The 138,387-nt window shown below is 42.5% G+C and overlaps 15 protein-coding genes across 20 annotated transcripts; 6 read left to right on the forward strand and 9 right to left on the reverse strand.

The window, feature by feature from the left end:
• Positions 1–2,746: 2,746 nt before the first annotated feature.
• On the reverse strand, positions 2,747–8,554 carry tap2a (transporter associated with antigen processing, subunit type a). Its single transcript, XM_080516361.1, has 11 exons — positions 8,045–8,554; positions 7,483–7,597; positions 7,262–7,392; positions 6,881–7,086; positions 6,301–6,498; positions 6,102–6,230; positions 4,996–5,184; positions 4,648–4,827; positions 4,159–4,318; positions 3,831–3,967; positions 2,747–3,734 (listed from the first exon to the last, which is right to left on the reverse strand). Exons 1-11 carry the CDS (start codon positions 8,547–8,549, stop codon positions 3,528–3,530), a joined length of 2,157 nt encoding a protein of 718 aa, XP_080372487.1. The 5' UTR covers positions 8,550–8,554; the 3' UTR covers positions 2,747–3,527.
• A 1,170-nt stretch (positions 8,555–9,724) lies between these two features.
• Positions 9,725–13,191, reverse strand: psmb9a (proteasome 20S subunit beta 9a). The gene is made up of 6 exons (XM_080515682.1): positions 12,946–13,191; positions 12,729–12,796; positions 11,526–11,657; positions 10,463–10,592; positions 10,078–10,219; positions 9,725–9,937 (listed from the first exon to the last, which is right to left on the reverse strand). The coding sequence occupies exons 1-6, from the start codon at positions 12,994–12,996 to the stop codon at positions 9,810–9,812; spliced, it is 651 nt and encodes a 216-aa protein (XP_080371808.1). The 5' UTR covers positions 12,997–13,191; the 3' UTR covers positions 9,725–9,809.
• A 1,302-nt stretch (positions 13,192–14,493) lies between these two features.
• psmb12 (proteasome 20S subunit beta 12) lies at positions 14,494–17,652 on the reverse strand. The gene is made up of 6 exons (XM_080515681.1): positions 17,507–17,652; positions 17,016–17,086; positions 16,300–16,431; positions 15,999–16,128; positions 15,759–15,903; positions 14,494–14,787 (listed from the first exon to the last, which is right to left on the reverse strand). Exons 1-6 carry the CDS (start codon positions 17,552–17,554, stop codon positions 14,660–14,662), a joined length of 654 nt encoding a protein of 217 aa, XP_080371807.1. The 5' UTR covers positions 17,555–17,652; the 3' UTR covers positions 14,494–14,659.
• Positions 17,568–20,412, forward strand: psmb13a (proteasome 20S subunit beta 13a). Its single transcript, XM_080515680.1, has 8 exons — positions 17,568–17,722; positions 18,009–18,096; positions 18,855–18,952; positions 19,123–19,263; positions 19,388–19,503; positions 19,671–19,729; positions 19,823–19,974; positions 20,109–20,412. Exons 1-8 carry the CDS (start codon positions 17,661–17,663, stop codon positions 20,218–20,220), a joined length of 828 nt encoding a protein of 275 aa, XP_080371806.1. The 5' UTR covers positions 17,568–17,660; the 3' UTR covers positions 20,221–20,412.
• A 355-nt stretch (positions 20,413–20,767) lies between these two features.
• On the forward strand, positions 20,768–25,018 carry psmb8a (proteasome 20S subunit beta 8A). Its single transcript, XM_080515683.1, has 6 exons — positions 20,768–21,151; positions 21,433–21,574; positions 22,339–22,450; positions 22,870–22,999; positions 24,513–24,717; positions 24,797–25,018. The coding sequence occupies exons 1-6, from the start codon at positions 20,999–21,001 to the stop codon at positions 24,883–24,885; spliced, it is 831 nt and encodes a 276-aa protein (XP_080371809.1). The 5' UTR covers positions 20,768–20,998; the 3' UTR covers positions 24,886–25,018.
• Positions 25,019–25,849: 831 nt separating this feature from the next.
• Positions 25,850–33,505, reverse strand: LOC308144898 (class I histocompatibility antigen, F10 alpha chain-like). Of its 2 annotated transcripts, none has more exons than XM_080516173.1 (8): positions 33,394–33,505; positions 31,180–31,446; positions 28,443–28,721; positions 27,811–28,116; positions 27,433–27,531; positions 27,143–27,160; positions 26,980–27,026; positions 25,850–26,764 (listed from the first exon to the last, which is right to left on the reverse strand). In XM_080516173.1, exons 1-8 carry the CDS (start codon positions 33,443–33,445, stop codon positions 26,723–26,725), a joined length of 1,110 nt encoding a protein of 369 aa, XP_080372299.1. In that variant the 5' UTR covers positions 33,446–33,505; the 3' UTR covers positions 25,850–26,722. The 2 variants fall into 2 exon arrangements, with proteins under 2 accessions (XP_080372299.1, XP_080372298.1); XM_080516172.1 differs by having other exon boundaries at positions 27,433–27,540.
• Positions 33,506–34,712: 1,207 nt separating this feature from the next.
• On the forward strand, positions 34,713–39,730 carry tapbp.1 (TAP binding protein (tapasin), tandem duplicate 1). Its single transcript, XM_080516169.1, has 8 exons — positions 34,713–35,283; positions 36,037–36,228; positions 36,503–36,751; positions 36,940–37,299; positions 37,431–37,754; positions 38,860–38,961; positions 39,134–39,162; positions 39,269–39,730. The coding sequence occupies exons 1-8, from the start codon at positions 35,073–35,075 to the stop codon at positions 39,278–39,280; spliced, it is 1,479 nt and encodes a 492-aa protein (XP_080372295.1). The 5' UTR covers positions 34,713–35,072; the 3' UTR covers positions 39,281–39,730.
• Positions 39,731–40,440: 710 nt separating this feature from the next.
• On the reverse strand, positions 40,441–47,371 carry LOC308144897 (major histocompatibility complex class I-related gene protein-like). 2 transcript variants are annotated; one of them, XM_080516170.1, is made up of 8 exons: positions 47,309–47,371; positions 45,132–45,398; positions 43,699–43,977; positions 43,098–43,406; positions 42,556–42,660; positions 41,511–41,528; positions 41,348–41,394; positions 40,441–41,131 (listed from the first exon to the last, which is right to left on the reverse strand). In XM_080516170.1, exons 1-8 carry the CDS (start codon positions 47,361–47,363, stop codon positions 41,090–41,092), a joined length of 1,122 nt encoding a protein of 373 aa, XP_080372296.1. In that variant the 5' UTR covers positions 47,364–47,371; the 3' UTR covers positions 40,441–41,089. The 2 variants fall into 2 exon arrangements, with proteins under 2 accessions (XP_080372296.1, XP_080372297.1); XM_080516171.1 differs by lacking the exon at positions 47,309–47,371 and adding an exon at positions 45,742–45,843.
• Positions 47,372–52,580: 5,209 nt separating this feature from the next.
• On the forward strand, positions 52,581–60,358 carry LOC308144780 (class I histocompatibility antigen, F10 alpha chain-like). The gene is made up of 8 exons (XM_080515998.1): positions 52,581–52,785; positions 54,859–55,125; positions 57,266–57,544; positions 57,871–58,176; positions 58,453–58,551; positions 59,391–59,408; positions 59,700–59,746; positions 59,962–60,358. Exons 1-8 carry the CDS (start codon positions 52,701–52,703, stop codon positions 60,001–60,003), a joined length of 1,143 nt encoding a protein of 380 aa, XP_080372124.1. The 5' UTR covers positions 52,581–52,700; the 3' UTR covers positions 60,004–60,358.
• Positions 60,359–63,524: 3,166 nt separating this feature from the next.
• daxx (death-domain associated protein) lies at positions 63,525–71,124 on the forward strand. 2 transcript variants are annotated; one of them, XM_080515647.1, is made up of 11 exons: positions 63,525–63,639; positions 64,885–65,130; positions 65,336–65,785; positions 65,993–66,124; positions 66,231–66,347; positions 66,540–66,771; positions 67,823–67,986; positions 68,281–68,419; positions 68,775–69,312; positions 69,680–69,815; positions 70,144–71,124. In XM_080515647.1, the coding sequence occupies exons 2-11, from the start codon at positions 64,924–64,926 to the stop codon at positions 70,201–70,203; spliced, it is 2,175 nt and encodes a 724-aa protein (XP_080371773.1). In that variant the 5' UTR covers positions 63,525–63,639; positions 64,885–64,923; the 3' UTR covers positions 70,204–71,124. The 2 variants fall into 2 exon arrangements, with proteins under 2 accessions (XP_080371773.1, XP_080371774.1); XM_080515648.1 differs by having other exon boundaries at positions 63,573–63,649.
• Positions 71,125–74,542: 3,418 nt separating this feature from the next.
• Positions 74,543–78,402, reverse strand: zbtb22b (zinc finger and BTB domain containing 22b; the record flags this gene model as incomplete). Its single annotated transcript, XM_080516071.1, has 4 exons — positions 74,543–75,643; positions 75,847–76,125; positions 76,667–77,440; positions 78,172–78,402. 4 exons carry the CDS (start codon positions 78,400–78,402, stop codon positions 74,642–74,644), a joined length of 2,286 nt encoding a protein of 761 aa, XP_080372197.1. The 3' UTR covers positions 74,543–74,641.
• Positions 78,403–81,533: 3,131 nt separating this feature from the next.
• kifc1 (kinesin family member C1) lies at positions 81,534–86,861 on the reverse strand. The gene is made up of 16 exons (XM_080516580.1): positions 86,775–86,861; positions 86,442–86,544; positions 86,187–86,240; positions 85,925–86,008; positions 85,197–85,395; positions 84,939–85,104; positions 84,665–84,832; positions 84,456–84,569; positions 84,254–84,340; positions 83,934–84,131; positions 83,423–83,587; positions 83,168–83,306; positions 82,912–83,051; positions 82,748–82,821; positions 82,171–82,246; positions 81,534–81,970 (listed from the first exon to the last, which is right to left on the reverse strand). Exons 1-16 carry the CDS (start codon positions 86,856–86,858, stop codon positions 81,926–81,928), a joined length of 1,896 nt encoding a protein of 631 aa, XP_080372706.1. The 5' UTR covers positions 86,859–86,861; the 3' UTR covers positions 81,534–81,925.
• Positions 86,862–89,572: 2,711 nt separating this feature from the next.
• On the reverse strand, positions 89,573–98,930 carry znf384a (zinc finger protein 384 a). Of its 2 annotated transcripts, XM_080516399.1 has the most exons (11): positions 98,802–98,930; positions 96,997–97,064; positions 95,924–96,227; positions 95,417–95,539; positions 94,804–94,967; positions 94,616–94,692; positions 94,305–94,529; positions 92,820–92,987; positions 92,006–92,084; positions 91,529–91,687; positions 89,573–90,994 (listed from the first exon to the last, which is right to left on the reverse strand). In XM_080516399.1, exons 2-11 carry the CDS (start codon positions 97,057–97,059, stop codon positions 90,599–90,601), a joined length of 1,758 nt encoding a protein of 585 aa, XP_080372525.1. In that variant the 5' UTR covers positions 97,060–97,064; positions 98,802–98,930; the 3' UTR covers positions 89,573–90,598. The 2 variants fall into 2 exon arrangements, with proteins under 2 accessions (XP_080372525.1, XP_080372526.1); XM_080516400.1 differs by lacking the exon at positions 95,417–95,539.
• A 3,574-nt stretch (positions 98,931–102,504) lies between these two features.
• flot1a (flotillin 1a) lies at positions 102,505–105,872 on the reverse strand (the record flags this gene model as incomplete). The annotated part of the gene is made up of 12 exons (XM_080515856.1): positions 102,505–102,528; positions 102,941–103,105; positions 103,198–103,335; positions 103,423–103,468; positions 103,569–103,750; positions 103,839–103,991; positions 104,249–104,344; positions 104,433–104,552; positions 104,701–104,844; positions 105,187–105,277; positions 105,456–105,531; positions 105,830–105,872. 12 exons carry the CDS (start codon positions 105,870–105,872, stop codon positions 102,505–102,507), a joined length of 1,278 nt encoding a protein of 425 aa, XP_080371982.1.
• Positions 105,873–107,467: 1,595 nt separating this feature from the next.
• On the forward strand, positions 107,468–114,079 carry LOC308144826 (tubulin beta chain-like). 2 transcript variants are annotated; one of them, XM_080516058.1, is made up of 5 exons: positions 107,468–107,584; positions 109,776–109,884; positions 110,878–110,988; positions 111,080–111,324; positions 111,864–114,079. In XM_080516058.1, the coding sequence occupies exons 1-5, from the start codon at positions 107,528–107,530 to the stop codon at positions 112,674–112,676; spliced, it is 1,335 nt and encodes a 444-aa protein (XP_080372184.1). In that variant the 5' UTR covers positions 107,468–107,527; the 3' UTR covers positions 112,677–114,079. The 2 variants fall into 2 exon arrangements, with proteins under 2 accessions (XP_080372184.1, XP_080372185.1); XM_080516059.1 differs by having other exon boundaries at positions 111,080–111,159; positions 112,557–114,079.
• Positions 114,080–138,387: the final 24,308 nt, after the last annotated feature.

Below are 138,387 nucleotides of genomic sequence, written 5' to 3' on the forward strand. Positions count from 1 at the left end.
AGCTTCAGGAAATATCTGGTGGTCAGGAGGAGGCAGAGGAACAGTGTAAATATCTTCATTCACCCAGAGCTTTTACAAAGGTTTGTCTTTTAACTTCTACTACAGCAATATAAAATCCTAAATAGTGGAGAGAGTCAGTTAATTTTATAAATACAAACATTTATGCAAATTGTTTTATGAATTGCATGTTCCAGTATTGTTCTATCTGTTTCCTATTCTCCTCTCTTTTCTCAACAAACTCAAATTTCAAACACATGAAACAAAACTAGTCTAATACTGTTAGTGTGAAAATAATGCCGTAATGGTGTCATCCTTTATTGTACAGTGGATGTATCGAGGAGAGAGCAACGCAGATATCATGTTACAGTGAAACTCATTTGTCAAGCAATTGTTCTCTCCTGGAGATCAATCAGCAGGATCTGACAGTCCTCCTGCATGAAGGGTTTCACCGGGTGAAAATCCACTCCAATAACAACTAAAGAAGATAATACTTTGGTTTGGTTGTACGCCCGACTTAATTCTGCAGGTTGTCTGAGGAGAAGGCAGTGACATGAAGCTGTGGTTTGCAAAATGTGAGTCTAAAATCCAAGTAAAGTGATTTGAATGTTTTTCATGTCTCAGGATCCTTAAATCATCTGAATAAACTGGAATGAGTTTAATGGATTGTTCATAGTCTATCTTCCACTAATACAGCAATAACCCCAGGCCCTTTGCATATCTTCCTCCAGCTTGGGAACACTGATGGCTTATCGGTATTGCAGTAGTTTCTTGTTTTGAAATATTGAATAAAATACAGTGAAGAGAATCAGTCTTATGAATAGGGCGCGGCCGTGCTGTGGTTAAGTTTGGCAGCGAGTGCACAACACATTCAAGAAAGAAAGTGAAAGAAAGAAGAGCAGGGACTTTCCAGCGTGGTGGTACGGTGAAGTCGTATGGTGCAAAACTGGTTCATCGAGAACACAAAAAAAAAACACTGACATAATGAGAAGTCTGAGCACAATGACGGTTCGGGACACACATGAGTAACACAATGTGAATAATGTTGAATGTTATGACTTCTGCCCGCGGTCTGCCATTTTGTTAATTGTGTTGATAAAGTGTCAGCCTGAAATGGTGGACGGTGGGTGTGTCTCGCCCTCATCGCCGAGAGGAGTTTGGGAAAACAGCCAAGATTAAAGATTAAGCGTCGTGCCAGCCTCCACCAGCAACACCAACATTAATTTCTGCTGGACCACAACAAGGGTTATTTGTCGATAGCAGGTGTTTTCAAGGGACGGAGGGTGAGCCCTCAATCAGCACGTTAGGCAAACGTGCTCAGTGCCACGCATTTGTTTTTAATGGCTTCACTTCCAAATGAATTCCTCATTTAATGCAATAGTTCATAAATAATTAAATTCACCACTTCTTTCCTTTTATCAGGATATTTTATTGAATGAAAAGGACATGATCATAATGGGAAAGGGCACTACCTGACTCCCACCAGCGGGGGAGCCAGAGAGCTTTAAAAACTTGGAGAAGTCCAAGTTACAGCACAGCCTTTGTAGGCATGTTGTATGAATATGCTAATGAAAATTCATTTGTAAGATTATATACGAGGAAAACATGTCACTGTATGATTTCTGTATGCTGTCAATACAAACCATTTTCAGTTGTTGTCGCTACATGCACTTAAAAAAAAGCCACCAGCTTTATTGTTTGGCTTTGCAATATTATGAGAAAATATAAGGAGTGTTTGATAATATAAGAAAATGGCCTCATAATCCAGCCAATAAATGTTGAGGTCAAGAAATGGGCACTGGGATGCTGTGGATGTACATGTGGAGCAACACGACTCAATGCATATGACTGTCACCGAGTATATGAGAAGAATTTTAAACAAGAATTTTGCCCCAAAAGATAGTAAGTTGTAACAAATAACATGTGGGCTTGTTGGTGCATTTTTTGTTTTTGTTTTTACATTTCCCTCAAAAAGTGAAATGAACCTTTAAAGTTTTGCAGGTTTGAGCCAGTTTTAAAACAACTGCGCTCATTGAAGTGAGAAGAAAGAAATGCAGAACCTGCCAGGCCTCAGGCGCCATTTCGTGGATTCAGAGGCAACTCGACAAAATGGCGGTTGGTATATTGCCTGAACTCAGCCCGACCACTGTCAAGGGAGCGGTTTGGTGTTTTGATATCACACGGCGTAACTTTGGTATTTATGACACACATGACTGGGCCACTTTCCAAAAAGAAAGGAATAAAGTTGACAGGAGGGGACTTTCCAGTACCGTTTCAACAATAGCCTGCATAACCAGCATGTTGATGAGGGTGCCACGGAGTTGCTTTCATTTTTTATTCTCTCTGCTACCATCCAGGCGCACCGGATATAAAAACAGCAGAGGCTGACACTTAGATTGACCATGAAGTTTACATAGACTCTGAATCGTATGTGCACTTATGTCAGGAGAATATAATGATTTAGAGCATTATCAAGTTTTTTCATTCCTCACTCAATCAGGATGATTCATTTGACATTGTTTTATGAGTACATAAATGTTTTCCATATCTTTATTCCACAGGTCCATTTGTCTTCAACATTGCTTTTTCAAAGTGAGATCTGCTCGTTGTAGGATTTGTCTCTGGACAGGTCACCTGACCCTCACAAGACAAAAGCAAATAGAAAGACTTTTCAACTGTACAATCTGCAGAAAAAGGCCACACACACACACACACACATAGAGGCAAATGCAGTTTATTAGTCTTTTGTTTTATTTGTGAGATAATCTCCATTAAATGCCGTTTGGCCTCAATAGAAAAAAGAAAAAAAAGCTTTAAGACTTAATCCACGTTTGAAACGTGAATGTCTTTATCAAAACATCAGGGCAGAAAATATAAAATATCGTACATAGAAAATACATAGGTTTTTATATCCTATACGAAAATACGAATACGAATCCAGTGCAAACTTGGTTAACAAGCTGGGAGGAGGCTTTTTGTGTAGAATTTGCATGTTCTACCTGGGTATTCCTCCAGGTGCTCGTTGTTTTCTCCCACAGTCCAAAAACAGTCTAAAGTGCTCGTGTATTGGTCATATTAGAGCTTAACAAAGTTTTAACATTACGCTGGTCAATACTGTACTTTAACTGGCTGCGTTCATGTGCTCTGTGAAGATTACCATTTCCATCTTGTTAATGCTTTGCAGACTTTAGTGTATTCAGTGAGTCTGAATTTACACTGAAACCTCGTGCAGATAATGACAATAATCACCATGGAGACCTCTTGTTTTGGCAGGAGGACAAGCTGCACATTCCAACAAATCATTGTGTTGTTGTATCACGCTTCAGAACATTTTCACTTTGTGGCAGCAAAGGTTTAAACAGCAACTCTGGAGAAGAAAATCCAAATTATAGGCGTGTCGAAGTGTCTTTGTTTATGAACACGTACTGAACGGATAACAATCTCCAAGTTCCTTAGAAGAACAAACAAGTTTGTGGAAACATAACCCTGTTGTGAAGATAAGATATGTCATGAAAATAGTCTGTAGTTTGTTACTGTGGCGAGCTGTCCTGAGTAAAGAGCTCATCTCTGAGTTTGTAGTAGCTTCCCCTCAGGTCCATCAGCTCATGGTGAGTGCCTTTCTCCTCAACTTTGCCGCTTCGAATCACCACAATCTGATCAGCCTTCTCGATGGTCTTCAGCTGGTGCGCGATCACCAGAAGGGTCTGGTTGGGACAGTTGGCCAGCGTCTGCTGCACCTGTACAGAAATATTAAATAAATGAGTTAATCAACCCCATTTTTGTTCTGATGCGAATGAAAATGTTTCAAACAGAGTAAAACCCGTGGAGCATACCTTGATTTCGGTGTCAGTGTCCAGAGCGCTGGTTATTTCATCCAGGATGAGGACCTGCGGCTGTCTGACCAGAGCTCGAGCAATGGCGATCTGCTGACGCTCACTTTTGGATAATTGGCCCCCACCTTCACCCACCTCTGAGAAATGGACAGGAATAACAACAACAACAACAAAAAAGTTAAACTTAAAGGTTTAAGGCAATAAATGAATAAACTGGTGATACTAATAGCCTCACGAGTGATATTTTATGCCAAAGTGTGCAAACATACAAACTGTGTTTTTCTGTCAGAATTGATGTCAATAAAACAACATGGAGGGAAGTTCATACGTGTTTCATATCCTTTCTCCAGCTGCCTGATGAAGTCGTGGGCGTTGGCTTTGCGTGCGGCGTCCTGGACCTGATCCAGTGAGCAGCCAGTCAGCCCGTAGGCAATGTTTTCTCTGATCGAGCCGGAGAAAAGCACCGGCTCCTGGCTCACCACTGCAATCTGACAAACACATCCTCATGAGTATAAAAGAAACCTGGTACACATTTTCAAATACACATGGCATCATTCCTTTTAGGAAACACACATGGAAAATGTGAAAAATGACAAAATGTGAAATAAGTATAAGTGACGAAAGGTAAGAAAATAAATGACTACATTGAGATATGAGGAAATATAAAGAAGATTCTGTATGAGATGAATGCATGACATTTCCGACTTGTAGATTTCCTTTTCTGCAAATCTTTGGCTATGATGTAAATCAACAAACACTGGATTCACCTGCAGGCAGAGCAGATGATCTGTCAACACAAAAGCGTGTGAGTGGTCACCTTTTTATGGAAGTAATGGTGGTCATAGTCTTTCAGTGGTTTGCTGTCCAGTAGGATTTCTCCATTCCCATCCAGCGGCTCGTATAACCTCTCCAGCAAACTCACACAAGTGCTTTTTCCTTCTCCGGACGGTCCGACCAGCGCCGTCATCTGACCTGGCTTCAGCTCCAAGGAAAAATCCTGGAAAATATGAAAAAACGAGTGGAAACACAGTTTTCTTAAAACACAGCTTCAGTATAAGATGAATTTAAGACTTATCTGATAAATTCTGTAAGTCAGTCAATTATTTTCCCCATTTCTCTTTCTATGCTCATTCATTTTACATAAGTACCGAACGAACAGTCTCACCTGCAGCACTGTGTTTTGGGGATTTAAAGGATAGGCGAAGTTGAGGTCATGAAAGCTGACGTGTCCCTTCAGCTCGTCGGGTTTGAGTTTTCCCTCCGTGTTCACTTTAGGTTTTCGGTCAATGTACTCGAACACTTTCCCAGCAGCTCCCACTGAGTTCAGCATGTCTCCAAAGGTGTAAGCGAGTGCCTGGAAGAGCAACAGCACAGGGATGAGTTTACGAGGCGATCGCTTGCAAACAAATGCACTTTATCAGAGTAAAGAAAGAAAGAAAAAAATAAGCTAAAAGATCAAATGTTCAAACTCTATTTTTTTTCTCATTTTTAAAAAAGCCAAATTAAAACAGACTGTCCCTTAAATTATGAAATGTACAGTCTAAATGTACGTAACGTAGTCACTCACACAAATAGAAATAGCAATAGGGGCCTGATTATATGTTGATTTTCTGTGACTTCCCATGTTTATTATTGACAGAGGCAGTTTAAAAAGGAAAGTTTGGATAAATATTTAACTTTTTAAAACAAATATAATGAATACTGAATGGTGGCGTGTTCATATTGTACTTGTATTTCTTATCCTTATTCATCTTTTTTATCATAAATCTTTTTATACTAAGATATAAACACAATCTATCTTTCACTAGATATAGTTTAATCATTTAAACAGAACATAGTAATTTAATAATAATACAAGATCTGATCAACTATTACTGATCAACTGTTTCATATTTATGTTACAACTACACTATTTAAATGTATTCACACTATCCATTACTGTATTGATTTTCTATTAAAAGTATGTTTGTACTAAAAAGACGCAAAATTGAAGAAGCATTGTCTCACTCGTGGACTTTTACCACTTGTTTAGGAGAGACACTAGATCTCTCTGTTACTAAGTGATGAACCAAGACCATGAAGTTAAAAGACGCAGAAAGTCTCTTATTGTCTTCTGGCAAGTCCTTATCTGGTAAAAACATCAATTTAGCATAGCATAGCATTGTTGTGAAAGTCACATAGCAGAATATGTGTCAGAGACAGTGTGCAGAATGGTGTTTTGTTTACGGATTTTAAACAAATTGTTAGTGTGAACTTGACATTGTGAGATACCCTGATGTTGTCTCCAAGATCTGACTGGTAGAGGATGAAGGACACCAGGTTGCCAGTGGTCAACTGTCCCCTCTGGATGAAAAGCCTGCCATAGTAAAACATGAGGACCTGCATGCCCAAGCCTGTCAACTGGAGGCACATACAACAAAATAAATGGCTGAGATCATTAAAATCACCTTGTCGTCTCGAGGCTACTCACCCTTCGTACGAGCAGGTAAAGGGATCTGACAGTGTCCCTGCGGATCCTGAGGCTGCGTATGTCCAACAAGCGTCTGTGATAGCGTTGGGCTTCGTGTTTTTCCGCGTTAAAGCTCCGAACCACACGAATACCGAACACCACCTCGTTTGCAGTGTCACTTGCCAGAGCCATTGCATCCTGCATTGCTCGGGACAAGCTCTGAGGAGAGCACGACAAAGAGGGAAATGTACGTAAATATATGATACAACTTTGTCAAAAAAGTAACATTTTCTGACTTTTTTCCCCAATATCACATAAAACAATACTCCTATACTTTGACAATGACCAAAATAATGCTTATATCCAACATGAAATCATGGTCTTATCTTCTCAGAAGCTGTCTTATCCTCCCACTAGCAATGTATTTTAGATTCTGGATATAAACCAGAGTAGATATTTTCTTTTTCCATAACTATGGTTTTAAATAAGTATATCTCATATCTGTACAAAAATGTTTCAGTTATTGTTTTTACAGTATTGGGAAAGATTAATAAATTGATTTTGTTGTCATTATATAAAATTGAATGTGGAAAGCTTTTACCTGGTAGTGTGTGTCATAGATCTTCTGTATGAGACCAGTGATTGGCGTCTCCATCAGCACCAGAAACGTGAGCTTCCATGAGAGACTCATCATGAGGGAGATCATGCCCAGTGTTTTGATGAGAGTCCTCAGCAGCACGTTGACATTAAGACAAACTGTTCTTCCCATCAGATCTGTGTCTTTTGATAATCTGGATGTGATTTCACCTGCACAGAGAGCAAATGTGCACATTATTTGCACTTTCTTTCACACCACAATGACGAACAGGAAGATTATCATTGGGTTCATGTCAAATTAAAAGGCCTTTCTGTGTGGAGATTCATGTTTTCCATGTGTGTGTGGGGGCTCCCATAGCTGAATATTGTATTATAAAGGCTGTACCTGTTTTTGTGGTCTCGAAGAATCCGATTTCCTGCTTGGTCAAAGCCTGAAACAGCTTCACTTTGATTCTGCATGTGTAGGAGCTGATGGCACAAAGTAGCAGCCCCCCTCTGCAGCCTGCGCTCACAGAGCTGATTGGTCATGCAAAAAAAAAAAACATACTCTGTTAGAAATGACCCATGAGGCACAGACAAATGTGAGTGGTAAACATTGGCCTATACCTTCCCAGAGAGTACAGGCTCATGAAGAGGAGCGCAGACAGGAAGTCATTTGGCTCGTAGTCACTGCGAAGGATGTCAATCACTCTTCCAGTGTAGAACGGGATGAACATTTCACCTGAAATAAAACAGAACCAGTTAAACGAAAGAAAAAAATCACCACTATCATTAATTGCATCACAATTCACTGTGTATTTTCACTACTCTATTTAGATGTAGTTGAGTTGTTTTCAGTATATGACATGAAATCACAATGTCTTGTGTTTTCAGAAAACTCATCGGCATCTTTTATTTTATTGTATTTATCATATTACCATCTCCCCAAAGTCTGACAAAGCAGCATATGAGTGGATATTTACATTATTAATGATGATCTGCATCTCTGATCCTACTTTATCAGTATAAGCGCATCGACGGATCTTTACGCAAACATCGGATCCATTATTATTTGCGCAGGGCAATCAGTAAATCTCGCAAATCGATCAACAGCACTTTATACATAATTTATAACAGGATGCAGGTTTGGCTTCAGGATGATCACATCTTCATGTTTTTTTTTACTTACAGATGACAGCCAGCGACAGGAACAGCAGGCCCCCCAGCAGCAGGGGGTAATCGGGTTTATACAGGTGAAGGACTCTCATGAACAACACTTTGGCTTCTTGTTTATTCTCCTGCGGCTCCTTGGTGTCGGAGAAGGTGAGCTCCCAGAACAGCGCGGCAGCCAGAGACGCTCCGGCGCACATCAGCCAGCAGCGCACATCAGCCGCTGCGCCGCATTCACCCGCCTCGTGGTACAGTGCGGTCGCTCCGGTCTCGAACACCGCGGGCAGCAGACTGTACGCCGTTACAAAACGAAGCAGCATCGGGGTAATGCCGCCGAGTGTCAGCAGGGAGACAACGGTAAGAGCTGCCCATCGCAGAGCCGCAGATGTCCAGAAGCGCAAGAGATGTCCAAACGCGCTGTGCGTGACCACGAATCCTGATGCGTAAAAGAGGAAAAAGTCCACGCAGACGGCCGCAGTTAAAGCCGAGACTTTTTGAAATATTGTCCCAAGATTACCTGCCATCTTTCAGCAACACTGTCCTCGTATGACCCGCAGTGTGTCAAGACAAATGCCGAGTTTTCAATTGGTTTCAGTTTCGTTTTCTGTCAACACCAGGGGTTTCCCTGAAATTTACAGAACTAACTGCTGCATCGCTGCACTGAAGCCACACAACTGGGGTTTTTTATTAGTAAAAGAGTTGTTTTTTGTTGTTTTTTTAATAAAATCCTCATACCATCTGATCACAGCTCACATATAGGTTAGTAGAAACGACGACAGGCGTTTTAGAACATGTATTCCAATGTGTTATTGTGGAATTAATAATATATATATTTTTTTATTATCATTGTGAGATGCCAGTGAAACAGCAGTGAGATATGGTTACAGCCTCCTCTTTTATCAGCAATAAAAATACAATAACAGCAGCAAGATACATGGTTTGATTGAAAATATCCTTATTATTAGTATATATATTTGTTTCTATCATTAGCATGAACTCATGTGAATGATAAATAATTTATTCTGTGTACAATAGTTTGAATATTTGAATTTCTTAAGTTTTGTACTTTTCAGTAGAGTTTTTTGACAAATGGCCAGGATGCTTGTATGAAAGTAAATATTTCAACAAAAGGCTGTTTGCGTGAATGTGACTTGGCCATAGTGTGACTGCACTGTTTAATTGGTTTATTTTAAGTGAATGCATTTTTTACATATTTTATTCATTGTAATAATTGACTGAGTTGAATTAAATAAAGGACACAGTATTTTTTTGCAGAAGCACAATTCAATGTTTTCATGTTTTCTCACACAGAACACTGCATGAAGGTGTTACAGTCTGTTTAAGGAGAGGTTGAGGCCTAGTTACTAAAGTAAAACGTTTACTAAATTATAACAGTGTACAAAACGTAATAAAATTAACACCAGTATCAGTAAGTATAAATCGAATGTCTTGCAAGCTGCCTGGTGCTGCTAAATGTAGAAAGTAAGTTTCAGAGGAACATGGGTGCAAACACTGGAGTTACCATGGAAACACTGAGACATTTTCACTTGCAAGTTAATAATTTTACATCTTGAAGATGGATATAACTGATGAATCATTGTTTGTATACTAATTTCAAATCTGTCTAAAGTTGACATGCAAACTGACTGTAATATGATGAAGGAAACTGACACTTTGAAAATGTACTTGTAAAAAACACTGAAGTTTTGACTTTCTTTTATTAAGATGGTAACTGACAGCACACGTTTCATATGTTACTCGGGTGACTGGTTCAGTTGATCAGATCACTGATCAAAAAATGTGGGCAACTCATTTCCTAGAATGACTTTCTCTTCTGCGCTGTTTTCATCGATGGTGACAATGTACGCCACACCGCCACTGGAGCCGTCACGATTCATCGCCAACGACAAGGCTATACGAGAAACACGAGCGAAAAGCAGTAAGACAAGTGGGGAGGTTTATGTACATGATATGAAATTATGAAGAGACAATACTGGCTACAACGTGAAGTGACAGAATGACATTAGTTTTCTGAGACACATAAAAACTTACTATTGAGAACAAACTGTTGGCAGTCCTCCTTGCTCATCCCTTTGCGAAATTCAGCATCAACAAACCCATAAACGTACCAGCTTCCAGAGCCACCCACTGCAAAAGGCTGTCGCGTCAGAAGCCCATTCAGGGTAGCAAACACCTAAAGGTCAAAGGGCACACAGAGCAAATCTTTAAATATGCTTTTCTTTTGAAGACACCTATAACAACACATGCTGGAGCTTTTATTCCAAATAGTTATTTACCATATATATATATATATAAAAACAGATAAAGGTATTTATTTAGAAGTAGCATTAAAAATAATTTTGACATCATATGTCTCTGTGGCTCTTTGAAGCTGGATTTCGTGGATAACTGAGAAGAACGGCAGGCGCTCGCTAACCTGCCCTCCGTCTCGCCGGTCCCAGCCCGCCACGATGAGATGAGCTGACAGCTCCTCCTTGTACTTGTATGAGATGTTCTTCACCAGCGTGGCAGCTGAGCGGACCTGAGGGTCCTCACCTATTTCAATACTGACAAGAAATTATGTTACAGCCAAATAGAAAGTTTTTTTTGAGTCTGTTGCATTTAATTAATATAAATAACAACATTGTTATATGCACTTTTATGTATTTACTTTCCTGTCAGGTAGTTATACACTACCTTTGTTGTGTTTACATTTAAACTATTGCTTTCATCAAAATGTTTCAATGTTACCTTGTACGTTTGTGCCTTGCTTTAATTATACATTTTATGCTGCTTCAGCCTTCTCATCTGATTGACCAAATAACATCTTATACAACATCTTATAGTGTGAATCTCAGTACAAGATCTGGTCTTGTTTAGTGAATCCAGCAAAGTAGTTGTAAAACTATTTAACCACTGGCACAAGGTGCTTTTGTTTGTTTAAGTCGCTCAATGAATGAAAGAAAAGTGCATCAAGGAAATCACATTTAAGGTGCTGCCAGAGACGCCTTCAAGTCTGATCTATGTTTCTTTGATTTGTGCAGATGTTTTCGACACTTTATGATGGGTTTCCTTTGATAGAGAGGGATCAAACCTCAGCTGTAGTTTTATTGATGAACAATAAAGGTTCAAAGATCAAAGCCTGAAGTTGTCTTTAGTCAAACTTGCAGTTGAGCATTGACTTGCACTATTTCAATTCTCCACTACCTTTCCCGTGATTTGGCCATAATACCACATCTAATGTTCCACTTTTAAAATCGAAATGCATTACTTTTTAAACAACATCTTAACCACTGACTAAACCTATTCAACACATTTTGCAGAAAAAGAACATTTGCAGTGAAAAGAGCAAATGTTCAAATTACTATTACTATCATATTTAAAGTAAATATCTGAAAAATTTAACTGAAACATTTCAGCTTAGACCATGTGATCATTATACTTAAGAAGGTAAATATATTGCTTATCCTTGAGTCTGGTTGTCACTGTGCTTTTATTACCTGTGGACATCTAACTGGTAGTTCACCATTTCAGCGATGGTTTGAGCGTCCGCTGCAGATCCTGACAGAGCACAGTAGATCTTGTCATGGAGGGGCGACAGTTTGTTCATCACCCGATTCACCACCTTTTCCCTGGACGGACGCAAGAAGAGGAGTCGTGTGATTGACTGAGTTAGAAAAGTTGAAAATTAGAAGGAGACAGGCGACTGTGAAGAAAGCTGAGTAAAGAGCTCATTTGACAATATGTGAGGATCAGAGAAATTCCATTATACAAATAAGCAATTATGCAGACAAACCTCAACACATAATGAATTCAAACACACTCTGACGAGGCTGTAGAGGCATTTCAGTTCAGTTCAGTCATTCATGAAATTTTTTTTTTTGTTCCTTTCATGAAAGCAAAAAAAAAAAAAACATTAAATAAAAATACAACAGTACACCCTAAATTACCAGATAAACTCTATGATTGGAATGGAACAGCCAGAATAATAATAATAAAAAAAAAAACTTATATTTAGCTGACTCTTACTTGGGAATAATGGAAATGGAAAGATTTTGTATTTTTTAGAAGCCTCCATCTAAGCAACATTGATCTTTGTTTCATCAGATTTTCCACAAGAAACTGTTTTTGGTTGCATCTTTGAATGCATACAAATAAACAGATAAACAAGCAAACAAATAGATACACAGATAGACAAATAAATACTATTATATTTGACATTATTTATAAATACATAATATAAATAATGGTGAAGTGTATAAATATAGAACCTTCAGCAATTTGGGGCTTAGTGTCTTGCTCAAGGACACCCGGGCATGTGGGCAGGTGGGGATGGGAATCATACCTGCAACCTTCTGATTGGGAGACGACTGCTCTACCAACCGAGCCATGCCAAATAAAGACATAATGGCATTTAGTTTTATCTATCTTCCCAGACAGTGGCAGTCCACAGGTGCTGGTATGTGTAGTTAAGTTTATCTATTAAGCCAGACCTTTCTGCACTAAAACAATAGGGAATATTTAAGATTTTTGTTATTAAGAGTATTTTTGTTATTTGGTATTTTATGCTGCTCTCACCCACTCAAGATCAAACTTGGCTGCAGGTGACCCCTCAAGGAGCTCACGTGACTCTCCTCATGCACCCCGAATGTGCCCAAGGCCCCCCTAATGTCCAGGGCCGCCCCTGCACACAATAAACTTACCCTGCTGACACTCGGGAATCAGACCCCAGCACGACACCTCCGTCGAACTCAACGGCAATGATGGTTGTCTAAAAACAAACGCAAAAACAACATTTGGCGGATTCTGTGCGCGTTTTAGTGATTCGGGCTTTTCGGCCTGATCCAGCAGCTCGACGAGCAGAGCGCACATTACCGAGGCTTTCGAACGTGCTGAAAGTATTTAAAGTCTGATACTTACCCCTGTTTTCACCTCTTCTGACAACCATTCCGGGCCCGTTTCCCCCTGCATGACGAAGATGAAGATGACGATGATGCGCAGCCGGCGCAACCCAGAGCGGCTGTTTCAACAGGCGCAAACTGAAGCGTCCGGCTTCAACTTTTTCTCTGCTGCTTGAAAACCTTCCTGATAACAGGGGGTTTGATTTTGTTTCTGAAATTAATCAAACAATCGAAGTAACGACGGACACCAACGTCGCCCGCCTGAAAACGAAATTGAAAGTTAAGTTGCGGCTCTCCGGCTGGTGGCTGAATCACAACACTGCGGCTTTCTGACGAACGGAAGGGAACTGACTCAATCATCAATAATTATTAATACGAGGAACCATTGAACTCTAAACGAGCAATAGGACTTGTTTATACAACACAGTATGCATTGACCAATTAAACAGAAACAGATTTGCCTGTTTTGGACATAATTGAAGAAGGAAAGTTGATATTTTATAATGTCACCTGTGCACATTTCCTGTGTGTTTTCTCAAAGCATTATTTTAGTGCCGTTTCTGGATTTGATGGAGAGCAGTCTTTTTTAATTGTATTTATTCTATTTAATCGTAGAAACCTCTCTGAGATAAAACATCTCTTTTTCAAGAGTGTCCTGGCCAAGACAGGCAGCAATGGTTTAAAAAAAGTTTCAGACAAAAAAAGCAATTGTTCATGTAAAACACATAAGAAAATATCAATACGTTAAAAAAAAACCCACAGAAGACATTATTAGACTTGCAAATTTGCAACAAAGAAAATTAACAAAGAAAATTGCCCATAAATTAAAATAAGTGTTTTAACATTAGACCCACTCAGGTTGATTGGTAGATGATGCAGTAATCTCACTTAGCATCTCATTTGATTATATTGTCCTTTTGAAGGTAAAAGTAACAATTCAGGGAGCTTCATGATAAAATGAACAATTCCGAACATTAAAGACGCCGGCATAAGAAGACTGCATGAGGACTGGAGAAGAAATGTCAATGTGATGGATTTCCTGAATAGAAGTTTTGTGTTATTCTACAAAAGTTCTTCCCAAAACACAGCTGGCCTTTTCAATATCTCTTAAATAGAAGAAAACAAGAACAACCCAGGTTTCTCTTCGGTGCTGTAGCTAGGCTGACAAAAAACAAAAAATGTCTCCCCAAAGCTGTGACAGATCCATCAACAGCATCTTCAGATGTATCAGTAGAACCGGATTTCCAGTTATCCAGCTTTCAACATAGAGTTCTCTGAATTTTCCTCAATTGTGGTTTCAACTTAACTCACAATATGTATATTTGGGATGAACTTACCTTTAGCTTGTTATTAAACCTAAATTGGCCCCGAGGTGTGAGTGTGAATGTGTGTTGTTGTTTAAGTGTGTTTATTCTGTGATGGACTGACGGCCTGTGCAGGTGTATCCCGCCCTCAGCCTTAATAAGCTGGGATCGACTCCAGCACGCCGCGACCTGTACAGGATAAAGCCGTATAGAAAATGGATGGATACTCGAACAACACATTTTTTTTCAATGTATTTATTTTTTTACAAAATGTCACAAGTTCACCCATTAATTTTCCCACAGAAACTTCTGAACGCACATTTTGTAGCACTTCTGCCCACACATAACAAATTAGTGACACTATTGCAGAGATTCTGAATGAGTCCATCCTTTGAAGGGGATGTGTCTATGTTGGAGGTGGAAATGCAGTCACTCATCATGGAACTTGGGCAGTTTGTCACCGGGTATCACCACATGCTCCACCCCGGCTTCTGTGACCACCACAAGGTTAGCGACGCCCCCGCTGACATTGTCTCTGCCCATAGCCAGAGCCAGAGCTGTGAGAGGAGGTGGATTCAGGAATAGAGAGGGTAGAGGGGTCGGCAGAGAAACAAACAAACAAACAAAAAACAGGTTAACTTTGTTGGGCTTTTCTATTTTCTCTGTTAAAAGCCCCTATGACTGTGTTGTATTTGGTGCTGTATATGTAAAGTTGAATTGAATTGAATTAACTTGAAGGGGCAAAGAATTAACTCTAAATGACTGCTGAGTCAGCAAGTATCATGAAATCAGTTAAACATTCAACAACAAACATCAGGGGAAAGAAAAACATGGATAATGGCGTCTAGCTGTAGACAAATCTTTATCAAACAGCTGTAAATATGATTTGTTGTTGCCCTAAGTTAATTTTTTGGTCCATGAATTGAATTTCTATAAAATGGCTTGTGGCAATGTCATCAAGGGGCATGACCTAATTTTACCTCGTTCTCAAATATTCTCACAGGTACTATACATAATTCATAATGTAGTGTGTTTTGTAAATGTATCTTTCATATTTGGTCACTGATGACAAAAAAAACAAAACACTTTCCTTCTCAATCACGATTAAATTGAATTGTTTTACATAAGTCTTGAGGTACAAAAATAGAGAAAAGACAACATCTATTCGTAGATAATATTGTTAAAAATCTTGCCGGAAAGTCAAATATTACGTTTAAGTGCCTTAATAAGATCTTGTGTTTAATGCAAATTTGTAATTATTCTATTTCATCAAAGATTGACTGATCAGATGATTAATAATTGGCTCCATCATGACTGAATCTGAACAAACATTCAATTTCTAGTTTATTATTATTATTAATAACAATAATAATAATAATCATAAATATAATCTCAATTTTAGACTGTTGAGGGAAACCCTAGCACGGCACTATACTGCACAGTGTAGCATGCAGGCCGCTACCAACCCATGTTCTGTACATATGTAGATATATGCCTCAGTAATATATAATTACTAAAATATTTATACCATTCGTGGCGAACTGCAAGCATTCTTCTCTGCTCATGTTGGGTTTGTACTTTGCGTCGACATAGCCGTAAATGTACGTGCTTCCTGATCCAGCAATGGTGACTGGCTGGCTGATCAGCATCCCCCCGATAGGCACAACGTACACCTGCAAGGAGATGAGAAGCGTCAGTGCGAGGCAAAATAAAGGAAATACTCTCGTCGTGAGAGCTCATCAGATGTTTTTCCTGGTTTCAGCAGCACCTGTGGCCCTTTCTTTCTGTCCCATCCTGCTGTAATGAAGCCAGCCTGCAGCTCCTCTTTGTTCTTGAAGCACAGTTCTTTCAGTACCGACGCGGCTGCGATCACCAGCGGTGCGCTTTCCATCTGAACACTATTGAGAGTCACAGAGAACCGCAGGAGGTCAGGCTTCGCCTTTCAATCTGTTGCATCCGCATGTACTTCAGAAATCATGTCATTACAATGCACTGTAATCATTGAGAAATCTATTTATTTACAAAAGTGCCTCTATGTGGAAAAACATGCCGACGCTATGGGTGCAAACCTGTGAAAGGAAAGGTGGAACTTTGCAGCTTTGGTGACAGCCTGGGCATCTGCGAGAGAACCCGACATGCAGCAGAAGATTCGGTCGTGAACCTGAATCACTTTGTTGATAGTCTTAATGGACACATATTCCCTGAGAAGAAAGAAGGGGAAGTAAACAAAAACACACTTTTCATGACAGACTTTATGTTTGAAAAAAGGGTAAAAAGTTCTTTAACAATAGAAGGACTGTATTCCAAAAAACCTGTGGAAAGATTAACACAAAATATGTTTAAAATGCATCCGATGATGTCATTCAGAAATAATTCTGAGGTTTAATTTTGGTTCTGTGGCACAGTGACACATCGGTGAGCTTCGGTGCCTCACAGCAAGATTACTCTGGGTTTGAAACTGCTGACATACAAACTCTTTCCCTGCAGAGTTTGTATTTTCTCCCTACAGTCTCTACAGGCTTTATGGCTTCCTCACACAGCCCAGACATGCCTAATCATTTTATTGGGGACTCTACATTAACTCATTTTATCAGTGTATAGCGATGCTTTGTCTCGCAGCAAGAATCTCATAAATTTGACTCCAAAAATTAAAAGAAATATATAAATATTCCTATAAGGTTTGCACCAACAGTTACATATTTGCAGCAGATTGAAAAGGAAAGGTCTTTGCTCTGATGGGTGTGACACTGAGCATCGTCACTTCGCAGCGTCGCAGCATCCTCACCCTCCAATGGACGCCCTGGAATCTGAGCCGATCACCACTCCTCCATCAAAAGTGGCTGCCAGGATGGTGGTCTGAGGGCGGAGAGAAGATGAGACTGGAGGTCAGGTTGAAGTCCCCACATGCACAGTCAGCAGGACAGCGTCACTTCATCTCACGGTTTCCTGGTCATGAATAAAGACTGAACGTGGCAATGCATTCTGGGATGTGGAGTTCTTTGAAGAAACAAGTTCGTGTGAGAGAACGTAAACTAAAAACAAACAAACAAAGAGTTCCCGGTGTTTTCAGTTGTTAAAATATGAAAATCCGCGTTGTCCAGAGTTTATATCTAACATTCATGGATTAGTTTTACTCCGTGTAGTTATACTTTAGGTGACGTCGCCAGGTGAGTTCAAAGCATCGCGCGTTCAGACGCACAGACTGTTTTATCCATCATTTCGCATCTGATAACTTCGGTCCTGCTTCAGAGGGTGAACGGTTCCAGATGTACTCACCCCGGTGCTGACTCCTTTGACCTGCGAGTGCGTCCAGTGTTTCTCCATTTTCACACCCGAATCGAATCGAAAGAGAATCTGGAGCGCTGACGCTCCGAACAGCGACCTCAGGCGCACCGGGACGCGCAGGAAAGACGCAGTCACATCACCCAGAATGGCGCTATCAAATGTCTTCCAAACTCCTGCGGCTGGCTTTAATTTCGACAACTCGGCGAGGTATGAGCTTCTTCGTGCGTCTTCACGAACAGCTGGCTGTTTTTTTTTTTATTATTATTATTAATGATATCAATTAAAAACGAGCCTGTCGGTTACGCTGAGGATTTCATTCAGAAAGTGAAAGTAACTTTATTCTGCTTGTTTATCACTTTGATTCATGGAGAATTATAGTAATGCTGTGTTCATAATGCATATGATCAGTTGTCACTTATTCCTGAGTAAAACCTCCTCACGACCAGCCCCTTTCTTTCTCTCTCTCTCTTTCTGTCCATCTCCACCCCCACAGAAATGCAGCTCTCGAGAGTCTTTTTGATGGAGGAAACACACCAAAACCTCTGAAGACGGGCACCACCATAGCTGGAGTGGTCTTCAAGGCGAGTATAAATGTGGTTTATACAAATAAACAACAACAACAACAACAAAACTTCTGTATTTCACACCCCTGGTGTAGGTTTGAAGTTAGTGCACAGTTTCAACAAGCAAACAGGTTCACCCAGTCTCTGCTTTTCATTGTGATATCATATCGAATCACAACGGAAAATTACAAAAGACATGTTTATTTTTCATTAAATATCTGATTCAGTTAGCACATCAAATCCAGAATGCAAAAGTAGGCAAAATCTAGAAACTTGGAAGTATTTTGTCAAGAGGGATTTTACTTGTTTTACTATAAAGTTTCTTTATTTTGTTTATTGAGCTTTACATTTCTCCAGGCAAGTTTCATACTGATGCTAAGACTTTCTCAAAGGCAGAACATGCAAATACTCCCAGATGTATTCGTATTCGCTTGGTCAATCGATACCAGGCATAATCAGTGGGCGCAGCTGGTGGTAATCAAAGAAATAGAGTAAAACGAATTTTTGCCATGGGAAGCTGAAGCTTGGTCGATTCCTGATGTCAACCTGAACGTGTTGAAGTGGCTGACCTTATGAAGCACATGCCCACTGCTAAATTGGTGTATTATACGAGATATGTAAAAAGCTAAATTGGTGTGTTACACTAGATATGTTAAAAAAATAAAATAAAATTTACCAAATTAATTTTGTTTCTCATGAAGCACATAACAGCAAAACATACCACCTCTCCTGCATTTCCACATATTTTAATGGCTGCTATTTGTCTGCTGGTGCAGGATGGAGTGGTGCTGGGGGCAGACACACGGGCGACCTCCAGTGAAGTGGTGGCTGACAAGATGTGTGCCAAGATTCATTACATCTCTCCCAACATATAGTAAGTTTCATGAGTGTTAGAAGAAGAGCCTTTGCCCCCCCCCCCTTGAACGTGTCATTCCATCATTTGAACTGTTCTGGTTACTATCAGAGTAAAACTTAACATCATCATCACGTCTCTTGACATGGCACTGCCACACTGTTCCCTCCATACTTTCTGTTTGTGTCTAGCTGCTGCGGAGCGGGCACGGCGGCGGACACTGAAAAAACCACCGACCTCCTCTCCTCAAACCTCACCATCTTCTCTCTGAACAGCGGGAGGAACCCTCGCGTCGTCATGGCCGTCAACATACTACAGGATATGCTGTACAGGTCCGCTTCACATGCTGATGTGCACGCGTCACATAGCTGTGTGAATTTATTCAGCTTTGACTTCTCTTTCGATTTTAATGTACCATTCAGATCATTTGTGGCACATTTGGCCTCTGCCTCTCAGGTACCACGGCCAAATTGGTGCCAGTCTTATACTGGGAGGCGTTGATTGCACTGGAAACCACCTGTACACGGTGGGGCCGTACGGGAGCTTGACCAAGATGTCATACGTGGCAATGGGTATGTGGCACTACTCTGTATAATGACCATCGCATATTTTAAGCAGAGTATAATTTCTTATTTCTGTGGCTGGTCAGCTCACTTTATGAGTGCACTCTCTAATAAAAAAATAAACAATAAAAAAGTTATTCATATAATAATGATAATAATCATTCATTTTTGTGCAGGATCTGGTGATCTGGCTGCTCTTGGGATTTTAGAAGATGGATTTAAACCTGATCTCGAGGTATCAGACATTATTTTGTTAAATAATTGATGTGTGAACATAAAAGCCGCAAGATTCTCTTTTTTAATATCTGGTTTCTGTCGACTGCCTCAGCTGGAGAATGCAAAGGAGTTGGTCCGAGCAGCCATCCAGGCAGGCATCATGAGTGACCTCGGCTCGGGCAACAACATCGACATCTGCGTCATCACCAGAGACGGAGTGGACTACATCAGACCTTACCAAGTGTCACAGTACAATGACAAAAGGTAGCCCTGTGTGACTATATGCATCATGTGCTTCTTAGATCGACGGTTAAAGGACAAGATTTATGTAAAAGACAAATGTCTCTTCTGTGATTAAATGTGATTGCTAATCTGTGTCTGTCTAACTGTTGTTGTAGGAAAATTAAATACAAGTATCGTCCAGGCACAACAGCGGTTCTGAAAGAAGAAGTTGTCCCTTTAAAGCTGGAAGTTGTGCATGAGACGGTGCAGCAGATGGATACAGCCTGAGCAAAAACACACATCAACAAACCAACGTCACATCAATCATCTTTACATTCCTTGAGACATTTTTAAAGAGTTTTTGAATGTAAATAGAGAAAAAATATCTTTACTTCATTTAGAAACTTTCACTCAGTTGGTGTTTCTGCAATATTACAGCAGTTATAAAGACTGCTAATACTGAGGGTTATAATGAGAAGACGCTGCATGCTGTATTTGTACAATAATTTGGAATAAAACTGCATTTATAACTCCTCTTACTCTTGTCACCTTATTTCTTTTGGTGTTTTTATGCCTCGCTCTGACAGTATAGATGTGGGCTGCTCTGTGTTTATGAATCATTATTACCTTGACATGATTTTCACTGGATCACGTTTAGACTTTTGTTAAGTTATTATGGACTTGGTGTATATGACAGAACCTGAATACTGTAATTCCGGTTAGTGACTGATGACGCTGGATAAACGCGCTCTTCTATTGGTTTAAAAGCTTTTTTCAACGTTACAATAATGTCACAGAATAGTTTTATTTCGAGTAGATAACCAGTGATTTTACTCGAAGAAAATTCAGAAATTCCGCGTTTGTTCGTATTTACTCATGGAGTTTTTATAGGCGATACATTTAGTTTAATACTTTCAGATAAAACACAATGAAAAGGTTTGGATAAAACTTTCACTTTCGACTTGTCATGTTCAAGGAAATTTCCTCTGACGCTGCGACTTTTGAAGCCATCGCACTTGTATTTTTATTTCCCCACGATATAGGCATTTACTTAGTTTTATAAACAATGGCACTTTTTCAAGTCAGTGGTTTGAAGCAGTATGTGGAGCTCCGGGGACAGATTCTTCCTACAGCGGGACAGACGCGACTCGTCGACCGAACCAGCCACTACAAATTCGGGACTGAAACTCAAGAATTTGCGATTCCTTTGGGTGTGGATGTAAGTATCATTTTACCCTAAACCCGATAAAAAATTGCAATACTGCGTCCTTATCCCGTAAAGATCCCACCAGCGTGACGCGTCAGACGCGCTCTTATTCAACTTTTACGCGTCTCTTGTTTTCAGAGCTTGGTGCGTCCTGGCTATCACATAACTCAATAGAATCGTATTTATCCATCAGAAATTGATAATTACAGTCAAATACGTAAAATAGAAATATCCAGGTGTAATCTCGTTTCATAATGTGCCAACACCGATCATTTTCGTTTTCATCATTTCAGCCTTCAGGGTTTCTCAAGTCCTGCAACCGTGACGGAGGAGTGTGTATCGACCTGAACCATGGAACGACCACCCTGGCCTTCAAGTTCAAACATGGGGTCATCGTGGCGGTGGACTCCAGAGCTTCAGCTGGGCGCTATTTAGGTACATGCAGGAGACTGCGTGGAGAACAGTATTTTATATATTTTACTCCAAATCAGAAAAAAAAGCTCTCATGAAAGTGATTAATAGTGAACAATGCAGGATAACACTCTCACTGGTTGTGGGCTTGATCCCAAAATGCTGCCAGTCCAGGTCAAACAGAATTCAAATTACGCCTATAATAAACTGTCTTTTCAGTCCTGCCTTCAGGGAAAAGTCTGCAGCCTGATCAGAAACAGATATAATTCCAAGGCACAAAGCCTTGGAGTAGTGCAATCACGTTTTTATTTATTGTGGAATTCCTGATATTCACAATCATTTGGCCATATGTTTATAACCTGTTTTACTGTGTGTTTTTTGTGTTAAGTTTGTGGTCAGAATTTCATTCAGAAGTAGTGCACATCTATGGTATATTTAATTTCAGTGTGAAATGAATAGTAGCTAACAAGTCAAAAACACAAAATTTTACCCTTATTTTTTTAGCACAGATTGCTGTTATACGCCTTTAGATTTCAAATTCCAAATATATAAATCTTGTACAGGCATAACACTGACTGTCGTCTTCACTCAATGATAATTTTGTCTTTCATCGATATGAAAATATCTGGAATATTTTTTTATGGTAAAGATCTCAAAGTAAATTGTTGTCCTGAAATATGACATGTGGAGATGCTCGTCTAACTGCGCAGTTACAGAAGGCATCTTGCTTGACCTTGCAATGTCAGGGAATGAAATAACCTTCCTCTGAACATGTTGTGGTTTTGCAGCATCCAATAATGTCAACAAGGTGATCGAGATCAACCCGTACCTGCTGGGCACCATGTCAGGCAGCGCAGCGGACTGTCAGTACTGGGAACGACTCCTGGCCAAAGAATGCAGGTCTGTCCTCCCGACGTGTCTCAGATGTTCAGTTCACATAGTATCTACCTTTATGTGACCTTATCTTTTTCTATAAAGATCGTACAAACCTGAGAACACCAGACGCATGCTCATCTAACAAACATGTAAATGTGATTATTATGCTGTCAATGTGACAACATGGCTCAATAGTTACTGGCAAAGGAAGAAAAAGCAACTTGGAAATTGAAATTAAATATATTTTAGTGTGTTCTACTTTAGGGCGTTGACAACTATCAAATCACACAATCAATATCTATATTCATTTTGAATAAAAACAATCACATATTTATCTTTAAATCAAGACATTAATAATAGCAGCATGCTGCCCTGCACCTCACAGGAACAACACAGGCGATTACTATTAAGATGTTTATTAACTGTATTGTAACTGTATCCAGATTATACAGGCTGAGGAACAACCACCGGATCTCTGTCGCTGCTGCCTCTAAACTCCTGTCCAACATGATGCTGGGCTACCGAGGCATGGGCCTCTCCATGGGGAGCATGATCTGTGGATGGGACAAGGAGGTGAGGAAAATCTGTATCGTAGGAGCTTTTATGATTTATAGCATTATTTTCCCATTATATCATTAAAATTAGACCTTAAAGCAGTTCAATCCGGTCACCAGGATGTGTTCACCTCTCAGAAGAGACTTTTTGTCTCTTAACCGAGTGGCTTCATCAATTCATGACGAGGTCAACTCATTTTTAATCCAACTGGGTGAAATGATTGGAAGGATTGTGTGACTGGACTCTGTTTGGCATTCCAATGGGTTTAAAGCAGCCCTCTCGTTCAGAATTACATATCTTTCTGAATGAATCCCGTTACAGCAGAATCTTCTGATAAACATATTTACACAGTCGAGACGTTCGAATGCGATCAGACTTTCATTCCAGTTATTTGTGTCCATGTGAACGCTGCTACATAAATATGATACGTAGCTGTAAAAAGAAGAATATCAACACTGTTCCCAAAAAAACTAAATCTGTGAATATGTGTTTTCTTTCTCTAAAAGTATCTGGGTGTTTTTAAAATCTAAACAAAAACAAATAGAAACCATATTTTGAGTTTAAGTTTAGACATATGGTCGTTGCCACCGGTCTATATCTTCAAACTCGGCAATTGCGGTTTAATTATCTCTAAGTCAACCGTTTACACTGCAGGTCTTGATGCTCAATTCCCATTTTTTACTGGCATCTGATTTTTTTGCGTGATCATTCACACTACATTTTGAACACAACTTCTATCAGATTGCCGTGTGAATATTACTCTTTTTTTTCAGCCCAAACAATACAAAAAAACCACAAACCTTAATAAAAAAAAACAGCCCAAATTTCAGCCTGTGTAAAAATCATGTTACAACTGTAAAACTATTATGTGTGTAACAATGATCACAACATAAACACACAAATTCACCTAATAAAGTTAATAGTTAAGAGAAATTGGCTCCCCAATTGCAATGCTGGTTAGTGTGTAGATCCATTTTCAAGTGGTTGTTACATACGAGCCGACAAAATCTAGATCAAATCACGAGGAAAAGAAGGAGGAGAATGAGAAATCAAGAGAGCACAGCTTTTAACATTTTTTTCTTCCACCGGTGCTTCTCTGTGACATCACTCACACATCCATGATGACGCAGTTGCATGTAGACAAATATCTGAATTGGTACTATGTATAATCAAGGCCTGGGTGTAGTGGGGGCGAAAAAATCAGAATTGGAGTTTTCGCATGGCTCCAAAACAAGTGGGATTTGGGTCACTGTGAGCGAAAAAAATCTGAATTTCCCTGCAGCGTGAGCGAGACTCAAAGGTGCAAATTAACAGTCAACACTGCAGGTGTGGTCAATAAATGGTCTAATTGAATTTTAAAAGATAGTAATAGAAAATATTGAATAAGGTTGAGTGTTTTTTCATGAAATATCACTGCATTGTCATGAGCAAAACTGCAGATAGAAACAATGTCAGCAGCTAGTTTGCGTGGATCTAAGTGGCATCGAGCTGACTGGTCGCCCTGTGGTCTGTACTGCCGGCTGTCCCACAGGGCCCGGGTCTGTACTACGTGGACGACAACGGGACTCGTCTGTCTGGCTGGATGTTTTCCACCGGCTGTGGGAACAGCTACGCCTACGGTGTGGTGGACAGCGGCTACAGCCCCGACATGACGGTGGAGGAGGCGTACGAACTTGGCCGCCGGGGCATCACTCACGCCACACACAGGGACGCGTACTCTGGCGGCGTGGTGAACAGTGAGTGTGACAGAGCGTCTGGACGTGTTCGGCGAGGGGGGGGGAACGGTCGTGTTCATGCGTGTTTGTGTGTTTCCAGTGTACCACATGCGCGAGGACGGCTGGATCAAGGTGTGCCAGGACGACGTGTCGGAGCTGATTCACCGCTACAGGGAGGGCATGTTCTGAGTCTGAATGGGTCCAAAAAACACCCGGAGCTTCTCTTCTCCTCGTTCTGTCATGATACATGTTGACGCTGGACATCTACATACTGTAATAACTTCACTGACAACATGCACAATAAAGTCTCCTCTTCAGTCAATGCAGTTGTCCTGTAATAGCTTATTTCAACTGATATATTATATTAGAATATTCTCTCTCAGTCTCTGGCATCCAAACTGTCGGAAACTTTTGGAGCCTTTTAGAGAACATTCACTGAAATACTGTGATCTGAGGATAATTTCATTATAAACACTCTTGTGTGGTATTTGCACATGATGATTTGTTAAAAGCATTTTTAAAATCAAATATATTTGATAATATCTTGCTTAAAAGGGTGTCAAGCTTCAGCGACAAAATTAGACAAAACATATACCCAAATTTCAGGATTTTAATTTCTTACAAAGGTCTAGTAAAACTGAAGTAACATGATTACAAGTATTGTTTATTCAATGTATTCAGAGCTTGAAGAGTCACATTTGTAATATTTTTGTCACACTTTCAATTAAGATTTAGAACAAAGAGCTGATGTGTCATGAGTGTTGATGCAGAATTAATCTTCAGGGGTTTTTCACAGTAAAAATTAAAAACAAAACTCCTTCACTCTTCAACTATACATGATTTTTATTTTACAATTTAAAAAAAATACCAAATGTTTCAACATTAAAAACTAAATATTGTCAGTAAAAGTCTGCTTCTTTAGATTCTATTAATGAAAGCAGAAGCTGCAGTGTACTGCCTCCTGTGAGAAAACACTGAACTGGTCATCAGTTGCCGGGCAGATTCTAGGTCATCAGGTTTTGTTCACAGGAAGAAAACAAGAAAAAACTACAACCTTCAGAGATCTGAGAAAAAAATAAAAACTAGCTCATCATGTCAGAAAATGCCTCAGTCCAGTATTTTACCATGTCAATACTAAAAATCACAGAGGCAGTTTGGATTGTGGAAAACTTTATTAGGAGGGACAAAAACTCATACAAACAAGAAAAAGACTCATTACACCAACACAAAAAGTAATCTGAATTATTGATTGCTGTTGAATAAAAGAGATACTTGCTGCTGCAGTAACTATGAAACAAACCAATAAAACGTTTTGCAATATCAGATCAAATGAAAATCACAACCAAATATCAAAACAAACTGATGTCAAGCAGATCGATTCTCTAATCAGGAGCAGAAATGATAGAAACCAGGTCATGACATCAATTGTCATCTACTAAATCCAACCTGGATTAAAGTAATCCCCTCGTCCTCATCACTTCAGGTCAAATATTCAAGGTCAATATTTACAGAAAATGGAAAATGACATAGAAGCCGGTGCATTAATTTCATGACAAGATTTTATTCTTCTATTTATAGTTTGGATGGATAAACTGAAACCACCAGTTTACAATATAAAGTTACTTCAATAATGTTTTCTGTAAATTAACATAATGCACTGATTGATTTTAAAACTGGAATTGAATATAATTGCTGTAAATCAAATGAACCCAAACGATAAACACAAAGTCCTCACTAGTTTGATATTTTAAACTAGACATCCAGCTTCCTGCACAAACTGTTCAACCAGCTGGACTTTATTTCTATATTTACAACTGGACTTTTATCTGATCACTGCTGCAGGAGCCTCCTCGAAACCACGAAAACACCCACAACCTGCGACAACGTTCCCACTAAACCGAAGTGAATAAACACAGATGAACAACGTAGAATCATGGAGAGCAGTATCAAACTGATGAATCTCAAACATTTCAATCATTTGTTTCAGCTTTTTATCCATGAAACTGAAAGAGTGGGAGCCTCTTGCTCATGCAGTGGGTTTTAACATGCTTTGTGCCTCGCCGGTCCCCTGTCAAGACAAATAAAGACAAACAATACATCCGTTAGTTGGATTACAATCCACTTTTCACCTTTGAATCCATTTTTCTGTGAACACAGTCGATCAAGCAGAGAGAAATGTGTCCAAAGTCTTCAAGTCAAACATCACATTAATGACATGTCAGGTTTAGAGTTCCACTGATTAAACATGCTTATTTATGACTTCTGTTCACTTAGTGGACTCACTCTCTTCACGGCCGGATCTTCTCCTGATGAAGAGGAAGTTTCAGAGGCTGGAAGACAAAGTTTAATGTGTCAAAGAGGAAAAGTTGTTCTCAGTGAAACAACATGAAGTAACAGAAAATCACATTGACGCCTACTGACTGGAAGTAAATAGTAAAGTACTCACTGTTCGTGCGTTTGAACCCTGAAAAACAGGAAGAGAAAGAGTTGATGAACAATATATGCTCAGAAACAACGATAAAAGTTGTTTATCTGTTATTTATCTGTTGTGTCTCTTCCACTGTGAACATGGAGAGTCTGCTGACGGCAGCGTGGAGTGTTTCTGACACTAATACTGAGCTTCCTGACCAGTCTGGACGACTCAAACTAAACCTGATGCGTCACCATGACAACTGACAATCTCTCATCAAAGAATGGCATCAAAATCCAAAAAGTGAATGAAGGTTTCTTCTTTACCATCGTTGTTTTTTCTCCAGATGAAGAATCCGATGATTCCTGCCACGACGACCAGAAGAGCAGCAACAACACCTCCAACAACAGGTCCAATGGGAAACTCTGCAGACTCTGCACACACACACACACACACACACACACACACACACACACACACACACACACACACACACACACACACACACACACACACACACACACACACACACACACACACACACACACACACACACACACACACACACGTCACTTCAGCTCTTCTAAATCGGAGGATTTCATTGAATCAAAGCAACAAAAACTTTTGTTTCTCTGTGAAAGTTTAGAAGTTGTGCGACAGTCAAACTGTGTTCAAAGAGAAAAAAGACTGAATGTGTCTCTCACCATTGTTGTTGGTCAGGATTTGACGTTTGTCCAGTGGTTTGAGGACGTCCTCGTTAACTCCAGCCAGATGAAACACACAGCTGTACCTCCCCCAGTCTTCAGCTTTGACCAATGAAAGATCCAGTTCAATGCTCATCTGGAAGGTTCCATCATGGTTGGGGAGGATCTCTCCTCTGTCCACGTTCTCATGGAGCTCCTCCTCGTCTTTCTTCCAGAACAAGTCGGCTCTGTTGGGGTAGAAACCTGTAGCGTGGCAGGTGACCGGAGAGGAGGGAGTCTTCTGGAGGAGAGACACTGAGGGAAGCTCTGGAGAACAACCAGGAAGAAACAACACACACTTTATTTGGTTCTCAGCTGCTGGAGAACATCAGTTTCTCTCTCATGTCATGGACCTGACATGGAATTCACTACAGCTGACAATAAATGTGCCTTGTAAAGTGTGATGAAGGAAAGAATGCAGCGTTAAAGGAGGAAGTGAAGACGGAGAGACGAGAGGAAAAGTTGAGAGACAGGGCAGGAAGAAAAATGAAAGTACAGAAAGAGAAAACAGCAGGTGGATATTGAGTCGGGAGGTGAGAGAGAAACACAAGAGGAAGAGAAAAACTAAAGTGCAGAAGCTCGTGTGACTTTACCTTTTCTCATCAGTGAGCTCTTCCCATAGTTCACGTACTTCTTCAGCCAATCAGGACATTCTTTGGTGAAGTAATTTTTATAATAAGCCAAAGTGGCTTTGTCATTGTCCCACTTGTGTTTGGTGATGACAGCCTGTGGTACTGGAGCGATGTACGTCTCTGTCTTCAGGTCTAAAGATATTAAATCTTCTCCATCATAACCGAACTGTCGAAATGCCTTCACTTCATCAGTTTGCTCGTCCCATTCACAACCATACATGAGCTGGAAAACATGAACACCTGAGAGACAGAAACACACACACACACACACACACACACACACACACACACACACACACACACACACACACACACACACACACACACACACACACACACACACACACACACACACACACACACACAGAGTGTTAGTTGATGGTTTGAAGAAGGAAACTTCCACAGAACTTTGGATAAACAATTAATCTCAACACTTCCTCTCATTTCATTTGGATCCAGCCTCATGTTGACGTTTCTCATCGTCACTCAGGATTTTCATTCACTCATCAACTTTGCAGAGTGAAGTAACGATGTCATGGAAGAGACATTCTCCAAATTCTCACACTTTGTTTGTTCTAACAAACTGAAAAGTCAACACAAGTTTAAGCTAGTTTATATAATAATCTAACGGAAGTTTAAACTAGTTCATTTCACAAGGTAATGCAAGTTTAAGCTTGTTAATTAAAAAAGCTAAAGCAAGTTTAAGCTAGTATATTTCACAAACTAACACAAGTTTAAGCTAGTTTATTTAATAATCTAATGCAAGTTAACGCTCGTTTATGTAACAACCTAACGCAAGTTTAAGTTAGTTTATTTAACATGCTGACGAAAGTTTAAGCTAGTTTTTTGTCAAATTAATGCAATCTTAAGATACTTTTTTTAAACAAACTAACAAGTTAAAGCTAGTTTTTTTAACAAGCCAACGCAAGTTCAAGCTAGTCTCTTTAAACAAGCTAATGCAAGTTTAAGCTCGTTTATGTAACAAACTAACGCAAGTTTAAGCTAGTTTTTTTTTTTTTAACAAACTAACAAGTTAAAGCTATTTTATTGAATAAGCTAGATTTTTATTTACGTCGTTGTCACTGGTTCGTTTGCTTTGATTTATTACTAAACGCTCACTGCTGAAGACGGGTTCACGTTCAGAGGAAGAACAAAAGAAGTCGTCCACTATGGACTCACAGGAGTGCCAAAATTAAAAGGAAATAAACGTGGAAATATAAAGAGAATCAATAATTTAAAAAAAACATACAAAAGGTAGTCAATTTTTTTTCCTATCTTGTCTTTGCTTATTCCATTTTGTCAATGCTTCTCCTGTTTTGTCTTTTCCATTTGCTTTTTGTCGTCGCATTTACTGGATGAGTCAAGCCGTCTGGAAAAGACAAAAGCAATACAGTGCAAATCAGCACGGGCTGTGGGCGGGGCTTCCCGTTTACGGCGACGAGTCGCATAGTGGCTATGTAGTAGCAGGAAGGAGACGCATACGCAGGTTTATTTGGCGTAAAAGAGGGAAAGTTAAATATGACGGAGGTGGAGGAATTGAGAAGACGCTACTACATCGCCACTGTATGCCGGCCTCAGTCACACAGCGATTATATGTTTCCTCTCAAGTCCCAAATGCCGTCTCTCGTTCATCGGTATACTCGGGAAATATAAATACGACGACGAGTGGACACGCCCACATTACACCCAAAACCAACATAACCAGCGGATTCTTAATAAAACAAAAATACTTTTGTTACCGAAACAAAGAAATTATATTTACAATATTACAGTACAAGAAATAAAAAAAAAATGTGTGTGAAAGGAAAAATAAATTAAATACTTCAAACTTGTTGTTGATGCAACAGTGCCACCTATTGGCATGAACAAAAGTTGCTCAACATGACGTCCTGCAAGCAGGAATCGTGTGATCAGGCATCGACTCGTCACGCTGAACAGGAAGACCCGCCCACAGCCAAGCTGTGGGCGGGTCTTCCTGTTCAGGGTGACGAGTAGATGCCTGAAAAGGAAGCCCCGCCCATAAGCCCTCGCTGATTTGCATCGCATCGCTTTTGTCTTTTTTCCAGAAGGCTTGACTCATCGAGTGAATGCAATGACAAAAAAAAAAAAAAAAAAAAGCAAATGGAAAAGGCAAAGACAAAACAGGAGAAGCGTTGACAAGCTTGAATCGGAGGGGGAAAAGTTCCTGAAACGTTCTGCGAAGGTTTCCCCGTCTCCAGCACGCGTCTGTTCAGAAATCAGAAACAAACTCAAAGTGAAAAAAAACAAAAACAAAAAAAAACAAGTTCAACCCTGAAGCGGCTATCAGTGCCAGCTGGATTGCTCGTAGCATGAGAGTTTCTCTGAGAAGCTCCAAGAAGAAAAACCGAGTGAACAAGTAGAAAGAGGAAAAGAAAAATCTCAAACGGCCCAAACGAGCTGCGATCGGACAGAAAAGAGCTTTTCTCTGCCGCCGTTTGTCGACTTTTTTTTTTTTTTGGTGTTTCGGACGACAAACTGAGCGTAAACTGATGCGGCTGTGGCGAAACATGCAAACTGTCTGTGTGTGTGTGTGTGTGTTAACTTGATCCAGACAGAACAGAAGAAGAAGAAGTCAAGTTGCTCAATCAATCCGTCAACTGAAAGCAACATTTACAGAGCTCATGAGAAACCGTCGACGCGATGAAGACCAGCGAAGAAGAAACAGTTTAAGACAAACCTCCAGTTTGGTTGAAGCGCTGCTTCGCGATCTCAATGTTTCCTTTGAAGGTCTGCTGATCTCCCAAAGCTCTGTCAGTGTTCATCTCCCAGTACTGTGGATCATCTTCAGTGATTTTGTTCATCCAGTCCTGTGTGGGCACTGTTGTCCTGGTGTTGCTGTCATAGTGAACGATCTGATATTCATCAACCATGCCAACAGCCACAAACTCTGGAAAGTTTGGTACTTGAGAGGACGCAGTGTAGAAATACTTCAGGGAGTGAAGCTCTGGAAAGAAAAAAAGATCAAGTCCACTTTTAAAAATCAATCCACCACATTTCTGCTTCCATGTGATTCAAAGAGCATCTCCTCTCTCTTTTCTACTGTTTCCTTTGATTTAAATATAAGCTGAGTTTGTTCTGCTGTTAAAGGATTAAAAAAACAAACAAAAAAAACAGATGTTTGAATGGAGGAGCCACAAACAGCCCCGTTTTCATGTTTCACATCAAATGAATGACCGACACATTTAACTCATTATTTCACGATTTTGTTTGGTTTGTTCACTTTCGGTCCTCCGCACGTGAGGAACTGCTGACAGCAGTTTGATTCCAACGTCCCATGGGCCAGATGTTAGAAACCGGGAGAAAATGGCAGCTCGCAGAGTGACGCTTGGCGAACAAAGTGACGAAGTTTATCAGAAGCTTCATGTGAAGCAGAAACGAGAGAAAAGACTTTTTGGTCTCGTTGAAGAGGAGCGGAGCGGCGCTCTGCAACCTTCAGGAGCAAAACAGCCCGTTTAGTCACTTTATGGCAAAACTATTCAAAACATGTTCAATCGTCAGAACGACAATAACGGCGACTCATCCAGCTGTGGAGTTTCGTCGAATCTAGAAAATCTCTTTCTGGTGTTTTTGAGGTCGCATGAGAATTTATAACAGGAAACATTATTAAGCTTTTTGACTGTTTAACCTGGTTTAGCAGTTTCAAGATTTTTTTCTCTTCTGACTTTTTTTTTTTTTTTAGGTGTCCTTCCTTTTTCATTATTTCAAGCTCTTTTGCCAATTTAAAGCTGATTTTTTTTATTTGAGCTGTCTTTATATTTTAACCCTTTTTAACAGTTTTAATTATTTTGCCTTTTCGTTTATTTTGTAGTTTTTCATTTTTTTCATCATTTCTAACCATTTTTGCAAAAATATTTTCTTTACACATTTTCTATTGCATTCCAGCTGTTTTTGACATATTTACCCAATTTATCTTTTGTTTTGTGTTTTGTCATTGTTGCCTTTTTAACTGCTTTGCCTTATTTATCTATTTATTTATTTTATTTTGTGGTTAATAGATAACACACATTTGGAAAATGAGTCTTGTTTGTAAATAAAAAAACTAAACAAATTAGTCAACCCACTGCAGTAAAACCATGAAGGGCCACTAGAGGCGCTAAAGAGCCACCGGTGGTTCCAGAACTGCAGGTTTCACACCGCCTGGACAACAAACAACCAAACAAAGTCCACTGTGATGGGCTTTTATTGGGTCACACACGTCTTATTGGCCGTTTTAATTTGGTTTGTGCAAACAGAGATTATTATAAAATGTGTAAAGTGATCCCAACCGCCTTGAGCCAGTCAATTCTAAATACGTAAATTCACATTACTGTAGCTCTGAACTTGTTGATTGAAAGATATGTGGTTCAATGGCACAACTCCTTTAGTTTTTTTATTATTATTATTATTATTATTATTATTATTATAGTATTTTTGTGTTCCAGCTTACGCTCCATATGTCCCTTATATGTCTGTAATCCACATGTTATGTCGATATATCTTATTTCATATTTTATGAATCTTTAAGAGTTTGAGTATTTGATTGTTTATTTAAACTACACAATATAGAAGACCAAACAAAGTTCTCACAATGAAAACTTTAAGAGATCCTAATCCCAGTTTGTGTTTATGACACATCAGGATCTTCTATTGTGGCTCCTATCAGGACCCAGCGCTGCACCAACTGTTACACATTCAACATGAACATGAGGCTGATTTATTTCCAGCAGGTTCGACACACAAATGTTGAGACGGGAGAAAACTTCCAATGAGGCTTCAAATGATAGCGAATAATAATAATAATTTTAAAAAATGATTTTTTTTGTGATTTTGACGACAAGAGAAGCTTGTTAAGTGTTTAATCTGATCAGATACACATTTAAAAAAAAGCTTTCATAAAACATGAGAAGCCTACCTGGAGCCGCGCTGGGGATTCCCAGCAGAAAGACAATTGTGAGGAGCTCCATCGTCACGAGTCCACTCTCATCACACACTTGGTGACTCTGAACTGAAGAACAAGAATACGCATGCAAATAAAGGAGGAAAGGAGGGGTGGAGCTGCTTCTGAACCAATGACAATTCAATGTGAGTGTTGCTGGGTGAACATGAACCACACAGGTTCTGCAAACAAAACTGAAAGTTCATTCAAGCGTTTCTGCTCTGAGCCTCAACTTTCTATCTATCTATCTATCTATCTATCTATCTATCTATCTATCTATCTATCTATCTATCTATCTATTAAAGTTTTTAGGAGGAATTTTGTTCCCAGTCAAAAACAAACCGTGTTGTAGGAAAAGACTACTGCTGGTCACATTATTGATTATATTGTTATGATTCTATCTACTACTGATATTAGTTTATCTCTGCTTATGAAGTCCAAGAATCAATTTCACAATTCCAAACATCACAGTCCTTCATCAAAGCCTACAGAATGGGTTTAATGAGATTATCATCACGTCCAGGTCAATAAACTTGTAAAGTTTTGTCTTGTGCAGTTTTTAAATTTTTTTCAATCAGGTCAAAGTGAAATGCAGAGAAAGCGAATGAAACAGTAGAAGTGGAGTCGCTTCAACACCAACATGTGATCATGTTTCTCCTCCAGGCAGCAAAATGTGAGGCTCCTCTGAAGCCACGCAGCGAGAAAACTGTTGAGAAAAGAGAAATCTGAAGACGCTTTCTGGACGTTTGGACGCAGAAGACTCTTTTGCTTTTGCTCTTTCTTCCTGACAGCTCAGAGTCGAGCACAGGCGTGTTGGAGCGAAGACACTCCAGAAGAGACAGTCCAACATGAAGTGACCCTGACCTTTGAACTCTGACTGACCAGTGTGAACCTGAACCCTGATCTCTGTTAAGGGAGTTAAAAACATTGAGAAGAACCTGGATTAAAAATGATTTGAATTAAATTCAAACTCCATTGATGTGAATTAAAGTTTGAATCACACTCAGACCGACTCATTACAGCTGTTTTGTTTTGTTTTTTTTGTCCTGGCCATGGCACCGTCGTCTTGTTTCACCACATTCCTCTGGAGGAAAACAAGGAACACAATTAAAGATGCTCAGCAGTAAAACTTCAGTCGTGTTGCTCTGAAAACTCTGATAAAGAGGACAACAGGTTCTGATTCAACAACCACCACGTAGAGAATTGACCTCACCACATTTACTCAGACAAACTATGTTATTTATACAATAAATAAAATACTGATAATTTCTTCTGATCGGTTCAAACTGGAATAATTCAGACTTTGAGTTATTTTAAGTTCCTTTGTTGTGTCAGTGTTCTTCTGATAATATAGATTTCTACCGGACCTGATGAATTCTCTGACATTAAATATTATAAGTGTTTTTCTTTCTCTCTCAATGAGTCATTGTGCTCATAAAACAGAAGTGGACGCAGTGTGACTCAGTACACATGAGATCAGGCTTATCAGCAGTCCTGATGGTGGAGTTTGTCAGATGGCGCCATCTGGCGGCCGCACCGAGAACTTCTCAACTTCAACATGGAAACACGTTTTTATAGCTTCGTTCATCTTCAACGTTGTCTTTAAGATTCAGTTGTGTTTTGTAGATATGCATGAGCATTGAGCCAACGTTGACATGTTTAGCGTTTTAAACCCTCAACAGAAGCAGCAGGTCAATGTCTGTGAAAGTGAAAGTAAAGTGATCAGGGGAAAACCAGCCTCCTCTCAATCATCTTTCAGCCTGTGTGGTATTTACCCGAGAGCCGAGAGGAGAAGGACGACCATGGAGAACTTTTCTACAATTTATAAACTTTACCTGCTTGCTTTCGCCTTCTGCTTCTTCCAAGGTAGGTCCTTCACGCTGTCTTTGCACTGCAGTCACATTTAAAAACGGTAGTTTATAACATGTCTGATACACTATAGTTGATAATGATAGTACAGGACAGGTGTTATGTATATACATTGCAGACGCGAACTGCATTTCCTGAACGAACTTAAACGTCCTGTTGAGTTCAAGGCTTGTAAATATCGCAATGTTCATAGTTTGTCTGCCATATCTGTGCCGTTTAGAGCAGAAGGCCGAGGTACATCCTGCAATCTCCTAAATAATGTTTCAGTTCCACACAAGTTCACCTTTTCCTAGAGTTTCTTTAAAAACACATGTTTCTTAATGAAGTCTGGCGTGAATCCGCTGTGGAGTTACCTCAAAGTCAGCCTGCTGGTCAGAAACGGTATTGCAGCCAAACAATTTATGTGCGTTTTAAAAAAAAAAAGAACAATAATAAAGAAACCTGAGTGATTTTGTTTAAATACAAAATCACAAAAGTTCTATTGTTTAGGTACAAAGATAAACCGTCAGCCAGGAGATCAGCCATTCTTGTAGCATGTCCGACCGTTATTATGGTCCCCCGAACACTCTGGTACATAGTTCCTACCACACATAGTGACGTATCGCTACAAAAGTGATGTTATGATTGAAAAGGGGCAGGTTCTCTGCATGCATCTATGTATCTAATACAGGAATCAAATCAAAGTTTCCTCTTCTGATTCCTTCTGCTGTTTTCACTGGTTTTTAATTGTGACTCGTCTCCCTGCTGAAGTTTGCAGTAGCAGCTGTCCAGTGTTGGAGTGCTGGCTTGTGCAGGAGAAAGCAGGTCGAGGAGGAGGACTGACTGGAGCTCCTAACCAGGAAAAATCCCTCCTTTACATCCAAAGAGACGCACACAGCCACAGTGCAGAGTCTCAACGTGCTCCGTCTGACATCCACCCGGACAGAATCTACTCCATCAGCGGTGAGTCCGAGTCCTGTGTGGGATTTCTCTGTTTGCCTTGTGATGAACGACTGGTCGGTCTCGTCCATCATCAGCCGGGATCAGCTCCAGAAAAGCAGGATCCCTGGTTGGATGGAGGGTGTAGAAGGTGGAAGGAAGGGTTTTTGTATGTCTGCTCTCATCGTTGTTGTACATTGTTTGTATTTACAGTAGTTCTATTGGAGTTTTGGAGCAGTAAACGGTAAAGTAACCACAGTGGAAGTGTGTGTTCCTAATATTGAGCTCCTCTCCTCAGACCCAGCTGCCACTCTCTACCATGGCTCTCTCAACCCTCCCAGAGGCTCTCTGGAGAAGCCCAAGTGTGAGATGAACCCCTTTCTGCCCCAGGCCGCCACCCTGAGATGGGCTGCCCCACTCACAGAGTCTGCCCTCAGCCCCACCTACCTGCAGGCGGACTGGTTTTCAGTTGCCTTCCAGGGCCTTCATGCACAGCTTGGTGGCTCTGCAATCACGCGAGCAGCCACAGGATCTAAAGAGCACAATGGTAATGATTCCATTCTGTTCAACGATTGAGCTTAAAAACACAGATGTTGAGGTCCAGCAGTGATCAATCTCTGGACGGGAACCAGAAAAGCTTTCAGGGGCTTCAAGGGGGGAAAAAAAAAAACCCTGTTTGCATCTTTTGCAGAATTTTCACTTTGACTTTGTTTCCCTGGCTGCATGTTTCCTCAGTCATCCTCAGTGTGACCAGTAAAACGGTGTCGGTCAAGTCCAGACTCGGGGAAGCGGTGCTGTTGGACTGCGGCTTCTGGGCCGAGCCTTCCTCGCCTCTGTCCGGGACGGGTTTTGCAGTAGAGTGGCGGTACCAGTTCAGGGGCAGCGGGCGACTTGTGGTGGCTTACGACGGCAAGACGGACCGCGTGTCGGAGACACAAGAGGAAGGAGCCACTCTGGACTTCGAGGGTTTGCACCAGAACGGAAACGCCTCCCTGATCCTGCGGGAGGCGCAGGTGCGGCACTCCGGGACATACATCTGTTCGGTGTACCTGCCATACCTGCTGGCTCAGGTGGCAGTGGATCTGGAGATTGTAGGTGAGCAAAAAGACGTGTGCTCCGCTTCACAGCGTCGTGTTCAGAACGAGTGGTGAGCGTCAGGAGAAAGCAGGAGGCCATTGAAGGCAAGTCTTTCCTCTCCTCTTTTTTCCTCTGCTTCCCCCACCCAGAACCCCCCTCCCTCGCCTTACACCCCTCCCCTCTGCCCCCGGCCGTCCCGGGTCAGACTCTCAGCATCCAGTGCGAAGCGTCTGGCTTCGCCCCCCTCCCCTTGGAGCTGCGCTGGGAGTTCCAGGGCGCCGACGGGCAGAGCAGGCCCCTGGGACCAGGCAGCATGACGGGCCACCGGCAGGCCTGGGACGGCACCTACCGCCAGAGCAGCTGGCTGCAGCTCCACACGTCCAAGCTGGACCTGGGCAGAGGGGGGGAGGTGATCTGTGTGGCGCTCCATCCTGGAGGCACCCGGCGGGCCAACCTGACCCTCAGTCTCAGAGGTAATGTGGGAGGATCTTTCTGCTCCAGCAGCAACACTCACAGCGTGGGGGGGGTCGGAGAGACACTTCTGCTCTCGGGCCTTTAGCTCCTGATGAGGTGAAGCACTGAAGGGAACAAAAGCAGATCCTCGTTAGAACGACACGCTGTGAGGAAACTCCATTCAGACACAGAGCGACTCTTTATGACGACTTAGGGGTCGTCATCAAGGTCGTAACAAAGAAGCTGAAAGCCAGATAAAAACTGTTCAGAGAGCAAATTCCTTTAAAAAGAAAATATAAAGCCAAAGTATTTATTTTTAATTAATTCATTTCAGGCATGTGACAATTCAAATGTACATCTATATATAAACTCTTACTGATATATTGATCAAATTAATAAGTGAATTTGTAGTTTATGAAAATATATTCTCATAAAATAGGTCATCTATATTTGATTATACCCACACATACATTTAAACACACACACGTACATAAATACATCCTATATCTAATTGAGAATTGAAAAGGGGCAGGAAAAAGTCAAACTTATCTAATCCTCTCCCTTCTCCAAAATTCAATACTTAATATATATAATTATCTTCCTGTATTTAAAATACATCGTTTTATATATTAAAAGTTAGAACATCATGACGCAAACAGAGTGAGAAGCAAACGTTACCTGCAGAACATGTTCAGACTTCAAACCAAGACAGTGACGCTTCATAAGCCAAGAAAATCTTTCTGCTTCATTCACCAAAGGTCTAGTTTATGTTGCACGTATGAAAGTACAGCTCTACAATTAAGAATCAATGACAGCCTGTGGCTGTTTTTAGTTGTTCCAACAAAGGTCCACCTTTAACTCTGATGATGAGCGTCAATAATGAGACTCATGAATGAAAGCAAGTGCAGGGGGGCCGTGCCAGGTCCCACTTTGGAAGAGAGAAGTATCCAAACCTCCAGTTTAGTTCACAAATTTAGTTGTTTTTTTCCTGTGTGAAAACGTCATTAAATGAGCACAGAGACCTCTGAAGGTTCGACACCTTGTTGGAAGACAAGCTTTAGTGTTTAATCTGCTCTGAAAAGAAAGCATTTGAATGGAGGAGGACTTGTTTCTTTGTCTGTCCAGCGTTCACTTCTCCCTCCATCGAGGACTCCATGGCGATGGTTGGCGTGGCGCTCGTGCTCTACGGCCTCATCAAGTTTGTGTCCTGGACTTTTACCAGCTCAGGTGGGGAATTAAATCTGACACGAAAAACCCTTGAAGGAATTCATAAAAAAAAAAAAAAAAAAAAAAAATTCTTTGAAGTCATCAGAAGTTTGTGAAACCGAAAGAAAACAGTGAAATATTTGACTTTTTCTCTTTCGTGTGTGACCTCGCGGTCTCGTCTGTCACTCCGCAGGCTCAGGCCACGCCGAGAAACAACATCAGGTAACTATCTGAGCAGAAAGACGTCGATACTCCCGAGTCCGTCATGCTCGTGTTGTATGTCGCCTGCTGTTGGCTCTCAATCCTGTCTTTCTCTCTCGCTCCACAGAAAGACGAGTAGAGAGGAGAAGTTGGCAGGTTGAAGTTGGTTCCAGAAAAACAAAGTTTGAATGTGTTGGATGGAGCTTCATCAGAGGCTTTTCCCCCCTTATGCAGAGAATATTATCATCAGTCACTTTGTTCACTGAGTGTTTTCACTTTCATTAAACCGTCACAAACAAGACAAAATCTTTCTGTGGGCGACGTTTGTTTAATATTTTTCTTTCTCTGGTTACTGCTTGTATTTTGTCACAAAAAAAAAGAAAAGTGTGGTGAATTTAATGTTTTAATTTAAGGTTTGAATGGAAACGATTAAATCAATATTGATTCTGGACAGGACGGAACGATAATTTTATGTTTTTATAAAGACAGCAGATTTCATGTTCATCTGCTTTCCAGTCGCGTGTGTGTGCATCTGTGTGTTTGTGTGTGTGTGAGAGAGCTGGACTAAATAAATTAAAAAATACAAATATTTGAACTGTTTGAAAATTCTTTTTTTCTTCTAATTTCTCAGAAACTTTTATTTGTCAAACTATGAACTTCCTTCTTGTGCTCTGAATGACGGATTTCCAGGCTCTCCAGCTCAGGGCTGGTTTGGTTTAATTTTGTCATATGAGTTTGTTATTAAACTTGGAAAAATAATTTATTATGATACATCATTTATGTTCATATTCGTCTTTCATTTAGTTGTTGCCCTGCACAACCCATCTTATCTTTATTGATATAATACTGTAATATAGCAAAGAAAAAAAAAAACCTGGCATGTGTATATAAAAGTGCCTTCACCTTTTGTCTCAGCTTGATCTGCAGGTTGTTTCCATTCTGCCTGTTTGAATATATTTTAATGTACAAGAAATGGTCAAATGTAAAAGTTAGTTAATTCATGATTCAACAATAGTCTGATATTTATAGATTCTGACATTTTTACAGTGATTAAGAGTCTCAGAAAAAAAAAAAAAACTGGAGATGAACTTCATGTCAGAAAATATCTCAGCCCAGTATTTTACCATGTCAATTACTAAAAACCACACAGGGAGTTTGGATTGTGTAAAAATGTATCCAGGGGCACCAAAATCTCCCGTTAAATATTAAACAAACCAATAAAACATTTTACAATATCATATCAAATAAAAAAACAAAATAAACTGATGAAAACCAACAAGTGATTCTGAATGAAGCAGATCGATTCTCTAATCAGGAGCAGAAATGATAGAAACCAGGTCAAGACAGCAATTGTCATCTACTAAATCCAACCTGGGTTAAAGTAATCCCCTCGTCCTCATCACTTGGTGAGAAGTATTCATGGTCAATATTTACAGAAAATGGAAAACGACATAGAAGCCGGTGCATTAATTTCATGACAAGATTTTATTCTTCTATTTACAGTTTGGATGGATGAATTCAAACCACCAGTTTTCAATATAGTCACTTCAATAATGTTTTCTATAAATTATTATGATGAAATAGTTCATTTTTAAACTGGAACTGAATGTATTTGTTGTACATTAAGTGAACCACACAATAAATACAAAGTCCTCACTAGTTTGATATTTTAAACTAGACATCCAGCTTCCTGCACAAACTGTTCAACCAGCTGGACTTTATTTCTATATTTACAACTGGACTTTTATCTGATCACTGCTGCAGGAGCCTCCTCGAAACCACGAAAACACCCACAACCTGCGACAACGTTCCCACTAAACCGAAGTGAATAAACACAGATGAAGAACGTAGAATCATGGAGAGCAGTGTCAAACTGATGAATCTCAAACAATTCAATCATTTGTTTCAACTTTTTGTCCATGGAACTGAATGAGTGGGAGCCTCTTGCTCATCCAGTGGGTTTTAACATGCTTTGCGCCTCGCCGGTCCCCTGTCAAGACAAAAAAAGACAAACAATACATCAGTTAGTTGGATTAAAATCCACTTTTCACCTTTGAATCCATTTTTCTGTGAACACAGTAGATCAAGCAGAGAGAAATGTGTCCAAAGTCTTCAAGTCAAAAATCACATTAATGACATGTCAGGTTTAGAGTTCCACTGATTGAACAGGCTTATTTTATGACTTCCGTTCACTTGATGGACTCACTCTCTTCACGGCTGGAATTTCTCCTGATGAAGAGGAAGTTTCAGAGGCTGGAAGACAAAATTTAAAGTGTCAAAGAGGAAAAGTTGTTCTCAGTGAAACAACATGAAATAACAGAAAATCACATTGACGCCTCCTGACTGGAAGTAAATAGCAAAGTACTCACTGTGAGTGTGTTTGAACCCTAAAAAACAGGAGGAGAAAGAGTTGATTCACGATTTATGCTCAGAAACAGCAATAAAAGTTGTTTATCTGTTATTTGTCTGTTGTGTCTCTTCCTCTGTGAACATGGAGAGTCTGCTGATGGCAGTGTGAAACACCACTGAAAGTCAATGAAAGTTCTCAATCGTCTAGAGACTATCACTCCACCCAGTTACATATTTCATTTGTATGGGAAATGACCCCCCCCCCCCCGGTACCAGTCGATTGAGCTTCACTCTCTTACCAACTTTGATGGAGACCAGGAGGACCAGCGCCTGTCTATACTATGCCCAGTTTGGGTTCTGGCAGAGTACATCCAGGGCACGCAGTCCAATAGGAAGACCGAATAGCTTTTTGTCTCCTTTGACACTACCAAATTGGGCAGGCCTCTGTCAAAATCTAGACTGTCCCACTGGGTTGTGGAAACCGTCCAGCAGGTGTATGTGCGTGGCGGATGCCTGTCCTGTCCGGGGCTCAGGCACACTCAACCCATGGCATGGCTTCCTTATGGGCCTTATGGTGAGGTGCTTCACTGGCTGTCATTTGTTCAGCAGGCACATAGTTATCTAGGTCTACCTTTGTTAAGTTCTACCGTCTAAATGTAGCTACTCGTCCCTCTTTTGCGGAGCGAGTGTTGGGCGTGGCTCATCCGTAGAGACCAGGACTCTACCAATGTGTAGGGTCTCCTTTGTGACTTACTCATCCACCTGAGTGTCCTAGATGGTGTTGGCCTTTGCATCTTGCAGAGCCTTATCGCGGTTCCTTGGGTCTTTCTGGCATCTTGCGGCCTGACCTAAGCAGTCCCTCCACTATTCAGGCTTAGCCATCGTGTCTTGCAGGGCATCATCTAATTGGAATGTAAATAGTGTGTATGTATACAATGTCCTTGTACCCTGACTAGCAGGGGGGTGGTCAGGGTCCCCATCCATATGAAATATTTTACTGGGTGCAGAGATAGTCTCTCACTCAGCGAGCCATGGTTACAATGTAACAATACGTTTCTTCTTTACCATCCTTGTTTCTTCTCCAGATGATGATTCCGATGATTCCTGTCACGGCGAGCAGAGCAGCAACAGCAACAACAATATCTCCAATAATAGCTCCAGTGGGAAACTCTGAAGATACACACACACACACACACACACACACACACACACACACACACACACACACACACACACACACACACACACACACACACACACACACACACACACACACACACACACACACACACACACACACACACTATAAATGATCCGTTGCTTCTTGAATGAAACAGAGAAACAAAGTCGCTTGAGTTGAGCAGAAACACCGATGTCACGTCAGCTCTTCTAAATCGGAGGATTTCATTGAATCAACGCAACATAAACTACAGCTTTAGTTTCTCTGTGAAAGTTTAGAAGATGTGCGACGGTCAAATTGTGTCAGAAGAGAAAAAAGTCCTGAAGGTTACAGAGCTTCAGCCAAGTGGAAATCCTCCAAATGTTCCATGATCCACAAAGTGAAGCTTCAAATAAAAGAACGAGTCATGTGACTAAATGTCTCTTACCAGGGCGCCGATTGGTCAGGATTTGATGTTTGTCCAGTGGTTTGAGGACGTCCTCTTTAACTCCAGCCAGATGAAACACACAGCTGTACCTCCCCCACTCTTCAGCTTTGACCGATGAAAGATCCAGAACAACGCTCATCTGGAAGGTTCCATCATGGTTGGGGAGGATCTCTCCTCTGTCCACATTCTCATGGAGCTCCTCCTCGCCTTTCTTCCAGAACAAGTTGGCTTTGTCGGGGTAGAAACCTGTAGCGTGGCAGGTGACCGGAGAGGAGGGAGTCTTCTGGAGGAGAGAAACTGAGGGAAGCTCTGGAGAACAACCAGGAAGAAACAACACACACTTTATTTGGTTCTCAGCTGCTGGAGAACATCAGTTTCTCTCATGTCATGGACCTGACATGGAATTCACTACAGCTGACAATAAATGTGCCTTGTAAAGTGTGATGAAGGAAAGAATGCGGCATTAAAGGAGGAAGTCAAGACGGAGAGACGAGAGGAAAAGCTGAGAGGCAGAGCAGGAAGAAAAATGAAAGCACAGGAAGAGAAAACAGCAGGTGGATAGTGAGTCGGGAGGCGAGAGAGAAATACTCGTGTATTTTACCTTTTCTCATCAGTGAGCTCTTCCCATAGTTCACATACTTCTTCAGCCACTCGGGACAAATCTGGGTGAAGTATTGCTTCTTCTGGGCTATATAAGTTTTGTTATTGTCCCACTTGTGTTTGGTGATGACAGCCTGTGGTACTGGAGCGATCCACGTCTCTGTCTTCATGTCTAAAGATATGAAATCTTCTCCATCATAACCATATTGATCAAGTCCGTTCACTTCATCAGTTTCATCGTCCCATTCACAACCATACATCCTCTGGAAAACATGAACACCTGAGAGAAACACACACACAGTGTTTGTTGTTAGTTTGAATAAATAAATAAAGAATGTTTGATCCCGACGTTGAATCTAATCTTCATATTCACAGATCTTTGGACAAACGCTGCATTTCAACACTTCCTCTCATTTCATTTGGATCCAGCCTCATGTTGATGTTTCTCATCATCACTCAGGATTTTCATTCACTCATCAACTTTGTAGAGTGAAGCAACGACCTCATGGAAGAAACGTTCGTCATGTTCTCACACTTTGTTTGTTCCAACAAACTGAAACGTCTTTCAATAAGACAATGAGCTGGCTAAGAAGCTCATGCTAATTTAACATGCTAGTGCTAATTTAACAAGCTAGCTAGCTAACAAGTAAGTTAAAGTTAAAGCTAGTTTATTTAACAAGCTCACTGAAGTTTTAGCGAGTTTATGGAACACGTTAGTTATAGTTTAAGCTTGTTGATTTAACAAGCTAGTTTTTTTTATTTTAGTCAGTGTCACTAGTTCGTTTGCTTTGATTTATTACTGAACGCTAACTGCTGAAGACGGGTTCATCTTCAAAGGAAGATCAAAAGGAGTCGTCCACGTCTTTCTGATGTTTACAGTCAGAAAACAGGAGCTCGCTGGTTCACTCTAAGCCAAAGCCATGATGATGATGCCATTTGATTTGAAATGTTTTGCTTATATTTGTAAATGTCTTTCACCTCACCGGAAGCTTGAATTGGAGGGGAAAGTTCCTGAAACTTTCTGTGAAGGTTTCCCATCTCCAGCACACGTTTGTTCATTAATCAGAAACAAACTAAAAGTGAAAATAACTTAAACACTGAAGCGGCTATCAGTGCCAGCTGGATTCTCGTAGCATGAGAGTTTCTCTGAGAAGCTCCAAGAAGAAACTGAGTGAACAAGTAGAAAGAGGAAAAGAAAAATCTCAAACGGTCCAAACGAGCTGTGATTGGACAGAAAAGAGCTTTTCTCTCGATTTCTGTCGAGTGTGCGTGTGTGTGTGTGTGTGTGTGTGTGTGTGTGTGTGCGAACTTGATCCAGACAGAACAGAAGAAGTCAAGTTGCACAATCTGTCAACTGAAAGCAACATTTACAGAAGTCATGAGAAACAGTCGACGCGATGAAGACCAGTGAAGAAGAAACAGTTTAAGACAAACCTCCAGTTTGGTTGAAGCGCTGCTTCGCAATCTCAATGTTTCCTTTGAAGGTCTGCTGAGATTCCATGAAGCTTGCAGTATATCTGTCCCAGTATGTTGGATCATCTTCTTTGAATTTCTTCAACAAGTCCTGTTTAGGAGTAAATCTTTTGGTGTTGCTGTCGTAGTGATTGATCTGAACTTCATCAACCAGGCCAACAGCCACAAACTCTGGAAAGTTTGGTACTTGAGAGGACGCAGTGTAGAAATACTTCAGGGAGTGAAGCTCTGGAAGAAAAAAGATCAAGTCCACTTAGAAAAATCAATCCTCTAGATTTCTGGTTCCATGTGATTCACAGAGCATCTCTTCTCTCTTTTGTACTGTTTCCTTTGATTTGAATATAAGCTGAGTTTGTTCTGCTGTTAAAGGATTTTAAAAACCAAATGTTTGAATGGAGGAGTCCCAAACAGCCCCGTTTCATGTTTCACATCAAATGAATGAATGACATTGAGGGGCCGGTTCACCTAAACGTGCTGGTTTTGGCCAGGACGAACGTGGCCATAGACCTATTGAACGAGAGGTATACAGGTTTATAAGCAGAAATTTGGTGAACAAGGCAGATGCTCTCACCGCCGAGCAAGGCCATCTTGCTTGGCCTCCTGCATACAGAACCCAGGACGCCACACTTCGCAGATATCCCCGTAGCGGGGTCATCGCACCTCCAGGAGGAGGATGCGCTGTCCTGGAGGTAGGTTCATTCACCTTCTGTGAAAATCCAATTGTGTCCAGTAATGAACTAAATGCAATGTTTAAGGCTATCATTGTCAACATCTACATGAACGTTAAAGTCACCCATTGTAATGACTTTGTGCCGAACTCAGTACTAAAGTAGAGAGAAAGTCTGAAAGTTCAGACAGAAACCCAGAGTATGGTTCAGGAGGACGGTACACTATGACGAGAACTGGCTGCTGTGTTTTCCGGTCAGAATGCAAAAAGATTTAGAGTGAGACTTTCAAAAGATTTCTGTTTAGTTTTAGGTCTGGGATCAATAAGAAGACTAGAGTTATAAATAGATGGTGCTCCTCCTTCTCGTCCAGTTTCTCGGGGATATGATGATTAACATGAATAGGAGGAGTTGCTTAATTGAGGCTGAGATATTCATCTCTTTTTAACCAGGTTTCAGTGAGGGTAAATAAATAAAATTTGTGATCCATTATTAAATCACTTACAAGTAAAGATTTTGACGAAAGTGAACGAATATTTAACAGTCCACATTTGTGTTTAACTGTAGATGCAGTTTGGATTTTTTAATCAAATTCCTATGATTAACTCCTGTCCTGTGGGATTCATCTTGTCTTTGGTGAAAAGGTTGTGAAACAAACATGGTCTCCACATGAAGAGTTTAGTGGTTAGAGGGTGAAGGGGGTGCAGGTAGAACGTTTTGTTTTGAGACAGCAGATGAGGAGGATGCAATTGACAGGAAAGGACAGTGGAGGGCGCTGGAAGAAGCAGCAATGGATGGGTGACGTGACCCACTTTCAAAAAGCAGTGAGCAAAGCCCGATCGGTCCATGAGGAAGGACATGTGGGGCGTGTCCATGGAATGTAAACAGTCTGCTGGCAGCATTTTTTTTTCTACCTGTACTGTTGTCAAGTTTACTACTCATCATTGAAACTGATGAAAACTGCAGAGGCCAAAAAATATATTATTATTGTTATTGTTGTTGTTGTTGTTGTATTTCTGTGCTCCATCATATTTCCCTTATATGTCTGTAATCCCCATGTTATGCCGATAGCTCTTTTATAATAATTTATGAACCTTTACAAGATTGTGTATTTGATGGTTTATTTAAAATAAAGAACATAGAAGACCAAACAAAGTTCTCACTATGAAAACTTTAAGAAATTCTAATCCCAGTCTGTGTTTATGACACATCAGGATCTTCTGTTGTGGTGCCTATCAGGATCCAGCGCTGCACCAACTGTTACACATTCAACATGAAAATTATGCTGATTTATTTCCAGCAGGTTCGACACACAAACTTTGAGACGAGTGCAAACTTTCAATGAGGCTCCAAATGATAGCAAATAATGCTAATTAATTTTTGGTTTGTTTGTTTTTTTTGTGAAGAGAAGCTTGTTAAGTGTTTAATCAGATCAGATCCACATAGAGTGTTCAGAAAGCATGTGAAGCCTACCTGGAGCCGCGCTGGGGATTCCCAGAAGAAAGAGAATTGTGAGGAGCTTCATCATCACAGGTCCAGTCTTTCTCATCACACACTCAGTGATTCTGAGCTGAGGAACGAGATGAGGCAGGAAAAAAGGAGCAAAAGGAGGCGTGGAGCTGCTTCTGAACTTACAACAATTCAATGTGAGAGTTGCTGGGTGAACATTACACATCACACAGGTTCTGCAAGTTCATTCAAACATTTCTGCTCTGATCCTCATCTATCTATCTATCTATCTATCTATCTATCTATCTATCTATCTATCTATCTATCTATCTATCTATCTATCTATCTATCTATCTACCTATTTTCCAGGATGAATTCTGTTCCCGGTCAAAAACAAACAGTGTTATAGGAAAAGACTACTGCTTGTTTCCCTGCACATTATTGATTATATTGTTATGATTCTATCAATTACTGATATTAGTTTATCTCTATTTATGAATTCAACAAATTCATTTCATGAGTCCAAACATCACAGTCCTTCATCAATGCCAGTATATTACTGAATGAGAGTTTAATGAGATTCTCATCACATCGAGATCAATATTAAACTTCTAAAATTAAACAGTCAAAAAACAAAACAGTCTGGAGCAGCAGTAGAAGTGGAGTCGCTTCAACACCAACATCTGATCCTGTTTCTCGTCCAGGCTGCCCGTATTCACGAAGCGTCTCAGAATCCCCTCAGGGAGCTCCGAGCTTCGCCTACAAATTCCTAACAGGGAATCTTGGATTAAAAGTGGTTCGGTGTCTGAGAGTAACTCTGATCAAGGAGTTGACAGCAACTTTCATTTCAGTGAGGAGGCGTGGTTGACCCCATTGCTGTGTATGATGCAGTCTGCAGAAAGCTGTGATTGGTTGTTAGAGAAATGAAGACAGAAGAAAGCGCTCTGTGCTCTTGGCAGTGAATGGAGAGTAAAAATAACCCAGCAAATATCTTGGGCGTTGTTAAAAATGTGTAATCATGAAAATCATTTCATGTCTACTTTCTAAAACTCATAAAAATTCAATTAATTCATACACAGCTTAAAAATGATTGAACTTACCTCGTTCACATGTCGATTATTACATTGATTTGATTATTCTTATCTTTTCTGTCCAAGCTGGTTATTTCTACCACTTAATGTATTACAATGATATTAATGGTGGACGCAGCCGTCATCAATTACCGGTACTGTGATTACCCACCAATGTGGGGCTGTGAAAGCGCCGTTACGATCAGACTGACAGAGGGTTGGGACAGACCCAGTCATCATAGCTACACTGCTGCAGCTCACCTGTAGACAGGTATGTTTCTATCACCTTCATCTCAGGCGTTATTGCGTCGCTTTGCTGTGAGAGGAGTAAGATCCTCCCTGATGAGGTCGACCACAAACATTATTCCTGCACGATTGAGTCGGGGGGAGGCGTACAGAAATGGTGCACCAGGCAGAGACAAAAACAAACACCCCTTTGAAATATTTATTTTTTTCACACCTTCAAAGAAATTGTATGCACAGTGCGTGGCGCCACTGATTAAACATACGGAGAACATCTTTCCATTCTCTTTGTCTTTCCGTCATCTTATCTGTTTAAGAAACTCTTCGGCTTCTAAAAAGTCCTCCTCACTACGTTTAGCGGTTTTCCACCTTAGGAGCACTCTTAGGGCTTAAGATGCTTTGTGACTTACTTTTATCTTAGTAAGTAAAAATTCTAAGAAAAATATTACATTTCGAGGAATTCTACGATTTTTTTTTTTGAAGCGTGACGTCACTGAGAGCTACTTTTAGCCTTTAGGATGCTTTTTGAATATGGGCACTGGAGTTTGTCCTTGTTCCACTTCCTCTCAGCGGAGTCTGCAGACACGTCGGGGAGAAGGAATATTTTCATCCAGCCAGGGCTCAGAAAGTGTTTTATCTCCTTTAAACTTCAAAGGTGCAACAGAGTCTAAGATCTCAGAGTAGGTTGTGTTGAACAAGGTGGGTTGGAGGGCTGGTGGGGGCCGCTGAGCCACTCATGTCAACACACAAACTGTGATGGCAGAAGGTCCAGGGTTTGAACTGTTTGATGAGTGAGATTCAAACAGTCGATAACTCAGAGGACCATTTTGACCAGAGGTCCAGACTCACAAAACGCTCGTATTTTAATATAGATGACACATATACAACATAAACCTCATGGAGCACAAAGACAGCCAGATGGCTGCTAACTCATGCCACGAAGTAGCTGCCACTCTGGGCAAAGAGGAGCAGGTATGCAGGCAGAAGTGGAAGTACCTGAGAGACTGGTACGTCAAAGCCAAAAGAAAGATGAAAGGGAGTAGCGCCGATGCCGGTGGCCAAGGTGTTGTCCCGCCAATCATCATCGCAATCATCGAGTCCAACTTTCCTGACTAGATAATATGAAGTAGAAATGATAAAACTGTGAAAAATGAGTGGCCAGTGTAACGTTATTTTTTTCACAGGATGAAGACAAAGCCACTGAAAACACAAGTTCCTCATCTCCTCTGGAAGCGTGACTCCACATAAACATTTTAGCTCTTCCTCCTTCTTTTACAGCTTTTCTCAGTCGCGTTGGTGCTTTTCTCACGTCACTATTAACATTTGCACAGCAATCAGTGCATTTGTCAAAACAATTAGTGCAAACTGCAAAACCTAGTGGATAACCTGCAAAAGCACGTCACTTGCTCAAAATGGATAGTCCATTCAAGTCAATGAAACTGCCAGTGTCATCAAAATGAGAAGTCTTCCATCGTTTATGAACAAGATAGTCAGATGGCTTTGTCATGTTTTCATTATGACCGTTTATACTCTCAATGTTTTCCAATGCAAAGAAATGATCAGAACTTGGTGACACTACCTGAAAATGCTTAAGACAGCACTATACACTACTTGTACAGCCTTTTGAAAACAACAGTAAAGTTGCACATTGCTGTAGAAAGTATCTCCTGGAGTGGCGAATCCACCCACTGCATGACTCTGCTGTGATGTCGTCACATGCTGCAAACCACTGTCTGACCAGATGTGAGTGGTGAAAACTGACATTATCCCACAAAACAACATACTTGTTGAGTTGGCCATCACCCCTCTCATTATCAGGAACTTTGTCCCTGTAAAGACGACAGTTTTGTCTATAAAAAAAAAAAAGTCAGCAGATATTGTGTGTTATATGAACCAAGAAGGGGGATTTGATACCTAGTTCAAAAATTTTGTTGACTATTAGTTTTGTTGGGAACGGCTATTCAGCATCCATAAATATAGTTCATTTTGACCGACATGACATAAGCAAATGACGCTGTTAGAAAACAGCAGAGAATTGTATGAAAGCAACTGATGCATGTTCAAAAGCATTTGTAAATTGTTCAGCGGAAGGAGAAATTGCTACTATGATGTGCACAAATGACTAAATGTTGTGAAGGTTGAACTGATAGTCATGAGAATGTTCATTGTGATCTTAGAATAGCACCAAAGCGGCTGAGAAAAACTTAAGAACACATGCGTAACATATCACCCAAACAAAAACTATTCATGCAAAAACACTTCCCACATTTGGCCAAAAGGTGGCAGCAAATACCATCCTTATGTTCTCAATAACTTCGAGGAAGGCACCAGGAAGTAAATACACTGTAAATACCTCTTATATTTACAATAACTTCAAATAAACCAGAATAATAATAAGAAAAACGTGTTTCTGGTTGAAAGACGACGAGCTTTAATAAAGGAGTTGTGATCCTATTTTTGTTTCTGATTTCTGATTGATAAAAACATTATGTGAAATTATTGTTTCCTTTTTTTAATTTTGTCATCGAAACGAAAGGGAAAATGATTTATTGTTGTTGTTCACCAACGTCTAATCTAAAAACGTACATGCCTGATACGAGTCTGAGAGGTTAAAGTCAAAGTAACTTGTAACAAAGCAGCTGGATGAGAACCATTTGTGAGACAAAGGACAGAACATTTTGGTTGTAGTCTGGTTGGCTGTTTGTTTACATGACATCAATGTTGGGAATCCGTGATGAAAACAGTTTCTGTTTTAGAAAAGCACTGATCATATACTATCACTGAAACAAATTTAGACCTGACATATCTTTTTTTCAATATACAAACAAAGTTCCTGATCTTATTACTTTCTTCATTGTGATTTCCCTAGTCCCTTTTCTTTCTTCTAACAATATTAATTATTACCACTTTTAATGTTGTTTGTATTTAAATGTGCACATTATAGATGGGAGATTTGTCATAAAACAATATTTTCAGAATTAAGTACTCAAACTCATTTCTCTCTTTACATTTAATGACATATTTTATTCAATACGGTTCACAGCTGTCCATTGATAAAACAAGTTAATGATATTTACACGCATGCTTATTTTGAGTATTCACTTAAATTCGATCAGATTAGCTGAAGCTTGATCAGGTCATTGCATCTCACAGGTTCAGAGAACAAAATGCAAATTGTCACCAACCAGAAGTGCTTCTGGCGGGATAAAAAACTGATATATACACAGAGTGAGAGATGAAATGATAGTAAATGATGTATATGTGACTACATGGATGTCTACTGCCACATGCAACCGGCCATGAACGAGCTATAATTATTATACAGAGGATGATTCATCACACAGTTACTCAATGGAAGAGTTAAACTTTGATATGTACGTTCCTCGGTAATTCCCTCTTGTGGTCATTGGGTCTTTTTATGTTTTTATTTTGTTTGTCAGCTCATTTCTTTTCATTTCCTTAGTGTTCGTCTTATTCATCAATCTTGTATTTCTTTTTTATTTAGCTTTAGATAGAAAATCGACCATGAAGTATGATAACGGAACTTTCGCGGCTCGTCGAAATCAAAACAGACACTTGACTTATTTTCTGTACTTGAACCCAGGGAGCGTTAAAAAACAAGACATACCAGTTGAGCTTTGTTTTTGTTCTTGTTCAGGGCGCGGCGGTTCACCGCTCAATGCGCTTGTGCGCGCTCCCGAGCCTGGCGCGAGCGCGCCGTGCGCACTTTCAAACGCAGCTCCTCTCTTTGCTGTGTTTTCATCTCTCTGGCTTTAATAGCATTTGTTAGCAGAAAGATGAGGAGGGTTAATAAACACACGATTAAACAAAAGTATCCACTCGTGTCTTTAGTTTTATAAGATGCAGAAATGTCATTGAAGGAACTTTCGGTTTCGTTCTCATAACCTTTGCGATTCGTTTTCACCCAGCAACACTCGCATTGAATTATCGTTGGTTCACAAGCAGCTCCACGCCTCTCTTGGCTCATTTGTTTCCTGCTTCTTGAGCTTTCAGTCGCAGAGACTGAGGGGAGCGGTTTTTTTTTAATTCTCATGTGAGTTTGAACTTCACATGAGAATAAAGGCTGTGAAGTTTAAACTCACATGAGAAGACTGAAGAACCCCAAAGAGCTCCAGATGGAGCTCTTCGTGGTTCTCTTTCTGGTGGGAATCCCCAGCGCAGCTCCAGGTAGGCTTCATATTTCTTTCTAAAATATCTTCACTTGTTTACCTGGGGCCGACTTATACGCTGTCTAGACTACATAATCGATGTGTTCCATTCTAGAATATGTTTTTGTAGACCTTCCTTTAATATGTCGAATACAATACAGGTTGGTTGTTTCTTTCATCTAATCAGTTTTCCATCAACGCCTGACTCATTTGCATGTTATTGTCATGTAGGAAAGAACCACCATTTTGTAATGTTCCGATACTCCTAAACGCAAATAACTAATATCAACCAATCACACCGTAGCAACTCTGTGTATCCAGGCAGATGAGCTGCTGAAGTTCAACGCCAGCATGAGAAGGAAGAACAGAACTCTTTGAGGGGACATTGGCGTGAAACAGGCTGCTCTGAGGAATTTAGAAACTGCTGTACACACACACACCTTTCTCTCGGGTTTGAAGAGAATTGCCTGAAAACAAAACAGAAACTATCCAAAGACAATGCTTTTTTGAAGCCAGAGGTCCAAGGAGAAAGAACAGACTCACTGAAGGTGACAGAAAAACAGTAGTAACTCAAATGACCTCTGGTTTTAACGGAAGACTATAGAAAATAATCTTTGAGCACAAAATGTGTGTTAATTTGAAGTTGGTTGGGCAACAGCAGCAGAAGACCTTCACATCATGAATGTTCAGCTGGTAAATGTGGAGTCACTGTCTGATGTTGAATCTGACACCAAGAATTACGGCAGTTCATGGTGATATGGAAATTGCATTGTTCTGACATCACAGGGCTGCTGACTGCTTTTGAACATGTTTTACAAAAGATTCCTTTGTTTTTTAATATCTTAGTCTATTTTGATCGACTCAGAGAGGGTGCTGGTCTTTTCCAGCCGGTTCAGGGGAGAGTGATGGTCCTGGGTTAGATGGATGGTCATGAGGAAGCCAAACCTACGTCACAGACCACTTTGTTTGTTCTTGCGTCCTGAAGGTCCCTAGGCAGTTTAACTTTCCTTAGCTTAGTTAAAACAAGTTTTTTTGTTATATGTACACAATCAAAGCTTACTGATAGTCAATAGTGATGTCACTGGCTAATGTCACTACACTATGATATTTATGCTCTGGAACTGCAATCACTTTCATGCCATTCAAAAATGTGTAGTTCATTTTAAAGATGCAGTTAGATTCATTCTTCTTCTTTTTTTGTATTTGATTGGCTGTCCCCCCAGTGGGTGCTCAATATGTTTCAGAGGGTGCTTGAGCACCGGAGCACCCACAGGGATCGAAGCCTATGAACACTACTGCGTTATGAGGACTGTCACTGTGCACAGAAACGATTGGGAAGTAGCTCACCAAGTAAACTTAACAGTGAGAAAACCTCTGTATTTCACATGTTCTTCCTGTAATTTGTGCTTTTTCAACTTTTTTTGTTTGTAACTCGGGATGCAAGTATCAAGCTGGTTTTTTGTTGATATAAACACACACAACACACACAACATCAGTATTGAAGTCATCTGTCTACTATCTACTGATCACAGGTAGAAACAAAACTGGACAGTTTGTCACTATACTTTCAATTGCTTTGTTCAATGTTGCCTGTTTCAACTTTTTCACAGAGAAGAAGTACATTTGAAACTTCAGCTTCAATTTGAATAGGTCACATGGACAAAGAAGGTGGTTTGGTTGATTTGGTTTTACAACATGATCAGGCGTGTTTAAGCATTTGTGTTTAAGCCAAAGTCGATTATTGCAGGAGGGAATCCAGCCAGAAGGAGTTTGCAGTGTGAGAATATCAGACATCATCACAAACTTCAAGAACTAAAACATCCTAATATTCAAGAGTCTCAAAACCCTGGACTTACTCGTGCTCTCTTGTTGGATCACAAACTCAATACTCGCATCGGTTCATTTAAAGACATTTGATCCAACAGTCTATAAATTCAAGTCTGGCATCAAACTATTTTACCTAAACATTTCATTCATTCCATTCATTTTCACAGCATTTTTAGTATTATTTGTTTATTATGTATGCATGTAAATATTGTTCAATAACTTAAAGTGTGATTTTTAATGTGGACTTTTAACACTTTTCTTCCAGCGCTTCACACTCTGAAGTATTTCTACACTGGATCCTCTCAAGTACCAAACTTTCCAGAGTTTGTGGCTGTTGGTTTGGTTGATGATATTGTGGTTGAGCATTACGACACCAACACCAGGAGATTTGAGCCCAAACAGGACTGGATCCAGAAAGTCACAAAAGATGATTCACGGTACTGGGAGGAGGAAACTAACGCAGCTCTGGTAATTCAGCATTCATTCAAAGGACACATTGAAACCTTGAAGCAGCGTTTCAACCAAACTGGAGGTTTGTTTAAACTTTCTTTTATTTTTAATGATACAATCATAAAAATCCTCACGTTAACACAAATGTTGCTGGTTCTATTACAAAATCCACACTGTTGGAACTTTTGTATTGTTTCTCTTTTTATTAGTCCACAAAGTCTCTCAATGAATTGTTTCAGCTCTAAATGTTGTTGGAGAAATAACGTCCTGTGTCATTTTTCCATAGAAACAAACAATATATAATGAGAAATGTGAGAGCTGCTTTGTTAAAATAAAAGCATTATCTATGTCGAGTTTGCACATTCTCCCTGCCGCAGTAGGTTTTTCTTCCAACAATCAAAACAAGTTGTTGTTAGGAAGTCATTCCACCAGAATGAACCAGGAGCTCGTTCAGGGCTCGGTTCTTAATGAGCAGCACCAAAGAACCGGTTCTTTTTCCACGGAGCCGCATCCTTGCGTACCTCCAAAACGTGATACGTCACTAATTTCACCAATTTGGTTTCGCTGACGGTCCTCATGGAAGAATGAGGAGACGGACTGTATTCATTGGTTTGGTCCGGGTCGCTCCATCTCGTCTATCCGGAACCTCAGATACAGACTAAAGAGACAGAATAGATTGAGTCTCCTCGTCACCCTATTGGTGGTTTTTCACGTCCGTCTTGTTTTATTCCAGAGCCCCGGAGTTGCCAGAGAGAGAGAGAAAAAAAAAAACGTGTGAATGAGCTTGGGGCTTAGGGTAATGTGTCTGCATAACCCTCAAAAAGTAGGTAGTTGTGCTCCTGGGTCTCACACTCAGGCTGCTGATTGTGGACAGGAAGGAGATCAATATGTCACGTGAAATCTCTTGATGCTGCTCATATTGATTCTGAGTCAGCATTGGCAGCCTGCCGCTCACTTTGAATAGTCTGACGAGTCCGATGCTGCTGCTGTGGGATCGTCTGCAGCTGTTCTCATGAGACAGAAAGAGATGAAGACAGGAGGAAAACACATCAGCTTCATTATTCTGCACCACTAAAAGCACAATGACTCCCAGTGTCTGCTGACAATTCAGCTCAGCACTTGAAACAAACACTAGATCCACTGGAAATCCACTTTTTCTCCAACTGGAATTAGTGAGACTTCTTCACACACGTCCTCCAGATTGTAGAAGATCAAGCAACAGAGAGCCGTTTAGTCAGATTCAGTGTTTGTTCAGCAGCTTTCTGTGATCAAACATTGCTGCTGTTGCTATGAAGCTGGATTCCTTACCTTCATCATCATCATCAATAAGCATTTTACAAACATCTCGGCGCCACACTGCAGGTTAGCATGTGACGGTAGCATCTATTAGCCACAGTGGCATCAGTTTACGCTCAGTTTGTCACATAAACACAAAAGTCAAAAAATGGCAGAAGAAATAAGATTTTCTGTCAGATCACAGCTTGCTTTGGGTTAAAACCCTTTCAAACAGAAAACCTCCAAAGAAAGATAAAATGAAGTCGTCTTTCTGACATTTACTATAAATACACGTGGCAGTTTGTTAATATGCAAACACCTTATGTATTTGTGAGATCTCACAGTGTTTCTTTGGTGTTGCCTCTCCTCTATATCTTTATTTATTTTATTGCTATTATTTTTTATAGCACTGTATTAATCCTTAATACTTGAAGTATTTTGGCAGTAACCAGTGCTGGGCAAATAGTTATTTATTATTACTATACAATCACAAAATAAAATATCTGTATTTGAGCCTTTTACAGCCGGTTTTGGTCCACGGGCCTCATGTTTGACTGAAGTGAAACAGCGTGGCAACGTGCTGTGGGAGCCTGTCTGCTCATTAATATGCTTTCACAGTGAAAACCTCAGTGTGCACGACCATGTATCCGCTCGTACCAGGTCAGCCAAAATACTGCCTGCGTTTAGTCTGTTCCACCAAGAACCCGGCCCAGTGCAGGACTCTGCTGTGAAGGTGGAGACTTGTGGCGTTGGTGTGTTTGTGTCAATTAAAGAAAGAGAAAAAAATTAAAGAAGAGAGAAATTAGAAGGACCGGCAGCGAGGATTTAGGAAGGGTGGCACACCACTCCTAAATGAATGTAGAGGAAACCGTGTGTGACATGACAGATGAATGTTTTGGGTGTGACTCTGGTTTTAATCATGTCTATTTCTGTCTTTCTTTTCTGAGGTGTTCATGTTTTCCAGAGGATGTATGGTTGTGAATGGGATGATGAAACTGATGAAGTGAAGGGATTTGATCAGCTCGGTTATGATGGAGAAGATTTCCTATCTTTTGACCTGGAGACAGTGACGTACGTCGCTCCAGTACCACAGGCTGTCCCCACCAAATACAAGTGGGACAATAACAAAGACGGGTTGGCTTATAATAAAAATTACTTCACCAAAGAATGTCCTGAGTGGCTGAAGAAGTACGTGAACTATGGGAAGAACTCACTGATGAGAAAAGGTAAAATCACACGAGCTGCTGCACTTTAGTTTTTCTCTTCCTCTTGTGTTTCTCTCTCACCTGTCGACTCAATATCCACCTGCTGTTTTCTCTTCCTGTGCTTTCATTTTTCTTCCTGCTCTGCCTCTCAGCTTTTCCTCTCGTCTCTCCATCTTGACTTCCTCCTTTAACGCTGCATTCTTTCCTTCGTCACATATTACAAGGCACATTTATTGTCAGCTGTAGTGAATTCCGTATCAGGTCCATGACATGAGAGAGAAACTGATGTTCTCCAGCAGCTGAGAACCAAATAGAGTGTGTGTTGTTTCTTCCTGGTTGTTCTCCAGAGCTTCCCTCAGTGTCTCTCCTCCAGAAGACTCCCTCCTCTCCGGTCACCTGCCACGCCACAGGTTTCTACCCCAACAGAGCCGACTTGTTCTGGAAGAAAGACGAGGAGGAGCTCCATGAGGACGTGGACAGAGGAGAGATCCTCCCCAACCATGATGGAACCTTCCAGATGAGCATTGAACTGGATCTTTCATTGGTCAAAGCTGAAGACTGGGGGAGGTACAGCTGTGTGTTTCATCTGGCTGGAGTTAAAGAGGACGTCCTCAAACCACTGGACAAACGTCAAATCCTGACCAACTACAATGGTGAGAGACACATTCAGTCTTTTTTCTCTTGAAACACGCTTTGACTGTCACACATCTTCTAAACCTTCACAGAGAAACAAAAGTTTATGTTGTTTTGATTCAATGAAATCCTCCGATTTAGAAGAGCTGAAGTGACGTGTGTGTGTGTGTGTGTGTGTGTGTGTGTGTGTGTGTGTGTGTGTGTGTGTGTGTGTGTGTGTGTGTGTGTGTGTGTGTGTGTGTGTGTGTGTGTGTGTGTGTGCGTGCGTGCGTGCGTGCGTGCGTGCGTGTCTGCAGAGTTTCCCATTGGAGCTGTTGTTGGAGGTGTTATTGCTGCTCTTCTGGTCGTCGTGGCAGGAATCATCGGATTCTTCATCTGGAGAAAAAACAACGATGGTAAAGAAGAAACCTTCATTCACTTTTTGGATTTTGATGCCATTCTTTGATGAGAGATTTTCAGTTGTCATGGTGACACATCAGGTTTAGTTTGAGTCGTCCAGACTGGACCGGAAACTCAGTATTAGTGTCAAAAACACTCCACGCTGCCGTCAGCAGACTCTCCCTGTTCACAGAGGAAGAGACACAACAGAAAGAGTCGATCAGACTGAATCCATCACATTTTATTGAATTATTCCACTGATTTCAACACAGCAGCTCAGAATAATGTGGAAATTTTGTGAAAATCAAGTCCAAATCTAACCTTTGTCGTCTTTAAAAAACACACTATGGAATCTAAAGAATTGAACCGTGGAGGTTTGTTTGTGCTGTGACCACTGCACCACTGTGTCGCCTCACTGAGCCATTAGATCTTTGATCTCATCCAACATCAAAAGTGAGCTGATAGCGACAATCAACTCTGAACCTGAGTGTTCTCATGTCATCATTTTAGACCAAATAAATCTTCAGCTGTTTGTTTTCACATCTTATGAAGGATTTGATTCTCTATTCTGAAGATGTTGCAGGTGATAGAAGTTTTTGAAATCAAATGAAAGTCTGTAAAATTTCAGGAAGTAGATAAGCAGCTCAGTGACGCCTGTCGACCTCGGCTTTGTTGCTGTGGAGTCAAACCTCCTTGAATGTTGAACATTTCTGATGTCACAAAGTTCACAGAGCAAATGTCAGAGTTGAAGTGACAATCAGTTGATGTTTTTCATGCTGGACTTCCAGATAAACACTCTTTATTGTTGTTTCTGAGCATAAATTGTAAATCAACTCTTTCTCTTCCTGTTTTTCAGGGTTCAAACGCACTAACAGTGAGTACTTTACTATTTACTTCCAGTCAGGAGGCGTCAATGTGATTTTCTGTTACTTTATGTTGTTTCTGCCTTTAAGTTCAATTAATGGTTTGTAACATGTTTCATGTGTTTGCATTGTTTTGATTATGTTGTATTTTCTGTCACTGTGGTGTCATTTTTTTTACTCTGGATGTTCTTCTTGAATGATTTTGTAATGTTACTTTGAGGTTTGAAATTCAACACAAACATCTTGACAGAAACGACTGGCAGCACATTTTTCTCCTTGACTCATGAAACATTGTTTTTCAGCCTCTGAAACTTCCTCTTTGTCAGGAGAAGATCCAGCCCTATTCAAAGTGAGTCCATCTTGTGAACAGAAGTCATAATCAAGCCTGTTTAATCAGTGGAACTCTAAACCTGACATGTCATTAGTGTGATGTTTGACTTGAAGACTTTGGACACATTTCTCTCTGCTTGATCTACTGTCTTCACAGAAAAATGGATTCAAAGGTGAAACGTGGATTGTAATCCAACTAACTGATGTATTATTTGTCTTTATTTGTCTTGACAGAGCACTGGCGAGAAGCAAGGCATGTTAAAACCCACTGGATGAGCAAGAGGCTCCCACTCTTTCCGTTTCATGGATAAAAAGCTGAAACAATTTATTTTAATGTTTGAGATTCATCAGTTTGACACTGCTCTCCATGATTCTACGTTCTTCATCTGTGTGTATTCACTTTGGTTTTGTGGGAACGTTGTCGCAGGTTGTGGGTGTTTCAGTGAACTGGCTTCAATGTAATTTTCCATTTTCTGTACATGTTGAGCAGTTAGGCAGTATCACAATTGGATTTTTTTTTTTTTTTAACACATGACTTTTGCTACACTTCTACCTTCTGAGGCAGGGGTGGCCAACCCTGGTCCTCGAGAGCCGCAGTCCTGCATGTTTTAGATGTTTCCCTGCTCAAACACACCTGTTGTCATGATGAGGCTCTGCAGAAAGCTTGACAAGGAGCCACTAATTGCTGTCAGCTGTATTGATGTGAGGAGACATCTAAAACGTGTAGGACTGCGGCTCTCGAGGACCAGGGTTGGCCACCCCTGTTCTGAGGGATTCAAAGGTGAAAATCCTGGATTTTAGGCCAGCCCTGAGCTCAGGCTCACAGGCACCTTCATTCAGGCAGTCCACCAACGCTGAGACGATTCCGGTGAAAGTCACAGTATGCATACATTCATGGTAACTTACATTGAAAGCAAAGCAATTGGGTATTAAATCAATTTAATCATCTATGAGGCCATAGCATTTCTATAATTGCAGCAAGACAATATAAATGAAAATCCAGTGGGCTGCTGTAACAACGAGGGACAAGTTTACCCAAAGACCAGTTTGTGAAACACTGCATTAGGGCTCGAGTAATTATTGGTGAATGTGGTATTTCTAAGAGGATGTGTTATATTATCACACTTTGACATACATTATCATTGGTAGTGTATCAAACAGTTTATTTGAAAATATGTGTTCATTGTTTCTCGAGTCGAAACTTTTCTACACCCTGCCCTGCAATGTGGCGTATGCTCAAAATCACTGACGCATAGCACCACCTGCCCTGTAGACCTGAAGCTGTACCTACTGAGGTACAGGGCAGCAGAGTAGTGGGCAGCCAGAATGAAGGAGTCTGTTAGCCTGAGGTCAGGGCAGAAAACCCAAGTTTACAACTTTGAATCCTTCAGATTGCAGAAGTGTTAGCAAAAGTCACCTGCAACAAAAAACAACAAAAAAATAAATAAAAAACTGCCAATTGTGAAACTGCTGAACTCGAAAATGGTAAGTTGTCTGTATTTTCAGGATTTGAAGCTGAAATCAGACTTTTCAATTACAAATACGTTTTTACATGTAATGCAGTTATGCCAATCAGTGTAACTCTTGCACTGGTGGTTTCAAAAGAACACAATGGATTCTTTTGAGTTTGTTCCTCTCAGGACACCGTAATGCTGAGACTTCGCGCTTTATGAGCCACTATTTCCTCAGATTGTTTTGTCTTGCAAGTTTAGGTTGTTTTGGGATGTCATATATATATATATATATACACACACACACACATATATATACACACACATATATATATATATATACACACACACATATATATATATATATACACACACACACACACACATATATATATATATATATATATATATATATATATATATATATATATATATATATATATATATATATGACAAACCATATTTTGTATTGGTTTAATGAGGTGTTTTGCTCTTTCTTTTGTATACAATTGTGTGTATTTGAATAAAGTTCAGCATAATCCAAACTTCCTGTGTCTTCTTTAGTGTTGACATGGCACAATACTGAGCTGAGATATTTTCTGACATGATGAAGTTCATCTACATTTTTTCTCAGATTTCCGAAGGGGGAATTTGATTTTTTAACGTGAGGAAATAATCAACAACCTTTTTTTTTTTTTTTTAAATCATGAAGCTTATTTGTTGAATTAATAAAAAAAAGTATACATATTTAAAGTTGCATCCAGATGTTTATTTCAAAAATGTTCTTATTTTTTAAACTTGTTTTCAACATGTGTTGATGCTGCACACGTCCAGTTCTGATGCCGCTTTTTTTCTTTTCCTGTGACTAAAACCTGATGACCTGGAATCTGCCTGGCAACTGATGACCAGTCAGTATTTGCTCACAGGAAGCGTCTTCTTGACAAGACCGGTGCGGAGCAAAAGATGTTGGAAATAATAAATAACAAATAACATTTGGAAACAAATAATAAATGGAGCATCAGGTGTCTGCCTTTGAATAAAGTTTTCGGGTGAAATACAAAATCTTGATGGAAATTATATTGTTATTATGTGATTGGAGCTTTTCTTTTGAGCTTCATTCACACCGCTCACATGTTTTCGTTTTCCTGCTTCATTCATACAAGGATCAGTAATGTGATGTTTTGGGAGGACTAACTCATGCGGGCTGATGCTGTTGTTTAGCTGTGTGGGCAGATGTTTTGGAGTGAGAAAGTCCTGTAGTACAAAACTACTGTTTCAGATTGTCTAGTTTAGCCAATGTTTTATTTGGTGGAAAGAAAAAAAAACTCCTCAGTTTCTTATAATCCATGTTGTATCTTTGTCGGAGTACAATGATGTCAAACAGCCCGGAGGCCCACAAGGTGTAAAAAAAAAAAAAATTACAAAGAAGACATCGAGGGTTTTTTCTTATTTTAAAAAAATCAGCTGTTTATACACTTCAATTTCCAGTGAGTCAATGGGAATGGATCTCATTGACGATGTACTGCAAACATTAGAGACAAACTGTGAGGCTGAATCTGTAAAATCATATATTGGCACAAATATATTTGGACATTTCCCGTATTTTCCTTGGGGGAGGCATTGTAAAAATGACATACTATTTTAATTGTGCTCGTTTTTCTTCAAAATGTCCAACTTGTTTAGGTTTTGTAAGAAAAATATATTGTTTTAAACAAAGGGGTTGTTTGAAAATTAGTATTCACGGGTTATTATTCTGTTATTAGATCTGTCCCACACGAGATCAAATAGATCTGGAGTAACATGACTTTATTACTTCTTGTTCGTGTCTTCTTGTGCTCGGCACTTGATTGTTGCTCTTGTGAGTTGTATGCCCACCTCTTCCTGTCCTAATGTCCCCTGCAAATACACTACATCACCACATGTCAAATTACTGTCACCAAGTGTCCGAATAATGCAACAACACCCTGCAGGCAGTGGACATAGACATAAATGGCTCCTGCACCTCACCACACAGTAATAATAATAATAATAATAATAATAATAATAATAATAATAATAATAATAATAATAATAATAATAATAATAATACCCCTACTACTACTACTACTACTACTACTAATAATAATAATGTTATTATTATAATCATTTTGTATATGAATCCATAGACACATTGGCATTGAATGTAACTTGCTTTTCAATAATGTATTTTTAATATCTTAAGTTAACTGATTTTTTTTTATGACGTCGTCATGACATGTCAGTGGCAAGTCCACCAATGAACGACCACGTTACTGGTCGTCCACGAACCTCTGAGCCAATCAGAGGCATTGTTGCTGTTCAGACTTTAGCGGGTACACTTAGACCTCGAGTCGATAACGTAGCGAAACAGATAAGCTTTGTTTTTGTACACAAATAATCCATTGGCGCAGAATATCCGCTTTTTCAAAGAGGAATCGTGTTGGTGAGTCCAGGTAGTTATGTAATAAAAGTCAACGCGCCGGATTTAAAGTGACCTGGTTGTTCTGCCCACTAAGAAAAGTCCTGGCGCTAACTAGCTGCGCAATGCTAACGTTAGCTAAGTAAAAGCGGTGCTCTTTGTCAAACAGTTTGTAAAACAAGCGGTCAGTTTTGTTTTCAGCGAACATTCACTCCCAAGCGTAAGCGTGCATCTTGTCCGTGGTTCTCGGTGTAGAACACGTCTCCATGTTCAGATGCAGTATCTGTTCGTTTCTTAAGTTTTTAGTTTGCTTTGCGTTTGACGTCTTCTGTTTATTCTGTGAGTGAAGCTTCAAACTTGCAATCTCACGGTGTCAAAACTGTAAAACGCACCATCCAGGTACAACGCTGATGTTTCCCTTGACAGATTATAACTGACCGTGACACATCGACGATTCAAAGTCTTTCTACTGACATGGGAAGTACATTTAGTAGAAACGTAGAACCCGTCTGTTGAGTTTCACGGCCATTGCAGTGATCTAAAGCTTGATTAGATTCACAATATCGATTATATTGTATTGTTTTCATGGTTTGAGCGCTTTGCTTTCTTCATCATCATGTAATGTTAAAATAAAATTTGGCTGCACAAGTTTGAAGCCAGACTGAAATACATTTTACACACTCGGACCACATCGATATGTCAAAATCAGAGTTGATTTCTATCACCTCCCAAAGAGGTCGGGTGACTCCAGATGTTGTTTGTCCACTTAGAGGTTATTTCACATGGAAGTGTATCAGCTCAAAGAAGCTCTCACAAGATTGGTACACTTTACTGTAGCTACTGAATGACACTCACTGAGTGTAGTCCAGCTTCAGTAAGATCACGGGTATGATGCTCTTCTGGTTGTTACAAGTGGACATTTGTAATCTCCAATCACTTTGGACAGTTTTTATTTCTTGTTTGTTTTCAAAGTTATTAGACGGTTGTGTATCAAAATCTCAGTATATCTGAGGCTTCTCTAATACTCAGGTGACCCCTCTGGTGTGAATTGTTTATAAGGCTGAAAGAATACTAATGAAAGCACAGTGTTATTCATGTTTCAACACAACTAAAGAAATATTACTGCAGCGTTATTGATGTTGTAGCAGTGTAGGTAATCACATTGTATTTGAGATTTTATCATCTTGGATTTAGCAAGACAAGTGTGTTGGTTTCATAACCTGCTCTTTGAGTTGTGTTGATCTCCATGTTTGTGTTTCTTAACACCAGAAACAGCCAAAATATTGGAAAGCCCTGGCTCCGACTTCGATGGCGGATAATATCATTATTCTTGAGGATGATGAGGAGAGTCCTCCACCTGCCGCATCTGCGTCTTCTTCTATACCAGGAGCCAAAAAGATTTCTCCCCTTAAAGCTCAGCTGCCAGTCGCCACTCACATTACACAATCCCCTTTTGCTTCAGCCAAGAAGCAGAAGCATGTTTTGCTGGCAGAGAATCAGAGGTTGTTCAGCGAGGTGAGATCACATCAAAAGCTACATCCCTAATACAAATAATTTTTCTCAAACTGTTTAGATGACCACAGTCCCTGTGTGCGAGATGGAAAACCTCCATCACAATGTCCTGCACGTGTTCTTCTTGTTTGTTTTGCACCTTTGGTCCAAGAACCCTGTTAATCCACAAACGGCTGTGTATTTCTTCTTCCTTTGTCCTTCCCTCCAGTTTGTGGACCACTGCTCTGCTCTCACGAAGGATTGCCCTGAGGTGTTGACTTTCCTCCAAAACAAGCATGACAAGGCCTGTCCTGAGTTCCTGTCATCTGTGGAGTTCAGGAACACCCTTGGACGATGTTTGACTCGCGCTCAGGCCAACCACTCGAAAACGTTCGTCTACATCAATGAACTGTGCACTGTTCTCAGGCAGCACGGCACCAAGAAGAGGCAAGCCCTCACCAAAGTCCAGCCAGGGTCTTCTACCTCATCTACAAATACTCTGCAAGCTACCTCTGTTTCACTCAAGAGTAAAAAAAAGACTCGAGGTACGACGAACGAGGAGGAAGAGGGGACAAATCCAACGGCGGAACAGGAGAAACCTTCCACCTCAGGAGTGCAGGAGGACACGGGGGAGAATGAAGAGGCTGACAAGAAAGCTAAGAGGGCATCCAAGAAACAGGTGAAATGTTTTTACTGGGTAATTTGATTATGCTTCATGTTCCAAAAGTTGCTTTAGTTTTTTATGATATTAACAGTAAAATGCCAACATGAAAGCATTGCCAGACTCGATTTATTTTTACAAGTTTCTTCTTTATATTCATCCTCTACTGGAAATCGGAAACTCCTTTTTTCCTAAAGCTTCATGTCTGTTCTTAACTTCTTTCAGATAGCGTATCTGGAAAACCTGCTGAAAGTGTACAACGATGAAATCTACCGTCTCCAGCAGGCCGAGCTGAGCCTGGATGAGATGGCAGCTGAGGACTCTTTATACATCCAGGAGCACAAACTTAAACGCAAGGTCAGTTTGACGTTTACCCACTTTGGTAGTTGTCCATATGCATCCAGTTGTTGTGTGACAGCTTTTCACAACTCTCCTCTCTCTCTCTGCTCAATTTGTTTTCCAGATGATGAAAATTTATGAAAAGCTGTGTGACCTCAAGGGCTGCAACACACTAACGGGTCGAGTCATTGAGCAGAAAATTGTGTACACTGGCACGCGTTATCCTGAGATCAACAAAAGAGTGAGCTGCCTCTTAATGGTTTTGTTGTGTTGAGCCGCGGAAAGCAGACCTGTGCAACACTTAGTAAAGTTTTGTGTTAGTGAGGTGCCGAGTGTTGTATGATACACTTAAAGTCTGATGTGTAGAACGAGTTACAACATGATCACGAGGCGACTTCTTACATGTTCTCACCGGCTGCCTTCTTCCTGTCAGATCCAGCGTTACATCAACGGCACTGAGGCCCGGGTCAACCCTCCGGACTACCACGACATCCTCCAGCAGGTGCTGCGTGCAAACGAGCGCCACAACCTGTGCTTGCCAAGGAAACAGCTGAACCAGATCGCTCAGGAGGCCTTCAGGGAGACCGGCAGCCGCATACAGGAGCGGCGCCACCTCGACCTGGTGTACAACTTTGGCTCACATCTCACCGACCACTACAAGATCGGTAAGACTCAGATACCTCGTACGTGTGGAAATGTCTGCTCTGATTGCAAATTTTGGAAAGTCGACTGCTGACTGCAGCTATTCTAAACCCTGGCAGCTCAGAGATCAACTTCACCTTCACAGCTGCACTGCCCTCAGGCCAAAAACACATCGAGGTCAAGTTAAATAATGCCCGAGTAAAAGCACAGCTACTAAAGCATCTGTACTCCGCTTCGTGTTGACTTTGTTGCAGGACTGAAGTTCTGATGCTTGAAATGCTGCAAGTGGCTGCTGGACTGTTTTCACTTTGTAGTTTACAGCATGTTGCAGGTCAGCTAATAAACAAAGGGACTGATCTGATCGGCTTAATTGACCGATCAATTCAGAACAGCGAAAATCAGTCCTAATTTTGTAGCCGATCAGAAAACTGCTATTTTCTGTTTGTGGTCAGAAAACCTTGATTTGTGGTGTATTTATCTCTTGTTCGTAAAGTTTATTAAATAAATATGAAGATGTGATGGAATCATGACAGATTTTCCAGCAAACGTTGGAAGGAAGCAGTTTTTGACCTTGGGGTTGTGTACAGTACAGTGTGTTGGTGTTGTTTGTTGAGTCAGGACTCAGGATTGTAATAATAGTAAATTAAACTGTGATGGCCTGTGGATAAACAGAAAGATAACGTGGACATTTCAGTGAAGAACATTTACATTTTACAGCAGAACAAATGTCTGAAGTGACTTGTCACACTCGTCCTCAAGAAGAAAACCGAAATCGTTCTATTTTATTTACATGGTAATTGTTTTCTGAGAAATTGTTAGAATTTATCATTTTTATGGAGATGTATTTTTCTAAGCTCGTTTGACGCATATTTGATGCTCTGTTTTTGTTCTCTTAGTTGATGTATCTTTAAATGTCATTTTCCAAAAAAGAGAAGTCAGTAGATTACATAAGATGAGAGAATGTGTTTTTTTTTATATTATGTTACACTCGCCAATCCCTTCACATTCATCCCATCACTCATCTCTTTGTCACCAACCTCGCTATGATTTCCCTTTCCCTTTGCCGACGTAAAGCCACTGATCCAGCGCTGTCCAACACGACTCTGATGCACAAGCTGCGATCAAACCGAGAGGTGGCCATGTCCCGGCTGGAGGAGGTCATATACAAGTTTGCCATCAAGCAGGAAGACACAGAGGAGCAGGAGAGGTCCAGACGACAAGAGAAAGACAGCAAAGAGGTACAAGAAGGGAAACCCCCACAGACCCTCCGTGTTATACAGCTTTAAGTTTTCATGTACGGGAATGGAAGCGTGTGCTGTTAACAGTCTTTGTTACAGCTACATAAATTGTTTAATGTAAGAATATGTAGTGAAACTATACCTGTAATGATTTAGGCAATATGTGAACACTTCCTGTTGCAGCCAGTGGAACCAGTGCTCTCAGAAATGTGTCGTAAACTAAAACAGACCTAAACGCTTGTTTTTGGGGTTTTTTTTAACTTCTGTTTGACTTTACTGCCAACTTGTTTTCAGGTCCGTAAAATGGAAAGCGAAGGGGTGAATGGAAAGGAGGAGGACGATGAAGAGGATGAGGATGAGGACGAAGACGATGAATCATCAGATCCAGACATAGAAGAGGAGATCGAGGCCAGCACTCAGCAGGACGGACCAGGTCAGCTTTTTCAAGCATGTTATGATTTTTACTTCATCTCCACTAAGCTCAATTTGTTTAAATAAGCTTATTCACAGAATTCCACTGCACATTAAAACACAGTTTTAAGTTCCTGACTGTTCCCAGGAACCTGCCCAACACTTTCATGTAAAAAATACTCTCAAAGCTTTCAATCCAGCTCCCAGTGAGTTTATTTTGAAGCTCAGAGTAAAAAAAAAAAGGAAAGTTGTGGCTGTTGTTAATCTATCCTGGTGTGCTGGAAGTGAACGTCTGTCCCTCCTCAGATCTGAGTTGTGATGAGATTACAAGCAGTCAATTAAGAATTGGTGCTTTAATTGAATGGTTCTTCTCTCAGATGACGACAACGAGGAAGACGAGAGCAACGAGGCGGAGTCGGCGCGTGGCGGCACCGACAAGGACGACCAGACTGACGATCAGACAGGAAGCCTCTCTGCAGACGAAGAGGAGCAGGTCACCAGCGTGCCCAGTCCGCTTTCTGAAGAAGCCCACGTCTCGCCGCTGTCCGACGTCGCCTCCCCCAGAGAAAGCCCGAGCCAATCGGAGACGGCGCTCCCCGCCGACCAGGAGACTCTGTCGAACGGCGACGCCGCAGGATCAGAGCAGCACGCGGACTCGTCCAATCACATCGTGGTGAAGCACAGGGGCACTGCTCAAGTCGCCGAGGCCGCCACAGACGCTCCGTCCCCGCCAGCCAACGGGCAGCCCTCGACCTCGCCGCCTTCAGTCACCAGGGAGGAGTGTGACACGCAGACGTCTAACGGCAAGCCGTCGCCGCCGTCCAGCCCGAGAACGACGAGGAGCCAGAAGAGGAAGAGGGAGCAAAGTCTGTCAAAGTCCTCCCAAGTTTCAGTGGCCACAATCATCCACGACATGTAAGTAATCCTTCCACAAAGACGTTGCTTGTTCTTTTTCAAAAGGTTTGAAAGGCTTTACCTGGTTGCTTCGGTAACATTTGTGCTTTTTCCTTCGTGACATGTTCACGCAAACGGCCTCGACAGACCATCGAAAACTACATGTATTTAACCCAAACCCTCCATGTTTGTCGATTAGACTTTTGTAACTGTTCTCTGGGTTGTGCAAAGAGAAAATATTAACTTTAAGGAGCTTTAAACAGACATGTTTGGTGCACAATTGTGTATTTTCTCATTTTCTGCATGACAGTCCTTGTGTTGTGAGTCCTTGATGAGGTTTGTTGAGCTGGTTGGTCTTCCTCACCTGCTGGGTTCTTCTGCTCCTCAGTGACTCCGACATCCCACTGGACATGGGCGTCTTCTCCTGCAGCTCTCCACACGAGGTGGAGTCCTCTCGAGCCGACACGCCCACCCAGGACCTGGTCAGCAGCTCGCAGCCGTTTCCCTGTGCCAAAAAAATGAAGGTGAGCAAACGCTAATATCTTTACACAAAATATCGACCCCCATATAGGTCCTTTAGCTCCTACATGCTCCAGTGTTTCAAACTAAAGTGAAACTGTGTTGAAGTAAGCAGGTGAGATGTTTCATGTTTCAAACATGAGAAAACCAATTTTAATGGGGAAAAACTTCAGCAGAAGCAAAGCTGCAGGTGGAAAACCTGCGTCTGCACCGAGCTGCTCAGGAGAGAATAAAAAGCGACGGTCTGAGTAGACGTGGCGCTCATATTGTTAAAACACAGATAAATGGACTCTGCTGACGCGTTGATGACGTCCTCACTGCTTTTGTCTCCAGGTCAGCGTGGCGACCCAGTGCGACCCGGAGGAGATCATCGTCCTGTCAGACTCAGAATAAACTCCTGCGCCAATGAACTCTGAATGCTCCAGAGCGCCCTCGTCTGGTGGCCCTGATCACCAAGAACTCCAAACAGAATTACGGCGTTGAGTTTTCTTTCGGGGTCATTCAGACGTGGTCAAACGAGGGGAAACGGGCAGTCATCCGGCAGCTCAGACGCGGCGCCGCGAGCTCCAGTGTGAGCTCTGAACTTCACTCAGTGTGTTTTCCAGGAGAGACTCGGCACCTGAAGAGACTCGCGTCCCCGGGAGACGACTCTCTGTCTTGCAGAGACTGGGCAAGAGGAGGGAGCGTCCGCTCACCACCAGTTTACATTTTGATATAATACGGATTGTTTTTTTTTTTTCCTTTTACAAAGAGATGCAATGCTTTATTCGTGCTGGTATTTAAGATGAGGTATTGAGCCGTGTGTAGTTTTAATATTAATGAGAGCTCGGTGAGACAGTACCCATGTAATTCTACCATCTTTAAATGATTACCTTTTCAAACCAGTCCTGTTACCAGGTTGAACCCTCAGTACTCATCTGGATTAATTACATCCTATCCTCAGAAGAGATTGAACCAATTACATGCTGCACATGAATCTGGCTGTGGAGCTTTTTGTCTCCATTATTCAGATATGTTTCCCATTTTTGAACAATAATTGACTTGACAAAGTTACGTTTCCCCATTTTTTTTTTTTTTTGCTCCGTTGGTGTGACTACTGACTGGCTGCTTCTAATGTACGATGACCGTGGTGGTGTACGGGTCTTTTCTGCCTGAGCCATTCAACAATCATTTCCTCTTGAATAAATAAGATGGGAGTTTCTGCAGCGCCCTGGGCAGGAGTTAACTTTGCTGCAATCTGTCTGTGCTCACAAAGGTGGTCAGTTTCTGTGAATTCTTTTTAAAATGAGAAAATAAAAAGTACATTTTACTAAAGTCTCTGCAGTTGGGTATTACTACATGTGCTGGATTGGTTTTCGTCACCAATTAACATTCAATTCATGTTTCTGGACTGTGGGAGAATATGCAAACAAGTCCGGGCCGGACTTGCGTCTCTCATTTTCTTCCTGCGTGGCAATATTTTCAATTTAAAGTAGCTGTCCTTCCTTATTAACCACCCTTCTGTGAACTACAGTGACAAATACATACTGAAGGCAGGAGTTTTCACCAAATAATTTATTAATCCATCAGTTTGATACATGGCAGAGGTGAATAACGATGTGCTATAGTTTGTTACACTGTTTGTACCACTCAGGATTTACAGATGTCATTTTTCCATTGAACAATCATCTGGTCTGTCAGGATGTCGTGTACAAAAATAACTAAAATGCTTTCATCACGTTTTAAGCACCAACTTCCAAAAGTCTTTTTTTTTTTTTTTTCCGTCACACAGGAATGTTGATTTCTCTCTCAAACTTTGTAGAAATGCAGGTGAAACATTTCAACTCCCGATGGCTTCCCCTCGGCCAGCTGGACGCGTTTCACGCATTAACGTTGATTAAATCAAAACAGCAGGTAAAGATTCTCTATTTAACTCTAAAAGGGTCACGTTATGCAAAATTTAGTTTCCCAATAGCAATATGCATCCGCATACCTGGGAATGATGCCCCAGAAGTGACGCCCCTGGTTTGTTTCAGTTTTTAAAAAGTCTGCTCTGCTCTGGCACATGGCACCACGAGAGGAAGTACTTCCTCCTCTTCCGGAGATGGGCACGTGTGGGCGGAGCCAGTCCAGCTCACACAGACACAGGAGATTCTGAATGCAGCTCCTATGACCCACTATTGGGAATCAAGGAAAAGCTGGATTTGGTGCAGTGAACTTGGAACACAACATTTTTGGACCAATGAGGTCGATGTTAAAGTGTTGAGAATCTGTGTGATATGACCAGATATGGACGAGATTCAATCAATACCATCTTCTCCTGAAAAGTACTAAATTAATTCCCTGCACGTGCTCCTCTGATTCTGATTCCTCACCTACCTGCTCGTGCCAATGCTATGAGGTGGTTGGCACATTTCAAACTTCATACTTTACTACCGCATGGAATCATCATGACGCTCTCACACACTTTATTCTGCTTTCAGTGAGCCAGAGCCCCAAACCTGCAGATCAGTCGTCAAACTGAACCTTCACAGAAGGTAAAACATCAACTCGACATGCAAACATTTCCAAGGGAGGTACTGTGTGATATTTTACCCACCACCACTGTTCAGGTGAATTAGAAAGAGGAATATTACAGCTCTAACAACAATACGTCTGAGACACAAACACACACACACACGGGTTTCACTGCAGGTGTGTGAACATGAACCACAACAGGGCGATCGTCTTTAGAAAAGTTTACCAAGGTGACAAACAACGAAGGAGAAGAGAAGCTGCTCAAATCTCTTTACACTAAATAACACAAACTTTTATTATGGGTCATTAATTTACAGCAAACTGACCAGAGAGACTCAGCTGCTCCCCCTTGTGGGGAACCCAGGACCTTAGACTCCGATCAATGATTTACCTGCTGTTTCTTATATTATCTGTTTAAGTTCATAAACTTGCTGAATCATTGAGTTGAAATGTGAACCAATGCTAAAACTTTATTTTTAAATTAAAACAATGCAAAACAAACAGTAGTTAATTATGTGCTCCCTAAACACAGCACACAGGACAACGCCACCACAACTTAAGCCGCTTCACAAACTCATTTTTAACCACAGAACAAAACCGCAGTGGAGATGGAAAACCAGCAGGTTTTGCATCTCGGCTTGTGTTGGTGAGTGAAAGCAGAAGAACTGAACTCTGAAAGTAACAGCACCAATAATGATCTTCATGCCGATGAACTGAGAATCTGGATCGGTCACTGGGAGAATTGTCGCGATTCTCTCGTGTCAATAATCACCCTCACTGAAAATGTTGTCAGTGAATTTAGGAAAAAGTAATAGATCAGGTTTGGATCAGGTGGATGAAGTACTTCATATAGAAGACGGATAAATATACACACTAAAAAGTCTGTAATGAGGTAAATTTGCTCAATGGCAAACCGACGTGTGTATCAGTAATAATCTGGAAGGAGCCAGAGTATTAATCTCTACATTTCTGCAGCAATGAGCTCCAAATGCTTCGGCACCGAGCAAGGACGCATGCAGACTTCTGCGGATTCAGCGCCTGATTCACTCACCGAGACAAGAAAAATGAAAACAGTGCAGGAACTGAAAAGGAACACATCGCAGAAACATGTCGCACGGGAACAAAACCAGTCGGTCGTGTGCAGAGCAGCTGCTGCTGAAAGGAGGTTTTCTGGATTACAATCCACCGAGTGGACCATGCAGAGGAGGTACTGTGTGTGGCTGTCATTGACTGAACGTGATGCACCGTGACTGTTAGATATACGTCTGAGGAAGCAGACCCACTTCTAATAGGAGCATGGTGTGAGTGTATATATATATATATATTTCTCTGTATTTACAGTAACAATAACTGAAAGCAGCAGAGAGAAATGAGTCGCGTCCTCCACCGAGGACGCAGAATGATTCTGCCTTCACTGTAACTCACGAGAGGCAGAAGTCACAGAGTTCTTCTTGGTCTGAGGTTAGCACAAGTCACGGAAAAGCACGATAAGACACTTTCTAGAACGGAGAGCGGAGCAGAGGAGCGGTCAGTGCTTGTATCTTGAGGGATACCACGGCAGTGTTGAGAGCCTGAAACGCGGGAGGCAGGACGAGACGGATCCCCGCTGCTCTTCTCAGGATGTGAGACACACACACACACACACACACACACACGCGCACACACACACACACACGGTAAAACCCTCATCTGCTTTTCTTTCATGGAATAAACTCTGAAGCCTGGCGCCGATTTAGAATCTTTCTTTTGCAGTTTCCTTGCAGATTTGAGGTTTTTTTTTTTTTTCTCATCTGGTTACAGTAAACTATCACAAATACAATACTGCAGAAGATCACAGCAAGTTAGAATAGCCATTGTTCTACTCTACTGATACTACGATACAGTTAGTTTTTGGTTTCCTCTCAAACTCACACGCACCCTTCCACAGAAGCAGAAAAATAAACTTTGATCACACCTCACATATTCAAACGATAGCTTACTCAGAGACGAAAAGGTCCGTTTTCATGAGGCCACTTTAGCGAGACAAGTTTCCTAAAGTGTTCAGGAGAACCGTGGAGAACTTGGGAGATGGAGTCGGTACAACCACAAGTCGTTTTTAAGAAAACTTTACAACAGTCGGGGAGAATCTCAAAGTCCCACTTTGTGTTATTTTTGTGTGTTTTGACAGGAGCCTCGCCGTCTTAAACAAGGTGAGCCCCTCGCTTGCGTTTTGGCAGTGGAGAGTGTCTGTGAGGAGCTCCGCACGTTCATCAATCGTCTCCGAACAGGGAACCACGAAACGCCAGCGCCTGTTGGGAGGAAGAGGCACCTGCTGGACAAAACCCCCATTTGGATTTTAAGTCACGCTGCTTTCATTGGCGCCCACTTCACACGCGGCTTCGTCGCACACGCCTCGACCCAGACCCAACCCCCCAAACATGGCCGAGCCCTGGGCGGGGCTCTGGGGGACGCCCCCGAGCAGCCCCCCCGCTGCCGCCATGCCGCTGTTCCCGGTGGCGTGGTGAGGAGACGCGTGCGGACCGGAGGCGGCTCCTCTGGTGGGAAGGCCCCCCTGCCCCCCCTCGGGTGCCGCCAGGAGGAGGTGAGGGGAGGAGATCATCCCCGGCCCGTCCTCGCCTCCGCCGCCCCGCCGCCCCCCTCCGTCCTCGCCGCCCTCTCCCAGGCCGCCGCGCCTCTCGCAGTGCGAACGGTGCCGCATGAAGCTGTCGCGCCACATGAACTTCTTGCCGCAGCTGAGGCAGTCGTACGGCTTGAGGCCCGTGTGCGTCTTCATGTGCTCCGTCAGGTGATGCTTCATCTTGAACTTCTTGGCGCAGACGGGGCAGTGGAAGGGCCTCAGGTCCAGGTGCATGTTAATGTGGCGGTCCCGCATGCTCTTGTGTGTGAAGGTCTTCCCGCAGTGGCACATGAAGACCTTTCCTGAACCCATGGCGCCGCCGCCGCCGCCGCAGCACCCACCTCCACCTCCCAGCCCTCCGTTGTCCGCACCGTCCACGCCCTGCACTGACAGGTGCACCGTGCCGTGCTCCAGGTTCGGACCTTTGAAGGAGGATCCTCCCATCATGCCAGCTGCCACCCCCAGCGGGGGCGCGGCGGCGTCCAGGGACAGTCCGGACGCCTGGCTGTACAGCAGGATCTGGTTCCCCTGCATGTCCAGAGGGAAGAGCTGCGCGCGGGCCGAGGCCGCAGACTGGACCTGGCCCAGGAGAGCCGAAACCGCGCGGTGAGCGTTCTGGCTGGGAGCTGCAGCGCCGTCCTGAAGGTGCTGGCTTAACGTCTGCTCCATCAGGCTGCCTTCAAACTTGAGGTAATCTTCTGAGGACTGGCAGTAGTCCACCTACAGGCACAAAGGGATGTTTTACAAATCCTGAAAGAACAGTGACTTCATGTTCTCATTCACTTTCTAAAAAGAAATCAGAGATTTAAACTTGACTTTAAAATTAAACAAAAAACAAAACTGAAAGAAGCTGCTGAGTTGTAACCTCAACGTTCTGCTTCAGCTTCACCCACCAGGAGAACAACGTGTCGCTCCGAGCTCACCTGAGAGTCCAGGTCGTTGTCCGCCCGGCCCCCCAGCTCGGCTGACAGGCTCCTCACGTTGGAGATGTTGAAGTTGTTCCGCTCCCGCTCTCGGGCCAGCTCCAGCTCCCTGCTCTCCTCCTCGTCCTCGTCCTCGCCCCCCTCCTCCCCGGACACCACGATGAGGTCGTCGTCCTCGCTGCGCTCGGTCTTCACCACCACCCACTGTTTGCGCGGCATGATGCTGGGCTGGCTGTAGGTGGGACGCTTCTGCAGCGGCAGAGCCGAGTCCTCGCCGTCCTGTGAGTGGAGGAAGTGGAGAAGAAGAAGCAGACGGATGTAAAAAAAAAAAAACAACGAGTGAAGAGTGCCAAGAGAGTTATTTACACGTTTTTTGTTCTACTTATCATAAAAGATTCCAGTTATTTAGTCAGTTCTCTCAGTAAATATGAGATTTATGAAATAACAAGTAATCTTATCTGAGTAAACTACCGGCAGGATCTTTCTCTGGACACAATGGCGACACCAAGTGGTTTATTTTATTCATACATGTGATTGATTCTACACAGTCCGTCTGAAGTTTAGAGTCTCTGGGAGGGAAACATTTTACATCAGATTCCTCCTCATGACACTGTAATCCTCTGACTTTGTGGTTGTACAGACTTTCAGTACATGACTGATCCACTTTATCAGTTGTGGTTCACTAAAACAACTTGAGAGTGGAAAAACTGTGAATTATGAGAAAAAAAAAAGTGTCAAAGTGAATTATTATTATCAGAATGATCCTAAAATAACGTTGGGATGAAGGAAATGTTGTGACATCACAGTGGAAGAGCCTCACCTGATACGAAGACACACCGAAGCTGTCGCTGACGCCGACCTCCTGCTCCGACGCCGAGCTCATTTTCTTCCTCCTCCAGCTGCCTCCTTCCCTTCCTCTCTTCCTCTGGTGGTACAGCACCTCCTCCTCCTCCTCCTCCTCCTCTTCGTCCTCCACCTCCTCGTCCTCCTCCTCGATGAGGAAGGCCTCCTCTCCCCCCGAGGGAGTGCAGTAGCTGGGGGTGTTGCTGGCCCCGCCCCCGTCTGCAGCCCCCGAAGCGGCGGCGGCTCCCGCCCCGAAGCCGCCCCCGTCCCTGGGGCTGAAGTAGTTGGTGCTGCTGGGGGACTGGCTCTCGCTGACGGAGGGCCGGCTGGGAGGCTGCGAGGCCCCATGGGGCTCCAGGGACTCTGCGCCGTGGCCCTGACCTCCGTTGACCTCGGCGCCTCTCCCGCCGCCCGCCCCGCCGTCCCCGTTGCTGCTGCTGCACCCGGGGTTGGCGGACCCTCCGTCTCCGCCCTCCTGCACGCCCCCGCCCCCTACCCCTACCCCTACCCCTACCCCTCCCCCTCCTCCGCCCCCGACCGCGGCCGCTGCAGCTCGGCCCTCCTTCAGCAGCTCGGTGCATTTGTCCACGATGTGCCACATCTGCAGCACGCTGCCCACCGTGAGGTAGTTGACGATGTCGTCGCGCAGCATGCGGAGCTGGCCGGTGTACGCACAGCTCAGCACGCTCTCAAACGCCAGCGGGTCCATGACGGCCGGGATGGAGACGGTGGACATGTTCTTCAGTAGGACCTGGAGGCAGACGCCAGTCAACATGAGTCACACAAACACATTTCTCTCCCTTCAAATGAAATGAAACTAAGTTCATTAGTGACACATCCAGACAGGAAATGTGTCTGTCAGCGTCTCAGGCAGACAGCTGGAGTCTGATTCAGGCTGTCATATACAATTTATCTGGAACATTGTCCGTGTTTCATTCGCTCTACGTCAGAAATCACAGGTTGAAGCTCAACTTCACACAGAATTTATGTCACTGGAGTCGAAACGCTCAACAAAATTTGTCAGAAAATGGAAATAAGCTTCACAATTCAAACCCAATGAATGAATCTCTTCTTAAACCTCAGAAATGCAGAGTTTCATTTCAAAATCCTAAAAAACTGTAGTTCTGCACTCAGACACGACTGGGGGAAAAGGTGGCACAAACATTACAAATTCTGCCTGCAACAGCAATTAATCTCTTTAGAAAACCCGACACACAAGATTTGAACGAAGACATGGGAAATCTGTCAAATAAAATGTATTAGAAACACCTTCAGGCTGCAAAATAAAATGTTCAATAAAAGGTGGAACTGGCCAATCCCCCCCAATCATCACCGTCTTTAAAACCAAACAAGGATCAATACACACAAACTGGATTCTACGCTCCGTTTTACTTTCCTCTGTATTCTTTCCTTTTATCCGTTGCATTTACTAATAAATTCCACATTAACATGTCACATTTCTCTGGATTCACGGAGTCCCACCTGGTCATGGAAGTAAGGAGAGGACGCTGCCAGGACGCAGCGGTGGGCTTTAAACACTCGGTCCTGCACGTGGATGGAGAGGTCGCAGAACCTGCCGTTCTCTCTCTGCCGGTTCAGGCTGTCCAGCACCGAGGTCTGAGCGCTGGGAAAACACACCTGAACCACCGAGGAGGCCGCGCCGCCGCCGCCGCCACCGCTGCTGCTGCCCACTTCTACAGGCAGGGACTGCATCTGATGGCACAGATCAACAGAGCTTCAATCTGATGTCTCACATCAAGTCCTGAATGAATTCTCCGTTCTTTGTTAGTGGGCAAACATTTAAAATGGGCAGCGTTTCAAATACTTGTTCTCCACGGTATTTATGACGCATAACAATAAATTGTTGTGACACCCTAATAACATTGCACAGAAATCAGCCACTTGTTTACAGCAGTGTTAAACAAGAGTGGAGTCAGCGAGACGTCAGACTCCTGATTCGATTTGAAAATTAAAATCCTTCCAACTGGGTGATTCAGAACCAACCAGCCGTTCCTCGGAGGAGAATTAGCAGATGTTTCTCTCAGCTTTGGTCCCCCCCCCCCCCTGTTGTAAACATGCATCTGTGAGAATGAATAACTTCCCCGCACCACAAACCACTGCTCCTGCAGCGGCAGTGACGTCTGACGACAATGAAAAACTGAACACCGGGAAAGGTTACAGTGATGCCGAGTCAGCACGTCTCAACTCCGCTGATCAGCAACATGTGAAATTTCATGTCCGTGAGCAAAGTTATGGGTTTGTGCAGCGGTAAGCAATGTGCCCTCACAGCAACAGGACACCGGTTCGATCCCAGGCTGCTGATTTTCTATGTTCAGTTAGCATGTTCTCTCCGAGCATGCCTTTATTCTATAGCTGATCCATATTCCTCCCCAAGACCAAAGGCTGGCTTGTTCAGATAATTGCAGACTATAAATATGCAACAGTCGTGATTGTGAGTGAACAGATGTTCACGATTCGGGCTGCACTGGAGAATCTGCGCTCTGCACATTGAAAATTACAAATACATAATAAAAGGTGAATGTTTATGACATATTCACAAGAATTGTGCAGTCAACTGATGGAAAACTTGTAAAGAGCACTGCTACGTGGAAAGACATTTATCTAAATAAAATAAAATATATGTAAATAAAACCATCTATCTTAGTGTTTGTGTTCATCATCATGGCCACAGATCAGAAATCAGAAGCACAAAAAGTCAACAAACTGCTCCCCTTTCTGAAACACTGCTGCTGTTGGGAAGGTCTTTGGACTTAAATTTTTTTTGTGGGGGGGAAAGTGAAACAAAACAAACTGTGTGGAGTTTGAATGTTCTTCCCCTGTTTTCTTCCTACAGTCCAATAAACATTTGCAGACTGAATGACTTACAGATGTGACTCTTCCTCTGCAGGTTTGCTCTGTGTTGAACTCAGCTTACTTTACAAAAATAAAGTGTGTGTCTTTGTGTAATAACATTTTTAACATGCCACTTTCTCGAATTTCACGTTGTGAGAGCCAAACCAAGGCAGGATACCCTCTGGACACACTCTGAATCAGTCAATAATGGCAGGGCAGACAGACCAGCACTCAACTCCAGGAAATCAATCAGCATCAAACAGGTTTATGGACTGTAGGAAGAAACTTGAGCACTGGAGAAACCAGTGCTCCCCCCCCCCCCACCACACACACACACACAGGGAGAAAGAGGATTTGAAAACACAACCTCGAGCAGCATGCAATCTCCCTAATCACATCTCCATCACACTCCCATACCATACATGTATGGGAGCTCAGGAGAATTGATAAATGCGGGGTTGTCATGTCCTTGTTGGCAGTGTTGCTGCTGAAAATGTCTGCAGAACAGCAGCGATTGATTCCAAGTGGTGAGTGAGAGTGAAGCTTCTCCCACATCCCTGCAGCTGCATGACACAGTGTGAACATGATGCACATCTGAAGCCTGCAGGTCCTGCTGAGGTGCATCCTGCAGCATCTGGCTCGTCATCACACTGTCTGTGCTCACGCTCCCAGAACAAACCATGATCTGAAGTGAATGTACCCGTCGCATCTTTGTCTGCATGTGTGAAGTGAGCAGCAGGAACCAGTACACAGGACACGGCCATGGCACTTTTGCAGCAGCGTGGGAAAATCAACAGCTGGACAACAAGCTACACTTGGAGTGGACAAACACACTAGGGGGCTGGGGGTGGGGGGGGGGGGGGGGGGGGGGGTCCAGCCGGTGCTGCTGGTCGAGGGGACACACGGGGACGTGTCTTTGCGGTCTCCTTCCAGACTGCAGCCGGAGAACATGAGTGACACGGTGGGAGGCAGAGCTCCAGGATCCCGTCAGCCGCCACAGATGTGACGTTAGCCCGCTAGCTAGCCGAGCCGGAGCCGGAGCCGGAGCCCCGCCGAGCCGGAGCTTCACTCACCCTTTCACTTGGCACTGCGGGCTTCCAGACCACACACTCGGACCGAGCTGAGGGCAGCGCGTCCTGCCGGTTTATCCAGGCCCCGGAGTTTGAGGAGCATCTTTCCCGAATGTTGCTGCCATCAGATCCCGCAGCAGCAGCAGACGGCGACGCGTCCCCTTTAAGAAGCTTCCAGACAGACTAGCCGGAGCCAGACTTGAGCCGACAATTAATCCAGACGCTCAGCGCGCGCCTCCGAAACTCCCCCAGACACACGGAGCTCCGCCGCCAGGGCGAAATGTTCAAAAAGATCCACTTACGGCCAACCTAACACATTCTAAATGTTTACTTAAAGATGCCTTATGGCGGGGGTGTCAAACATAAAGGTCTGCAGGTCCAAACAGCTCCAACACAGTCCTGGTTAATACAACGTGTGAAAATGTCGAGCTTTTATAGAATGAGATATTTCTGGTCCATTTACTGAGGTCAGCTGTTTCAGGAACAGTCATAACTTACTTTTTTTGATGAGTGTAAAAAACATACACATTGAAAGCTGCAGCAGCTTTTCGCCAACATTGACCCATAGACCAACGCTGTTGAAGGATTTTAATTATTTTATGAATCCAGATGGGCAAAAACTGAAAAATGTTAGACAGTTGCTGCAAATAGAATCCCACCCTCCCCAGTGAATGTGGAGTAAATCTGCTTCTGTGTGACGTTTCTAGAAAGATTTTATACAACTTTGATGCAGCCTGTATAGGTTTTTAAACTAGATCACACAGTGTTGAGGTGTTGACTGATTTCAGGTGACCTCTGTTATAATCTGTTCCATTTATCAGATTTTAGAATTTTTGATGGAGGTATTTATCTGTGCTTTCTGAAGAGGAGAGACAAGAACACAAAGCCGATCTACTGAATGTCTTTATTATTACAGAGACAAATGTAAAGACAGAAAATAAGAAGGTTACACAAGATAGCAAATTCCGTTAAAGAAAAACGGTAAATACAGCAGAATTTCCAACTCATAGGACTTGTTGAATGAATAATCAAAGTCTAAGAGAATGTGATTAGTTAACAAGTTCCGGAAACCCACGTGTACATTAAAGGTTGTTACATTCCTACAAAGAAATGGAGACATTTGATTAAAAGGATTTGCAAAAATGTATAAAAGCCTGTATTGGTGAGTACCAGTAAAGGCTATGAGAATATACACACAGATTTTGGTTGTCGCAGCTCTGCATCATAAAGCACAGCGTCTGAATGAGAGGGTGTTAAAGAAAACCCAAATGTGTTCTGGTGTGGCCTTCAAAGTGAAACAACTCAACTTTGATCTATTTCCTGTTGGCACTTGCGGTTCCGATCACACAGTCGTTCACCTGGAAACAAAAAACAAAGCAAAAAAAATACATTTAATGTTGCCGAACAAAACTTTTCTCACTGCAGCCACGTGTTGAAAACATTTCTAATAAAATGCATTTCCTCTGACACAGACAAGCTAAGCCTAGTCAGAATGAAATATCTCATGTCAAAAATCAGATGCAATGCAATGAAAGTCTGCTTCCTCTGACACACTCACCTTGCTGGCAAATCTCAGAGAGTTGAGGGTTTCCCCGAAGCTGTCTGGCTCTGGGGCGATGTTCACAAACATCAGGCTGGAGAGATAAAAACAGAAATGTTCATTTCGTTACAGTAATAAGAGGTTATTCTTCCACTTCACTGCGGTGCTCCAGCGCCCTCTAATGGTACAAGGAAGAAATCTATCACGAGTGAAGCTGGTAGAAATGTGGGGATTTTAATTATTTGTGAGCTCAATCAGAAGAACAACAGAAACTGAACAGCTTTCTGTCAGATTACTGGATGAATGGAACAAAGATAGTTGGGATTTTTTAATGTTGATTAGAGATTAAGAGCCTCAGGTTATTATGTGTTGAAATATCTCCAATCACAACATCATGTTTAAGTTATTATGGTGGTGTTTGAAGAAACAACATTTTCTCAGAGACTTTATAAAGGTTTGAAAAAAATAAAACCAAAACACCAATTTCTTAAACAACTGGAACATGGTGCATGAGTCTTGTCAGTTACATTAGTTTCAGACATCCCGGTTCAACCCATTATAGCAGTCAATAGAACGCTAATTAGGAAGAACTCACGTTTTGCTGTTTCCTCCCAAGCATCCCTGCAGGAGGTAAGTCAGCTTGGAGTTCCTGTAGGGAATATGGCTCTCCTGGAAGAAAAGCAACAACACTGTGAGTGAAGCTCCACCAGCAGCTGCCTCTGACCATTGTTTCTTTTATGTCGGGAATCCAGCACAAACCTTGTTGGCCAGTGCAGAGATGACGATGCCCAGGTTGGACAGGGAGCCGTTGATGGCGGTCATCTCCTTGAAGCGTTCACCCTGGGACTGACTCTTTACCATGCGCTCACTGCCAGCCAGGTCCACCAGGCACAGAGTGGCTACACGCACAGAAAGAACACAGAAATCTACTGTTTAATAACACAATGCTATTAAAGAACACCCCATACTCTGCATTTCACACCATTAAGGTTATTTCAAGTAGGACTGCACTCACACTTGCATTTCATCTCCCTGCCAGCATTCACTCCCTCAATATCAAGCTGGAAGACTGAGTGGGAGCGAGAGGAGCGGTCATTCTGGGCGGTCTGAGCAGTGGCACGGTTCTGATTGGCTAAGGCAATCAAGCCCAGAACCTGCAGGGGGAAAGGTTCTCACATTACCACTCTCACATCTTCCCCAATTTAAACGCCGAGAACTCATTCAACGATCTGTGCCCAGCAGCCGAGAGTATTTCCAGCTGCCGTCGTACCTGATCCTCGGTGGAGACCTTCTTGTAGGAGAGGTTGGTGATCGCCACCTCGTTGTTCGCCGTCTTTCGGATCTCGTGCTCAGGCCTCTTGCTCGCCTTGCCGGTGTACAGGAGGTCTCGCAGGGTCTCATTGTAGATTTCTACAAAGCTCGCAGTGAAGGTGAACTGAAAGGCAAAGAAACGCTCTGAATATATAGAATTTCTTCTACACGAGTACCAAACTGTGCAGGAGCCATGCGGCGCACAGATTTAAAACCTAAATTAGTTCAGATTGTTGACGTTGGCTCACAAGAGGCATCACTGATGCGGCAGAATACATTTAAAAATGTGTTGAGAACAGAGTGCACATGAAAAAAAACCTCATGGTAAAACAAGCCGGCCCAATTGGAAAAACCACAAAGAGTATTTCTTTCTTTTTGAAAAGGATTTGTCGTCTTTATAATGTTACTGACAGTTTTTTTTCTCCCCTGGTAATTTATTTTCCAGTTTGTTAATCACACACAAAACGAACCTCCCAGCCTTGTGCTCCCAGCTTCTCTGCTGCTCTGAAGATTTGCTGCACGGCTCTGGGAATACACCCCCTGGCCTCATCGAACTCCTCCCCCTCCATGGTGAACGTCTTCCCGCTGCCCGTCTGGCCGTAGGCGAAGCAGCAGACGTTGTAGCCGTCCAGAGCCGACTGCACCAGCAGCGAGATCTCATCAAAAACCTGATGAGACAAATTGTAGTCACTTTTTTTTTCTGACAGCAAACAACTGTAAAAGAGGTGGGGTGTGTGTGTGTGTGTGTGTGTGTGTGTGTGTGTGTGTGTGTTCGTCTGTTGTCATTTACCTCCTGCTGTGAAGCCTTGGGCCCAAACACTCGATCAAAGCTGAAGTTGTAACTCTTCTGAGTTTCTGTAGTTTTGCCTGTGTGAGACTGAAAAGCAGAGCCTTCACATTTGGGGATTTTGTTTTGTTTACATCACGTCTTCATGCTGTCTTCACCCCCCCCCCCCCACGAACATCACAGAAACAAAGTGTTCGGCTCTCACCTCCTCGGACTTGGCCAGAGTTATCATCTTGTCGTCGCTCGCTGCGAGCTGGATGTGCTTACTGAGGCCGCCGTCCTGCAGGGGACGCACTCTGCAAAACACCCTGATGTTGCCCTGCATGCGACGGGTGAAACACGCAGAAATGACATCTTCTGACAGACCGAGAAACAATGATGATACTCTAACCAAAGAGAACACGTGCAACTCGCCTTCAGCTCCTGGATGGTGTTGTGGAGCCGCCTGCGCTCCATCTCCCCAGCATGCAGCTCGTCTTTCTGCTGGGCGACCGTGTCTTTCAGAGAGCTGACCTGGTCCTCGGTGTCCCTCAGGGTCACCTGCAGACGGCTCAGCGTGGACTCCTGTACCGACAGCTTCATCTGGAGAGAGAAAAAGGAGAACAATTGGTTTGCTGTAAAAAGTTGACGGTCTTGAGTGGGATCCACCAGGTGGGTCTATTCACACCCGGACGGCACTTTTCTTTACCTTCAGAGTCTGGAGCTCCGTCTCCTGGCTGTCCCGCAGAGTCTCCATGACGTTGTATTTGCTCTCGAGATTAGAGAGCTCTTTCTCAAGACAACTCTTGTCGCTCATCACTTTCTCCAGCTCGTTTTGGACTCCTGACAACACTCGCAGCTCGGCCTCATATGCACTGGAATCACAATGAAAGAAGTTCTACTCAGTTGGGGCCAAACTAAAAACCACCAGTATCACACAGTTTTCCAAAGTGAATGCTCCTCTCACGTGAGCTGGTTTTTCTGCCTCTTCAGCTCTTCCTCCATGTCAGCCACTTTTGTTTGGTTGTGGACGACGGAGCCTTTCAGCACTTCGTTTTCCTGGTTGACAGATTTGACCCTGGTCTGGTAGTTTCGGATCTTATCCTCCATGTCGCTGACCTTTCCCTTCAGGTCCCAGGCATGTCGCCGGCTTCCCCCAGCCCCACCTGGAAGAAAAATCCTCATTTCAGAGTCTTCCACGGGTAAAAAACAAAACAAAACAGAAGATACTTCACAAGACACCTGAGTGTATGAAGAGCACACAGAGAAACGATAACCTTGGTGATAATTCCATTTAGCTGGATCACAGCCCACTGGGAAACTTTCAAGCTTTTTATGCATTTTCTGCTCAGATGAGCCAAACCTTTACTGAGAGGAACTAAGATTCTGCCATACAAGGACCATTTTATTTACTTGAATTCAACTGTGTGAATGTAAGCTTAGTTGAATACAAATTTTCTTGCTTTTCTGAACAGAACACCAGCCTGATCAGCTTTCATATGTTCCTGTTGAGCTCCCAGTGGAGCTTGTGCTGCACAAATATTTTGTCATTTGCTACAGAAGCAGACTGAACCAGCCCCAACTTACATTTTTAACTACCATCACTGACCAGGGGATTTCTAAAACCCCTTAAAAGATTATTTGTATGAGTTATCATAATTTCTGTCACACGAGAAGCAGAAATTAGTTTTTCACCTGTTTTTGGGGCTGTGGATGAGACAGGTTGCTTCATGCTGCCTCCTTTAGCTGCAGTGGAAGCTACAGAAGGTTTGACAACACCTGAAAGAACAATAAATGACAAACAATTAAACAAAACCTCCACACCAAGACTGCATTTTCAGGACTTGCTATCATATTTAGTCAGTGTCCTATCGAAACTTACACTGCACTTTTAAAAAATATACCACGATAAGCCTGACATCAAATTCAAATATAAATTCTTGTTTATGCAGCGTACCTCTGGACGGGCCGACAGCCACAGTGGCAGCTCCTGCACCTCTGATTGGCCGAGCTGTGTGAGGGACAGAAACGGACCAGATCAGAATACAGGACGTAACGCAAGTGCAAAAGAAATGTAGATTGATGCATAAAGCCTTAGTCTCAACATCTTTCAGATCTTGTGCTTTTTTCTATCGGTCTGGTTTGTGTGAACCACTACAGCACTCAGACTTCTTCTGTGAGGGACAAACCAATAAACTGAGCAGTCACTTACAGAGAGGCGGCCTGGCTGCCGCCGCCATCGCAGGACGTTTGCTACCAATGACTGTCGCTGCAGTCTGAGGTTTGGCCGGGTCCGGGTCCTTACGGAGTCTCTTCTGCAAACACAGAACAGCAGCATCATCTCAGAGACTCTGTTTCTCAGTCGTGATCACAGTTTACTTTCTCATGCACACTAATGACAGCTGAGTTTTAGTCACACAAATACACTTTTGAATGCCTCACAATAAAATTCAATACATTAACCATACCTAACAGTTTTCACATATAATATGACATTACAAAATATATTCTTGCATTGTGTCAAAAGTTTGTAGATCATACAAACCTGAGCAGGAGCATACTCTTGGACATTCCCATTGTTGCTGCTGGTTAAGACTCTCTTGCTTGACATAACAGGCAAGCGAGACATAATCTGCTGAGCAAAAACACAACAATTACAGTCAAATAAATATGGATGCTGCAATCTAATTTATTGGGAGACGGACAGTGACCATCATGCCAGCAGGTTTAGGATTGTGGGAGAAATTAGAAACCACCACACCATAATTATGGCTTTTCAGTCAAAAGTTTTACCTTGTGCAATATGCTGGATGCTTTAAATGAAAGCAATCGAAATGGTAACACCTTAATCTAATGTCGAGATCTTTAGGAAGCTTCTTAAGGCCTCACTGCAACCATGTGTATTATAAATACTTTATCAGTCCCTGGGAGGAGATACAAGTGGATGAGACTGAAAACATGCAGGATACCGGCTCTCGACAGAATGTGATGTAAACCAGCCCCATACTTTGTGACCAATCAATGAGATCCAATCATATATATTATAAAAAGGTTTTACAAGTAAATGTGATGAAATATGACGAGCTATCACCGTAAACACACGCTAACTTCAAAGACCTTCAACAGCACATTATATCTTACTTTATATTTTAATAGATTTGACACGGGCCTTAAAAATTAAGACAGAAAATAGATAATGTGGTTTAATCTGGAATATTTTGGCTGGATTGCGGTTAGCTTCACGACCAACACAAACCGAGGTCCATTAGCGTCATCTTAACCAGCGAGTCGAACTTTTGCGTTGAGTGACGGAAAGACCGGTGTGTGAGGTTCAGTCGGGGTATTTTTAGCAGCCCTCGTTAAAAAAAGAAAACACGATTAGCTTGAAAGGGTGGAAATTATTTACCTTCTGGGACGACTGGGTGTTCGGTTCTCTTCTCTTCGGTTCACCGTCCGCAGCCGTTTGAATTTTAAAACTCAAGACTTTGGTTCGCCGCTCCCGAGCGGCGGCTGTGATTGGCTCAGCCTGGATAGGCCCCGCCCCCCTGTTGGTATACGCTTGTTTCAGCTTAACGTGTTTTCCGATTGGGCGGGGGTAAACACTGTGCGACGGAGCCAATTTCAGATGAATAAAACGAACCCCACTTGATATTCTTGTTGATTTGATCAATACTCAAAAAAGGAGCTACACATATAATTCTCCCTTATAAATATTTGTCCTGGATTAAAAAATAAATAAATTGGAACCTTGATTATCCAGTTGAAAATCGAAATCAAAATGTTGTAAATAATTTGATAAAATCACAGGACAAACACACACAAAGAGAGACAATCACACACTCACACTCCACAAAGTAAAACCAAATGAGATACATCACTGAACAGTTTCTTCTGCCACAAACCTAACTGCGAAATAAAAAAAAAAGAATCACTTGCACCCCAGAATAATGTATACAAACAAATGAAACGCTGACTTGTTTCATCAGAAACAGTTTTTGAACTTTATTCTCCTTAGGGGATGAAACAGTCTGTTCAGATGAGCAGGAGGTGTAACTGTGCATACAGTATGCAAGAGTGTAGCATAAGAGGGCAATTAACTGTATTATCAGGAGCATTGGTATTAACATTGACCATGGGTTATTTTTTTTTTTTCTTTTCATAAAAAGACACAATGAAATACACGGAGGAGTATACATGAGGACAATCAGCCTGTTTGTACAGTGTGATCGCGTAGAGACGGTCTGTGCAGTGTCCCAGGTCCCTGGCACCAAAGCCGCTTTTCATGAGATTGTTTTTAAAGAATTATAAATGAACATCATTTGTTGCTTTTCCCATTGGGGTCAGTCCCTTTTTTTTTTTTTAACACAGCACCAGCAGTCAATGCCAACGATTCCCACAAAATAAACACAACTTGCTAAAACAAGAAGGAACACTGTAAAAAAAAAAAAAAAAAAAAAAAAAAAAAGTTGCCAAAATTGACTTTCAATGATGAAAATTTTCCATTTATGCTGCACCCAGTTGAAGCATTCAAGCCACACTCATGTTAAATTTGAAGAAAGTGTCCAAGTGACCTTACTTTACATAAAATCCGGCAACAATTTGGGCGACTCATTTCAGATTCTTTGCCATCATACGTGAAGTAACAGTGTTCCCCACGGTGTGGTCCAGACGCACTGAGGAGCTCCACTTCTGCCGAGCCTGTCGGCTTCAACAGGGACCCGAGACACGCTCAATCATTTGGTACCTGTTCATTTGACTTCCTTTAGTTTTCATATATTGTTTACACAGGACATACTTCCCTTTTACAGATGAACACGTCTTTTACTATCTATTTTATGTACAGCATACTGCAATACCATAATGCCTCGGATTAATAATGAGGATAACATTTGCAATACAGTTATAATGAAAGTAGTAATAATATGTATGAAAAGTTCTTAAAAAAAGACTGATAACAGTACCTGTCAGCCGTTTTATCACACAATCATTATTTTCCCCAACAAACGCCCTGTCAATGACATCTTGGGCTGCCTTTAAATCATTGGAGGATAGTAAACCGTTTTTTCTTTGAAAGGTAACAAAAACATGGGACGAAACGCTCCGAGGGCTAATCTCTCTGTTCCCGTCACATTCATGCACTCTGCTTTCTGGTTGTTCACACTTCAACTCTGTTGGTAGAAAAATACGTACATATGATATATATATATATATATATATATATAAAAGAAAAAAAAGACAAACGATGACAAACATAGGCGTGAAGTACAAGCTTCATCAAGTGCTTTCATTATGCCCCCCCTCCCCACCTCCCCCCCCCCCCCCCCCCCCACCCCTTCCTCTTGCTCTGCTGCAGATTCCTCACAGTTAGTGCATTCTTGCCCCGCTCAGTCTGTTTTGTTCCAATACTTTGGGCTCCTCTTTCTGGTGGAAAAGCCCTCCCGGGGGAGCGGGGTGGAGATAAGGATTTGGAAACGAGAATCACATTTCCTCCCTCTGCTCCCGGAGCTCTGTGGCCTCGATCTCTCAGGCTTCGTCCGTCCTGGTTCAGGGCAGAGGGACTGTGCCTGTCCACTGCCGCTGAAGATTTTACATCAACGCCACTGAGCTGCTGCTCCAGCTGTGATTTAGGATCTCTTGACTGCTCGTCGTCTCCTCCCTTATTTTGGCTTGAACAGAATGATGGGACAACGTTCAGATTAAACACGATCTGAATGCCAATAAAAATACACAACTCCGTGTGTAAGAAATGTGCAGAGAAAAGTGTCTTTTTTTTTAAAAATTTTTACAGCGATTTTTACAGTTTCCTCTTGTGGTAATCTCTCAAAGCAGAACTGCTGGTTTAGGGTCAGAGTTTCTTTACAAAGCAAGCCAGATGCTGATTGATTCACTGACTGTTGCATGATGAATATCAACTTAGAGCGAGCTGCACACAATCAGGGTTGGATTTTGCAAGTTTGGGGTTTTGTAGAGTGTTTATTAAATTGAGTCATGTGGGGTCTGGCTACAAGCGACACCACTTATAAAGTGTGAGCGCTTGAGTTCTGCTGAGAGGGAGACTAAGAGGACTGAGAACAAGAAAAGCTGTAAAAAAAAAAACATCTGTAGGGTGAGAAGCAATGTGATGATGTATTCGGCGTCAAAGTTCCTTCAGTGTGTTTGATTGTTTAGAAGTACCAGAATAAGGTCGTTTTGACGCTACATGAAAGGCAAATGTTGACGTTTCTGTTTTCAAATTGAACAAACTCGTTGATCTAATCCAACATTGGGACACGCGTACATATCAACAGGGTGAGTAGAAAGACTGTAATGCTGAATGCGCTTGAAAACACTTGTTCCTCTGCAGACACGGCTATGGTGGGAAGACGCAGCCTACGAGTTCATGTGCTCCACCTGTATGGCTGACGTGGACACGGTGAGGCACAGGTCCTTGTGCGTCACGGGCAGGTCTGCCACGGTGACGGGTTTGTACTGGAGCTCGTTGGCGGCCACCGTCTTGTACTGGTGCAGGTCGAATGGACATGGAACCACAGGCTCCGGGGGTTGCTGGCTGGGCTGGTAGCTGCCCGGCCCGGGGTTCTGGTTCTGGTTGGCGTTGGCTTGGTTTTGGAGCTGCGCCGCCCTGCTGGCGGCGCCTCTCCCTCGGCCGCGGCCCCGGCCACGGCCCCCCCCGGGCGTCAGGCCCTGCGCCTGCTGAGCCGCCACGGTGGCGGCCACCGTTAATGGGTCGGGGTTGTGCTTCCTCATGTGCTTCATGAGATACGTTTCCTGCAGCCGGGGAGAGAGAAGTGGAACACATGATGGCAGGAAACCAAAAGCAGAAGATTCAAAGTATAGCAACAACACATAAACACCATACATCTTGTGTGTCTTCTACATGATCAGGATAAACCAATATTACTACTATAAGACCACGAAACCCACTTTTCAGTTGTAAATGTGGATTATAACTTTAGAATAGTCATAAAAACTTGTGATCGGTTTATAACACTTCCTACATTCACACGTTTCTGATGAAAGCTAAAACATGTCAGAGGTGAATAAGATAAATGGTTAACAGTGACTACGTGTAAAATAGCTCTTCTATTCAATTCAAGAAGTGTTAAAAGATCAAAACAACCCACTTCAATATATACAAAACACCGATTCATGATAAACTGATACACACATTACACTCTCACATTTTTCCCAGAAGTGTGAATCTGTACATAAGCATTTTCTTTATCACAGTGTGAGCCCAGTCTGTCCAGGCTACACGCTGTATCTGAACACGTGTTGAAATGACACACGGCGGCAGCCTACCGAGGTATACGATCGGTTACAGAGGCCACAGGAGAACAGCTTGGCATGTTTGACGGTGTGAGTGGACAGGTGCACCTCCAGGCTGGCAGCGTCTGTATAACCACGGTTACAGTTGTGGCACTTGTACGGCTTGTCTTTATTGTGCTGCCGACGGTGAGACTGCGAGGGAACAGAGGCGAGACGGAAAGGGGAGAATTTAGCATTAAAGACCTTAAATCACCTACTTTTCATGGTTTGTAGCTTAAAATTCTATTAAGAGCATAAACTTCTGAAGTTCGACACCTCCTACACACCGACGACAATATGATACTTTATTTGTAAAGAATTTAGCCTAACCCACCGGATGTATTATTTGAAAATGGAAATTCTTTTTTTTTTTTTTGCATCAGTTTTTTGTTCACATTGTTTACAATCAAATGTATCAGAGTCTTAAGGTAATAAATACTCTTACTGGAGTAAAGATCATCAGATCTCTACCTGTAGGTTGGACAACTGGGTGAATGCTTTTTCGCAGCCCGGGTGGTTACACTTGTACGGTCGGTCACCGGTGTGAATCCTAAAAACATGAGGGTAAAAAAAGAGAGAGAGAAAAAGGCTGATCACACACCATGACTCCCAAGAGTTTCTTCTAATCTGTAAGTTAATGCAGTCTTATGTGAACGCACACGTTAAAGTGAAGTATTTCACTGAAAGCTCAGGGCGGCACAAATCAAACTTAGAATATCACAAGTTTCATTCCTTTTTGGATCATCACTTTTGAGTAAAACCTCTATTTTTCTTGTGTTCTTACTTCCACCAGGATTTCATAGGAAGGAAAATAGTTTGGGGTATAACAATTTAAACCAATATTTGTGGATACTTGTAGTTTTTGAACATTTCACCTCAGACAGCATGTGTGTGTGTGTGTATATATATATATATATATGTTGAAATGAGAAGCTGTGGCTGCACCACCAATAATAAACCACAGATTTAAATGATTAAAGATCATAAATGACCAAAAGCCAGGTTCGTGTTGAAACTTAAAGGCAGCCAGCTCTAAATGTAGATTTCAGATAAGCTGATGGTTGTCCTGGACTAGAGGTCTGAGTTTTGTGCCTTTGGCTCCATATAGTATGAAAAAAAGACATGAAGGAACTCTTAATTCACCCAAACAACAGAAAACTAAATAACAAACCATTCTGTTTACAGCAATTCCACATACCTGCTCCCTTCCATGCACAGTTTAATAAGAAAAAAAAAAAAAACACCTGGTCATTTAAAACCCGCCCAGCCCCGGGCCGCCCAGTACCGTGTGTGCTGCTGGAGGTGACTGAGCTGCCTGAATGTTTTCTGGCAGTAGGAGCAGGAGTAGGGCTTGGCCCCGGTGTGGATGCGGATGTGCTGGGACAGGTAGCTGGAGTTGGCAAACGACTTGGAGCAGTGGGGACACTTGTGGGGCTTGGCCTCAGTGTGGTTTCTAACACGGGAAACCAGGATTGGAGGGTTAAAGGGGTTGGGGAGAGGGAAACAGAGAGAGAAAGAGAGAGAGAGAGAGAGAAACAGCGAGAGATTTTTAAAGCTACAGCACGACCAAACTTCAAATCATGTGCTACACGATGCAAAGATCACTCACGGTGATCAGAGATTGGGTTTGACAGTGTGCTCTTTGTGCTGCGTCTGAGTTGTGAAAACACAGAACAAAACATACAGCAAGCACAGTCACGCTTCTCTCTTTCTCTCTCTCAGCCTCTCTCGCTCTCTCTGCTTTTGGTGTTGCTCTGTTTGAGTGGCATGTGAATATGTCTATGAATGCCCGAGCTGAGATGTTGTTTTGGTGGGAGTGGCAGGCCAGTGGAGAGCGTCTTCCTCTTTAAACCTAAAGGCCTGAAAATCTCCTGTGTGGCAGTCGAGTCAATGAAATAAATGAGGCGAACGGTGAGGTCAAACACGAAATGAAAATGTTGAACTTAATCGTAGCAGCATGGACAGAAGACAACTGCTTCCATCATTGACAACGTAAATCTGAAGTGAATATATCTAACAGCAAAAAGTCTAATTATTGGTATTTTGAAAAACATGCCAAACATAAAAGTTACTACGTACGTTACTACAAACAGAAAAAAAGGCTAAGATTAGAAACAGCGAGGTAAATCCTGATATAAAATAGTGAACATGCTAAATGTTTTTAACAAATATCTCCAATCTTTCACACTTGAATTATTTTCCAATTGATCAGTAAAACACGGATATCAAATGCTACAACATCCTGGAGGAAAGGCTTTCAACAGGAGACTTTTTAATTTATGATCACTGGTCATTAGCAGCTTGATAATTTACCCAGTCATCTCAGCATTATTTCTCTTGTTTTAGTAAAAGTTGCTCTGAAAGCAGATGTTTTAACACAACTGGCTCCAACGAGGAAGTACTTCTCTCTACTAAAAGATTTTAGTAGTTTGGTGGTACATTGACTCTGTATATCTATATATAACCATCTTCTCTCTTTGGCTTCTGAAGGCATTTCGGCTTGTAACTTCTCAAAACAATGAATAGAAATAGCAGTGAATCTGGAGACAAATAATCAACTATTAGAAGTAAAGGAAACTTGACAACGCAAAGAGAAGTAATGAATTTGAGACGTGATGCTTGAACTGTGCAGAAAGAGCTTTTCACTGTCAACACTGTGGCCCCCGGGGAGTCCCCAGCTGCCGTCACCACACAGATACACAGACGTCAGCACCAGAGTCACGCTCACAATCACACACTCAGGACGGGAAAGAGGGGTGTGTCCCAGTACCGTGTGTGCTGCTGGAGGTGACTGAGCTGCCTGAACGCTTTCTGGCAGTAGGTGCAGGTGTAGGGCTTGGCCCCACTGTGGATGCGGATGTGCTGCGACAGGTAGCTGGAGTTGGCAAACGACTTGGAGCAGTGGGGACACTTGTGGGGCTTGGCCTCGGTGTGCGACTTGGCGTGGATCTGCATGTCTGACTTGCTGAAGAACGTCACTGCGCACATCCGACACCTGAGTGAGAAGAAAGTGAGAAGAAAGCCTGTACGCATGGGCGGTGTGCGCAACGCTCATCAACAATCCAAACGTCAATATGATACCTGTAGGATTTCGGGCCCTCTTTGTTGGTATGATCGTCCTCATCATTTGACAGGTCGTATGGGTCATTATTGTGATGCTGTAAAACAATATCAACAAATTTATGATGACAGCCAAACACTGATATACAGTATGTGATGTATATCGAAAGCCCAAACAAAGGCAGAGAAACAACAGAAGACACTCTGACCTGCCCGCCAGCAGCCAGGTGCGCCAGTATTAACGCGTCACTTCCTGGAGGGAGAACTCCGCCCATGCCGCTCACTCGACTCAACATCTGCTTGCTCTTCCTCCCTCGCTTTGAGGGCGTCGGCATGACAACTGCGGGAGGGACAGCAATGTCATCCTTCTTATCTATAAACAGAAGAAAAAAAAAAGAGAAAAAAAAGGGGAAAAATATTCAGCATTGTGAAATAAGAACCACGGGCCTATATCTGTGGAGATGAGTTTCTGGCCGATTCATTGTGAAAAAAAAAAACGCTCAAACGATCAGTGTGTTTAAGCTTGTATGGATGACAAACAAAAAGGATTTAAAGAATTGTGGAGGAAAAATGTTAAAGTGTTTAAAAAAAAAAATCAAAATCAAATGATGTTTTGATCTCACCTCCTCAAAAAAGAATCCAAACGTTCAAAATACTAAGCCTACAAACCCTAACTGTAGGAAGTGGCCACAAAAGATGTTTGCACTGAAACTTTCTAGGTGTATTCTCTGTCTTTGTGACCTGCGGGGCCGTGCACTGACGAAGAGAGGAACGGTCGCGATCCATCAGTGTGTGGAGACGTGAACCGCACCTGTGAATTACCTGCGTTTGAGTAGTGAAGTGCAGACATTATCATGGTGGTGGCAGAAGGATGTCCAGCTACAAATGATTGTGTGGAGGCAGTGGGGACCAGTGTGCCTTGAGGGGTGGTGATCACCAACCCAGCTAAGAGAAGAAGAACAACTGTGACCTGGCCATGCAGATCGGAGCAACCGAGGGTGCCCAGTCATTGGCGCAGTGAGGAAAAAATGCTTCTCAATTCCACCACTTAATGTTACAGCTCTTCCTCAACAGACCTGTCATGGATGTCGTGTTTTTAACCCGACGATTATGTTATTCTACAAACGCAAGCAAACACTTGTCAAGACTGACACTAAATACATCAAAACAGTGGAAACGGTTGTAATCTAGATTGGTAGCAGCTGCAGATTAATATTTACATTGCTCCTCAGGTCAATAGCAACAAACATAATAAGACAGGATAGGAATGGAGAGTTGGGTGGAGGATGTGATGAGTCGGGCGGGAAATGCGACCGAGCGTCCGCTCACCTGCAGTCATGATCCCCGCGGAGGGAACAGGCACAACGGTGACGTTCTGGGATGTATGCGACTGGTGCAGGTGTCCCCCGTGCGCACTCAGGGCGGCGTTGCTGCCGTTTCCACCACCGCCTGCACCTCCCTCCTGTTTGGGGACCACCCGCACGCCGCCGTCCTGGGTGGGGATGGCCAGCACAGCCGTGGGGTAGTGAGGGGAGGAGGTGGAAGACGCAGAAGAGTGAGGGAAAGAGGGCGCCCCGGCCTTCTCCGGACCAAGCTGCTCCTTGCCCTTGTTCAGGAACATGGCGTTGTCGATCTACAACAAGGGACGAGTGAAGCGAGGAAAGAGGGATGGGCGCAGATACGAAGGAGGAAGGAGACGACATGGCGGGAGTGAAAGGTTTCGGGAGGGCGAGTCGGGATCAGAAGTGACGACAAATAAGAAATTTAAAGGATGACAAAAAAAAAAAAACAGACGGAACCATGCCAGTGATGACAAAGATAGATGGTATTATACAAGAGAACAAAATGAGAAGACAGGAGAAGGATGATGAAGGGAAAAAAGTCAATGTTCAGAAGAAGAGAAGAAGACATGATGAATTACGGAGGGAGGCCAGAGATGGAAGTGGTTAAAGTCGAGAGATGAAAGAATGTAGAAAAATGACAAAGACGTAAGGAGGAGTTTGTGGAAAGTGAAAGGGTGAGCAGTGGGAGTGACAGAGGAGGGAAAGAAGAGGGAAATGGGAAAGAAAAGACAACCAAAGTATGGTGAGATGCAAAAAGTCAATGGGGGAAAAAAAAGGAACAGAGGATTGAAGAGAAAAGGACAGGAATGATGACGTGAACCCATCAAGATGTTCCACTCAGACAAGTTCTATGTGATTTAAAATCGACTTCACCAACAAACCAAACATTAAGGAGTCGTAAACAACATGTTGAGGGTCAAATCATTGTCAGGTGTGGTGTAATTTTCTTTTTTCTTTTTTTTAAATACTTCCTAAAACATTCAAAAGGAAAATCGCTTTGGGCTATACCACTATACCATGTGTATTTGAAGACAATTCCAACAATAAGGTTGTCTCTACCTGTCCTTGTACAGTGGGGACGGGAGACCAAAAGTATGATGAGTTGAAATGGGAATCGTCCATTATTTCTGTAATTAAAAAGCAACACACTTAGAAAACACCTGTCCTCCTCTTCCTCCTCCGTTTTTAACCTGAAACCAGACCATGCATGGCTGCATTTCAACCATCTTAGTTTGCTTCCTTCCCCAGTAATCCTCTCCTCCAATCAGTAGAAACACTAATCAAGTTTTAGGAGCTGCACCCAGTTTGACAACGCTGCAGAACTACATTTTACAAATTAGTGTTGAGAGAAATTAAGTGTTCAAAATTTGAGTGGTCGTACAAAATTGCTTTCACGTTATTGCAGATATGGAAACAAATATTTAATTGATAAAATTCATAGAAAAGAGGATGTGAAAGGAATCAGGCAAAGATGTTCAGTCCCAGGATGGAAGAGTATAAATAAATAAATGTACAGGAGGACAGAAAACACTAAGGATAATCAGTCTTTTTATGAGCCTTCACAGCAGCGGCTGCCATTAACAAATACAACAATCACAGAGTGGCTGCTGTATCAGCAACATGCCAGTAAGCCTCGATCTGATCATATTAGGACATTTAACAAGAGGTGGTTACACCGTGCAAAACAAATAAAATCCTAAGATTGCAGATGATTTGTTGAAACCACCCCATATATCAGCACATATGACCATCATTAAATGTACAATCTGATGGCTGGCCTCTGTACAATTGGTGGCAAGTTTTCTGCAGCACGAAGGAGGAACTTTTGACAGTTTGATTGCTTTCTGTTGACATGCATGTACACTTTATATTCCACATACTTCCCTTGCTTGTGCACGAATAGTTTAGCTTTCTGGATGCATGTGAACTGGTCAGTTTCAATGCACTCACTTCTCACACATACCAAGAAGAGCATGCATGTAATTACACGTTAGTGAAGCAGCTTTTCACTGGCGTACTGAGGAGCGGGACACCGATGGAAACTGAACGTCGCTTGCAACATGTTTCATGCAATGCACTTGCAAAAAAAAAAAAAAAACACGACTTATGTGTATGTTCTGCCTGGTTTTCTACGAGCCTCATTATTCCCTCTGCAGCTGCACCGCCTATAAATAAACGACTGGAGGAGGTTCAGACGCGGATATTTTTTTTCATTCCCCACAGCTCAGCATCAGATAGATACGAGGGGCCGTTTATTCGTGTTTCAGTTGCACCGAGAGCCATTTTTTTTTTTTTGATGAGGCTCCACAAGCTGTAGCACGGCTAGCCGCCAGCTAACGCTATTAGCACTGATTCATCAGATCACTATAAAAAATTTTTTTTTTTTTAATTAAATGACTCTAATCTGTCAACTTGCAGGGATCGGGACAGCGGCTGCAGTGCAGCCTGTACAGATGTGTCCCGCCGCGGCTTAACAACATGGTTACAGGACACGGCTAGCGTTAGCAGCGAGCTAACTTGCCTCCATTAATGTTGTTCCTTTTGTTCGCTCGCGCTTCGCTACAACGGAGGCTACGCAGCCCGCCGCCCGGCAAACACAAACATCCCCGCTCCCTACGCCTCCATTCCTCACTGCCTGCTCATCTCGCGGAGAGAAAATAAAAAAAAGAGAAAAAAAAAAGTCTGGAATAAAAAAAAAAAAAAAAAAAAAAAAAAAAAACCAAGAGAGAAAAAAACGTGGACGCGGAGCCTCGGCTGGAGACGCAGCTTCATGCAGACTTCCGGCGGCCGGGACGACGGAGCTCCGAGACACTGTGGAAAAAACTCTCCGTTAACGGCCGTCTGAGAACTCCTACGGTCATTACCGGTCAGCACGCCTCCCCGTCAACCCCCCGGAGCTTCTGCAGGTCGGGACAGTTGAGAAACTTTGTCCAAATCCGGCCCTCAAAGCTCTCAGATCAGCCTTTTTTTCAGTTTTTTTTTTCCTTTTTTTTCCCTCCAGCTGCTCGCAGAGAGTCAAAGCACCGAGCGAACCGACGCTCCGGCGCCGCCTTCCGAATAAAAGCATGCACTTCACTCCTGCACGTCTCACTGATGATCCGCCTCAATAAAACCTCCTCACTCTTATACTTATTACTCCAGTATTTTGGTGTTTTTTTATCAGTGGTAGAACATGCAGCACCCCCTCGACTCAAACCAGAAGCCCGCTTGTGAGAGTACTGACCACTAATCACGGAGCACAAATAATAGTTTCTATGTTTTTTTAAACAGACTGAATCATTGATTCAATTTGGTTTTTGAAGCTTTATTGAAGCACAAATTATTATTTCATATTCTATAATGTGTTGGTGTGTGTGTGCATGAGTACATGAGTATTACTGTCTGTACATGAGAGCTTTTATGCAAAACGTAGATTTAAAAAAAACTTTGCTGACAAAAACACGACGGCCTGGAACAGTAAAACCAGCTTGCAAGCTTGTTGTTCATAGTGTTTTTCTGTTTTAAATAATAAATAATAATAAATAGCAATTCTAATTCTTTATTTCTTTTTTGTAAATATCTGTTTAACATCTTGATTTTGAATACCAAATGTTGTTACTTCCTGCTGTGCGTCAGCTGATTGTGGTTAACTTGACAAAGCCATGCGGCTCCTTCCATACATCAGTTATTCCATCAGTCTATAATCAATAGTTATACATTTCCACATTCTGTAAATCCACGTTTCTTTTGATTTTCCAAGCTCAGTTCAGTATTAAAACTAGTCACATGTTTAACTCGAATGTAACCTCAATATTTAGTTCACTTTATGTTAATTTCTCCGAGTGATGAATAAAGGATTATCTTATCTTATGTGTTTTTAGAAGCGAATTTCAGATCATAGTGTGTAATTTTGTTTCAACCGACAAAAAGAACAACTTAGAAATGTATGTAACTTAATGTTTAATAGGACCCAACTGTAGCATGTGGGGGCTGTTTTCCATGAGGGCCCAACACAAAGAAAATATCAAGAAATTGCAATTCATACCAACAAATTACAACAAAAGAAAAAAAAAACAACTAAAAATGAACAAACATTCATGCACAAATCAAAAGTGTAAACGGTGAGCTAAGACACACAGCAGTGTGGAAACACATGAAATGAAATAATTTCATTACAGACACAATGGTGGTTTCCCTTTATGCTTTATTGACAGTTGACAGGATCGCAGAGAAACATCTGCTGAAAACACAGAAGTGCACAGGAGCCTTTTAACGGGATTCCTTCAGTTTGGCCAGAGCTTCACCGACACACGGCAGCAGGATGCAAGATTTAATACGTCCATCAAGACACACTGCAGCTGCTGCTAGAAAGAGTTATGGGGGCGACAGTGCTACAACGATACTGTATCAAATATATACTGTAGAAATACATCCATACATCCATATATATATGTAGTGCTGCTCAGATACATCAATACTTTGACAAAAATCACATCCCCACTGGGGTTACTGACTAGGTCATCTATTATGATAACTCCACAGTAAACCTGTGACAGAAAACAGCATTCATGGTGTGTGTGTGTGTGTGTCTGTCTGTGTATTGGTGCATGCATGATTAATAACAGTGATAATAAAAGTGTCCTCAGAAAGACTGTATTGTAATGAGCAGTGCTGTGGTTCCAAACACAAAATTGTAGAAAGACTCTAGATGCAAGTGGCTTTTAAAAGTTTTCACGGCCGGTCAGTGTGAAAGGCTCTGATATAAGGCAAACCGGGACACTTCGGAGGAACTGCAGAGGAAGGAACTTCACTGCTCGTTCCCGCGCCTTCATACGATTCTCTGATGCATTTCACTTTTAGATCGTTTATGTTGAATCACGAGGAATAAATTGATGACACCAGTATCACATTTTGACCATCCCGTTCCCCGGAAAACAAAACGCCGGCAGTGTAAACACATCGTCTCCATGTCTTCACATCAGGTAACACTAATGTGCACCATACTAATTACCATATTTAGAGGACTAAAGCTCTATTTTAATCAACGTCTACTTTGTTTTACATGCTACACTTATGTCGAAGCTGCTACACAAGTGGCTACGAGGAGACAAGAGTGTCCACGTTAATGAACGGTTACCTTAAACACGTACTGGTGGAGGAGTCAACAGGAAACCGGAGGTTCTGAGGTTTCAGTGTTAAGTAAAGACAGGATCTCTGGAGGAGAACAAGATCTCTGACGCGGCTGTGGTCCTCACAGAACTGAAACGCTGCTTCACATGCGTTCAGTTTGGTCTGAGTAGAACAATATATATAGATATATCTTTGTGGCTGATGTGACCAAATTAAATCACTTTATCAGCAGTCATGTTGAGTTCTTAGCCTGCAAAACCACACTACATTAATCGTAGTAATCGATGTAGTAATTGCATCTTGCACTGTTGCGGAGACAGTTTGGATGGTAAGAATGATTTTTGTCTGTATTTTGTTGGTGGGATGCTGAAGAGAAGCACAAGTGTAAACAATGTTTAGATGCCCAAATGCAATCAGCTAACTTTCAGCGTCAAACCGCAGCGCCCGTCATAATTTCAGTACTTCACGACACACATGTACAGTGACGATTCCAGTAGTTCGAGCTGGACTTCCTGAGTTGCCACCATTGGACAAACTGCACGTTTGAAACATCCAATGCGCCGATTTCTTGATAATACTAGTTGGTTTCCAAATCCAATCAACATGTCATCAGATCTGATCTTCAGAAGAACAGAATCAGCTCGGATCACGTTTGACACATGTTCACTCACAAAATCCACACATTAAATAAAAACAATTACATAAGTCACACTTTCCCTGATTACCTGTTAAGTTACAACCATCTGCATCAGCTTCCAAAGAACTAAAGATGGACAAAAAGATGAGCGTACAGACACAACAGTCCTAACATGAACTGAGTGATGGCTGAGACACACGCTGAGGTTTGGCTTCGGCAATAGAATATATATCAGTAGCATTAGTGGATGATGGTCTTAAATGCATGTTTGTATTACACTCTCAAGCTAAGATGCACTTAAGGTTTGGTAGCAAGGCAGCGCACACAGGCAGGTAGGAAGTCTGCATTTACGCAGACAGGAGGGAGACGAACTGTAAAAACAGGAGGAAGGAAAGAAAAAAAGAGAGAAAGTTGGAGATGGCAGACAAATGAAATTAAGACGACATGTAACATAAAATGGCTGCAGTTACATTTGTGTCTCGGTAAGAAGCAGTTTATGACCACATAAATTAGATTGGAAATAAATAATGATAAATGTTGAAATGTGAATTCTCCAAACTGAACAGATGGAGACGACAGAAACCCCCCCCCCCCAGAAAGTAACTGTAACTGCAGCCAGAGGAGGATAAGGATGTAATCCAGATACAGTTCGCCATCGGCAGCCGAAGAAAGAGGAGGAAATTATTTTCACGACGCCACAAAACAGCTGGAACACGCAGCTGGACATGGAGGGAGGTGAAGGTGAGACACATGCAGGAAAATCCAGGCTTAAGAAGGCAGTGAGACGGAAACACGCCTGGACACCGGAGTGCCGGTTCTCCTCAGCCGGTTCGAGAAAGAACAACCTGCAGAAACAACAGAGAAGATGAAGAGGTCGTTTAAAAAAACAACAACACATTGTTTATGAGACATGATATATACTGCACAGGAGCATCCAGAAAATATAATATCATTGAAACTTTAACAAATAGCTTCATACAATCATGGCATATTAATGAAAAAGTTTGTAACGTTTTAATCGTGACAATTACAGCCTCTGCTTTAAAAACAAAAAAACAAAAAACAAACACCCCTGAGAAAGTGTATTGTTTATGTTTATGGCCTGTGAGTGCGAATAAGAACAAATCAAAAATAATTCCAGAGCAGTTTCACAGACTGAAAGAAATTATTTGTCAGAACGATCTCCATTGATACCTATTCTCTGAGGTGTGTGTGTGTGTGTGTGTGTGTGTGTGTGTGTGTATAGGAGTCGGTTACCTGGGAGATGTTGACCCCGGTGAGTTTCTCCACGGCGTCGGGGAGGCGGGTCATGATGTCCAGCACCTCTCCAGACAGCTTGGCCGCGCCCACCTCGGCCCCCCCACTGGACACCATGGTGATCTTGTTGGCTTTGCACAGAGGTTTGCTGATTTCCTCGGCCATCTAGTGGGAAAACAAAACACATCCAGCGGTGAGTCGTACGGGAGAGTGACAGGGAGGCGGGACTGGACGCTGTGGTGACCAGCTCCACTCACCAGAGGCAGTTTCTCCAGCAGCATGTCCACCATGGCTCCTTCTTTGTACTCCTGGAAGGCCTCGGCCTTCTTGGACATCTGCTCGGCCTCAGCGCGACCTTTGGCCTCCACGGCGAACGCCTCAGCCTCACCTTTAACCTGAATGGAGGAGGGGGGGGGGGGTCAATGCACCAGGACAGAGGAACCCCAGCCGGGAGTCTTCTGCTTGTGAAAAGCGAGACTCACCCTGATGGACTCAGCTTCAGCCTCCGCCTCCATGATCAGCTTCAGGCTGTGGAAGAAATGACTGATTCAGACAGCGAGTGGAGACGAACGATTCCCCACAAGACGACTCTAAATCCCAGCGTCCGACGACCGAAGCGGGAACTCACCGCTGAGCCTCGGCCAGCTTCTCCAGGCGGTACCGCTCGGCGTCCGCGGGTTTCATCACCTTGGCCTCCAGCTCCTTCTCCCTCCGGGTGATCTCCTGCTCCTGCAGCGTGATCTGCTGACTCCGCTCAACCACCTGCACCTGCATCTTCTCCTCCTCGATGCGCTGCTTCGTCTTCGCCACCTGAGAAAAGACGGCGTCCATCAGAGCCGCCTCGGCACCTCGACAAGTACCCACCGGTCGCTTAACCTTCTCAGTGGCTCCTGCGCACCTGCAGCTGGTAGGCCATCTCGGACTCGGCCTTCTTCGTGTTGACTTCAATGTCGTAGGCGGCTTTTTTCAGCTCGTAGTCCCTCTGCGCCTTCGCCATGTCGATTTCATTCTTGTACTGGGCAGAAATTTTCTCCTGCATGGCATGGGCTTCCTGCGGAGACAGAGAGGAGGAGTTCATCTTGAAGATAAACAGGAGAACGATACTAAAAACAAAACAGCCATTTAAAGAAAAGCCTCTGGTGACTAAACGAAACAGACACAAGCGACGGGAAACAGATCAGGATATCAGCCTCACAACTACAAACAAAACTTGTTTACTCAAAATTCTTATAGTTTTGAGTCGGTGTTTGAATGAGGCGCTCGCAGTAACATAACCCCTGAAGAGGAAGACAAAGTGAGGCCTCTCACCCTGATGACGGCGTCCCTCTTGTTCTGAGCTTCTCCGATGCGAGCGTCTTTCTGAACCTGGGCCGTTCGAGCCTTTCCCAGCGAGTGCAGATAATCCTGCAGAGAGCAGACGAACGCCGGCCGTCACTTTCTCCCGCTTCCTTTACAAACACCGTGAAGGACTGCGGTGAAACGTCCGAAATACCTGATCGTCGTGGACGTCCTTGAGGGTGTAGCTAACCACGCTGATGCCCATGTTGACCAGGTCTGAAGACGCCACCTCGAAGACCTCCTCGGAGAACTTTTTGCGGTCCTTGTAGATCTCCTGTGAGGAACATGGTTGTTATCATTATTATATACTTTTTAACCTCAAAATACACGTTTAGAACCAATACTTGAGTCAGACAGTCAATGTGTTGATTTATTTAATCCACAAACGCAGTAAATCGACCATCAGCCTCCCGCTTTTGTACCTCGACGGTCAGGTGGGCGATGATGGCCCGCTGGTGTCCTTCCAGCGTCTCCAGAGCGATCTGAGCGATCTCGGGCTCCGACTTCCCCATGAACATCTGGCAAGCTGCAGCCAGCATCTGTTTGTTCTGGCCCTGAATCTTCATCTGTTACAAAACAAGACTTTGTGAGAGCGACTGTCCTGCGGCCCGGGTCAGACTGGATCTTTACCAGCTGGGCATTTTTTTTTTTTACATGCAAATGAATGGAAGTCCCACATTTGACTCTGAATCCCAAACCACATCTGCAAAGCATAACAAGTTGTCGTTAAACCGTCAACGTGCTTGGCTGAAGTCAGTAAAAGTTTTCCATTTGTTTTGTTAAACAGAGCTGAATGGGAGCCATGATGGAGTCATACAAATTCTACACCACACCGTTTTCCTTCTGATGACTCTCAGTAAGTATCCATGTATTTGGCAGTGAATCCTCCAGCGCTCATGTACACTGACCTGAGCTATCCCAGTGACCGAGATGGGAACGCCATGGCGGGTGTAGACCTTATCGCTCTTCACGTTCAGAGTCAGGGTGTTCAGGGAAATCCTGCAGCCGAGACACATATGGGTTATAATGACAATACGTGGATCTAATGGTATTAATGCAGAGTGGTTTGTGCTTCGTTTGCTGTTGAAGTGAAAGTACTGAGTGGAGAAGAAAAAGGGCAAACTTAGCCACAACACTCACATATCGCAGCACAGAAAGGAACCGAAACGATACAGACCTCTGGATCTGCTGAACACAAGGGATGACAAGCACTCGGCCTCCAGCAATCATCACTGGAGGGGAACGACAAAACCCTGAAAGAGACACGGAGGAAGAGACGGAGCAGAACAGCCAATCAGACACTTCACATGCCCAGGAAGCAACTGACTCTTTTTTTTTAACTACAACGCAGGAATCCACCTAAAACATAACCACATTTTAAATACAGGATTATATGGATGGTCAGTTCTTACTATAACTGTGACTATTTTAGACAAAAATAAAGAGCAACTTAGCATGTGGATACTGTCAATATTTCCACATTTAAAAATAATGAATTTGAAGTTATGGAGAGCTACGATGACCTCTTTCCTGATGAAGTTCCCGTCTTACCCGACACCACCATCGCTTCGTTTGGACCGCAGGTGTAGAACATGCTGGCTGGATGATCTTCGCTCAGACTGAAAATCATTCAGAAAACATCCATCAGCTTCTCACACTGCCTCTCCACAGGGTTTCTACTTCAATTTCAACAAATAACATCTGCACCATGGCTCCAAAACATTGATTTCAGCTGCATCCATTCATGTTTTCTACTGTGAGAATTAAGATGCTGACGGTTCAGAAAACATCTTTAAATCTAAATTATGTATGAGAAACTCATCAGTTATTTTTAAACATATCTTCTAATAATATGACTATTTCTTCTTACAGTTTATCCTACTCTTAAAAGTGGGACATACTCTTATGCACCCGTTTGTGTGGAATTCCCCTTAAATATCTGTTATTATGTTCATTTTTCTTACATTATTACTTGATTTTGAGCTGTTGGCCCATCAAAATAGAATAATTGTGGAGCAAAGCTGTGACGTGCTGGAGGACACACCAACACGGCTTCATACAGTCATTTGTTTTTAGTGTAATTTCTCAATCAGAAGCACCAGAATGAGTCTGACTGTCAGATTGAGGAGGGAGTGGACCTGACGGGAAGCAGACAGCGCACCAGCACCCTTCAATCTAATTTACTCCTATGTTGCGCACTAAAATACTCCAGAAATAGCTTAAGAATGAAAAAAAAAGCCACACAGTCTTAACCTGCGTGGGATCACTTGGTACAAACTCCGAGCATTCAGCAGTATTTCCATTACCGACATCCATTTAAACGGTTTATTTACAATCGATAACGACATGGATACAGAGACAGTATAACAAACACTTACCGGATGGTACACGTAGGGTGAGAATTAGGAGCGTGGAGGTGAAAAATGAGGAAAAAACAGCGATTCGTGTGCGTTAAAAGAGATATATATTTTTTTTTACAGCAGGTGACGTTTATTCCCGTTTGAAAGCAGCTGATTCAGACTGCAGCGAAAACACTGTACGTCCCGTCCACACACTGTGTGTCTGCGCCTCCTGATGGTCGGTTGAAGAACTACACCAACACACGTCACACCACTGTGTTGGCGGCTCCTGGTGGCCGGCTGAGGAACTGCACCAACACAAATTCAGATCACTGTGTGTCGGCGACTCCTGGTGGCCGGCTGAATAACTACACCAACACGCGTCAGACCACTGTGTCGGCGGCTCCTGGTGGCCGGCTGAGGAACTGCACCAACACACGTCAGACCACTTTGTCGGCGGCTCCTGGTGGCCGGCTGAGGAACTGCACCAACACGCTTAAGACCACTTTGTGTCTGCGCCACCTCGTGGCTATATTGCAGAACTTGCACCACCACGCTTCCTGCGTCTCCTGGCGGCCGGCTGTGGAAGTGCACCAGCGGCTGGAAGAAGAAGCTCCAACGGGGCACTGGTGACAAAACCCAGCGCTCCAACTCTCGCTTCCGGTCCTTGCTTTTTGGTGAAGGAAACCCCTTTACTATGGACAGAAGCTTATTCCTCAACCAATCACTACCGGCGCTGCGGCATAGACAGCCAATCAGAATCGTTGACGCTTGGCTGGCCGCGTCCCAAACCTGTGGTGGGAGCGGCTGCACCGGCTGGTGTCTGCTGCGATTCACTCCTCTCAAGTCAGTCAGAGTTCAATCATACTACTCAGCCTCCGCAGCGTCTCTCCTCCAAAATTCAGTCATCATGAGGGAAATTGTGCACATCCAGGCCGGCCAGTGCGGAAACCAGATCGGTGCAAAGGTAAGACGCCTTAATGAGGGAAAATACGCTTTGAATTAATCGTTTTAGTAATGATCTTTACACTTTTGTTTTCCTCAATCTCAATAAATGCGAAGAATGAACTTTAGTTATTGTATCTGCTGATCCTTTGTTATAAATGAAGATCTTGACCAGGCATTTGTTCAGTTTCTCGAACACACACTCTAAATCCTTTGACTTGAAATTTGTTTTGATTATATCAGATAATCTGTTGTTGCATGTTGCAGTGCATTAATAACGTTTCATTAGAAGGCTTTGGCCCAGATTTATCGGAAAATTAGAAAATTCTAAACATACATATTTATTCCTCTTGACACAAAATTAATCCCCAAATAGGGACAATGAGGTTTTGATCAGATTGACTGTAAAAGGACCACAATTATAAAAAATTTTTTTTTTAAAGTGTCTGTTTAAAGTACTCTGTAAGCAGCCTTGTATTTCAGTTTTTGGAAGAGTGCACTGTATTGATGATATTAGTCAGGATCACTGCAGCTCTCCTCAGGTTTGATCCTACTGGAGGAGAAGTGAAGGTGGTGATGATGATGATGATGGTGATGATGATGATGATGTCGGCTGGACTCGATGCTTGGCTGAGCAGCTGCTGCTCGGCTGCCTGCTGAGCTGAGGAGCAGCAGGAGGTGAAGGGGGAGCCAGAACAAGTGGCTCAGTGTCTGCTCTGAAAGAGCACATCAGCTCATTTAAATAACAGTTCTTCACTTTGCTCATGTCGTGACCCCGGAACAATAAGCACCCTCAACCCTGGATTCCACGTCAATACAATCACAATTTAGTTCATCTGCATTTTGTGCACTTTTCTGATGTGAATGAGGCTGAAGTTAAAAAAAAAAACCCATAACAAAACAAAAAACCTTTTCTTGTTTACTTTTCTAATCACATCTCATGGAGAGAATTGATTTCATGAAAGAAAAACCTGTTTTTGTATATTTCTAGTCGTCCCACATCATTGTGAGAAAGTCTACCTCCATACAATATTTGCATGGTTTTTTGTGGCTTTATTAAGATGTTTCAGATGGAATCAAGATATTTTGTTTTGATGGAAACATCAAGTACAACATCAAGTCATGATTTCACTCACTAGTGTGTGTTCAACCTGAGGTTTACACACATAAACCCCCAATGACATGCCAGCCTTCCTCTGCTTATCTCTCGTTCCATCACACACACACACACACACACACACACACACACACACACACACACACACACACACACACACACACACACACACACACACACACACACACACACACACACACACACACACACACACACACACACACACACACACACACACACACAGATTAGGGTCAGTAGACTGAGCTGCTGTGACAGTCTGCTTGTGTCTTAACTGAGTTTAGTGTTAATGTTTCAGCTGGTAGAAAAGAGTGTGTATGTGAGTGTTTTCCTCAGAAAACCTGCTTGCCGGCCTCACAACATGTTGCTGTTTTTTTTCGGGACCTTTGTGACCCCAGAGGGTCATCAGAGGTCAACGTAAACACACAGAGGGCTCCAGGTTCACTTTTCCTTTCCAGCAGATGAAAAGACACTTTGTACGACAGGTTTCCTGAGCTGCTGCGGGTTTTGCTCTTCAAAACAGGATGAAAGCAGCGGGATTAGTGGGACAGATGGAAACGCGTGCCTTCCATGTATTTTCTATATATTCCACCAGACCTTCTAAAACCCTGCACGCACACACTCCAGCTAAAGAACGACTAAAAGGCTGAAACTGACCTTCACTGCTGCACTACATTCATATTTACGTCCCTTTATTTCACTTTCCAGTTGGTTTCCTTTACCCAATTTCTTCGCTTGTCAAATGCGGTTAAAGTAGATGTTCGTGCAGGAAGTCATAAAATGGGTCGAGTGCCAGTTCTGGTATTGTCCAATACAACAACTCTATCTATGCGTCGTTCACTCATTTCCAACAGAAACTGCAGAAATACAATAACTGGTCGTAATGTGTGGTCAGTTGTCCAACCAGCCGCAGAGGCTGGTGGGAGAAAAACAAAATACAAAATAAGAAAATCTGGAGCAATAACAAGTAAAATATTCTCATGTGACGCGTGTGTAAATTGTATTTTAAATATGGTTATTTAAATGAGGAGTCTTGTTTCCCACTGATGATCTGTTCCTCCTGTTCTGCGTTCTCCAGTTCTGGGAGGTGATCAGCGACGAGCACGGCATCGACCCAACAGGAACCTACCACGGAGACAGCGACCTGCAGTTGGACCGCATCAGTGTGTATTATAATGAAGCCTCTGGTGAGTTCTGGTCCGGTGACGGGAGGCTTCCCTCCCCGGGGGGAGAGGCGGGCTCTCGGTGCGCGACGAGGCTCCAAATCCAGCAGCTTTAGGTCAAAGAACCACTCATGCACAGTTTCTGCACTTCTGCCAACTTAACTGTTTACATGAGACTTGCTAAGAGGAGGACGTTTGCTTAAAGATCTACCAACTTTAAAATCATCCGACACTAAAATACACAAAAAAACCTCCAACTTCTTCTAACCCTTCATGATACTCGCTCAAATACAGTAAAGTTTTTACTAAATGTATACAATTTTATATACATAACATGCAAATTGTAAAATCAAATCCTTTGCAAAGTCTTAAACTGACCAAACTCACACACACTAACATTTCTAGTTGCTAAAATGACTTAAATATTCCTGAAACACTGTTTCAAGTGCTTTTGCCCTACAGTAGTTTTCTGTGCTCTGTGTGCTTACGATATGATGACAGTTCCAGATAAATTATTGTATTAAAGATATTTTAGAACCTCTATAAAATGATTATCACTTTCATCTAAAACCTGTCTCAATATTGAGTGCAACTATTTTTCTTATATTTTAGTATTTCCTTCAGTTACCAATAATAATTTTAGTTAGACAATAAAAGGAGAACAAGTCATCAGATATGCTTGTTTGTCTAATAAAAGGATAAAAGGAAATTATATTGAACACGTGAAATATAGAATAAATATATTAAAGACTTAAAGAGAAGCTGACTGAAGTTGGTGTTGCTTATAATTTTGTCCACAGGCAGATGATCACGTCACACTCATAGTTGAGTTTAAACGTCTAACAAATCCACAAATCATCGCTCCATCTAGTGGCGAGTCACAGGCACTACAATCAAATATTCCAGTTTAAAATTTGTTCTTGCAGTGACTGAGTTACATGCATAAATACATGCCGTGTAGACAATGCTTGAATAGGTTCTTAACCTATGTTTAAATTTATGTGTGTGTGTGTGCAGGTGCGAAATATGTTCCTCGAGCCATACTGGTCGACCTGGAGCCAGGCACCATGGACTCGGTGCGCTCTGGAACGTTTGGACAAATCTTCAGACCAGACAACTTTGTGTTTGGTGAGAAAACACGAATCGGAGCAAAGCTGAAACGAGTCAGTTTTTCCCGCACGCCTCCCCACCAGCAACCTGCCATTTTATTTACCGTCAGGTCAGAGTGGAGCGGGAAACAACTGGGCCAAAGGTCACTACACGGAGGGGGCCGAGCTGGTGGACTCGGTCCTGGACGTGGTGAGGAAGGAGGCTGAAAGCTGCGAGTGTCTGCAGGGCTTCCAGCTCACGCACTCGCTGGGCGGAGGCACCGGCTCCGGCATGGGAACCCTGCTGATCAGCAAGATCAGAGAGGAGTACCCGGACCGCATCATGAACACCTTCAGCGTGGTGCCCTCCCCTAAGGTAACCTGTTGTAAAGCTCTGCCATGGAGGGATTCTCCCCTGAATTTATTGTCACAGCGGATATATCACCACATGAGTCAAATGTCAGTATGATTCCTCATGTTTGTAGACACGATATGAAATACAGTTTTTATGTTTCCCGTTTGAAAATAGAAAAATAATCGCTAAAGCGTTCAATTATCCCGTCAGCTTCTGCTGTACGTGCTTAATTGATATTGATTCACATGTAAATCGTGTCCTGGTGCGACGAAACGCTGGGTGGTGATTAAAACGTGACCACATGTACATTAAGCAGATCTGTCTGTAATGGGGAAGTAATAGACCGTGACGACGTGCCGACATCCATCACTGAGCTCCCACAAAAGACGGAAACCTCCGCCCAAATGACAAAACCAGCCCGGTGAAGCTTGTATGTTCAGTATCGGTTTGTGTGTGACAACTGCGGTTTACTTCATCCCGTCTTCACAGAAGGTTGTGATGAATAAACCCATAAATATGGCCTCGTTAATGATGCGCTGATGTCCTTCCTCCGTCCTCAGGTATCCGACACGGTGGTGGAGCCGTACAACGCCACGCTGTCGGTGCACCAGCTGGTGGAGAACACGGACGAGACCTACTGCATCGACAACGAGGCCCTTTATGACATCTGCTTCCGCACCCTCAAGCTGACCACGCCCACCTACGGGGACCTCAACCACCTGGTGTCGGCCACCATGAGCGGCGTCACCACCTGCCTGCGTTTCCCCGGCCAGCTCAACGCCGACCTGCGGAAGCTGGCCGTGAACATGGTGCCCTTCCCCCGCCTGCACTTCTTCATGCCCGGCTTCGCCCCGCTGACCAGCCGGGGCAGCCAGCAGTACCGCGCCCTGACCGTGCCCGAGCTCACCCAGCAGGTGTTCGACGCCAAGAACATGATGGCGGCCTGCGACCCGCGCCACGGGCGCTACCTGACGGTGGCCGCCGTGTTCCGCGGCCGCATGTCCATGAAGGAGGTGGACGAGCAGATGCTCAACGTGCAGAACAAGAACAGCAGCTACTTCGTGGAGTGGATCCCCAACAACGTGAAGACGGCCGTGTGCGACATCCCGCCGCGCGGCCTCAAGATGGCCGTCACCTTCATCGGGAACAGCACGGCCATCCAGGAGCTGTTCAAGCGCATCTCGGAGCAGTTCACCGCCATGTTCCGCCGCAAGGCCTTCCTGCACTGGTACACCGGCGAGGGCATGGACGAGATGGAGTTCACCGAGGCCGAGAGCAACATGAACGACCTGGTGTCCGAGTACCAGCAGTACCAGGACGCCACGGCCGAGGAGGAGGGCGAGTTCGAGGAGGACGCGGAGGAGGACGCCTGAATTGAATGACGAAGACGAGCCGAGGCACCAGGAGAAGCAACCAAAACAAAATGAGACATAAAAAAGAAAAGAAAAAAGAAGCATTGTGATATGAAACGAGGGAATGCTGGAGGAACACAAAGGGTTAAACTGAAGCATGAAGAGAAAGAAAGACGGGATGAAAATTCCACGACCAAATTCATGTGCCATGCTTTATATTTGATGTCAGGCAGGATGGGAAAAACTACTCCCACAGAAATGTTTGTAATGTTGCACAACTTTTAAAAAAAAAAGTCGATCAGGAAAAGTAAAATGTGAAAGAAGTGTATTGTTGCCATGTGAAACCTGATGGGAAGTTATAATGTGAGAAAACATGTTTTGAAATATGTAAAGAAAATCCTGTTTCGCTACATATTGTGAGAATTTGGTTTTTGCTGTCAATTTCTGAGGGTTAACAACTTAAAAAAAACAATCAAATCAAAGCTTTGGTATTACACTGCAAGGTCAAGAAAAATCTAACTACTGCTTTAGATCAAATGTTGCACATACGTTTGTTTATTTCTGCATATAAAACTACAATTTGAGCAAGTCTTTCAAGGGTTAATGTCACAGTTCAGATTTATTTGGCTAATCCCCGTCAATAATTGCTTCAGCAGGTTTTATTCAATCTTTCAAAACACAATTTATAACTTTAAAACCCACTTATTCCAAAATAAGTACTATCTACAAATGGTGTCTACAAAAGAAAACATTCGTCTGCTCATACATTCGAATACACAAGTTTTAAAATAGCAGCCCTGTAACCTGCTATCCAACTTTTCATGAATATCAGTGTTGATATAAACGACTGTGAGGATCCACATGGTGTGGATTCATGTTATAAATCCATCAGTATTTTTTTTATTTTTTTTTAAACTAACTTGAGAAACTGTCTCTGTCCTTGTTCCGTACAGGGCGTGATGTTTCTTGGTTTGTTAGATTTTGTTCTACGCTGGAGGCACACGACGGTTGGTCAGGATACATCGGTGTTTATTAAAGTGTCACAATTCAGAAAAAAAGACGAGTCTTAAGGTGAAGCCTGCAGCCTGGTTTATTGAACTTTAAAAGTTTTTTTTTTTAGTTAGTTTCCACGTTGCAACAGGGTTTTTCCTCTTACGCCAGCCAACGTTTTGAGGAGCATCACACACTGCTGATGATGAGGAATCCACATCATGTCCTGAGCAGCACAATAACGTCAACCCAGGCAGTTTTTCTTTAACCAGGTTGTGTGTCTGTACTTTTTCTTTTAAAATGTGAATTAAGAAATGGGACTAATTGTTCGGACTGTGACTCTCCAGCTGTTGTATTATTCTTATTTTGTATTAAATTCACGAGTGGTTGTGGGACCTTAAAAGAAACACCAAACTTCAGCCATGTTGTCTTTCTGTCTGTGACTTCATTTTTTTTAATAATCTTTGGAATATTGAGATGTTTTGATGACTGTGAAATAAACAGGAAATGATCCTTCTCTCAGTTATTATTGATGATCGGCTTTTAGTTTGTTTGTGCATTGTTCAGATCGAGCTTCCTGGAACTCGTCACACTTTTTATGGTAATGGAAAACAGAGTGAAGGCAAATAACCTAAAATACAAAATATATCTCTGATATTAATATTGTATTGCTGCAGAACATTGATTACTTTTATCAATACGATATGAGGAGACGATCCAAAGATTTCCAAAGAAGAACGTGATTTCTTTTTTCCGTTCATTGAAATAGAATAAAGTACATGCATTTCCAACAGAACAGCGGTTAGCACTGCTAGCAATTTGAATCCAAATGATTTACCTGAATCTGCATAGTGACATAGTCAAACAGACTTGTTGAGTTCCACAGGCATGAAGGTTTAATCAAAGTGGCTCATAATACAGTTCCACACAGTTAGATACTCGAATAGCCTCATTACTTTTCAATCTACGTACAGCTTTAAGCACTGTACATTGAACTACCTTAAAATAACCATGACTAAATGTCTATTTGAATAATTGGGTGAGTTAATGCACACTGCACATGATAAGTACTTCTCTTGCTCTCATTATAATATGAATTGGCTGGTTATCAAACCTGTAAAAAGTCCATGAATTCAAACCAGGGAAACTCGAGCATGCAGGCCTGTGGGCTTCCACCAGGGCTGAGAAAAACTGCAGGGCACACTCAATCACAGGAGGAAAACTCTCTGTAATACATAGGACTCCAGGAACAGGTACATAAATACCTCTTCGATAGGCCTTGCAAGTGTAGCATTGATTCAGAGGCGACAGTGGCTGTGATCAATCAGGACCCGAGACGGCATCAACTCTGCACTGATACAAGTGCAACACAGGGAATCAGCACCATGGACAGCGGCGACGCTGCTCATAAACAGGCATGAGGCAGGAAATCAGCACCATGGACAGCTCCAAGGGAGAAACCTGCTGAAGGTCGTTTGTTTAGAAGGGATTCAGATATGTTGGATATACTGCATATCAGGAGAACTGGACAGTATAAGGAATCAGAGCATATTTGTGACATATTTTATTTCAAAACAATACATACAATATTTGGAATTTCGACCAAAATGTACTGATGTATGCTGTGAGGCATTGAATCATGGGACTTTCACTTTCAACGTTTGGGATAATATAGCTTTACTTTAACTTTAATGGACATTTATTTGACTTTTGGAGAAATAGCTTCAGGTACGAGATGCATTTCAACACCACAGCGCTCAGATTAAATAACCTGGCTGAAAAGCACTAATTGTCTCGCGTTGATTTTCCTGCAGGTGCAACTAATGGAGCAGGAAGTTTTGGTTCATCAGCATGTTGAACCAAATGGTGGCACCGTCAAACTACGCCATGCATAATGTGTTTCCAGCAAAATTGCACAGTTATGACCACACAAGCAAAAGCAAACACATCATTTGGAAAAATATCTCCAAATGCAATTTAGTTCAAGTTGAAGGAACTTAAATGTTTAATAAAGGTATGGCATGTTAGGTTTTAGTTTTAAAATTAAAGTCATCCAACCCATAACACCCCAAAGCAAGTGCAGCGCAAATGGTGCAAAACCAGCGGTTTGACACGAATCGTCATAAAACGACTAGTGCACTGCACAAACTAATAAAACTGATGAAGGATTTCCTCCTCGCGCGGCCTGGTTTGACCATATAATTGATTGGAGAAGTCGTGGCCTGAGGTTAAACTGCAGCGCGGCTCCTCGTGGCTCCGCGCCAGAGTCCACGCGTTTTGCCGAAGCTTTCCGAGAAGAGCCGAAGTGGAATGCTCCACAACCCGACATCAACCGAAAGTCTTGAGCTGCTCCGATCTGCCCCATTGAAGTGTGTGGCGGTCGGGTTGGACGAGATTAATGAAATAATTAAAAAGCAAGACTCCTGAGCCCCTCCCCGTCCTCTGATTGTCGGATTCCAGGCTTGACAAAGGTAACTACAACCATCCATTTATAATTATTTATTCCGGCACTCGCTCTTTTTTTTATTTATTTTTTATTTTTTTTAATTATCTAGTATTTGGTTGAAACAGGGAGGTAGTGGGTTAAATTCTGCAGTTTTCTTTGCTGTTGTGAGTATTTGCTTGTGTTGAGCGGTCCATCCGGACGATCCAGGGCGTGTGGGAGCCAACAGCACCCGGACCCGCTCTCCCATTTTCCCACCAGAAACAGACTAATGACGCTTTACTGGCTTCGCAGACCGCAAACACTTTATGGATTTCCCCGAAATAACGACATCACCTCACAGGACTCACTCAGGGAGCCAGGCATTGCACATACAAGACGCTGTTTCTGAGGAAATGAGGCACCGAATAGCCGATGTTTTAATTCGTAAATTCACTCATATTCCTGTCACTGTCTGTAAAATATGCTTCCAAAGGCGGTGTGTGAAGCGAGGATTGCATGTACGTCGCACAGGCTGCGGTCCAGTGTTTGGGAAATACCCCTCTGAATCTAAGGGGGAATTTTCTGGTCTACCCCAATGGAAATGTTACGCAATGCACTACGGCACACATTACTGCCTCTCACCGAAGCTTTGTCACAATGAAGAGGCTGAGAGAGTCTCTGATGAAGGATGGCAAACACACCAACTTAGTGAGCTGCGGGGGGGAAATGTCATCCACATGCCTTTTGTGATAAACCTGCTTCAATTCATCTGCTTGTTTTTTTTCCTCAGTTTTCATGTTGTAGCATCACTGAGAACAAAGCTGCAAATCCAACTGATATCTAAGGAGGACTTCATCGAGAGAGGGAGAGAGAGAGAGAGAGAGAGAGAGAGAGAGAGGGAGAGAGAGAGAGAGAGAGAGAATGCTTTCTTCCTGGACATTAAGCAGAATTCCATTATGCACAGTTTCTGATATTCGAGTTGGCTGACTGCATTGATAAATGCTATTACAACCTCCACTATATTCTTCATTCATGCCCACTGTCTGCCTCTCATTTCCTCCTTCTTCCACCTGGTCACAGCGTGAAGGGACAGGACCCCCATTCATGCTGGAGGAGACACGCCCTTAGCTGCACCAGCAGCTGCTCCAGGCTTTATGGGAGGGATAGGAGGAGGAGGAGGAGGTGGGAGAGAAGGAGGAAGAGGAGGGGAGGGGAAATCAAAAGAGAACAGTGTAGGGTACACACAGGTACAGAGGGGGGGATTTATAATTGACTGCCGTCGTTTTAGCTTTAATACTCATCAGTCAGCGTTGCTGCTTTCAACTGTTTTCATTCCAAACTTAAAGCGGGAATTGGGGATTCTGGCTTTAACATTGTGAACAGTCAGACACTAATGCTCTTAAATTCAGCAGGAATGGTTAAAAGCGCTGACATACCTATGGATGGCATTTATTTTAGTGGCAGTGCATCAGGGAGGAGTGAGAGGAGACAACAAAGGGAGCACATGCTGGAATGAAGCTGCAGATGGGAAACAGAGATAGACAGGAACGAAGAAAGATGAGAGAGCTGATACTTTAACACGGAGAGGATGGAGATGTGATGTTACCGCCCTCCCGGCTGGTGTGGGAGCGGTGGGGAGGGGTGGGGCTGTGTGGGTGGAGGGCTCCTCAGTCCAACAATGAGGAAGGCAGTTTGGACCATGAGATTGAGGCAGAAAAATGTAACCTCCTAGTTTGTCAGCAAGAGTTGCAAACACCTCGGTAAATACTCTGCCTCGTACTGTTTGACTGATCTAATTGGTAATAACTGCAGGCAGGAGAGCAATGACCCCATCTAGAATGATACCTCGGCCCCCTCAGCTCAAGGACAGCGATTTCATCTGAAGCATAGCTGGCGTCTTTATCTCAAATGTGTGGATCATCGTACCTTCATGTTTCTGGACTTTGCGCTCCTCTTTTTCTTCTCCTGCTGGGCCCTGTGGAGGCTGTTTCCTTAAATGAACAGCCACGGCTCTGCCTACACTTTGGCCAATGCATTTTTCATGTGTCAGGCTTTAAAGCGTACGTAGACGTGTTTCTTTATGTAATCAGCATCGACCTCGCATTTTCTCGTCAGACTTATGTAGTAGCTCGCCCCGTCGATGAATCAAACCTGTGATTTATTCCCCCCCTCTCTGCAGGAGTGCTCCCACATGCAAAAAATCTAATGACTCTGTAGGACATTAAATTGAGGTGATTCACAGCTGCTTTCCAGGGCAGGGATTAGAAAATACACCATGATTACCTGAACAATTCCTGCCCACATTAATGCTCGAGTGTCTTTTCTGAACTGGCTGTGTTTGCTGAAGTCCACAAAAGGAAAGAGGTTGGACTTTCTTCCATTTTTCCTTTAAAAAATCACCCTAATCTCTCATCTGAAGGAGCTGGCAGTGGTTTCATATTGTTCTCTATTTCAATGTCAGAAGATGCAGTGATTCACTGTTTCATAATGCTGGACTGGATGCAAACCAGAAAATAACTGGCGTGATTCAATCTGCTGCAGGATTCTGGAACACCCTGCATCATATTTAACAACCTTCTGATGGTGAAATGTGGAAGACAGCCCATGTTAGGGGACACGAACTAACTAATTCTGAAGGACAAAGTCATCAGCAATGCTTTGGGCTATGATCGTAAGCATCATATCACAAGTGGACACATCCTCGATGGTTATTGCTTCATAGCTGCCGGTTGCCGAAAAGGCTTTTTTGCGGTCAGAAATGTCATCAGCCTGATTGCTGCTGTCCAGAGAGCGCTGTAGTAGTGACTTGTTATCCAGGTTTCAGACTAATCGTACATGGAGGGTTAAAGACAATGAGGCGGCACAGAAATCATCCACATCAAACGGAACATAAAAGTCTCCTCAGACAGCTGCGTAATGCCACTGTGGTCCACCATTATCTGTGTATCTTCTGTAGCTGCTTCATCCATGTTGGGGTCACGGGTGGCTGCACCATGTGCCAGCTCTCGCTGTGTGAACAGAAGCCGTGTCCTGGACAAGAGGCTCGTCTGTCACAGCATTAACACGGAGATCCACAGACTTGTCTTTAGATTGTGCTGTCAGCTCAAAAAAACCTTTGTGCTATAATGTGACTGTGCTAATTAATATACTAGATAGAATATGTGACAATTGAATGAGCTTTTCTAAATTATTTTTGATACCTTCACTTCAGCTAAGGGGCCTCAAACTGCCCAGTTTAATCTCACTCGAGTATAATAACCTGAAAATTTAGTAAAACAATACAACTGGGATTTATTTGCTTATTCACAGAATAGATGAAGTGCATTTGTTAACTTTTTGGGGTTAAATCACTGATGGAACTTTTTTTCTCTTTGTAAAAGAAACCCTGAATATTATTGTACAAAATAATCAATGTGAAGTGAGATCTTCTGTGTTACTGTGCTCCAGACTAATGTTCCTCCTGTGGTTTGATGGCTTCTGCAGCCTCCAGGCTGCGTCCTTGGACAAACTGCCTCTCACTGTGTGGTTTTCAGATAATGCTGTTTTGCTCCATTATTGTGGGCGTTGGTGCCGGCTGCCGTGTGGGTCTCACTGTTGTTCTGGCCCCATCAGATAAAAGAGGCAGAGCAGTTATATTTTTACGATATTGACATATATCTTCTTAAGCAAGGTTATCATGCAGGCCGGATTGGATGCTATATACAGATATAAAACCTTTCACCTGTCTGATTTATTCTTTTTAAATATTGGAAGTGGATGCGGTAAAGCTCAATGGGAAAATGCCAAAAGACGCAGCCAGTTGGACGTTGAGCGTTTCTCCTGCCAACAACTTCAGATGTGACTTCGACCTTCATCACACAAGCAGACTTTATAAATAAAACTCGAAGTATTTTAGCGGGATCAAAATGTAAGACGTCAGCAGTTTGACTGTTTTCTTCCCTCTGTCGTTTGTTCATGTCTCTCCCACTTCCCTCCATCTTATTAGATCTCCTAATAACTGTGCTACCACTGCTCAGTGTGATCCAGTGCAGTGGTAGTAAAAGGTCAGAGTGTCTCTGGGCCAGCTGGCTCCTGTCCATCTTCTCATCCCTCAGGGACGCTCATGAACTCTTGTGTGTAAATCTCTCCTCCAGCCTCACTGACCCTCTCTTTGTCCCTCCATCCCTCTCTTCCTTCCTGGTAGTCGGTGGTGTCGTGAGTGGAAAGCTGATGGCCTGCTCATGAAGCTGCTCTCTGCATAATGTCCGTCTGTCAGCCGTCTCTCCACCATCATCACACTTCATGTACAAAACTGGACGTAATAGTTTCTACTTTGCAGAAGGACTGCCCCCCCCCCCCCCCCCCCCCCCCCAAACCCCCGAGGTACTTCTGTGAAAAGCTATTTAGTGTGGCGTGCAGCGACGAGGGAGCGCGACGCCTCAGAGTTGGCACACAGATCGAGTTTGTCATCTTTAAAAAGGTGTTCTGAAAATAAGCACCTAATTCAGTCAAGCAATGCATCTCCACTTGGCCAAGGAAGCGGGCAAATAGAGCGATATATCTCGTTTGAAAGTTATTTTTGAGCCGCCGTCATGCTATAAAAAGCCGTCTTCTCATTTGCTCCGTGTGTTTCTTTGTTGCAGAGATAATGAGGATGAAAGCAATCAGCTCCGTGGGGCTGTGCGTCCTGTTCTGCAGCGGTAAGCACAAACACAAGCAGTCGCTGGGGACACAGTTCACAGAGCTGAATGGCTCAACACACGTCCTGCAAATTCACATTAGTTTGAATTCAGTGAAAACTACACCAAAGCATCTAAATCATGTTGTGATCTACTTCATTTCTTCTTGTTTCGTGTCCTACTGCAGTTTTTTTTTATGTTGAATATGCTTTGTATTTCTAGCCGTCATTATCGGATACATTTACATTTCAATTGCTTACTTTTCACTTTGAACAGCAGCTCCGATTTATTTAGAGCTCTTTGTACAAGTCAGCAGAAACATGAAACAGATGTGTTGAAATGAACTTCTTTCTCTCTTTTCTTCTTCAGTGGTGTCTGTGGAAGGTAAAGAAAGGCTCTGCTTTTCTTTTTTGGTCAATTTTACATTTTCATGCATGGTACAATAATAAGAGTGTGATCTAAAACAAAGTGTTGTAAAATGTCTCCAGCAGTCAAAGAGGAGCACCAGAAGGCCTTCTTTGGGGAGGACATTCACATCGTGGTCCCTGCCGGGAACGTGGGAGAGGTGGTGTTCAAGCCTCGGACCGATCAGTCCTCCCAGGAGTTCATCATGAAGGCGGGCGAGGTGGTGAACTCTCAGGCTTACGTCAACTCTCTGGGCCACCTGGTGCTGGAGGACGTGCAGGAGAAGAATGAGGGCTTGTACGTGGTGAGGAACGCCAACACCTCCGAGGTGTTGAGGCACCTCAACCTCATCGTCAGGGGTAAGGAAGGTCCTGCCGCCATCTTTACCCGGGGCACAGTGTGATTGAAGCTGCGCCATAATGTTTACCCAAGTCATGTTTCCTTCAAGATTTCATCCTGATGATGATCACAGAAAACACAAAGAAATAAGTTGTGTTGAAATAGATCCTGTCGATTTTGAAGTTTGACAAAATTATATGTCTTCTGCTTCAATCGTCTCACATCCCGACAAACATTGAAGAGTTGGTAAAAAAAAAAATCTGTTAACTTTAGAACTTTTCCAACTGGTTTCAGGAAAACCATGTTTATTTGTTTCTCTATGTATGACAGACCTGGTTTTCTCTGTACTGCATGAGCTTCTACGCATGTTTTAAAATAACTTACTTTAAGTGAGAAAAATGCTCTGAGTTGTCATGTTAAAAGACGAATATTTGTAGTCTACATTCTCATTTTACACTTTCTCCAATCAGAGAAGAACATTATCAAAATACATGCAGAATGTTTTCCAACAGGCTGGAAGGGTGAACTAATGATGCCCCATACAGCAGGGAACTGGGGAAGTGTCATTTAAAGAGGAGAAACATGTAACAGCAGCATTAGTTCCACTATCAGAGTCCAGAAGAAAGAGACAAACAAGATCATTAACAGAAGAATCTAACAACAGGAAGAAATAAGTTTCGTTAGTTAGTTTAGTATTACTTTGCTTTGGGGAAGCTGCCTGCTCGTAAAAAAATGGTTCAAACAAAAGGTTTTTTATTGTACAGAAATATGACTTTATTGTTTTTGACTCTATAAAGAGTTGCTCTATTATTATTATTATTATTATTATTATTATTATTATTATTATAAAGAACATATGAGATGCACACTGGTTATAATTCTAAAAATCGTAGCCTCAAAAGGAATTAACTGATCAGGAGCAGTGACAAAGATTCAGAGAGCTGTAGCTAATTTTGGCTCCTCTTCCTCTTCCTCTTCCTTCTCCTCTTCCTCCTCCTCCTCTTCCTCCTCCTCCTCCTCCTCCTGTTGTGTGATGATCAGACTGTGCTCTGGAGCAGGTGGTGAAGTATGGAGAGATGTTTAACATCCACCTGGGGAACATTGAAGGCCCCATCCTTCTGGAGTTCAGGTACTAAACCTTGAGTAACATAATGTGAACCAGGGCTGCTTTGCAGATTATGTTTCACAATACCCACGATGCCTTTCCCCTCTGTTTCCTTTCTGCTACATCTGTACGTTCACAAATGTCCTGCTCATTGGATATTTTCTTATCATCAGGCCACTTCCTGTAAATCTCTTTAAATCATTAGTTTGTGAAACTGTCAAACTTGTAATTATATATTCTCATCCCCTGTACACAAGCTTTTTCCTTGACCTTATGCTGGCTGTGTGAAGAGACTCGGCTGATTCTTGTATTGTTCTGAAGGCCCAGTCCGATCCACCCCAATCAGTCAATGGTGGAGGAGCAGAGCACCGAGCCGCCCCCCGTGGTGCTGTACAACAGGACGGTGGTGGAGGACGACTACGTGAAGAGGCTCAGCGTGTCGGACCACCGCGTGACGCTGCACTCAGTCCGGATGAGGGATGAGGGCAGTTTCACTGTGCTGGACCGAGAGGGCAAGATCAGGATGAGGAACTGCCTCAATGTCCGAGGTAACTGCAACTGGACCTGATTATATCTGTAACTGTAACTGTACAATCATTGTTTTTGAATAATTTTCAGTGTCAAATAACAAACCACAGGCAGATAATATTCGATAATTACAAAGAGCAGTGGAAGCTGGAACTGTTAAATAAACTTAAATTGAGAAGTTTTGTTCAGTTTAAAGATTGTTTTTCTGCACAACTTTGTGTTAATTGTCATTTAAAAAGAGGACAGAGGTCTCTGCTCAGCTCAGAGCAGGAGTGCTGCCCCTGGAGGTGGAGGTGGGTCATTACAAAGGGTTCTCTGAGGAGAACCGGCTATGTAATATTTGTGACTTATGTGTGGTGGAGTATGAATTTAATTTCATGTTCTAAAAAGCCTGGACAATGAGACTGAAAGCTTCGTATCCAGATTCTTGACTCTGATGAAAGGTTTATGTTATATTGAAGATGTACCATGACTGTCATCTTTCTATTAATGTGTATAGTGTCATACAAACCCATGTGGCACATGCGTGCATGACACTTAAATTAAAAATATTCATTCATTCCCCCCTCAGATTAGATTCTGAATGGCAAAAAGTTTCTCTGCTAAACTGTCAGATCTAGTACATTTGAATTACACCTCCCTTTTTAAAACAACAGAAGAAGACCTCCCTGTTCTTGAGTGGTGCATTTAGAAGTATACAGTATATAGCAGGTGTGACCACTTGGTGTCACTGTATAACAACACAATTCACCTTCTGAAGAAAAATAAAAGCCATGACTTGGCTGAACTTTAGATTAAAAAAATAAAAGCTTCATTTGGAATGTAGTTTTAGTTCATGTAGCTGTAATATGCCATTTATCAGTCACCTGATGCAGCAGCACTGTGGGAAAAAAGTCTCCATCAGCTGGTCTTTGACTTTGTGCTCAGAGACTCAAACAGGAGAGAAGACAATCTGAAGGATGGAGGGGGAGGAAATAGTGAGATATGTCAAATAGAGTACCATAACCAAACTTTCAGTCATGGTTGCAAAAGAGGATGAAACGTCTAGTTTATAGCTTGGAGGTCTTTCTGTGCAGAAGCTGCATGTTCTCCTTGTGCATGACTGTGACTTCTCTCAGTGCTGCAGGAACAGATTAACTTTTCATCTTTCATGAGGAGACTTAACGTGATGAGCTTTGCATGCTTTAAAAAAAAAAAAATCTCTTTCCTCCACAGAGCACCAGACATTTTTGCGCCTCTCCTACGGACAGAACCTGAGGATGAAGCTCCACCTGCACCACTCCCTCCTCAATGTCGTCTACAGACCCCGCTCAGACCACCACGACCGGCCCGTTCTGCAGCGGGGGGCTCTGGTGGTCCCGCTGGACCCCCAGCTGGAGGGCCGGCTCACCGTGGAGGGCTCCCAGCTCAGCATGAAGAGGCTCCAGCAGGCCGACTCGGGGGTCTTTATGGTCTCCGACCTGGAGGGGTTTTCTGTGGCTCATGTGCACATACAGGTGGAGGGTGAGGAAAACACACACACACGCACAAACAATTTCATTACACTGTGGAAAGTCACTGTAACATCCGGTGGAATTCAGCTGCATCAGAAGCAGAGATGACAGATGGGGGACGCAGGGGACTGATTCTGTCCTTTCTCCGTGTGTCAGCCTACAAGCTTCCCGCCCTGACCGTGTCCATCCTGGCCCTGCTGGGCCTCATCGCCTTCATGCTGCTGCTGTGTCTGCTGTCCTGCCTCTACAAGGTGCACCAGAGGAAGGAGAAGAACAAGAAGCTGGTCCTGCTCGCTCAGCAGGCTGGGAAGGGAGATGGAGAGGCTTTTAGACAGGTACATGAACTTCAGCTTCAGGGCGCACAATGTTTCTGAACCTCTCTGAAGTACTTTTCCCCAAGCCAGGGACTTCCACTAAATCTAGACTATCGGTCCGAACATGGCACTCTTTATTCAGGGATAGTCCAAACGTACCTGAACTTGAGGAACATGATCAGAAAGAAAACTTATTCTGCGTCATTAACAGAAGATGAATCAACATGTTTAGTTTTTAACATTATAAACCTACCAGTAAGGCTCAGCAATTCTCTGCTCTATTCTTTTCTCTGTCAGTCCAAATTCAAACCTGTGTCAAATACAACACATTTTTTCTCAACGGGCCCAAACCCTCCACAGCATGTTCTGAGTATGAGATCTTGCTGAGGAGCCTGGTTGTCAGGAACATGATGCTTCAAAACGTTTAGAAACCACAGTGGCTCCAGGTTTCTGAGTCTTAGGACTGTAAGGAGGCAGGAGAATGTCCCTCCAGAGCTTGAATCTGAGGCATGATGAGGGTCAGTGTTGGTTTCTTGTGAGGGTTCAGGAGAGGTCACTGTGTCTGACTCTGTCTGCATGTGCGTTACTTTCTCCTCTTACTTTAAGGAGCCTCTCACGGAGCCTCTTCTGGGTGAGACTATTGTCTTCTGGCTTTGCTTTTCCTCTTTATTCATGGTGTCCAAAGAAATGTGCTGCTCTTGGGCCAAACAAGTTCTGCGACCAGCTTCCAGAAGCATCAGGAGCGCTGACAGTTTCAAGACTTGTGTGTGTCCAGAGGCTTGGAGATGTTGTATCAACCCTGGGCCCACAGGAGAAACTGACACCAGTCTTAATGGAGCTGCTCAAGCTGGTCCAAGACCTTGTTTGACCAAAAGTGTATGAGTTACTTGGGTGGATGGTGCACTGCAACCTGGAACAAAGTCTGTGTGGTCCTTACAGACTTCAGGCCTCTAAAGGATGAAATCACTTCAAAACCTTCAGAAAAAGTCTCCAAGCATGCAGAGTCACATATGTTCTTAACGGTGAAGATGGTCTGTCAGGATCTCATCCAGCTTTGATCGAGGTCAGCGTGCACCTCATCTCACCCAGTTTTTAAGCGGATTTACCTTTCGTAAAGCAAGCGGAAAGCTCTGAGACTTGCTTTAAGAAACTCCTGCCGAGGCTTTAAAGACGTCTCCATGCTCGGCACCAACCGGAGGAAGTCTCTGTGACTCTTCTGCTTCCCGACCAGAACGTTGCTCATAAACACTCGGAATCTGATCCAAGCTTTGTCGATGTTTCTGTCTATTGTGACGAGTCAGTGCAAGTGTGTGTTTAAGTGTGTGCTGTCAGTGTGGCGTGTCATGTTTGCGTGTGTTTCTGTGCTGGATAAAGGCCAGTAGTGATCAGCCTCAGTTAAACTCTGTTGTCACTTCAACTGGAGACGTTCGCATCGACCAGCGCGAATCAACTACTGGCCCAAAAACGTGTGTGCTGTCAGTCTTGTATTTCGTGTGTGTGTGTGTGTGTGTGTGTGTGTGTGTGTGTGTGTGTGTGTGTGTGTGTGTGTGTGTGTGTGTGTGTGTGTGTGTGTGTGTGTGTGTGTGTGTGTGTGTGTGTGTGTGTGTGTGTGTGTGTGTGTGTGTGTGTGTGTGTGTGTGTGTGTGTGTGTTGTTAGTGTGGTGTTTCATGTTGATCCTCCAATTTCTCCCGGATACAAAGTGGTTGATTGATGTGACCGGATGTGAGAAAAGCTGCCTCTCGATCGACTGCTGAGGATCTCCAGTCATGAAAAAACAAAAAAACTAAAATCCATGAGTTCCATTGAATATGTTCTCTCAAGAAGTTGTTATATTTCCCTATCACATTCCCACCTTTCATACTTTTACATCTCAGCCAAATTCGGAGCTCTTATTAGTTTTGTCTTTTACTTCTACTCTCATGAAAAAGCCTGAGTAAGAAGCATGCTGGGAACATAAGTCAGCTTCTCTGATAAATTCTCCTTTCCTTGGATCCCGTCATCTCTCTGCCAGAGGTACCACCTTCAATAAAAAAAACAATTATTATTATTACATGGGTGAGTGCATGTACATGCACGCAACTCTAAAGAATGATTAAAGGTATTGTTTAATTTGTGTTGACAAGTAAAGATAAATCCTCATTATGACTTTTTGCTTCAGCAAGATTTTGTACTTTCAGCTTGTGTTTACTTTGCTCCGAGTGGCACTTCTATTTAACATACAATGTCTCCTCACTACTTAAAAAAAAAAAAAAAAAATCGATTTTCATGCAGTTTAAGGGATGTAGACAACATTCAAGATCATAGTACCACTCACATGTGATATTTCAAGGATTTGTTCTCCTTTGAAAGTTACTCTGAAACATGAAGAGGCTTTTGGTTATTTAAAACAAAATCTTAATTATTGCAGAATAAAAATCCAGGAAGTCCATAAAAAAATTCAACAGTCATGACAGCTGATCATCACAGTGTGTGCGTGTGCGTGTGCGTGTGCGTGTGCGTGTGTGTGTGTGTGTGTGTGTGTGTGTGTGTGTGTGTGTGTGCGTGTGTGTGCGTGTGTGTGTGTGTGTGTGTGTGCGCGCGTGTGTTGTGAGATGACAGCAGTCAGACATGTTCTAGATCTCCTCAGAGACACAGACAACATGTGTGAAGGAACATTGTTGTCCTCTAAAGACTCCACCCACGAGACTGACACCTCCATCCATCTCCATTCACCTCCATCCACTTCTATCATCTATCTTCACCCACCTCCAGCCATCTCCATCTATCTCCAACCACCTCCATCCATCTCCATCTATCTCCAACACCTCCATCGTCTCCATCTATTTTCACCCACCTCCATCCATCTCATCCATCTCCAACCACCTCCATCCATCTCCATCTATTTCCACCCACCTCCATCCATCTCCATCTATCTCCATCATCTCCATCATCGCCATCATCTCCATCTGTCTCCACCCACTTCCATCTATCTCCACCCACCCACCTCCATCCATCTCCATCTGTCTATCCATCCCTGTGTCTCAATGCCTCACTGCTTTTCTCATCCTGACTATTTTCCTCCATCAATCTGATCTTCCATCATTCTTAATTCTTTTCCTTGGTGGCGCTTCATCACCTGCCTTGCTTGCCCTCGCTTTAATTCTGCAGCATTTATCTTCCTCACACTACCTGTCGCTCAGTTTCCACTTGTGACCCTTCAGATGTCACTTTCCACACTCACTTCCTCCCACATACCTGCTTCAATTCTCTTCTCTCAGAAAGCTAATAATAACATTCCAATTCAACTGCCGCTGTTGCCAAATCTTGACATTGTGTTAAATGTGTTCACACTGAAGTAAACAGAAATTTTATGAATAATTTACCATGAGACAATACAATACAATAGTCTCACTCAATAGAAAGCCTGGATTTCTTGAATGTCTATTTTTTTTTAATGGTTTGAGTCCTTGGTCAAAAATATGTAAAATAAAATGATTAAAGATCCATCCATCCACTGGACAGTGACTGCATGGCTGCAGCCATCTGTCTGAACCTGTGACGGATATCACACAATCTCTCCTCCACCACTTGCGAACAAGAGGCCGGATTACTTAAAAACTCATCCACCGGAAAGCTAAATCAATGTCCTAATTAACATTGTGTGGAAAGTTGTCTTGTCTCGGTCTGTAACTGTCTCTGAGGAAGAAATATAATAAGAATATTCTTGAAGAACATAATGAATCCTGGATATGAACAAATTCGGGAGCAAACATGTTAATTTCTCACTTTCTTTACAAGGCCCTTTGTTCTAAAAGCAATAATTACTGTTGTGAATGATGCTGGCAACACAGGATCTGACATCTGTCCTCTCATTTCTTGTCTTGGATGGCTTTCACTAAAGCACATGCACCTGTCTTAGTTTCTCTCTGTTCAGCTCTCATTTTTCCTCCTCCAGCCCTTTCAACACATCCATCTTACTCTCTTCTCTGCTGCACTTCTTTGAAAACTTTCCAGACAGATCCCCCTTGCCCCCATTCATCTTCTGCCTCCCCTCACGCTGTCTTCCCCGCAGTTGAAAGAAACAGACACTTTTGAAGCGGCACGGCCCCCCAGGCTCTGTTTCCTCTCAACCCCCACGCCCACCACCAAGACAAATAAAGCCTTTCTGTCATCGCTCTCTTCATACCTGTGTTTAGGAAACTTCTTTTCACGTGAATGTGCCCTGTGTGTGTGAGAGAGAGTGTGTGTGTGTGTGTCCTCTCTACTAGACTTTATAGATTTTTGACGGCTCGCTGTGTGTTAAAGATGGGCTGCTGGGATGTTGTTGCCAAATTTTGAAAAATCTGTGTGTGTGTGTGTGCACAGGTTGTCCATGACGCTTACACCAGGTTCACAGAGGAATCTCTGATGCAGTCTGTGTGTGATCATCCCTCTGAGAGCACGGAGGTCACTATCAAGGTGAGCGCTGTCAAAAACACAAGGGATCTGTTCTAAAAATTCATGTATGCATGTTTGCACTATTTCAAAAATGCGCACAGAAAAAATATGGCCGTCACTCGCAGTGGGAATATTCCTGATTCCAGTCTGGTTCTTTTGGTGTGGAGTTTGCATATTCTCTCTTGAGTTTGTGTGTTGGTTTTCTTAAGCAGGTAGTGGAGACCCAATGCACACATTTAATTAGTATTTTAGATACAGTATATTATACAACTCTAAACATTTACAGTGTGTCTTTAAAATGTATTCGAGAGATCCTTTGCTGTGTAAATATTCCTCTTCTCTGGTTTCTTCACAGACCGCACAGTGAGCACACTAGGGAGCCACGTGCATGTGATTTATAATCAAATTAAATTGACATTTCTGCCTCAAACTGATTTAATTTAAATGACTCAAATCAGCATTTTTACGAACAATTTATCTAACTCATGAAAGTCAGCTTTGGCTCCACCTTCCACACTTTCTGCTCCATTATTTTTTATGAACATCAGACAACTGTTAAAAAAAAGAAGAAAAATACCTGTGCATTACGAAACACCAGGCAGTGACTGCTCAGAGAACTCCCAGCTGCTTTTAGTGAGCTGATTTCTTCAGTTCAGCTTGAAAAGAAGTGGAGAGAGCAAATATTTGTAACCTCAAACAGAAATCAGATGGATTGCTCTGTCGCCTCTGCTGTGCGACTGTTTTTGTCTTCTTTTCTTACACAAACTGCAGATTTAAGTCGAGGTCAAACAACAAATCAACCTCAAACCCCCAGAGGTGGCAAGTAAAACGGAGCATTTGTACTTTATTACTTTGTTTCAGTGAAAAGGTCAAATCAATTGAGGATAACACACTGAAGTGGATTAATTTTGGAGTGAACTCGTCAAAAAAAATTAACATTCTACAGACAAGCCTAACTGGTCCCCCGGTGTCACTCATATGTGCTTGTCCAGATTTAAAAATGTATGAGAAACAAAAAAAATGCCTACATCGTTTCACGTCTCATTCACTTTAATATTTGAGGTTGTATCGATTTACATCAAGCAAAAAAACCCGTTCACTGTATTACTTGTATAAATTAACCCTGATTACAAGACAGGCCCCATTTGTTGTTCAGTATAACACCAGGGAGTGAACATTACACTGCAGAAATAAGATGTTGAAACCTTCACACCCTCATTTCCAGAGAAAATATATGAAATAAATATAATGTTATATTGAGAGTAATACAGTATCTTCAGATTTTATACTCTGCTCTTAAAGGTTTGTCCATCTTATTAAGAAATTGAAATATTATGTCTCATTTATTGAATGTTGCAGGCAGCTGCAGCCTCATGTCCATGGCCATTGTGTTCCTGTAGAAATCTCGACACTGACGTCTATTCATGTGGTTTATTTTCATTTTTTATTCATGTGCTGTACATTTTGGCTGTACTTGTGTTCATCAGGAAAGTGAAATGAAAAAGTGTGTGTGTGTGTGTGTGTGGGAGGGGGGGGTGTAACTCTACAAACATGGCCCAAGAAACATCTGTATACATTATTCACACTGCTCCTACTCTGACCTGGATTTGTTTTTTGTTTTTTTACCACTGATTTTCACTCGTTTCCTCCTCTGTGTTGGGGGATCCACTCTGTTGAAGGAGGTCCCCTCTGTTGGGGATCCATGTTGAACTTACCACTCTCTTATTTCATGTGCTTGTCATTACTACCCTCCTCCCCCACATCCTCCTTTTTTTTTCTTTTTACTGCCTCTACTCCCATGTGCTTTCTTGTTGAGCTGTTGTTTTATGTTCTCTCCTTTCTTTCCTCTGTCTGTACCTACTACATGGCTTTGTGTAATCTTCTTCCTCTCTGTCTGTAGGGCCTTGAAGTGTCCAAACCAGGCCGCTACCAGGCTCTTACGTCAGACAATTTCTTGGAGATGAGCGACTCTGGAGTGGAGTTTACCTCCTCGGCCCACCCACTGGACAGCGACACTGATGGAGCCATGACTTTCGCCTCCCACAAGCCCCTCTTGAATGCTGTCTCCCCCACAGCCATCACGGAGGGAGGTCACTCCGACAGCCTGGAGGCCACAGGGGTCCCTGAGGGTGAGCTGAGTGCCACCCGAACACCGGACTCAGTCATGAGTGCCAGCCCCGCCTCCAACCCTCGCTCACTCGCTCCAGCAACTCCCGATGGCAGCCTGCAAGGTGCCGCATCACCGGGAATGGCCTCCAGGGGCACTGCTGAGTCAGATTCAGCCAAGACAGATGGAGTGGCCGAAAGTGGAGAAGGTGGGCAGGGGGAGGAATCAGCCCAGAGCACCTGAGAGAAGAAGAAGCAGGGTGTATTTTTTTAACCCATGATTCCTTAAACATCCACAACCATCTGGTAGGAAACTTTCCATGTCCAAACATTACCAAGTCTCGTATTACTGCATCCGAAACAAAGCGTTAGCACTTCGATCAGGAGGTCAGTGTAGCCTAGAAAATAATCACAAGGCCATTGCACAAAAATGCACAGCACAGATTCTAATGCACTATGCACCGAAAAATGAAATGAAAAGCGAGTATCCCAAACTATGAAAAAGAAGACGCAAAAGAAAGCAGTTGTTTGAAAATGGAAATGCATGCATTTAAATTACACATTAAAGTATCATAGTTGTGATCTACAGGAAAATGATAACATTAGAGTAGACTGCATGGAAGAGGCTCAAAAAGAAGTTGATAACAATATGAAAAGGGTAAAACACTCAGCACTTTCAGGAAAACTCATAAATCGGATCAAATGTTTTTTTTTTATTACATCTGTCAAGAGATTGTCGAAAGAAATTATAGGAGTTTGACAGTTTGAGAGGTAGAGCTGGTATGCTCCAAGGACTGAGACGTTATTTTCAGAGACCAAGGCTACGAACATCAACAGCAAAGAGTTTGTCTCCTTCTGAAGCAAAATCTCAACGTGTTGCCTCTGACAGCACTTTGGTCTGCTCTCATGGCATCAGACAAACACTGCGATGATTGCATTTCCACCCTCCCACCCACACACAGACTGTATTATTAACAGTACAAGCATGTCAGGAAGCATCTCCACTTCTCAGAAAAAAAAAAAATCCCCAAAACTGCTTGCTTCAGCATTCAGTCAAAAAAGAACGATTCCCATTGTTATTATTTCTTAAAAAAAACCTAAAACAAGCTGATGCTGGATTCAGTAGCACCACTCTGGTGTGTGTTCCGTCTATTGTTTGGCTTTCTCTCATATCATAAGTGTCAGATCTGCCACAGTTGAATGCATCAAGTCCAGAAACCTGTGGAAACGTCCACTATGTCCCACTCACGCTAATGATGAACGCCAGAAAAATGCCCACGAGAACAACAGCTAGAAACTATCAACTTCTGTTTTCACAGACCCCCCCCCCAATTCCCCAACCACCACCACCCCCCACCCAAACCCACGGACGAGTTGCCACAAACCCTGTCAGAGGAAAATAAAATTCAGAGAACACTCTGCCACACTTGTGGGACTTTTGGAACAGCTCCTGAGAACGTAATTGGATTCTCGGTCTCTCTGCAGACGGACCAATTCACGGACACCATGGAGTGAGGAGCGCTGATAAAAGAGACGACAGAGATGGAACAGGGTACTATTCAGGGAACAGATAAATGACTTGCATGATTTAAAGCCTCCTATTTTCATCTCGGCCCCAATCCATCTCACGGAGCTCTGATTATTGTAGCCCAGTTGTTTGCCAAAATGAAGTGACTGGAAAGACGCAGTTGGATCGGTCTGCGATAACGAAGCAGCCTGCGGCTCCAACTGAATGAGACTGAATAAGTGATTTCTGTGTGTGTGTGTGTGTGTGTGTGTGTGTGTGTGTGTGTTATACAAATGAACCGGCTTGATTCGACCGGATCGGAGTGTGTGCTGCATGGAGACAAAAGCCCTTTCAGCCAATGAAAAATAGGAAATGAAAAAGTTGAGGAGGATTATTGGAGTGTAAAAATCATGAATGAATGGTTAAATCAATATTAATTCCTTCAAAATGGCAAGTGTGGACATTTGTGGCTGGTGAAATTGTTCCTGCGTACAATGTACTTACAAGGGCATCTCACAACATATGTTAAACCACTGAGGTAAGAAAGGTCAGATGTTTACAGATATATTGAGTTTTAATGTGTTTGGCTTGGCCTTTGCCACATTTGATCAATTCTGTGGGATTTAAATCCAAATTTATGAAGTTGCAGATTTATTGTTCAGAGCTGTGAAGCATATGTGAGTTTTAAGAAGGGCCTCGGGCTTCACAGGGCAGGCTAAAGTAATAATCAAGTAGCTCTTAAATGTCTTTGGGAAACAGCTGTTCTGCTTCTTCTGATCTTATTCTTTTTTAAACATGAAGACATGTTCGAACCAACAATAAATACCTCCTGTAGGAGAGTACAAGTAGGGGACCAGAGAAAAGTGCCGGATATAAAACATGTTTGAAAAAAATAACGCAGTCTGTCAGATTAAGCTCTGACTGCTCTAACAAGTACTTTTGACTAATTGGTTCCTCTTTCCTTGCTGTGCGAGAAACCTGTGGGCTAATTCATGTCACGGTGAACCGATTTACACTTGCGAGCGAGACATCTCACACAGCTCATGAAACTCCATCCAAGCATGTCCTCTCCGCCACAGGGCCAGGCCTGTAATTGGTGAGCTCCACCAAACCACAGTGATCTTCATTATAACAAGGTCTGAGTGTCCCTCGGATCCCATTTAGATGTCACACTCACTGTTGCCATCGACATCTGCTAGTAGTACGGCTACCTCACGCTGTAGCTGAATTGATGTCAACCTGGAAAGTCTGTGAGACTAATGACCTATACCTCGGAGGGTTGCTGGGAGCAGACGGACAGGCACAGATATCTTATGGCTGGAAGAGAAAAGCACAAACTTTCATATGTGACCCTGTTTAAAACAACAAAACAGCTCACAATGTAGCGGAAATGGAAACATGGGTAAAGAAGAAGAAGAAGCAGCTATTGTAAATACGGTGGAGTGACTTGGAAAAAAAAAAAAAAAAAAGAAATCCCCTTCTCATTCAGGAAAATTAGTCTAAAATTGACTCTTGGTGCATTGTGATGGTGTGAAATGCCTTGTGTACTTTACTTACATGAGTCTGATATATAGCTCTTTTACCTTGTGCAGGGACTTCTTGGCTTAATCTGATACGTATTAACACGAGACGGCAACAATGCCTGTGTGCAACTTGTAAATATCAGACTGATTTAAGCAAGCTTTGATGAAAAGGTTAGACGGACTATTGACAAACCTGTGGATTTTTGGTGGATCAAATCTAAAGCAATATTAATGATAATGGCACTGAGTCATCGCTCACATTCACGATGCGGATAGGAGAGTCACATGTAGCACCTTTCCCCATCAATCACACTCGATCAGCCCCCCTTTCCCCCCCATTTTTTTTGTAAATATAAGTATAAGCGATTTGCATGTGTGTAGTGTGGCATATAAATATGTTTCTTACTGCAAGGCTTATGCAAGATTTTATACTATTGAAACGCTGCATTGATCCTTTAACTGCACATTCAAAGTATGTAGAAAACTTTGCCTTTAGCTGGGGAAAAAAACTCTGCTGTCTGACTAATGTCATGTTTCCAGGTTTGGGTCACAGTGATGCTGAGTGAAATCCTTTCATGGAAGACCAGCATGGTGCAACTGCCTGCAGGCTGCATTATCTGACACATCAAAACCACTTTTATTTACAGTACGTCCTCCCACCAAGAGGGAGAAATCCACCACATCAACAGAGACAACTGGATGTGGCTTCAAAGCTCGAGCTCACTCTGAATATTATGGAAAAAAAACACAACAGAAATGGCAATCTGGACAAATGGCTGCCAAATTTTCTCGATAATCACTCATGTAAAGCTCAAACGGATGCATTCCGAGTGACACTGAGCGAAATCCATTGATCAAAGCAGAGATGAGGTGCAGCTGCCTCCAGGCTCCTCTATCTCTAACAACTTTAGTAAATTAAAAACACGATATCGTTCAGTCATTCATTAAATGTTGCAAAACTAATATTTTTCATATGGGAGCGATCAAATGCTTTTTGAGTCAACTATTTTGTTTTTTGTTTTGCCTTAAAATAGTAGTTCCAGTTCTCATGTATTGTCATAATTGAGCCCTCTGGTAGTGTGGATGAATATTTTGTGAAATTCGACATTTCAACAAAAACTGCGACTGCAATTTTGCCTCGAACCCGTTTCACTATGTCTTTAAGTTTGAGATGATGCAGAAAGAAGTGCGTCTGTTTGAAAGTAATAGTTTTGGATGGAAACAAGCGCTTGTTTACTGCTTTGGCTGGGAGTGTAACTGCGGGACATAGTTTAGCCTAGTTTATTGAGATGAAGTTGGCTTGTTTCTAGAAATTTGGGCTCTTATTCTCTGTCAGGAAAGTGCTTGCACATCGGCCTTGCTGTTGTTGGCGAGCACTGAGACCACAGATCCAATCAACATGGTGACTTGATCTCACTCTGTATGCAAAAAAACCCCACAACAGAGTCACCAATCTGGCAAAATGACTGTAAATGTATGCGTTTTCGTCTTAATTAAATCCCGTATATTCATCCAACTCAGGTTATTCATCTTGCAAACAACCTGCTTGAAATTCTGCATCCTGAGTAGGAAGAATGATTTTCCACTTCTGTTATTTCTGCCAGCAGTGCTGCAGCGTGAGCACAAGAAAGTTAATTAGCATATCACCCACAAACGTAAAGAGGGAAAAACTGAAAAAAAAAAGAAAAAAGATTTCGGGTGCAACTGTGGATACGCATGACTTACTCAGAAATTCAACAAATTCTCTCCAAACTACGAGCGGTGCTGTGCGGAAGCGGTTTGCAAAGCATGCCATCAGAATAACTTAGAGGTTCATCAGTGAAGTTGAAACATTTCCATATACTGAAAAACTTCACAGGCTTCTGCCGGCGCTACATTCCTGAAATTGGAAAGCGCCGTACTTTTCTCAAATCTGTCCTTTTTTCCTCGTCAGAGTGAGGATGAAAGGTTTCATGTTGAACATACATTATAGAGCCTCCTTTGGAAAGCACTTTAGTGCAGTGCAGGGTGAGAGGACACAACCCTCCTTCAGGTTTCACCATCTGTCTCCCGGAATCAAAAAAAAATACTGTAGGTTCAGACACTCGCAGCTGACGTGGGCTTTATGAAAGGATTTCACTTTCTGTCACTCATCCTCGGTTTGATATTTCCTGTTTCATTACACATCTGAGCCTCTATTCACAAAGCCTCTCAGAACAGAGGTGCTGATCCGTGTGTGGGTAGAGGGAGATTTAATAAAATGTTCTTTCATTCCCGCTAGATTCGCTCCTCCGTTAATCTACTATTCTCTATAATTCCAAAGAACATAATGAAAAACCATGAAATGATGTCTGCAGTGTGGCAGTTTGCTAATACCTCTGATCATAACAGACACAAAACACCATAAGTACTCTCAACTGCACTTTCTGACTGAGATCAATTATCCTCCATTCACTCCAGTTCAAACCACAGGGCCTCTGAATTCTACCTGATTCATGACAGGTAATTGGAGAAGCTAATTGGAGGTCGCTTATCTTTGTCTATCTCACTCAGTGAGTGGAATCTTTTATTGAGAGATCGCATTCAGAGTGATGGATAAACACATTCCAGGTCAATATTCCTTTGGAGGCAGCACTTCTACTCTGGGCGACATTGTGAATTATTCACACACGTTAGACTGAAAATTGTTTCTTTTCATTCATTTTTCATCACCGTCATACAGCAGCACTTGAGAATGTCATTTTGTAAAGAAAAGGAAAGAAAAAAACAACAACAAAGAAATAGTATTTGTGTAAAGCTTTTCTTATAGTTCCACTGTTCTTGAGAACAAATGTAAATCACAACCTCCCTCTAGAAAACTGCACCTCCTTTGAATGACTAAACATTTCATTGTCAGGACTTTTTGTAGCAACATATTTAGCACCAAAAAAAAAAAAAAAAGACTGTCGCCATGCTTTGTATTGCTTCTTACTCTGATATTATAGCCTATATCTGCAGTCCCAGTGTATACCTAAGAGTTAGTGTAACTTCAGCATGCTGACCAGTAGATTGCTTGTGGGACAGCAGACGTGATGCCGATAGCTAATATAATAATCCTGACTAGATGAACTGCACTTTTCTGTAGCGCCGGCCTCCTGAGTCCACCCTGATTTTGTGGCTTTTTGCTTCTCATGATCCGTCTCCTGGATTAAAATTCACTGCTGGGATTTTGCTGCTTAAAGCAATTCAAGTATTTGTTAAGTTCCCTTCAGACAAAACAACGTGTTTGGAATTCAGGACTGTGTGGAGTACGGTGTGATATATATATATATATATATATATATATATATATATACGCCCTCAGTACATAGAAGGTTACACCATAACGGCTCCATTAGGTTTTAAGTTTCATGCTGTCTTAAAGGTACAATACGTTACATTTTTCTTTCATGTAAATTAAGAAAACTTTAAACCAATAAACAAAACAACAATCTCGAGGTCATCTCAAAGAACATTCCAAACACAAAATCTAATCCGGACCGCTGCAGCTACCAAAAGACATGAGAGGCGAACGGCCTAAACCCCGTCAGGAGCTGAAAGGACTCAACACTGCCACTCGGTGTACAACAGTGGCATTGCTTCATTTCCACTTCCTGCCCCTTTAAAGTAACTTCACTTTCATTGTTTGCTTGCATTCTTTGTATTCTTAACACTTCTTGATTTTTTTCTCATACAAATCAAATGACGTGCACTAAATATATGCAATGATATTATTGTTCCAACATGTCATTAAACGTGCATCAATTCCAATTTTTGTATTCTGTTATTTTGTATTCATTACCCAGTATCATGACCAGTCTATAGCTATAAAATCTTTGAATTTGATTTGAATTTAGGGGTCCTCAAAGTGAGGCAAGGATGAGCTTAACCCTAACACTAACCCTAAGCTTATTTTATAACTTAA

This window comes from Blennius ocellaris, assembly GCF_963422515.1.
Source record: "Blennius ocellaris genome assembly, chromosome: 20".
NCBI lineage: Eukaryota > Metazoa > Chordata > Actinopteri > Blenniiformes > Blenniidae > Blennius > Blennius ocellaris.

Excerpts from the sequence above, each read along its gene's own strand:
- psmb13a (XM_080515680.1), top strand. The coding sequence starts at position 17,661 with ATGGCGCTATCAAATGTCTTCCAAACTCCTGCGGCTGGCTTTAATTTC. Across the intron at positions 17,723-18,008 it reads AATTTCGACAACTCGGCGAG|AAATGCAGCTCTCGAGAGTC; the intron begins GTATGAGCTTCT and ends CCACCCCCACAG. Across the intron at positions 19,975-20,108 it reads TCACAGTACAATGACAAAAG|GAAAATTAAATACAAGTATC; the intron begins GTAGCCCTGTGT and ends CTGTTGTTGTAG.
- psmb9a (XM_080515682.1), bottom strand. The coding sequence starts at position 12,996 with ATGCAGGGGGAAACGGGCCCGGAATGGTTGTCAGAAGAGGTGAAAACA. Across the intron at positions 10,593-11,525 it reads TACCAGTTAGATGTCCACAG|TATTGAAATAGGTGAGGACC; the intron begins GTAATAAAAGCA and ends ATTTCTTGTCAG. Across the intron at positions 9,938-10,077 it reads CCAACAGTTTGTTCTCAATA|CCTTGTCGTTGGCGATGAAT; the intron begins GTAAGTTTTTAT and ends TTTCTCGTATAG.
- LOC308144780 (XM_080515998.1), top strand. The coding sequence starts at position 52,701 with ATGAGAAGACTGAAGAACCCCAAAGAGCTCCAGATGGAGCTCTTCGTG. Across the intron at positions 57,545-57,870 it reads GAACTCACTGATGAGAAAAG|AGCTTCCCTCAGTGTCTCTC; the intron begins GTAAAATCACAC and ends GTTGTTCTCCAG. Across the intron at positions 58,177-58,452 it reads AATCCTGACCAACTACAATG|AGTTTCCCATTGGAGCTGTT; the intron begins GTGAGAGACACA and ends GCGTGTCTGCAG.
- LOC308144826 (XM_080516058.1), top strand. The coding sequence starts at position 107,528 with ATGAGGGAAATTGTGCACATCCAGGCCGGCCAGTGCGGAAACCAGATC. Across the intron at positions 107,585-109,775 it reads GAAACCAGATCGGTGCAAAG|TTCTGGGAGGTGATCAGCGA; the intron begins GTAAGACGCCTT and ends TGCGTTCTCCAG. Across the intron at positions 110,989-111,079 it reads ACCAGACAACTTTGTGTTTG|GTCAGAGTGGAGCGGGAAAC; the intron begins GTGAGAAAACAC and ends ATTTACCGTCAG.
- psmb12 (XM_080515681.1), bottom strand. The coding sequence starts at position 17,554 with ATGGAGAAACACTGGACGCACTCGCAGGTCAAAGGAGTCAGCACCGGG. Across the intron at positions 16,432-17,015 it reads TCCAGGGCGTCCATTGGAGG|GGAATATGTGTCCATTAAGA; the intron begins GTGAGGATGCTG and ends CTTTCTTCTCAG. Across the intron at positions 14,788-15,758 it reads CTTGCAGTTCGCCACGAATG|CTCTGGCTCTGGCTATGGGC; the intron begins GTATAAATATTT and ends CTCCTCTCACAG.
- tapbp.1 (XM_080516169.1), top strand. The coding sequence starts at position 35,073 with ATGTTTAGCGTTTTAAACCCTCAACAGAAGCAGCAGGTCAATGTCTGT. Across the intron at positions 36,229-36,502 it reads CAGAATCTACTCCATCAGCG|ACCCAGCTGCCACTCTCTAC; the intron begins GTGAGTCCGAGT and ends TCCTCTCCTCAG. Across the intron at positions 36,752-36,939 it reads AGGATCTAAAGAGCACAATG|TCATCCTCAGTGTGACCAGT; the intron begins GTAATGATTCCA and ends ATGTTTCCTCAG.
- psmb8a (XM_080515683.1), top strand. The coding sequence starts at position 20,999 with ATGGCACTTTTTCAAGTCAGTGGTTTGAAGCAGTATGTGGAGCTCCGG. Across the intron at positions 21,152-21,432 it reads CGATTCCTTTGGGTGTGGAT|CCTTCAGGGTTTCTCAAGTC; the intron begins GTAAGTATCATT and ends TCATCATTTCAG. Across the intron at positions 22,451-22,869 it reads CTCCTGGCCAAAGAATGCAG|ATTATACAGGCTGAGGAACA; the intron begins GTCTGTCCTCCC and ends AACTGTATCCAG.
- znf384a (XM_080516399.1), bottom strand. The coding sequence starts at position 97,059 with ATGGACGATTCCCATTTCAACTCATCATACTTTTGGTCTCCCGTCCCC. Across the intron at positions 95,540-95,923 it reads CGCGGGGATCATGACTGCAG|CTGGGTTGGTGATCACCACC; the intron begins GTGAGCGGACGC and ends TTCTTCTCTTAG. Across the intron at positions 91,688-92,005 it reads CCCAGTTGTCCAACCTACAG|TCTCACCGTCGGCAGCACAA; the intron begins GTAGAGATCTGA and ends GTTCCCTCGCAG.
- daxx (XM_080515647.1), top strand. The coding sequence starts at position 64,924 with ATGGCGGATAATATCATTATTCTTGAGGATGATGAGGAGAGTCCTCCA. Across the intron at positions 66,772-67,822 it reads CACCGACCACTACAAGATCG|CCACTGATCCAGCGCTGTCC; the intron begins GTAAGACTCAGA and ends GCCGACGTAAAG. Across the intron at positions 67,987-68,280 it reads AAGAGAAAGACAGCAAAGAG|GTCCGTAAAATGGAAAGCGA; the intron begins GTACAAGAAGGG and ends ACTTGTTTTCAG.
- kifc1 (XM_080516580.1), bottom strand. The coding sequence starts at position 86,858 with ATGTCTCGCTTGCCTGTTATGTCAAGCAAGAGAGTCTTAACCAGCAGC. Across the intron at positions 84,341-84,455 it reads CTCTGGCCAAGTCCGAGGAG|TCTCACACAGGCAAAACTAC; the intron begins GTGAGAGCCGAA and ends TCTGCTTTTCAG. Across the intron at positions 82,822-82,911 it reads TCTCTGCACTGGCCAACAAG|GAGAGCCATATTCCCTACAG; the intron begins GTTTGTGCTGGA and ends CTTTTCTTCCAG.
- LOC308144898 (XM_080516172.1), bottom strand. The coding sequence starts at position 33,445 with ATGGAGCTCCTCACAATTGTCTTTCTGCTGGGAATCCCCAGCGCGGCT. Across the intron at positions 27,541-27,810 it reads AATCCTGACCAACAACAATG|AGTCTGCAGAGTTTCCCATT; the intron begins GTGAGAGACACA and ends GTGTGTGTGCAG. Across the intron at positions 26,765-26,979 it reads AAGATCCGGCCGTGAAGAGA|GGGACCGGCGAGGCACAAAG; the intron begins GTGAGTCCACTA and ends TTGTCTTGACAG.
- tap2a (XM_080516361.1), bottom strand. The coding sequence starts at position 8,549 with ATGGCAGGTAATCTTGGGACAATATTTCAAAAAGTCTCGGCTTTAACT. Across the intron at positions 7,393-7,482 it reads AGCCTGTACTCTCTGGGAAG|CTCTGTGAGCGCAGGCTGCA; the intron begins GTATAGGCCAAT and ends ATGACCAATCAG. Across the intron at positions 7,087-7,261 it reads CTTCGAGACCACAAAAACAG|GTGAAATCACATCCAGATTA; the intron begins GTACAGCCTTTA and ends CTCTCTGTGCAG.
- LOC308144897 (XM_080516170.1), bottom strand. The coding sequence starts at position 47,363 with ATGATGAAGCTCCTCACAATTCTCTTTCTTCTGGGAATCCCCAGCGCG. Across the intron at positions 45,399-47,308 it reads AATCCCCAGCGCGGCTCCAG|AGCTTCACTCCCTGAAGTAT; the intron begins GTAGGCTTCACA and ends TTTTTCTTCCAG. Across the intron at positions 43,978-45,131 it reads GCGCTTCAACCAAACTGGAG|GTGTTCATGTTTTCCAGAGG; the intron begins GTTTGTCTTAAA and ends TGTTTCTCTCAG.